Source organism: Hypanus sabinus, chromosome 31 (assembly GCF_030144855.1).
Source record: "Hypanus sabinus isolate sHypSab1 chromosome 31, sHypSab1.hap1, whole genome shotgun sequence".
NCBI lineage: Eukaryota > Metazoa > Chordata > Chondrichthyes > Myliobatiformes > Dasyatidae > Hypanus > Hypanus sabinus.
This window is the reverse complement of record NC_082736.1, coordinates 21,574,080-21,714,325: the sequence shown is the minus strand read 5'-3', so window position 1 is coordinate 21,714,325 and position 140,246 is coordinate 21,574,080. Positions and strand designations below refer to the sequence as shown.

General features: G+C 51.2%; 2 protein-coding genes and 1 long non-coding RNA gene across 12 annotated transcripts; 2 read left to right on the top strand and 1 right to left on the bottom strand.

Moving 5' to 3' along the window:
• Window positions 1-25,430: 25,430 nt before the first annotated feature.
• On the bottom strand, window positions 25,431-105,254 carry syvn1 (synovial apoptosis inhibitor 1, synoviolin). 5 transcript variants are annotated; one of them, XM_059955144.1, is made up of 16 exons: window positions 105,178-105,254; window positions 103,305-103,614; window positions 95,545-95,637; window positions 69,005-69,157; window positions 67,354-67,402; window positions 56,316-56,419; window positions 54,460-54,586; window positions 52,789-52,888; window positions 49,765-49,830; window positions 47,196-47,312; window positions 45,388-45,527; window positions 43,590-43,751; window positions 37,962-38,108; window positions 34,817-35,003; window positions 30,101-30,270; window positions 25,431-28,044 (listed from the first exon to the last, which is right to left on the bottom strand). In XM_059955144.1, exons 2-16 carry the CDS (start codon window positions 103,434-103,436, stop codon window positions 27,893-27,895), a joined length of 1,899 nt encoding a protein of 632 aa, XP_059811127.1. In that variant the 5' UTR covers window positions 103,437-103,614; window positions 105,178-105,254; the 3' UTR covers window positions 25,431-27,892. The 5 variants fall into 5 exon arrangements, with proteins under 5 accessions (XP_059811127.1, XP_059811125.1, XP_059811129.1 ...); XM_059955142.1 differs by lacking the exon at window positions 105,178-105,254 and adding an exon at window positions 104,942-105,171; XM_059955146.1 differs by lacking the exon at window positions 105,178-105,254 and adding an exon at window positions 104,981-105,171.
• Window positions 71,215-95,610, top strand: LOC132383952 (uncharacterized). Its single transcript, XR_009508808.1, has 4 exons — window positions 71,215-71,939; window positions 75,090-75,187; window positions 75,725-75,914; window positions 95,474-95,610. It is a non-coding gene; the product is annotated as an uncharacterized LOC132383952 (long non-coding RNA).
• Window positions 105,255-105,723: 469 nt separating the features above from the next.
• On the top strand, window positions 105,724-137,391 carry LOC132383949 (speedy protein 1-A-like). Of its 6 annotated transcripts, XM_059955151.1 has the most exons (7): window positions 105,724-105,737; window positions 108,589-108,636; window positions 111,867-112,107; window positions 113,967-114,025; window positions 117,964-118,049; window positions 132,691-132,862; window positions 136,354-137,391. In XM_059955151.1, the coding sequence occupies exons 2-7, from the start codon at window positions 108,589-108,591 to the stop codon at window positions 136,657-136,659; spliced, it is 912 nt and encodes a 303-aa protein (XP_059811134.1). In that variant the 5' UTR covers window positions 105,724-105,737; the 3' UTR covers window positions 136,660-137,391. The 6 variants fall into 6 exon arrangements, with proteins under 6 accessions (XP_059811134.1, XP_059811136.1, XP_059811132.1 ...); XM_059955153.1 differs by lacking the exon at window positions 108,589-108,636 and having other exon boundaries at window positions 105,725-105,737; XM_059955149.1 differs by lacking the exon at window positions 105,724-105,737 and having other exon boundaries at window positions 108,127-108,636.
• The last annotated feature ends 2,855 nt before the right edge of the window (window positions 137,392-140,246 follow it).

Below are 140,246 nucleotides of genomic sequence, written 5' to 3'. Positions count from 1 at the left end.
ATGTGGTATATTTAGATTTTCAAAAGGGTTTTGACAAGGTCCCAGACGGGAGATTAGTGTGCAAACTTAAAGAACACGGTATTGGGGGTATGGTATTGATGTGGATAGAGAATTGGTTGGCAAACAGGAAGCAAAGAGTGGGAGTAAACGGGACCTTTTCAGAATGGCAGGCGGTGACTAGTGGGGTACTGCAAGGCTCAGTGCTGGGACCCAAGTTGTTTACAATATATATTAATGATTTAGACGAGGGAATTAAATGCAGCATCTTCAAGTTTGCGGATGACACAAAGCTGGGTGGCAGTGTTAGCTGTGAGGAAGATGCTAAGAGGATGCAGGGTGATTGGATAGGTTAGGTGAGAGGGCAAATTCATGGCAGATACAATTTAATGTAGATAAATGTGAGGTTATCCACTTCAGTTGCAAGAACAGGAAAGCAAATTATTATCTGAATGGTGGCCGATTAGGAAAAGGGGAGGTGCAACAAGACCTGGGTGTCATTGTACACCAGTCATTGAAGGTGGGCATGCAGGTACAACAGGCAGTGAAAAAGGCGAATGGCATTCATAGCAAAAGGATTTGAGTACAGGAGCAGGGAGGCTCTACTGCAGTTGTACAAGGCCTTGGTGGGACTGCACCTAGAATATTGTGTGCAGTTTTGGTCCCCTAATCTGAGGAAAGACATTCTTGCCATAGAGGGAGTACAGAGAAGGTTCACCAGATTGATTCCTGGGATGGCAGGACTTTCATATGAAGAAAGACTGGATTGACTATGCTTATACTCACTGGAATTTAGAAGATTGAGGGGGGATCTTATTGAAACGTATAAAATTCTAAAGGGATTGGACAGGCTAGATGCAGGAAGATTGTTTCCGATGTTGGGGGAGTCCAGAATGAGGGGTCACAGTTTAAGGATAAAGGGGAAGCCTTTTAGGACCGAGATGAGGAGAAACTTCTTCACACAGAGAGTGGTGAATCTGTGGAATTCTCTGCCACAGGAAACAGTTGAGGCCGGTTCACTGGCTATATTTAAGAGGGAGTTAGATATAGCCCTTGTGGCTAAAGGGATCAGGGGGTATGGAGAGAAAGCAGGTACAGGGTTCTGAGTTGGATGATCAGCCATGATCATACTGAATGGCGGTGCAGGCTCGAAGGGCCGAATGGCCTACTCCTGCACCTATTTTCTATGTTTCTATGAAAGTCTCTCCTAATTAACTGTGTAAATCATTTGGACTTTTGCAGTTACCACTTTTAAGAACTGTGTTCACTTTTATCGGTTTAAGAACTGTTTGAGTTGCCGTATAGCAGTTAACTTCCGGTTAAGTTAGTCGTTTGTTTACTTTTCATTCGTTGTTGAGCTGAGTTTAAATAAATGTTTCTTTGTTTATAAAAACAAACCTGTCTCAATTCTATATTCATTCTTGCCGTATCATGACACTCCGCAGAGGAGAGGCTGCTCCCTGGATCACAGTTCATCACCAAAACCAGCTTCCGCTCCGTAGGCCTGACTGAGTTTCTCGTGGCCTTGGTAAAGCAGCCAGCATAGGGTGGCGGGCTGGAGATACGCCTCTACCAGGGGAGGTGTGAGGCGCTCCTTCCCTCCGCTGGCCTGCGGGTCACCCTTGGGCAAGGTGTAGCCCCTGCTTAGCCCTCCCCCCGCCCTGATCAGAGTCACGCGAAGCCGTGGGAACAGGTGGCGGACGGTCATACGAGCAGCCGGTGCCGATCACAAATCCTGGTGATGCGACCACTGACGCCAGGCAGACAATCTCTGAAGAGTATTGACGATGGCTGGGGTCACCCGTCTTGTGAAGACACGGCCCAGAAGTAAACAATGGCAAACTTCTCCTGCGGAAAAAAAATTGCCAAAAACAATCATGGTCGCGAGACCAGGATCACCCACGTCAGAGGACACAGTGCATAATGATGATGTCATGCGACTCGGCACATAATGATGATGAAGATCGAAGGCCTCACTTACCCCTGACATCCTCTCTTCTCCCCCCTTCCATCGGGCAGAAGATACCAAAGTCTGAAATCACCTCAAGGATATCATCTACCCCTCTGTTATAAGTCTGTCGAACAGCTCCTTAGTATGATAAGGTGGACCGTTCATCTCAGAATCTGCCTCTTGGCCCATCGAATCTGCTCCCATTTCATCATGGCTGGTCTAATTTCCCCTCTCAGCCCCAGTTGCCTTCCCCCCCACCCCCGTATCCCTCATGCTCTGATCAATCACAAATCTATCAACCTCTGCCTGAAAAATACAGAAAGATTTGGCCTCCTCAGCTGCCTAAACACTGGCTAAAGAAATTGTTCCTCATCTCCGTTCTGAGAGGACGCCCCTCTGTACCGAGGCTGTGTTCCTGGTCTCAGACTGTCCCGCCGTAGGAAGCATCCTCTCCACATCCGCTCTGTCAAGGCCTTTCACCATTCGATAGGTCACTCCTCATCCTTCTGAAATCTGGTGAGTGCAGGCCCAGAGGCCCTCAGACGCGTGACAAGCCGTTCAGTCCTGGAATCATTTTCGCGAGCCTCCTTTGAACCTTCTCCATCCTTTCTGAGATGAATTGCCCCAGAACTGCTCACAACGCCCCCAGTGAGGTCTCAAAGCTGTTTTATAAAGCCTCAACACCACATCCCTGCTTTTATGACCTTGGACCCCATGATCCAGCGATACGCACCTCCTCCGCGTCTGTAACGCTCTACTCTGTTATTGCTTTGCCGTGTTTAGCTTCAAAACACTTTTTCATTTAGGTCGGCAATCTACTTTGACAATAAATTTACTTAGAGTTTAGGTTAGGTAAAAACAATCTGAGAAAACACAACGTACAAGTAGCTGTTCTGTACATGGACTGACTTTATCTACGTCTGACTCTGGGTGACGTGTATGTAGAGGTTGTGGGGTGGGTGCGAGGGGTTGATTAGCCTGGCAACTCGGGGGGTGGGGTGGGAAGTAAATGGTTTTGAGTCTGGTGGTCCTGGCGTCCTCTCACACGGTCCTCTCCCCTGCTGGGAGAGGGTCAGACAGTCCCCAAGCAGGGTGAACAGGATCCTTTGTGATATTATAGAAAAAACATAGAAAACCTACAGCACAATACAGGCCCTTCGGCCCACAAAGCTGTGCCGAACATCTCCCTTCCTTAGAACAACCTAGGCTTTACCCATAGCCCTCTGTTTTTCTAAGCCCCATGTACCTGCCCAAAAGACCCTATCATATCTGCCTCCACCTCCGTCGCCGGCAGCCCATTCCACGCACTTACCACTCCCTGAGTAAAAAACTTATCCTCTGTACCTACTTCCCAGCACCTTAAACCTGTGTCCTCTTGTGGCAACCATTTCAGCCCCGGGAAAAAGCCTCTGACTATCCACACGATCAATGCCTCTCATCATCTTGTACACCTCTATCAGGTCACCTCACAAACTCCATCGCTCCAAGGGGAAAAGGCCGATTTCACTCAACCTATTCTCATAAGGCATGCTCCCCAATCCGGGCAACATCCTTGTAAATCTCCTCTGCACCCTTTCTATGGTTTCCACGTCCTTCCTGTAGTGAGGCGACCAGAACTGAACCATATCGATGAGCTCCTCCTCCCATAGAAACCGTACGCCCTTGACGGGAGGCGGTGCCAGTGATGCACCTCGTCTCCCGCCTGGGCAACTTGCTCCCGATGCCACTGAACAGTTTTGGGGTACTTGTTGGTACCAGAGCTGGCTCACCCTGTGGCGGGTCATGGTCTGTGACGCTCTCCATGGGTACGTTCCCTCGCTTGCATCCTGCTGCTCAAGTGTATCGCCATGGTAACCGCGGGCCTTCTCACAGCTTGGTGCTGCTCAAGAGCGCAGGAAAGGTGGTAGAGGCGGGTAAGATAGGGACATATTTAATGCCCGCTACGCCGCTGGCATTTCTATCAGCAACGAAGGTCCTCCGTCTCTGGAGTGTTCAGGGCTTCCTTCATCGTGTCAGTAGCTTCCCCTCGGTTTTCACTCCTGTCAGTCCCACAAGTCCCGAGTGGAGACTCAGGAATACCGTCACACTCAGATGTAGAAGGATTCTTCATCCGTGTTTCCGTAACGGTTTTGTTTGACCAGTCGGGGTTGTTGGCCCTGAACCTGGACCACTCTCAGTCTGACCTCTGCCCTTTGACCTGTTTGACATGGGTGACCTCATCAAGGGTCAACAGCACAAGGCCCCGACTCCAGCCAGCATGGAAGGGTCCTTGAATATGCTGGCTTGGACCAGATAGATTGGAAAAGCAAGCTGTCGGGACCGGAGGCAGAGGGTCGGGCCGGTTCTGCTTGCTTCCCCGCGACATTTTCTCCTCTCTCCACACCGGCGGGAGAGGACAGACCCACCCCCCCGACCCAACAGGGCACGGACGCCACGCTGCACCGCCTCCGGCATCTCCTCACCCGGACTGCAGCAGCAGGCAGACCCGCGGCTTGGGGCCGACTCCGCGCAGCTCCCGCGCTGCCTGTCTCCTCGTCAAACAAGCGAGCGGGCCTGCGGCATCATTGCCCAATGGGGTCCTGCGATGGCAGGGAGAACCATTCAGGACAATTCACTGGCTAACCCAAAGACATACCGGTCGGGAGGTTAACTGATTACTGTAAATCGTCCCGGATCACATTGGGGGATTGTTGGGTGGGGCAGCTCAAAGGGCCGCGAGCCTGCGCCGGCTGCTCCGGGCTTCGCGGTGATTTGCCCCGCTCTGTGATGAACCAAGGCTATGGGACTCCTACAGGCTTTGCGTCTACGGACTGGATTTTGTTCCGAATGCTTTTGCATGATTTTGCATGATTTGTGTTTTTCCTCTCTCTCTCTCTCTCTCTCTCTGTGAATTGGGGGGAAGGGCTGGTCTTTTTTTTTCAATATTGGGTTCTTTCGGGTTTCTTGCTCCCTGTAAGCAGACAGATTTCAGGGTGTATAATTTACGCTGAGACAGCGAGGAGTGTAGACTGGAGGGGAGCCTGTTTCATCGTGAACACGAGCGCAAGCTCTCTGCAGTTTCTTGTGGTCTCGGGCAGATCAGTTGCCACACTAAAGAAAAATACAGCCCGCAGATATAGTCCAAGACCCTGCGCGATGGTCCAGTCTCCCGGCAGCGTGCAGACGCTGTAATTCCACCGATCGAACACGGGAGGGCAGCACCGGCCAAGCACAGGTGCCACGCTGCACCGCCTCCGGCGTCTCCTCGCCTGGACCGCAGCTCGGGGCCGAGGGAAACAGGCCCGCGGCATCTTACCGCCAAAAACGTCCGACAGGGCCTTGCGATCGCAAGAGAAACGTCCAAGGCGATTAACCCACTAACTCAAAGATGTGCCGGTTGGGAGGTTTAAATGGTCGTTGTGGAGAACGAAATAACTGTTACCGCCGAGTGTTCCAGAAAGATTCAGCACGTTGGGCAGTACGTATGGAATGAGAGAGTTTACACACTGAACTCACTGATGAGGGAGAGGGAGGAGTGGAGAGTCCGTCATCGTGCCTGACGCCAGCCCCCTAGGCCTGAGTCGATGTAGTAATAGTTACATTTCACTCAGAACCCTTCAGCTGGAATCCCTCCGTCCCCACTCTTGCCTCTTCTCACCTGCCTATCACTTCCTCCTGTGACCCTTCCCCCTTCCCTTCCTCCTCTGGTCCACTCTCCTCCCCTATCACATTCCTCCGTCTTCCCCCTTTCCCACCCATCTGGCTTCACCCATCACCTTCCAGCTGGCCTACCCCCCCAGTCTTCCCCCTTCCCCCCTTCCCTCTCAGTCCTGAAGAAGGGGTCTCGGCCCGGAACGGTTTAGTCATACCTATAGACGCTGCCCGACCTGCTGAGTTCCTCCGCCATTTTATGTGTGTCGTGACGAGATCTGGATTATTCTAAAATGGACTGTTCCTTTAAATGAGAGAGAGAGAGAGAGAGAGAGAGAGAGAGAGCGAGAGAGAGAGAGAGCGAGAGAGAGAGAGAGAGAGAGAGAGCGAGAGAGAGAGAGAGAGAGAGAGAGCGAGAGAGAGAGAGAGAGAGAGAGAGCGAGAGAGAGAGAGAGAGAGAGAGAGAGCGAGAGAGAGAGAGAGCGAGAGAGAGAGAGAGAGAGAGCGAGAGAGAGAGAGAGAGAGAGAACTGCTTGTGTGCTAATTCAGCAGCAGGACGAGAGAGAAAGCCTGTGAGCCTGTGAGTTGGAAACTGAAAGGCCGAGCTATACCACGGTGTTCCGCACCCTGAGAGCCGAGGTCAGCCAACTTTTTAATCAGACACACATGATGCCAGAGGCAAGGAGTACACTGCTGAGCTTTCTGTGCCCACGACAAGGGTGGGCCTTTTGCTCACAGTGTGGACACAGGGGTGGAACGCTATATCGGTGTGTTCAACCCTGTCCCGGGGCTGATAACTCCAGCACAGAGGATGGCATCGCCTTTTCTGTGGTCACATGTTGGTGACTTTTAAATAAGTTTCGGGAACAGAAGGACGACGTGGAGGATCGGCATTGGAAGATAAACCAACACTCTCTCTCTCTCTCCAACTCTACTCAAACCAAATTCCAGAACTGAACTGATTACTTAACATACCACCGCAAGAATGTATCACCTGATCACCTGAGCTGGGGAAGCTTGGGAACCTTATTTAGGCACACACACATATACTCTGCTAACCTGTTTACTCTATCTTGTTTTGTATTACTTTATCAAGTAATAGAGTTTATAACGGAGACCCAGACTCCCGGTGTCTCCATTCCTGCTGGTTCTTTTTAACCGGTTACGGGGTACGTAACCACGTCCCTCTAGATTTCCTGCGCCTGCAGGACCTCTTGCGTTTATGATCGGCCGCAGCCTTCATCCGCTTTCCCCCAGCTCTGCCGCTGGGGTCTTGGCGGGATCACTCTTTGGGGCTTCCCCCGGGGCCTCACCGCTATGGGCGACCCCAGCAGGAGCTAAACTCCGGACGGCACCTCAACGACTCGCGAGCCTCCCCCACCACAGCCGGGTGTCGATCCTCAGCGAAGAGGGGTTGCAATCGACATCAAGCACCACCACCCCTGCTTGTAGATTAGATTAGATTCAACTTTATTGTCGTTGTGCCCAGTACGGATACAAAACCAATGAAATGCAGTTCGCATCTAACCAGAAATGCGAAGAATAGTGTTATTTACAAAATAACTGTGAATAAAAAGTAGGTGCTACAGCACACAAATATAAAAGTACTGAGACAGTACAGTATGGGTGCAATACTGCTTAGCCTGTGATGTGAGGTTCAGCAGAGTCACAGCCTCAGGGAAGAATCTCTTCCTGTGCCTGCTGGTGCGGGAGCGGAGGCTCCTGTAGCACCTACCGGATGGGAGGAGAGTGAAAAGTCCACGGTTAGGGTGAGATGCATCCTTCATAATGCTTCTCGCCCTGCCCAGGCAGTGGTTATTGTAGATGGTGGGCGATTGGGTGCCGATAATCCGCCGGGCAGTTTTCACCACCCGCTGGAGTGCTTTGCGGTTCGATACGGGACAATTGCCATCTCACGCTGAGATGCAGTTGGCGAGTCTGCTCTCAATGGTGCAGCGGTAAAACTCAGTCAACTTCCTGAGCTTTGGTCGAACAGAGCCACACCCAGTGCTGGAGGAACTCAGCAGGCCAGGAAGCATCTACTGAGGGAATAAACAGTCAGGCCTGGGGCCTTTCATCAGGACTGGGCAGACGGCCAAGTGAGGTCAAGGGGGAAGGGTCGCTTCCCCTCCGCAGGTGCTGGAGTCAGTCCGCCAGCACCCTGTGTGTGCTGCCCTGGATTCCCAACGCCTCACGGTTCGGTCGGACAAGGTCGCTTCCGAGGAGAGAGCAGAAAGCTCTCTCAGCCGGCCAGGCGGCATCTGCGGAAAGAGTTGATGTCTTGTTCTCCCAGTGCCGGAAAAGAGGAACGCAAGTGGGCGGTGGGTGGTGGGAAAGAGGTTTCTAAAGAAGTCTGTAAGACTGTGACGAGAGAAGCTGGGGCTCAGGGCTTTTGGCAGTTGAAGGTACGAAATGAAACTTTCCTGTCTCTATCTCTTCCGTGATTTTGTACATTTCTACCAGATATCCGACTGAGTTCCAGCTGTGAACATTGCTGCCCCTCCCGGAGGGTCAGAGGGCCTGACCTGGGGAGTACTTCCGTTCACTTCTCTTGGCGACGAGAGGGAGTGAGGCTGGAGGAATTCAGGGAATCGCGGAGGAAGGGCCGGGGGGGGGGGGCACCGTAGCAGAGTGCTGCAACCCCGGTTCGATTCTGCCACAGTAAGTAGTGAGTTCGTACAGTCTCCCCCCCCCCCCCCAGTGACGTGGGGCTCCTCTCACGTTCTGGTTTATTGGGGACGTGGGCGTAATTGGGCGGCGGCGCGCTCGTTGGCCCTGTCACCTATAAAATATAGAACGGAGACGGTAGGAGGACCGTTCCATTGGCACTAAAAATGGTCTGAAATTCAGCTCGGAAGAGTTCTGAGCCTGAGTGGGCATGGAGGCACGTGCTCCCTCGCCTTTAATAAATACTCTGGCAATAAGTAGCCCAGTCCTCCGATGCTGTGGCCTCTTTGCACTAAAACACACGTCGACCCTTATTTTTGCTGTCGGAACCTGCCCCCACACCTCTTACCCCCCCCACCGTCCAAACAGTCCTCCCAGGAGAGGCGACATGCCACCTGTCTCTCCGCTGGGGCCACGTACTGGCCTTCTGGATATCGGTGAGGCCCGGCATGGACCGGGAGACCGCTTCGCTGGAAAAGAAAAGAGTGGGGGGTCTCCCAGATGCCGCCCATTTTAATTCCACTTCCCATTCCGATGTGTCGGTCCACGGCCTCCTCTGCTACCGCAACGAGGCCAAACTCAGGTTGGAGGGCAACTATTCCACCCGGGTAGCCCCCAACCTGATGGCATAAACATCGATTTCCTGAACTTCCCCACCACCCCCTTCACCATTTCCTATTCCTCCTCTCCTTTTATCTCCTTCCCTTCCCATTGCCTCCCTCTCGTGCTTCCCCCCCCCCACTTTCCTTTCCTCCATGGTCTTCTGTCCTCTCCTACCAGACTCCCCTGTATCTCTTTCACTGATCAACTTCCCAGCCCTTTACTTCACCCCCTCCCAGTTCCACCTATCATCCACCACCTTGTACTTCCTCCCCCCTCCCACCTTCTTACTATGACTCCCCATCTTCCTTTTCCTCTCCGGTCCTGATGGAGGGTCTGAGATGCTGCCCGGCCTGCTGCGTTCCTCCAGCAGTTTGTGTGTGTTGCTTTGGTGAATAATGCTTGAACGATGCAATGCCGAACTTTCATTGCAAGCCGTGCTGACAATGACTTCGATTCCCGCCGCTGCCCGTGAGGGGTCTGCACGCTCACCCCGTGACCGCCTGGCTTTCCTCCCACCAGTCGGCAGGGGTAATTGGTTGGTGTAGAATTGCCCCGCGATTAGGCTGGTATTAAATCGGGGGATGGCTGGGCAGCGGGGCGCGAAGGGCCGATTCTGCACCGTGTCTCAGTAAAAGGTCGTTAAGAATCTACGGACTTAGCGCAAGTCGAAGAAACAGGAAACGGGTTATCCAGCCCACACCGCCGCTCAACAAGATCATGGCTAATCTGGCTGTGAACTCGACTCCACTCACCTGCCTTCAATTCAACCATCTACCCAACTGTGTCTTTACAAGCAGCCTCCACTGCTTCCCCGGGCGTAGGAAATCCCACGTGTTCCGTGGCAGTGCTGTTGCTTGCATTTTTGGCCAGTGGGGGGGGGGGGGGAGGGAGGGAGTGGAGCTGGGGGTTCTCACGTTTATCTGCCGTTCATTCTTTGGGGGCACTTCTGCTTCCGTGGAAGTTTGTGAAGAAAAGGCATTTCAGGACGTCTGTTTCTCGGACATTAACTTTGACCTTTGAACCTTTGGCATTCAGGACTGAGGGAGGAGCAGACTTTGGGCGAACTGCCGCTCCTGAGGAGTTACTGGGGTGAACGCCAGTTCTTGCTGTTCTGCAGACCGCGATCTTCATCGAGTGCCTTGCGATTGCACGTTTGGTGGGTGAAGATGACGCTTTTTGTTTACGGGAGGGGGAAAGGGGCATTTCTTTGCTGCTGCTTGTGCGTGGGAGGGGTAATTCAGGGTTCTAACATTTTTTTTTACTGTCACCCATTCTTTCCGACACTGCTTTGTTTTTGTGGATGTCTGCAAAGAACAGGATTTTCAGGCTGTGTATCGCGTACATTTCTCTGACACTAAAGGGAACTATTAAACTCCTGCTTGGAAATGAACCAAGTCCAGGTTGGCAGGCGAGTCGCCCAATGCCAGTACCATACCTGCCACCCTCAGGAGCAACATTACTCAGTGACCGTCAGTTACTCAGGGATGAGGGAAGATTTGAGAGACAATCAGCTTTCTCTGTCACACGTACTTCAAAGCCTGCAGTAAAAGGTGTGGCTTTGCATAAAGTTAAATCAGTGAGGAACGTGCTGGGCAACTCTTGAGTGCTGCCATGCTTTGGGAGCCGATGTAATCTTAACCGTACGACTTTGGAACATGAGAGGACCCAGTGGAAACCATGTGGAGGGTACACAGACTCCTTACAGAATGGAACCCTGATCTTACAGCCGGTGGGCGCTGGATAGCATTAGCGCCAACTGCTCTGTTATCGAGCCTCTCCACGATATTGAGGGGTGAAGGCAGGTTAAGGGCAGAGGCTCCCCCCACCCCACTATGATTGGGTGAGATTACAGCCAGATGTCACAGGTCAAGGGTGAAAGGGGGAAATTCTTCACTCAAACGGCGGTGAGTGATCACGTGATCAAATTCACCCTGCAATTTGAGAAGTGAAAGTCAGATGTGTCAGTACGACGGTGGAGTCAAGGGACTTACAGAGAATTGAGAGAGGAGTTGGCCAGAATTATTTGGAAAAGAACACTGGCATGGATGATGGCAAAGCAGCGATGGCTGGAATTTCTGGAAGCAATTCGGAAGGCAAAGGATATATACATTCCAAAGAGGAAAAGGTATTCTAAAGGTAAGATGACACAACCATGGCTAAAGGGGAAGCCAAAGCTAACATAAAAGCCAAAGAGAGGGCATAGAATAGAGCAAAGATTAGTGAGAAGCTTTTAAATGCCGACAGTAGGTAACTAAAGAGAGTCATTAAGGTAAGGATGGAATATGAAAGTCAGCTAGCCAATAATGCTAAAGAGGATATCAAAAGTTTCTTCAGATACATAAAGTGGAAAAGACAGGTGAGAGTGGATATCATAAAGCGATGGTGGAGAGGGAGTAATAGGGGACAAGGGAATGGTGGGTGAACTGAATAAGCATTTCACATTGTTACGTACCCCGTAACTGGGTTTACAGACCAGCAGACGTAGAAGAATCTATTGGAGTCTGGTGGTACCGAAAACTAAAGGTATTTATTAGTAAACTACACAATACAGTATCGAAAATGCAAATATACATATAAAACAGGTTAGCAGTAATAAACATAGAAGTGTAGGAATAATAATCAACAATAATAAACAAGCTCTATCGATGTCTAGGGGTAAATGAATTGTCATAAGAGAATATAGAGTTCAGTTCAGTTCATGTGAGCTGAGGTAGTTGCGGTTGTTGTATTGTAATCTGTTGGAGGGAGAGAACGAGCAAGAGATTGAGCAGCTGCAGCCAGCAAACCTTCTGTTGTATTCTGATTCTGTCGTACCATTGTGGTCATTCGGTTATGACCCCTCCGTTCTCGGCCAGACCGTTCTTCTGTGGCGGACACACACACAAGTCCCCACCGGCCCTGCGGTCACACTGTGACCGATCTCCTGATTCGGTCCTCGAAGCCCCCACCTTCCTGTGGGTGCATAACACTCGGTCAGTGTCCACTGGTGTGTCTGAGGGGTGTCTCCCCACACCTGTCTTTTATCCCCACTGACGGGTTATCAGCCATCCATCAACTCAAAATGACCATGTCCATCAAATCAGGCCACTCCTGCTGTCTCCTTAGGAATGTTAACGAGCAAAGTAACGTCCTTGCAGCGAAGGATTGTTTACCTTTCCATCAGTGAAGAAGCCATAACACATACATCAGTTGTCTGTCTCTCTCTTATCTGTAGCAGATGCCTTTGCCTGGGTTCTGCATCTCTTTCTCTCATTAGCAGCATAGCAATAACAATAGTTCATTGTTCTCAAAGGGGGGGGGGGGGAATGGTTAACTCTTTCACTCATTTCCATCAGGTCTGTCCAGCACTCATAACAACATCAGTCTTCGCTGTGGAAGGTGCTAGCAGAATAGTGCAAGTTCTAGCTGTCAGAGGTCGTGAAGTTACCATAACTAGAGAGGTGTTTTTCAGGAAGCTGAAGGGTCTGAAGGTAGATAAGTCACCTGGACCAGATGGTGTACCCCACAGGATTCGGAAAGAAGAGGCTGAAGAGATCGGGGAGGCGTTAGTAATGATTCTTCACGAATCACTAGATTCTGGATTCAAGATTGGAAAATTACACATGTCATGAGGGAGGGAGGCAGAAGAAAGGATACTCTAACCCCAGTGGTTGGGAAGATTATTAAGGTGAGATCTCAGGGTGTTTGGAGGCACATGATAAAATAGGCCTTGGGGAAAATCTGTTGATGTTGTGTCCTGGGATTTTCAGAAGGCCTTTGACAGGATGCTTAACAAGCTACGAGCCTGTGGTATTACAGGAAGGATTCTAGCATGGGTAGTGATTGATTGGTAGGAGTGGCTGATTGGTAGGAGGCAAAGAGTGAGAATGAAGGGGAGCCTTTTCTGGTTGGCTGCCGGTGACTAGTGGTGTTCCGCAGGGGTCTGTATTGGGACCGATTCTTTTTACATTATGTCAATGATTTGGAAGATGGAATAGATGACTTTGTTGCTAAGTTCACAGATGATATGAAGATAGGTGAAGGGGCAGGAAGTTTTGAGGAAGCAGAGAGGCTACAGAAGGACTTAGATTAGGAGAATGGGCAAAGAAGTGGCAGATGAAATACAGTTTTTTGGTAGAAGAAATGAAAGGGTTGACCATTTTTTAAAGAGGAGAGAAAATACAAAAAATTGAGGTGTAAAAGGACTTGGAAGTCCTTGTGCTGATTCTCTAAAGGTTAATTTGCAGGTTGAGTCTGTGGTGAGGAAGGCAAATACAATGTTAGCATTCATTTCAAGAGGACTAGAATATAAAAGCTGGATGTGACGTTGAGCCGTTATAAAGCCCTGGTGAGGCCTCACTTGTAGTATTGAGAGCAGTTTTGGGCCCCTTATCTTAAAGGATGTGCTGACACTGGAGACGGTTCAAAGGAGGTTCATGAAAATGATTCTGGGATTGAACAGCTTGTCATATGAAGAGCGTTTGCTGGCTCTGGGCCTGTATTCAAGTCGTCAAGTCAAGTCACCTTTTATTGTCATTTCGACCATAACTGCTGGTACAGTACATAGTAAAAACGAGACAACTTTTTTCAGGACTATGGTGTTACATGAAACAGTACAAAAACTAGACTGAACTATGTAAAAAAACAACACAAAGAAAAACTAGACTACAGACCTACCCAGGACTGCATAAAGTGCACAAAACAGTGCAGGCATTACAATAAATAATAAACAGGACAATAGGGCAGTAAGGTGTCAGTCCAGGCTCTGGGTATTGAGGAGTCTGATAGCTTGGGGGAAGAAACTGTTACGTAGTCTGGTCGTGAGAGCCCGAATGCACCGGTGCCATTTCCCAGACGGCAGGAGGGAGAAGAGTTTATATGAGGGGTGTGTGGGGTCCTTCATAATGCTGTTTGCTTTGCGGATGCAGCGTGTGGTGTAAACGTCTGTGATGGCGGGAAGAGAGACCCCGATGATCTTCTCAGCTGACCTCACTATCCGCTGCAGGGTCTTGCGATCCGAGATGGTGCGATTTCTGAACCAGGCAGTAATGCAGCTGCTCAGGATGCTCTCAATACAACCCCTGTAGAATGTGATGGGGATGGGGGGGGGGGGGAGATTCACTGCTCTCAATACAACCCCTGTAGAATGTGATGGGGATGGGGGGGGAGATTCACTGCTCTCAATACAACCCCTGTAGAATGTGATGGGGATGGGGGGGGGGGAGATTCACTGCTCTCGATACAACCCCTGTAGAATGTGATGAGGATGGGGGGGGGGAGATTCACTGCTCTCGATACAACCCCTGTAGAATGTGATGAGGATGGGGGGGGAGATTCACTGCTCTCGATACAACCCCTGTAGAATGTGATGAGGATGGTGGGGGGCGGGGAGATTCACTGCTCTCGATACAACCCCTGTAGAATGTGATGGGGATGGGGGGGGGGAGATTCACTGCTCTCGATACAACCCCTGTAGAATGTGATGGGGATGGGGGGGGAGATTCACTGCTCTCGATACAACCCCTGTAGAATGTGATGAGGATGGGGGGGGGGGAGATTCACTGCTCTCAATACAACCCCTGTAGAATGTGATGAGGATGGGGGGGGGGGGAGATTCACTGCTCTCGATACAACCCCTGTAGAATGTGATGAGGATGGGGGGGGGAGATTCACTGCTCTCAATACAACCCCTGTAGAATGTGATGAGGATGGGGGGGAGATTCACTGCTCTCGATACAACCCCTGTAGAATGTGATGGGGATGGGGGGGGGAGATTCACTGCTCTCGATACAACCCCTGTAGAATGTGATGGGGATGGGGGGGGAGATTCACTGCTCTCGATACAACCCCTGTAGAATGTGATGGGGATGGGGGGGGGGAGATTCACTGCTCTCAATACAACCCCTGTAGAATGTGATGGGGATGGGGGGGGGAGATTCACTGCTCTCGATACAACCCCTGTAGAATGTGATGGGGTGGGGGGGGGGAGATTCACTGCTCTCGATACAACCCCTGTAGAATGTGATGGGGATGGGGGGGGAGATTCACTGCTCTCGATACAACCTCTGTAGAATGTGATGGGGATGGGGGGGGGGTGATTCACTGCTCTCGATACAACCCCTGTAGAATGTGATGAGGATGTGGGGGGGGGGGGGAGATTCACTGCTCTCGATACAACCCCTGTAGAATGTGATGAGGATGGGGGGGGGGAGAGTCACTGCTCTCGATACAACCCCTGTAGAATGTGATGGGGATGGGGGGGGGAGATTCACTGCTCTCGATACAACCTCTGTAGAATGTGATGGGGATGGGGGGGGGGTGATTCACTGCTCTCGATACAACCCCTGTAGAATGTGATGAGGATGTGGGGGGGGGGGGAGATTCACTGCTCTCGATACAACCCCTGTAGAATGTGATGGGGATGGGGGGGGGAGATTCACTGCTCTCGATACAACCCCTGTAGAATGTGATGGGGATGGGTGGGGGGGAGATTCACTGCTCTCAATACAACCCCTGTAGAATGTGATGGGGATGGGGGGGGGGAAGATTCACTGCTCTCAATACAACCCCTGTAGAATGTGATGAGGATGGGGGGGGGAGATTCACTGCGCTCGATACAACCCCTGTAGAATGTGATGAGGATGGGGGGGGGGGGGGGAAGATTCACTGCTCTCGATACAACCCCTGTAGAATGTGATGGGGATGGGGGGGGAGATTCACTGCTCTCAATACAACCCCTGTAGAATGTGATGAGGATGGGGGGGGGAGATTCACTGCTCTCAATACAACCCCTGTAGAATGTGATGGGGATGGGGGGGGAGATTCACTGCTTTCAATACAACCTCTGTAGAATGTGATGAGGATGGTGGGGGGGGGGGGTGGAGATTCACTGCTCTCGATACAACCCCTGTAGAATGTGATGGGGATGGGGGGGGGGAGATTCACTGCTCTCAATACAACCCCTGTAGAATGTGATGGGGATGGGGGGGGAGATTCACTGCTCTCGATACAACCCCTGTAGAATGTGATGGGGATGGGGGGGGGGGGGGAGATTCACTGCTCTCGATACAACCCCTGTAGAATGTGATGAGGATGGGGGGGGGGGGGGGAGATTCACTGCTCTCGATACAACCCCTGAAGAATGTGATGAGGATGGGGGGGGGGGAGATTCACTGCTCTCGATACAACCCCTGCAGAATGTGATGAGGATGGGGGGGGGGAGATTCACTGCTCTCGATACAACCCCTGTAGAATGTGATGAGGATGGGGGGGGGGGAGATTCACTGCTCTCGATACAACCCCTGAAGAATGTGATGAGGATGGGGGGGGGGAGATTCACTGCTCTCGATACAACCCCTGTAGAATGTGATGAGGATGGGGGGGGGGGGGAGATTCACTGCTCTCGATACAACCCCTGAAGAATGTGATGAGGATGGGGGGGGGGAGATTCACTGCTCTCGATACAACCCCTGCAGAATGTGATGAGGATGGGGGGGGGGAGATTCACTGCTCTCGATACAACCCCTGTAGAATGTGATGAGGATGGGGGGGGGAGATTCACTGCTCTCGATACAACCCCTGTAGAATGTGATGGGGATGGGGGGGGGGGGAGAGATTCACTGCTCTCGATACAACCCCTGTAGAATGTGATGAGGATGGGGGGGGGGGAAGATTCACTGCTCTCGATACAACCCCTGTAGAATGTGATGAGGATGGGGGGAGGGAGATTCACTGCTCTCGATACAACCTCTGTAGAATGTGATGGGGATGGGGGGGGGGAGATTCACTGCTCTCGATACAACCCCTGTAGATTGTGATGGGGATGGGGGGGGGGAGATTCACTGCTCTCGATACAACCCCTGTAGAATGTGATGGGGATGGGGGGGGGAGATTCACTGCTCTCGATACAACCCCTGTAGAATGTGATGGGGATGGGGGGGGGGAGATTCACTGCTCTCGATACAACCCCTGTAGAATGTGATGGGGATGGGGGGGGGGGGGGAGATTCACTGCTCTCGATACAACCCCTGTAGAATGTGATGAGGATGGGGGGGGGAGATTCACTGCTCTCGATACAACCCCTGTAGAATGTGATGGGGATGGGGGGGGGAGATTCACTGCTCTCGATACAACCCCTGTAGAATGTGATGGGGATGGGGGGGGGGGAGATTCACTGCTCTCAATACAACCCCTGTAGAATGTGATGGGGATGGGGGGGGGGAGATTCACTGCTCTCAATACAACCCCTGTAGAATGTGATGGGGATGGGGGGGGGAGATTCACTGCTCTCGATACAACCCCTGTAGAATGTGATGGGGATGGGGGGGGAGATTCACTGCTCTCGATACAACCTCTGTAGAATGTGATGGGGTGGGGGGGGGGAGATTCACTGCTCTCGATACAACCCCTGTAGAATGTGATGGGGATGGGGGGGGAGATTCACTGCTCTCGATACAACCTCTGTAGAATGTGATGGGGATGGGGGGGGGGGTGATTCACTGCTCTCGATACAACCCCTGTAGAATGTGATGAGGATGTGGGGGGGGGGGGAGATTCACTGCTCTCGATACAACCCCTGTAGAATGTGATGGGGATGGGGGGGGAGATTCACTGCTCTCGATACAACCTCTGTAGAATGTGATGGGGATGGGGGGGGGGTGATTCACTGCTCTCGATACAACCCCTGTAGAATGTGATGAGGATGTGGGGGGGGGGGGAGATTCACTGCTCTCGATACAACCCCTGTAGAATGTGATGGGGATGGGGGGGGGAGATTCACTGCTCTCGATACAACCCCTGTAGAATGTGATGGGGATGGGTGGGGGGGAGATTCACTGCTCTCAATACAACCCCTGTAGAATGTGATGGGGATGGGGGGGGGGAAGATTCACTGCTCTCAATACAACCCCTGTAGAATGTGATGAGGATGGGGGGGGGAGATTCACTGCGCTCGATACAACCCCTGTAGAATGTGATGAGGATGGGGGGGGGGGGGGGGGAAGATTCACTGCTCTCGATACAACCCCTGTAGAATGTGATGGGGATGGGGGGGGAGATTCACTGCTCTCAATACAACCCCTGTAGAATGTGATGAGGATGGGGGGGGGAGATTCACTGCTCTCAATACAACCCCTGTAGAATGTGATGGGGATGGGGGGGGAGATTCACTGCTTTCAATACAACCTCTGTAGAATGTGATGAGGATGGTGGGGGGGGGGGGTGGAGATTCACTGCTCTCGATACAACCCCTGTAGAATGTGATGGGGATGGGGGGGGGGAGATTCACTGCTCTCAATACAACCCCTGTAGAATGTGATGGGGATGGGGGGGGAGATTCACTGCTCTCGATACAACCCCTGTAGAATGTGATGGGGATGGGGGGGGGGGGGGGAGATTCACTGCTCTCGATACAACCCCTGTAGAATGTGATGAGGATGGGGGGGGGGGAGATTCACTGCTCTCGATACAACCCCTGAAGAATGTGATGAGGATGGGGGGGGGGAGATTCACTGCTCTCGATACAACCCCTGTAGAATGTGATGAGGATGGGGGGGGGGGGGGAGATTCACTGCTCTCGATACAACCCCTGAAGAATGTGATGAGGATGGGGGGGGGGAGATTCACTGCTCTCGATACAACCCCTGCAGAATGTGATGAGGATGGGGGGGGGGAGATTCACTGCTCTCGATACAACCCCTGTAGAATGTGATGAGGATGGGGGGGGGAGATTCACTGCTCTCGATACAACCCCTGTAGAATGTGATGGGGATGGGGGGGGGGGGGAGAGATTCACTGCTCTCGATACAACCCCTGTAGAATGTGATGAGGATGGGGGGGGGGGAAGATTCACTGCTCTCGATACAACCCCTGTAGAATGTGATGGGGGGGGGGAGATTCACTGCTCTCGATACAACCTCTGTAGAATGTGATGGGGATGGGGGGGGGGAGATTCACTGCTCTCGATACAACCCCTGTAGATTGTGATGGGGATGGGGGGGGGGAGATTCACTGCTCTCGATACAACCCCTGTAGAATGTGATGGGGATGGGGGGGGGAGATTCACTGCTCTTGATACAACCCCTGTAGAATGTGATGAGGATGGGGGGGAGATTCACTGCTCTCGATACAACCCCTGTAGAATGTGATGGGGATGGGGGGGGAGATTCACTGCTCTCGATACAACCCCTGTAGAATGTGATGGGGGGGGGAGATTCACTGCTCTCGATACAACCCCTGTAGAATGTGATGGGGGGGGGAGATTCACTGCTCTCGATACAACCCCTGTAGAATGTGATGGGGGGGGGGGGGAGATTCACTGCTCTCGATACAACCCCTGTAGAATGTGATGGGGGGGGGGGGGGAGATTCACTGCTCTCAATACAACCCCTGTAGAATGTGATGAGGATGGGGGGGGGGAGATTCACTGCTCTCGATACAACCCCTGTAGAATGTGATGAGGATGGGGGGAGGGAGATTCACTGCTCTCGATACAACCCCTGTAGAATGTGATGAGGATGGGGGGAGGGAGATTCACTGCTCTCAATACAACCCCTGTAGAATGTGATGGGGGGGGGAGATTCACTGCTCTCGATACAACCCCTGTAGAATGTGATGGGGGGGGGGGGAGATTCACTGCTCTCGATACAACCCCTGTAGAATGTGATGAGGATGGGGGGAGGGAGATTCACTGCTCTCAATACAACCCCTGTAGAATGTGATGGGGATGGGGGGGGGGGATTCACTGCTCTCGATACAACCCCTGTAGAATGTGATGGGGATGGGGGGGGGGGGAGATTCACTGCTCTCGATACAACCCCTGTAGAATGTGATGTGGATGGGGGGTGAGATTCACTGCTCTCGATACAACCCCAGTAGAATGTGATGTGGATGGGGTGGGGGGGAGATTCACTGCTCTCGATACAACCCCTGTAGAATGTGATGAGGATTTGGGGGGGGGGGAGATTCACTGCTCTCGATACAACCCCTGTAGAATGTGATGGGGATGGGGGGGGAGATTCACTGCTCTCAATACAACCCCTGTAGAATGTGATGAGGATGGGGGGGGTGGGGAGATTCACTGCTCTCGATACAACCCCTGTAGAATGTGATGGGGATGGGGGGGGGGGGGAGATTCACTGCTCTCGATACAACCCCTGTAGAATGTGATGAGGATTTGGGGGGGGGGGAGATTCACTGCTCTCGATACAACCCCTGTAGAATGTGATGAGGATGGGGGGGGGGGAGATTCACTGCTCTCGATACAACCCCTGTAGAATGTGATGAGGATGTGGGGGGGGGGGAGATTCACTGCTCTCGATACAACCCCTGTAGAATGTGATGAGGATGGGGTGGGGGGGAGATTCACTGCTCTCGATACAACCCCTGTAGAATGTGATGGGGATGGGGGGGGGGGAGATTCACTGCTCTCGATACAACCCCTGTAGAATGTGATGAGGATGGGGGGGGGGGGGGAGATTCACTGCTCTCGATACAACCCCTGCAGAATGAGATGAGGATGCGGGGGGGGGGGAGATTCACTGCTCTCGATACAACCCCTGTAGAATGTGATGGGGATGGTGGGGGGGGGGGAGATTCACTGCTCTCGATACAACCCCTGTAGAATGTGATGGGGATGGGGGGGGCAAGATTCACTGCTCTTGATACAACCCCTGTAGAATGTGATGAGGATGGGGGGGAGATTCACTGCTCTCGATACAACCCCTGTAGAATGTGATGGGGATGGGGGGGGAGATTCACTGCTCTCGATACAACCCCTGTAGAATGTGATGAGGATGGGGGGGGGAGATTCACTGCTCTCGATACAACCCCTGTAGAATGTGATGAGGATGGGGGGGAGATTCACTGCTCTCAATACAACCCCTGTAGAATGTGATGAGGATGGGGGGGGAGATTCACTGCTCTCGATACAACCCCTGTAGAATGTGATGAGGATGGGGGGTGGGAGATTCACTGCTCTCGATACAACCCCTGTAGAATGTGATGGGGATGGGGGGGGGAGATTCACTGCTCTCAATACAACCCCTGTAGAATGTGATGAGGATGGGGGGGGTGGGGAGATTCACTGCTCTCGATACAACCCCTGTAGAATGTGATGAGGATGTGGGGGGGGGGGGAGATTCACTGCTCTCGATACAACCCCTGTAGAATGTGATGAGGATGGGGGGGGGGGGATTCACTGCTCTCGATACAACCCCTGTAGAATGTGATGGGGATGGGGGTGGGGGGAGATTCACTGCTCTCGATACAACCCCTGTAGAATGTGATGAGGATTTGGGGGGGGGGAGATTCACTGCTCTCGATACAACCCCTGTAGAATGTGATGAGGATGGGGGGGGGGGGGAGATTCACTGCTCTCGATACAACCCCTGTAGAATGTGATGGGGATGGGGGGGGGAGATTCACTGCTCTCGATACAACCCCTGTAGAATGTGATGAGGATGGGGGGGGGGGGGAGATTCACTGCTCTCGTTTCAACCCCTGTAGAATGTGATGAGGATGGGGGGGGGGAGATTCACTGCTCTCGATACAACCCCTGTAGAATGTGATGGGGATGGGGGGGAGATTCACTGCTCTCAAAACAACCCCTGTAGAATGTGATGAGGATGGGGGGGGGAGATTCACTGCTCTCGATACAACCCCTGTAGAATGTGATGAGGATGGGGGGGAGATTCACTGCTCTCGATACAACCCCTGTAGAATGTGATGGGGATGGGGGGGGGGGGGGAGATTCACTGCTCTCGATACAACCCCTGTAGAATGTGTTGGGGATGGGGGGGGGAGATTCACTGCTCTCGATACAACCCCTGTAGAATGTGATGAGGATGGGGGGGGGGGAGATTCACTGCTCTCGATACAACCCCTGTAGAATGTGATGGGGATGGGGGGGAGATTCACTGCTCTCAAAACAACCCCTGTAGAATGTGATGGGGGGGGGAGATTCACTGCTCTCGATACAACCCCTGTAGAATGTGATGAGGATGGGGGGGGAGATTCACTGCTCTCGATACAACCCCTGTAGAATGTGATGGGGATGGGGGGGGGGAGATTCACTGCTCTCGATACAACCCCTGTAGAATGTGATGGGGATGGGGGGGGGGAGATTCACTGCTCTCGATACAACCCCTGTAGAATGTGTTGGGGATGGGGGGAGGGAGATTCACTGCTCTCGATACAACCCCTGTAGAATGTGATGAGGATGTGTGGGGTGGGGGGAGATTCACTGCTCTCGATACAACCCCTGTAGAATGTGATGAGGATGGGGGGGGGCGAGATGGACTTTCCTCAGCCTTCGCAGAAAGTAGAGACGCTGCTGGGCTTTCTTTGCTATGGAGCTGGTGTTGAGGGACCAGGTGAGAACCAAGAAATTTGGTGCTCTTAAATATCTCTACCGAGGACTCGTCAGTGTTCAGCGGGGAGTGGTCACTCCATGTCCTCACTAGAATTCAGAAGATTGAGGGATGACCGCAGTGAATGTTGAAAGGCCCCAGTAGAATGGATGTGGAGAGGATGTTTCCTATGGTGGGTGGAGTCTAAGACCAGAGGACACAGCCTCAGAATAGAGGGACGTCCTTTTAGAATCGAGATGTGGATGAATTTTTTAAGCCAGAGAGAGGTGCCACAGCTGTGGAGGTCAAGTCAATGGGTATATTTCAGGCAGAGGTTGACAGATTCTTGATTGGTCAGGGCGTGATGGGATATGGGGAGAAGGCGGGAGATTGGGGGCTGAGAAGGAAAATGGATCAGCTATGATGAAATGGCGGAGCAGACTCGATGGGCCAAATTCCTGTGTCTTACATGGGTTTGATTGCAAAGTTTGAATAAGTACGTAGATGGAGTGGTTTGGTCGATGGGACTACTCAGGATAGTTTGGCACGGACTTTTTGTGCCAAAGGACTAGTTTCCGCACTACTAGTGTAATAGGGCTTTTCCTACAGTTCAATTTAATATCAGAGGACGTATACAGCCTGAAATTCTTACTCTTCGCAAACAGCCATGAAACAAGAAACCCCGTGACATCTGTGGTGCAACCAACAGCACAATCCATTTGCAGCACCACCAAATCTTTGGAAACAGTTCTGTTTCTATCTTTGGTATCTCTTTTCTCCCCCTTTTCAAGTTTCTTCTGAAGACCCCGACCTGGAGTTACACACTGGCTTAAGGAATGGGACCTGCTCTCGGGGCCTCGCCACCGGCCGCTTTCTGATACGCCAAGGGCGCGGTCTGGAAGACTAGCCTGCCTTCAGGGTGTCGGATTTTCGCGGCTCTGGAGGCTGGTGCCTCCAACTGAGGCTTCGCGGGAGAACACGGACCATCAGGTTAGCCGCCATGGGTCGCATGTCCAGAGACCTGAGCCTTTCTGGGCTCAGAAAAAACACCATAAATCAGTTGATGTCTCCCCTCTCACTGTGAAATGGGGACACCTCTTTCTCTCTTTCTTTCGGTATTAGGGAGAGTGTCTACAGTGTGTCAAATTACCGGGTAGTCTTTGGGGTACTGTGTCTTTATTGATGCTTGAGAGCTCGGTGGAGGGTGCTGATGCTTTTTTGCTTGGTGGTGGGGGGTCATTGCTTTGCTGCTGGTTTGTGTGGGGGGGTAGCTGGGGGGTCTTTACGGTTCTACCGTTTTTTTCCCCCTCGGCAATATTTCTATTGTTGTTTTAAATGAAGAAAGTATAGTACAAAGGAGGTTGGTGCAGTACATAACAAATGTGCAATTCACAGATACGAAAGAGATTCACCCATAGTACAATCATGCTTTGGTTGCCTCCCTGCCCCGACCTACCCCTCCCAAGTCCCATCTCCGAGCCATCATTGCTTTAGCAAAAAGGGTTAAACAGAATCGTTATCCCCACAGAGCTGCAGTGCTGTAGAGAAGATGTATTTTCCTAACACAGACTGTTGTATGTTCACATGTCTGAGTTCGTAGAGTTTTACCAGAGGATGCTGAAAGTCAGGGAGTTGTGTGCAGAGGAAAGGAAGGAGGGTTGAACCTTCAACATGGCTGGGAATTCTGAAAATAACCAGGAAAGGGTCCCCACACCTTTTGGAACTTTGTCTAAATTGAGAGGTGAATAATGGATCTTCTCAAGGTACAGACTGGACATGATCTCCCTTGGCCACTGAGAATGGGTGGGCGCGGCAGCATCCCTCCACCTGAGCCAGACTGCGTGCCTGGCCAAAACAGAGGCAAAAGACAGTATGCGACGTTTGGTCGGACATAGGTGCGTGTCCCCCTCTCCGGAGGTGAGGGACTGAGCAATCAAAGGGTTAGGTTCCAGATTGTAATTAAATATTAGGGATAGAATCTGGAAAATATCTTTCCAGTATTTTTCCAAGCTGGGGCATGTCCAGTACATGTAAATAAGGGAAGCCTCGCCCCTTTTGCGTTTGCCGCAGCAGAGATTAACACCTGGGTAAACGCGAGATAATTTAGTTTTAGACATATGGGCCCTGTGTACGACCTTGAACTGTAAATGGCAGTGGAGGGCACATAAAGAGGTTGGGTTAACCAACTTGAGAACTGAATCCCATACCTCATCTGACAGTGAGAAATTTAAATCTTGCACCCAGGAAGTTTTAATTTTGTCAAGGGGGGGGGGGGGGCTCGCCTCAGAACCGCTAGCTTGTCACAAATAGTAGATACTAGACCTTTGCTCAATGGATTCACGTAGAGAAACATAACGATGTTTGTGTCAGGTGCCTCAGGGAAGTTTGATAACAAAGGGCTGATAAAATGTCTAATTTGCAAATATCTGAATAAATGAGCGTTGGGTAAGTTAAACTTTGCAGACAATTGTTCAAATGATGCAAAGCAGTTGTCTATAAAAAGATCTTTAAAGCGCCTGATGCCCTTTCTATACCAGTCTTGAAAATGTTGCATCGTGCATAGAAGGCTGGAAGAGGTGATTATGTAGAATAGGACTTGAACGAGAGAAGCCATGGAGACCACTACACTTTCTGAACTGAGCCCACACTCTCAGGGTGTGCCTGATAACAGGATCAGCAATTGGTTTAGGCGTAAGAAAAGGGAGTGTGGAAATAGAGAAATTCTTAATAGAGTTCAGCTCCGTTGCCACCCATATTGGGCAGTCAGATTGGTTGTGGAAATGAGAACAAAAGATGAGACAGCATATGTTAGCTGCCCAGTAATAACAGTGGAAATTGGGCAGAGCCAAGCCCCCAACACTAGATTTTTGAAGATGGACTTTATTCGGTCCGGGACACTCGCCCTTCTATAAGTAGGGCGATATGACTGAGTCTAGACAGTCAAAAAAGACTTCAGGAATGAAAGTTGGTATGGATTGAAAAAGGTGAAAGAATTGAGGAAAGATGTTCATTTTGACAACATTAATTCGGCCCATCAGGGACATTTAACTGTCATTCATTCTTTGGGGCACTCCCCTGTTTTTGTGCAAAGAAAGCAGAATTTCAGGACGTATATTGTACACATTAGATGATTAAATGCACTTTTTGAATGAGATTATTCAACACATTGTGCCCATGCTGGCTGACAAAACAGCGAAGATTAATTCTGCTCAGAGAATCACACCCACTGCATTCTTGGGTAGAAACAACACAAGCAAGACAGAACCAGCGGATTTTTATTGTGCTCTATGTACAACTCCAGCTATTAAAAATTTATACAATATATACAAATTAAATAATCAAATCACAAAACCCTCACCCCTATAGAGCTCAGACTTAGATGCAAGGATTCTAAGGAGAGATCCCAGCTTCAGAAGTGGCAGAGGGGAGGATATTTCTGTGTCAGCCCAGGCCACTTCCCCCCCACCACCTGAAGTTCAATGGCATCCTGGCCCAGGTCAACTGAAAAGAGACTACGCTGGGACACAACCCCACTCTGCTCCTGAATATCAGCATGCAGGCTGAAAGGAGCGAGTGACCGGGTCGAAACCAACTGTGGATTTCCGTTCCAGGGCACAGTGATCCAAATGAGTTTGTCAACTTTTGGGAAATGGCTAACACTCACTAATCCTACCAATCTGTCCCCCCCACCCCACCTCTGGAATACCCCAGAGTGGAATGAACCACTGGCGGCACAGACATTCGCCGAATCAAAGCCCACACGCAGGGTAAAAATGTTTTGGCGGCCTGTGGGAATGGAACGGGAGCGCTTCCCGTCAGGCTGACTGCAGACAGCAGCAAGGTACGCAGCACGGGCCGAGCTTGATGCCGGGATTCTGAGACGCAGCACCAAGACTTGCTGCGATAGGTGGCAGATCTCGTGCACTACAGCAATTAATCTCACCCTATTTAATCTATCCCGCCCTTTGTTCCGCACCCTCACCCCCTCCCCCCAATAGTGGAAACGTTTAAAAACAAACAGAAAGGTGAACTGGTACAGGAAAGGGTCTTCGTGAACAGTACGCTGGGCCGACGATCACAGGGTGAAAGACTGGGAGGACCTGCTCAGAAACGAAACAATTTCTAACGAATCCCCAGACTCAAACACCTCCGAGACCCCCCGCGCCAGCCAAACTGGTGCAAGCTGGATGCCCCCGAGTCAATAGATCAAGCAATCCCAAAGGTGGTGGGGAGGGAATGAAGAGACGAACCTTAAACGTCCTGTCATGAAGTCACAGTCCACCGCAAGAGGGAACTCCAATTTCATAACACCCCGATTCAGATGGCACCCGTTGGGAGTGGCAGTGATAAAGGGCAAACTTTATTAAATCTATGCACTTAATGAGACAGCTCCAACAATTCCACCGTATTAAATTAACACTCGGAAAATTGAGCAGATAAAGAAGGGAAGAGAGAGGACTGAATACACACACACACAGTCCCCAACTCCTCACTAATTCTGACCTATAAAATATCTTGGAAAGAACAGAGCGAATGAGGAACAAAAAGTGCCAGTCCCCTCGACCCTTGGGTTTGCGTAAACAGCATCCACTCACCAATCAAATCCATCGAGGTCACTCTCGCGGACCCCGTCAGAGCTTCAGACACACACACAACAAACCCGGCATCTTGCTGAACTTGCCACATGATCCTCAGGAGAGGACTATGAACACTCTGCTGGCTCGTAATCTCCCTGCACTGAGAACCCAACTTGCACTCAAAGTCAAAATTCTCCTGTAGGATTTCAAACCAAAAATGAACTGCTTGAAGCAAAAAAAGAAAAAGGAAATAATTTAATCTGGGGATGATACAAGTCACAGCAAGCTTCAGTCCGAGATCATTTCCATTTCTGTACTTTGGGGCGCACAATACCAGTCAGGCCTGATCTCGTTTCGCAAAACCCTCGTCTCAGATTCTTTCCCTGCCCACGAACTCCCTACTTGACGGCAGAAGGACATTGTCCCTCATCTCCCATTTTTTGCCCTCTGAAGTAAAAAAAAAGTCATCCGCACATTAGCGACAGGTTCATATTCAGACCAGGTAACGATTCGGAAATTATTTCAGGGCCGCCCTGCTCCGAGGTTTCAACCGAGGGTGCTGAGTTTGTCGAGTTAATGAGCGATAGACAGAGGAGCGGTCTGGTCATCGATATTTATCACAGTTCTGTCTCACAAGTGGTTCCGACCCCTGCAATAAGCGGCGCTACCAGCCTAAGCTGGGTGACCAGGAGGAGAGCGGTGTTTGTGCTGGGGAGGGGAGGAGGGACAGGACATCACCAGCAGGTACTTCAGATCCGGGTCTTCATGCGGAGACTGTCAGTGGGTGTTCTCACAAGGCTTGTGTGGTGGTGGGGGGGGGGGAGAGGGAGCTGCTGGTGGTGAACGGGAGACGGGCGACGGCAGCCCTGAGGACAAAGCGAGGCCGCTCCATGTTGCTTCGATAGTTCAAGGCCACCCGAGTGAAGGGGACCGGACGAAAGGTGGCAGCTGGTGTATGCTTTCATTCAGTGGAGACCTCTGGTGCGGCGGGTGGCCGGCCAGCCGGGTCTCATTAATCGGATAATCAGTGTCACTTGATGCGAATGTCGAGGGGGGGGGGGGGGGGAAGGAAACCAGAGAAATCCCCCTCCATCCCTGCCCCCGGGGGCATCTTCACGCCCTCCCGTCCACCCTACTCTCAGTCACTGCTGGGCGTTGGGCTGCTCGAGCTTCCGGAGTCTCCGCCTGCGCAGTTCGGCAGTGTCTGGCTCTCCAACAGACTCTTCCCCATCTTCCGGGAGGTTGTCCGAGGGCAGCGGGGTGTAGCCCACAGCGCCTTCCAGGTCATTCTGCCCTGTGAGAAGTGAACGCGGGTCACATTAGCGCAGGGGGATGGGTGGAGGATCCCTACACCCCTCCCAGAAATGCAACCACCTCCCAAGCAAATGCCGAGGAACTTCCCTCCCCGCGGGGCGACTCTGCGGACTTGGAACAGTTTCAGGATCTTTGTGGCCACAGGGAATGGATGGGCAATGCTTTGGGTCAAAACCCTTCACCGGGACACAGAGACTAGGGGAGGAGGGCCAGTACAGAGGGTGGAAGGAGGGGCTGGGAGGCGATGGGTGGGTCCTGGTGAGGAGGGATGATGGGCAGATGAAGGAGGGAAGAGTGGGAGTAGTGAGAGAGACTGAGGTGTTGGGTGGATCCAGCTGAGGAGGGATGAGAGGAAGATGGGGAGAATGGTTATAGTGATCGAGGCTGGGAGGTGATGGGTGGATGAAGGTGAGGAGGGATGATGGGCAGATGGAGAGGGGAGAGTGGGGATAGTGGCAGAGGGTGGGAGGTGATGGGTGGATCTGGGTGAGCAGGGATGATGGGCAGATGGAGGAGTGGGGATAGTGACAGGCAGGAGGTGATAGGTGGATCCTAGTCAGGGGGGATGAGAGGCAGATGGAAGAGGGGAGAGTGGGGTTAGTGACCGAGGCTGGGAGGTGAGCAGGGATAATGGGCAGATGGAGGAGTGGGGATAGTGACAGGCAGGAGGTGATGGGTGGATCCCAGTCAGCAGGGATGATGGGCAGATGGAGAGAGGAGAGTGGGGATAGTGACAGACAGGAGGTGATAGGTGGAAGTGACAAAGGGCTGAAGATATTGAAATCTAACAGGATGCTGGAACATGGTATAAAGGGAGGGTGGTATTGGTTTATTATTGTCAGATGTAGTAAAAAGCTAGTCAAATGGATCAAATCATTACACCATGCATTGAGGTAGAACGAGGTGAAACAATCACAGTTGTGAATGAAGTGTAACAGCCTCGGAGTGCAGTGCAGGTGCGGAATAACGTGACGATTGTGACGAGATGGATTGGGGTCAAGAGCAATGTCCCCCCCAAGGTGTGCGCATGCACCTCTTTTGCATTGTGTGAAAGGAATTGCATTGTGACGGACCTTGGGGAGCCAGAGAGCTCAGGAACCACTGCCCACAGCAGCTGCTGAGTCAGGAGCAAGTCCATGTAAAGATAAATGTGCGGAGAGTGAAATAAACACCATTTGAGAATTTTAATGCGCTAACGGCATCCATCAACGGAACAGAAACACTGTGGATCCAGCAGCAGCTGCGGGCGGCGGGTCCTGAGCTCCCCTGGGTCCTAAAGACCATCCTCACGGCACAAGTCCTTTGTGCGCGGTGAACACCTTAGAGGGAACATCGGTCCAACTCGTTGTACGAGAGGTCCCTTCAAGAGTTTAGTAGCAGTTGGAGGGAAGCTGTCCTTGGGCCTAATGATGTGTGCTTACAGGCTTTGGTACCTCCTGCCCAATGGGAGAGGGGAGAAGAGGGAGCACAGTTACCAGAAGCTGGAGAATACTCTGTCGTTGCTGCCCGGGTGAGGTATGGCTCCTGGTTCCATGTTCCACCTCCCTCTCCCGGTTGATGCCGCCGCCTGCGGCCCTCGGTCACCTCCCAGCCTCCGTCACTATTCCCACTCTCTCCTCCCACATCTGCCCGTCACTCCTCCTCCACAAGTCGGGGTGGAGCGAGAAGCTGCTAGTGGCAGAGCACAGGTGCTAGCACGGAGCAGACAGGCTGAATGGCCCATTTGCACGACCAAAGTTCCACCTGGCACCTTGGGATTAACAGAGGACGGGAGTGGAATTCCCATCAGCAAGCTGTTTGGTCAGGGGAACGGCTTGCTCACAGTAATTGTGCTGTGGAAACCCAGGGCATCTGTTTCAAAGACATGAGATTTGAAAGTCACCAAACTGCGGACAAGCCTGCCGGTCGCACAGACCGCCCACCCCGAATTCCTCCTCACTTGACTCCACTCTCCTGGGTACATGGATTTCGGGAAGGGGCACACGCGCGCGGTGTGACGCCTACCATTCCAATCCCGCCTCCTTGCGGAAACCTACCTATTTCTTCAGGCGTTGGAGCGCGTTGTGCCGAGCTGTTGTCAGCCACCGGGGCTGGAGAGGGGCCAGGCTCTTCTGGTGAACTCGTCTGTGATCCAGTCGCCAGCTCCGCTGTCTCTGTGCTTGGTACCGTGCTCTCGGCCGTTGCTGCTGCTGGCGGCCTTGGGGGGCTAGGAAAAGGCAGGTGGATCAGCCTCATGTAAAATTCGCTCCCCCCCCCACTCTGAAATCATCTTCAAATGCCTCATAAAAAAGGTGGCAGCCATCACCAAGGACCCCCATCACCCAGGACATGCCCTCTTCTCATTGCTACCATCAGGGAGGTGGTACAGGAGCCTGAAGGCACACACTCAACGATTCAGGAACAGCTTCTTCCCCTCTGCCATCAGGGAGGAGGTACAGGAGCCTGAAGACACACACTCAACGATTCAGGAACAGCTTCTTCCCCTCTGCCATCAGGGAGGAGGTACAGGAGCCTGAAGACACACACTCAACGATTCAGGAACAGCTTCTTCCCCTCTGCCATCAGGGAGGAGGTACAGGAGCCTGAAGACACACACTCAACGATTCAGGAACAGCTCTTTCCCCTTCACCAGATTTCCAAATAGACAATGAACCCATGAACACCATCTCATTAATTTTATCCTGGTTTCTGCACTTTTTTTTGTGTATTTTTAAAAATATAAATATTTACAGAGATTTGTAAATTCAGCCAACTCCATCATGGTCATCAGCTCCCTCGCCACAGACATCTTTAAAAGGCAACGCCTCCATCTTTAAGGACCCCCAGCATCCGGGACATGCCCTCTTCTCATTAAACCCAGAGAGAACGTACGGGACCCCTTCTTGCTGTTTCAAGAACAGCTCCTTTCCTACACTGCCAGATATCTGAACTGTCCACCGCACTATATCGTGGAGTTAGGGGCTACGGGGAGCTGAAGAACTCGAGAAGGAGCAAGACTGGGCCTCCTCCGAGGGGAATGATGTGGGCCAAGTGGCTAAAATACACTTTGGCTGCAGGGATAATTCTGTACGTTTTAAAATAGTTATGGAAAAAGACAGAACAAATCCTGAACCGGAGCAGGACCGAGCAGAGGATCGACTGAAAAGCCTCGTGCCTGAAATGACTGTTCCTTTACCATAGGGTCACATCAAAAATGCTCTTGTAAAGTTGATGGAGAGATGTGCAGAATTCAGTAATTGCAATGTTAATGTGGTGAGTCTCTGTTGGGAAGAAATTCCTCAGAAAGAAGTGAAGAGGACTGGAAGATGTAGTCTCCTTGTGGGTAGAGTTCAGAAACCGCAGAGGGTAAAAAGACTCGGATGGGAGCTATATGCAGGATGAGTAGCTAGGGTGTGGGAATCAGATTACAACAAGCATTTTTATAAAAGGGCAATGTTACCGTAGTCACAGGGGATTTCAATAAGCAGGTAGATTGGGAAAAAAAACACAAGACTAGTAATGGATCCCAAGAAAAGGAATTCGTAGAATTCCTAAGAGATGGCTTTTTTAGAGCAGCTTGTGGTCAAGCTCATGATGCAAAAATCAATTCTGGATTGGGTACTGTGTAATGAGACAGATTTGATTTCAGCTTAAGGGAAAGGAACCCTTAGGAGACAGCAATTCACCCTGCAGTTTGAGAGAGAAAAGCTAAAGACAGATGAATCAGCATTACAGTGAAAGTAAAGGGAACTGCAGAGGCATGGGAGAAGCGCCGGCCAAAGTTGATTGTAAGGGAACACCAGCAGGGATGATGGCAGAGCAGCAACGGCTGGAGTTTCTGGAAGCAATTCGGAAGGCACAGAATAGATGTATCCCAAAGTATTCTAAAGGGGGACGATGTAGCTGTGGCTGTTAAGTGGAAGTATAAAATCAAGAGTGCAGATAATAAAGCAAAAATTATCGGGAAGATAAGAGGTTTGGAAAGCTTCTAACATCCAACAGAAAGCAACTAAAGATGCAATAAGCTATGAAGGCAAGAGAGTAAAAATACACAAGACTTCACCAAAAGTGTTTTTCAGATATTGAGGAAGGAAATTAAGAAAAGTAAATTTTGAATTAAATTTTGTTGTCGAGCCTGACTAGTTAAGCATTGATCAAGATTTGGGTCATGGGAGTGACAGGATAAGAGACAGACGCCTCTTCAGCTAGCTAACAATCGTCCATGCCACCAATGAGGAACCGCTACCCTTTGTCCGAGACTGTCTGGATAATAGAGGAAATGACTGTAGACATGCAGTTCTGGGACATTTGTCTACTGGCTGACACCTAACAAGTGCTTCTTCAAATCCCTAAGTATGTTTGGCTGTTGCCCACTGCCCAAAGTTTACTGTATAAATTCAAGACACCAATGACACTGGCAGAGTCGTAAGGGAACGACTCCTCGTGATCAAGTATTAAAGGGTTAACTGTATACCGAGGTCTATTTCTGCTTGGTAACGGGGTAAGTTATCTTACAGGGTAAACGTTTTCGACAGAGGCAACAGAGGCGAGAGGGGATATCAGACCTTTGGAAAATAATGCTGGAGAGGTTGTAACGGGGTCAAAGAAATGACAGACTGATTTTGCATCAGTCTTTACTGTGCAGAAGTGAGCGCAGTTGTCACCACAAGGGAAAATGAAAGGTCTAAAGGTAGGCCTGGACTAGATGGACTACACTCCAGGGAAAGAGATTATGGAAGCATTAGTAATGGTCCTTCAGGAATCACTAGATTCTGGAATGGTTCTGAAATGTCGCTCTGGGCATGGCAGGGTGAGGACAAGTCTCTACCAAAAGTGGAACAGGGTGCGTTTTCCCTTTGCTAGCCTGCAGGTCACCCTTGGGCAAGCCGTAGCACCTACTTAGCCTCCCTGATCAGGGTCACGTGAAGCCAGTGGTGGAGGGTTGTACGAGCAGCTGGTCGCAGTTATGCGACCACTGGCGCCAGGGAGACAATCCCTGAACAGTATTGATAACTGCTGGGGTCCTCGTCTTGTAAAGACTCTGCCCAGAAGGCGGCAATGGCAAACCACTTTTGAAGAAAAATTTGCCAGGAACAATCGCGGTCATGGAACGACCACGATCGCCCACATCACATGACATGGCACATAACAAGGATGGGTTTGCTCTTTAAGGGAGGGAGGCAAAAGGCAGGAAATTATAGGCCTGTTCGCCTGACTTCAGTGGCTGGGAAGATGTCGGGAGTCCATTATTAAGCACGAGGTTTCAGAATACTTGGGAGGTGCTTGATAAAAATAGGCCAAAATCAGCACGGTTTCTTTATATGGGGGAAATCTTGCTTAGCAAATCAGTTGGAATTCTTTGAGGAAACAACAAAGGAAAGTGAGTTGATGCAATTTACTTGGATTTTCAGGCCTTTGACAAGGTGCTGCTCAGAGGATGCTTAACAAGACAAGCCCAGAGTCTTACAGGACAGGTACTAGCAGGGTCAGATTAGCCAGCTGGCAGGAGGCAGAGTGGGAATAAAGGGGGCCTTTTCTAGCAGGCTGCCAGTGACGAGTGATGCTCTGTAGGAATCAGGGCTGGGACTGCTTCTTTTCACATTATATGTCGATGGTTTCGATTCGACGATGGAATTGACGGCTCTGTCGTTAAGATTGCAGACGAATCAAAGACAGGTTTGGAAGGTGGTGCTGAGGAAACAGGGAGTCTGCCCGTTCTCCTAGTCGAAGTCCCAAAAGAAGTGGCAGATGGAATAAAGGATTAGGCTGTGGAGCAAATTCAGAAATCAGAGTCTTCATGCAGGGCTCACAAAGGTCAGCTTGCAGGTTGAGTCAGTGATGAGGAAGACAAATGCAAAGTTAAGCATTCACTTTGAGAGGACCAGAGTGTAAATGCAAGGATGTAATTTTGAGGCTTTATAAGGCATTGGTCAGACTGCACGCAAGTGTCGAGAGCAGTTTTGAGCCCCTTATCTGAGAAAGTATGTCCCAGCATTGAGGAGGGTCGAGAGGCGGCTCAGAGGGAATGAAAGGGTTAACACACGAGAAGCACTTGACGGCTTTGGGCCCGTCTCCGCTGGATTTAGAAGAATGAAGGCGGTGGGGGAGAATCTTACTGAAATTCATCGAATATTGAAAAGCCTAGATAAAGTGGAATCTAGGACCAGAGGGCCCAGCATCAGAATAGGACGTCCCTTCAAAGCAGATGGGGAAGGACCTCATTGCCACAGGTGCACGTGGGGGGCAAAGTCATTGGGTACATGTACAGTGGAGGCTGTGAGACTCCTGAGCAGGCAGGGCATCAAAGGGAAAGGGGAGAGGGATGACAAATCAGCCATGATGGATTGGCGGAGCAGATGAGGGGCCCAGCTCTGATCCTACGTCTCATTTAAGTGACATTTGGATTTGTACATTGGAGGGTTTGGGGCCAACACGGGCATGTTGGACAAGTATGGAAGATGCTGAGGGGCCTTTTTCCGAGCTGCGTTACTTTGGCTCTCCATTACTCCCAGGTCAAGCACACTCACATTGAATGGCGGGGCAGGCTTGGCACCGCAAGCCATTTGAGCACAGTCAGGCCATCCAGCCCTGTCCCGTTTGCTCTGCCATTCCATTGTGACCCCCCCCCCCCAACCCCAGGAGGGCAAGTGGCCCACTCCTGCTCCTATTTTTAGTGCGCAAAGGGCAGCAAGGAGTACAAGCTGAGGGTGTGGTTGACCACTTTTCTGCTTGCTATATCAGCCTTGAGACAGAAGGCCTGGACCTCAACCTACCTGAGGGTAGCGACGACTGAGAGGTACTGGTGGATCTGGACCATGGCTGCGTCCAGCAGTGTGTGAATGTTCTGGAGGCACTGGAGCCGGGCTTCCAGGTTCTGCCGCTCCTGCCCTTCCATCGCCCGCAGCTCCTCTTCCGTCAGCCCGGCAAAACCGGACGGGGGCATCGGCATCGGAGGCATTGCTAGAGAAGGCAGACAGAGAGAGAGAGAGATCCAACCAGGCTTTTCATTACAAACTGAATGCCATCTATAAATTTGCTGACGATTGTTGGCAGAATCTCAGAGGCGATGACGAGAGGGCGTACAGGAGCAGGATATACCAGCTGGTGGAGTGGTGTCGCAGCAACAACCTTGTACTCAATGTCAGTCAGATCAAAGAGCTGATTGTGGACTTCAGGAAAGGTCAGATGCGGGAACACACACTAGTTCTCAGAGGGATAAGAAGTGAGGGACAGAGCAATTGCAAATTCCAGGACGTTGATATCTCTGAGGACCTAACCTGGACCCAACATATCGATACAACTACAAAAGCAGCTAGACAGCAGCTATATTTCATTAGGAGTTTGAGATTTGGTTTGTCACCTAAACCACTTGCAAATTTCTGCAGATGTACCGTGGAGAGCATGCTAACTGGCTGCATCACCGTCTGGTATGGGGTGGGGTGGGGGGTTGGCTACTGCACAGGATCGAAATAAACTGCAGAAAGTTGTAAACTCAGTCAGCTCCCTCATGGGCACCAGCCTCTGTAGTATCCAGCACATCTTTAAGGAGCAGTCCCTCAAATAATTGGCGTCCCACCACTCAGGACATGCTCTCTTCTCATTGCTACCATCAGGGAGTTGGTACAGGAGCCTGAAGGCACACACTCAACGATTCAGGAACAGCTTCTTCCCCTCTGCCGTCCGATTTCTGAACGGACACTGAACCCATGTACACTGCCTCACTTTGCACCACAACCAACTTCCTTTTAATAGAATTCTGTATAAAATCTGTACATAATTTATACATTGTTCTTTAACAGGATAATTAGTGTGGCTTAGCAAGGGGCAGGTCATGCCTCACAAGCTTGGTTGAGTTCTTTGAGGATGTGACACAGCATGTGGATGAATGCAGAGCAATGGATCTGGTGTACATGGATTTTAGTACGACGTTTGATAGAAGGCTCATTCAGAAACGCGGGTGACAAGGGTTCCGGGGAAGTGTGGTCGTTGTGTGGATTCAGAGCTGGCAGAGGGTGGCTGCAGATGGAATGTATTCTTCCTGCAGTTTACTGACCAGTGATGTTCTGCAGCCTTTTGTGCTGGGACCTCTGCTCTTTCTGATTTTAAATAAATTACTTGGATGAGGAAGTTGAGTGGGATGGTACCTCTGGACAACAAAGATTTTGCTTCCCGAATACTTTTGTAAAATCAACAACAGAACGTTTTTAGCTGAGTTGAATTACTGCAAAACGTCAACACCGTTAAGCATTAGATTCAATTCAAGGTGATTTCTCGTTCCTCCAAATTCCTACGTGATACAAGTAGTCTGATATTATATTTGAGTTCAGCTTCAAGCAGTCTATCGGAAACAATAAAAATCTGAGGAAGCAACACTTTGGAGAAAATTTATTGTCCAGAGTAATACACAAAGGATACAAAAGTCGGTGGTGCTGTGGACAGTGAAGGTTGTCATAGGTTACAATGGGATATTAATCGGGTGGACAGCTGGGCTAAGAAGAGGCAAATGCAGTTCAACACTGGAAAGTGTGAGACGATTCACGTTGCAAGGTCAAATTTGAAGGCAGCTTACGGGGTTAACAACAGAATTCTTAGTGGAATGGAAGAACAGAGGGAGCTTGCGGTTCACATCCGTAGACCCCTCAAAGTTGCCACGTAGGGTTGTTAAGAAGGCATCCTTCATTAGTGGGGGGGGGGGGGCGGGTCTGTATTCAAGAACTGCAAGGCGACACTGCAGATCTACAAAATGCTGGTCAGACCACACTGGGAATATTGTGTTCGGTTCTGGCCCGCCTCATTAGGGGAAGGACGTGGAAGATTTAGAGAGGGTGCAGAGGAGCTTTTGCAAGATGCTGCCTGGATTAGACAGCACGTCACATGAGGAAAGGTCGAGTGAATTCTTTGGAGAGAGGGAGGGCGAAGTGACTTGATAGAGGCGTATAAGATAAGAGACCTTCCCACCCCAAGGGGGAAAATGGCTAATACAAGGGGCATAACTTCAAACTGAAAAATGGGGGGGGGGGGGGGGAGGGGGGGGTGAGTCAAAGATAAACCTTTAGAAAGAGTCTGGTAGATACACTGAACAAGCTGCCCAGAGTCAGTGGTAGAGGCAAGTACATTAAGGGAATTTAGAAAACTCTTTGACAAATAGAAGATACAAAAATAGAGGTAGACTGATCTTAGTGTGGGCTAAAAGGTCAGCACAATATTGTGGGCCGAAGGGCCTGTACTGTTCTCTGAGCTTGTGAATGATGCTGCAGGTTTTCATTGCACCCTTAATAGTGACGATAAACTTGACTGATCTATCTGACTCCACAACAGGTCACCAGCCACCTCAGACCCCACAGACGTAGAGTGAAAGCAATTTATCCTCGTCCCCAGTGGTCCACGCAAAAAAGAACATGGGGGAGGGGGAGGGACACACACACAGAAAATACTGGAGGAACTCAGCAGGTCAGGCAGCATCTATGGAGAGGAATAAAAAGTTGACATTTCGGGCTGAGACACTTCTGCAAGGCTCAGTTTCAGTCTTGACCTGCTGAGTTCTGTCCTTTAGATAACGACCCTTTTGATGGGCCGAATGGCCTAATTCCACTCCTGCGTCTTTAGAGAATATGCAAAGATGAGGAAATTTGCAGATGCTGGAAATTCAAGCAACACGCACAAAATGCTGTTGGAACGCAGCATCTATAGGAAGACGTTTCGGATCAAGACCCTTTGTCACTCCTGACGAAGGGTCTCGGCCCAAAACGTCGACTGTACTTCTTCCTATAGAGGCTGCCTGCCCTGCTGCGTTCCACCAGCATTTGTCTTTGGAGAAAAGTTTGGATCTGAAGGCAACACACTGAACTTCACCCGATGCCAACTGCGGGGGCAGAGGACCACCCGCTGCCATTAATATACCCAGCACTCAACTCTTACCAAAGGGTGGCGGTGGCATTCCCATCCAGGGGGCTGATGGGAAGGGAGGGAGGGAGAAGGGGAATCCCGGGATCGCTCCCAGAGGCGGTGGCTCCAGACCGGTCCTTGCCGCTGGTTCGCTGGCCCGCGACGTGTCGCCGTTAGCAGCTGGAATACAAAAACCGCAGCGGTTGGTGGGCAGACGACAGTGACCGAGCAAAGAGAAGTAGAAAGGACGGGCTCGCCAGGGCCAGCTCTGCTTCCATTTCCCCTCTCACACCTCAGAAGCGACAAACCAACATCCTGGCCTCATCTGTCCCAGTTCAAAGTGTATACAGTGCTGTTCAGAAGTCTTAAACACAATAGCTAGGGTGCCTGAGACTTTTGCAGAGTAATGTAGTAATTTAATGCATTGCACTCTACTATGGCGCAAAAGAAAAATTTTGGCATGTGAATGATAAACCCGAGTCTGATATCGGTCTCTATTGTGGACTGGGAGTGGGAAGGGGGCAGGAAACCCTGATTTTATCTTGTTTTGGCCCTTACACTGACCACCAGCACTGCATTTCCCTGTAACGTCCACTTTATGAGGTAACACCCGCTCGTTAATGCAAATATCAAACCAGCCAATCATGTGGCAGCATCTCGATGTATTGAGAACACGCCGACGTGGCCAAGAGGCTCAGACCAGACGTCAGAATGGGGGGAGGAATGTGATGTCAGTGGCTCTGACCGTGGAATGATTCTGTGCCAGACGGGGTGGTTTGAGTATCTCAGAAACTGCTGATCTCCTGGGATTTTCACCCACAGCAGTCTCGAGAGTTTACGGAGAATGGCGAGAGAAACAAAAAGAAACGTTCAGCGTGAGCGGCAGTCCTGTGGGCGAAAACTACTTGTCAGTGAGGAGAACGGCCAGACCATTCAGGCTGACAGGAAGGCGACGGTAACTCAAATCACCACGCGTTGCAACGTAGAAACAGAAAATAGGTGCAGGAGTAGGCCATTCGGTCCTTCGAGCCCGCATCACCATTCAGTATAATCATGGCTGATCATCCAACTCAGAGCCCTGTACCTGCTTTCTCTCCATACCCCCGATCCCTTTAGCCACAAGGGCCATATCTAACTCCCTCTTAAATATAGCCAATGAACCGGCCTCAACTGTTTCCTGTGGCAGAGAATTCCACAGATTCACCACTCTCTGTGTGAAGAAGTTTTTCCTCATCTCGGTCCTAAAAGGCTTCCTCTTTATCCTTAACTGTGACCCCTCGTTCTGGACTCCCCCAACATCGGAAACAATCTTCCTGTCCAATCCCTTTAGAATTTTATACGTTTCAATAAGATCCCCCCTCAATCTTCTAAATTCAACAGTGGCGAATGCACAACACGTCGACCCTTGAAGTGTCTGGTCGACAGCAACAACTCCCGTTCCTAGTGAAGTGTCTGGTCGACAGCAACAACTCCCGTTCCTAGTGAAGTGGCTGGTCGACAGCAACAACTCCCGTTCCTAGTGAAGTGGCTGGTCGACAGCAACAACTCCCGTTCCTAGTGAAGTGGCTGGTCGACAGCAACAACTCCCGTTCCTAGTGAAGTGGCTGGTCGACAGCAGCAACTCCCGTTCCTAGTGAAGTGTCTGGTCGACAGCAACAACTCCCGTTCCTAGTGAAGTGGCTGGTCGACAGCAGCAACTCCCGTTCCTAGTGAAGTGTCTGGTCGACAGCAACAACTCCCGTTCCTAGTGAAGTGGCTGGTCGACAGCAACAACTCCCGTTCCTAGTGAAGTGTCTGGTCGACAGCAACAACTCCCATTCCTAGTGAAGTGGCTGGTCGACAGCAACAACTCCCGTTCCTAGTGAAGTGGCTGGTCGACAGCAACAACTCCCGTTCCTAGTGAAGTGGCTGGTCGACAGCAACAACTCCCGTTCCTAGTGAAGTGGCTGGTCGACAGCAACAACTCCCGTTCCTAGTGAAGTGGCTGGTCGACAGCAACAACTCCCGTTCCTAGTGAAGTGGCTGGTCGACAGCAACAACTCCCGTTCCTAGTGAAGTGGCTGGTCGACAGCAACAACTCCCGTTCCTAGTGAAGTGTCTGGTCGACAGCAACAACTCCCGTTCCTAGTGAAGTGGCTGGTCGACAGCAACAACTCCCGTTCCTAGTGAAGTGGCTGGTCGACAGCAACAACTCCCGTTCCTAGTGAAGTGGCTGGTCGACAGCAACAACTCCCGTTCCTAGTGAAGTGTCTGGTCGACAGCAACAACTCCCGTTCCTAGTGAAGTGGCTGGTCGACAGCAACAACTCCCGTTCCTAGTGAAGTGGCTGGTCGACAGCAACAACTCCCGTTCCTAGTGAAGTGGCTGGTCGACAGCAACAACTCCCGTTCCTAGTGAAGTGGCTGGTCGACAGCAACAACTCCCGTTCCTAGTGAAGTGGCTGGTCGACAGCAACAACTCCCGTTCCTAGTGAAGTGGCTGGTCGACAGCAACAACTCCCGTTCCTAGTGAAGTGGCTGGTCGACAGCAACAACTCCCGTTCCTAGTGAAGTGGCTGGTCGACAGCAACAACTCCCGTTCCTAGTGAAACGGCCACAGTGAACATTCTGCAATCTGTTATCGTTTTCCTTGTAACTCCCTTGTATTTTTGGAACGATCTGTCTGGATGGCATGTAAAATAAATCTTTTCACTGCATCCCCCATACACATGACAATTATAAAGCAATTACTAAGATGACAGAAGCTATTTTCTTAATGTAGCAGGCAAGATGGGGGGGGGGGGGGGGGGAGTTGGCCGATTCGAGTCGGGAGGGAACTCGAAGTAAACAACGTGGCACACTGTGACATTGAAACAGCAAGCTGTTTGTCTTCCCTCTCTCTCACTAGCAGGGAGGGGGAAGAGAGAGGCATTGGGATAGACCGTAGTCTTTGATGGAGGGGGGAGCAAACTGCTATTGTCTACTTGGTGGGTGCTGATGCTTTGCTGGAACAAGTGACGGGGGATGGTTGATTAGCTACTGCATAGAGGCAGGGTTTTGGATTCTCACACTTTTCTGTCATTCATTCTTTGGGTTCCCCCCCCCCCGTTTCGCGGCTTCCTGTGAAGAGTAAGAATTTCAAGTCGTATGCCGTACATGTACTCATATTAAATTGAACCACTGGACTGTTCAACGTTTGGGACAAAGTCTATGGCAGCTTCCCCTCACTGAAACTATGCCGATGCCCTCAAGATGGCTTCGGAATCCTTCCCTTAGTTCCCGAGCAATTCTCCCCAGTCTCACTTCCAAACAAACAGAAGAACAGCAGACAAAATTAGGCGGCATGGTGGCATAACACTACTAGAGTGCCAGCGAGCCGGGTTCAATTCCTGTCACGGGATGAAAGGAGTTTGTTTGTTCTCCCCGTGACTGAGCGGGCTCCCTCCCGTTTCTTCCCGCATTCCAAAGGTGTCCGGGTTAATTGGTCACCTCGATGTAATTGGCCAGCACGGGCCAGATCGCTGAAAGCAAAAATGCTGGAACAGCACAGCGTGTCGGGCAGCATCTGTGGTGGGAAACGGGCAGTCGAGGTTTCAGGCAGAGTTCCTTCACATGGACCACAAAGAACGTGCTGGGCTGTGGGACAAAGGGCAAGAACAGGGATCTCTGATTGGGAGGAGATGGGGAAGATCCAGGAAATACAGGAGATGTGGGTGGAAGTTCTGTCAAAAACAGCGAGGGGGAAAAGCCCCAGTTTCTGAAAGAGAACCTCTTAGATGTCCTGGAGTGGATGGCTTTATTGGGAGGAGGCAAAACTGTAAGGAATGGTGTCTTTACAAGGGCCAGATATCTAGACGACAGTGAGATCCAGATGCAAGACCTTAATCCAAACATCGACTGCCCATTTCCCTCTGCAGATGCTGCCCGAGCTGGTGTTTAGCTTGTTGCTCCAGATTCCAGCGCCTGCAGTTTTCTGGGTTTCCATTTTAAATAAAAGGCGTTTGCTTTGCCTCACCACTGACACCTGTTTTTGAGTAACTCCTTGACCTGGCCACGGTCTTTTCCCACTTAACGCAATGCCTGACACTTTTCAATTCCATGTCGGGAGCCTGGGAGCCGAGGTAGGAAGCCAGGGGACCCCTGTGCCTGGTCTGATACCCAGTTGGTCAGTGATGGTGTTACCCCTCTGTGGGGTGACAGGGCTACTGGGACCCTGGCTGCCACAGCAGAGGGAAATGACCTTTCTGCCTGCTACTGGAGTGTGCCTTCCTAAGACTGCAAGACATGGGACTTGAAATAGGCCATTCGGCCCATCGGATCTCCTCTGCCACTCCATCATGGCCGATTTATTCTCTCTCAACCGCATCCTCCCCGCAACCTTAATAATCAAGAACCTATCAACCCCTGCCTTAAATATACCCAATGACTTGGCCTCCATGGCAGTTTGTGCCAAAAAATTCCAGATTCGCCACCCCCAGCTAAAGAAATTCTTCCTCAACTTTTCTATAGGGACGTCCTTCTATTGTGAGGCAGCCTCCTCTGGACTGAGACTCCCCTCCCCCCCCCCCCCCCCCCCCCCCCATAAGACACATCCTCTCCACGTCCACTCTATCTGGGTCTTCCCATATGTGACAGGCTTCTACGAGATCCCTGCTCCTCATTCTTCTGGTCCAGCAATGTCAGTAATCCCATTTACAATTAGACAACGCCTACAGTAAACAACCTGAAATTCTTGCTCTTCGCAGACAGCCATGAAATGGGGGGGTGGGGGGCGGGAATCCCAAAGAACGAATCCCAACAGTTCCACACCTCCCAGGCTCACTGTCTCATGAGAGGGGGAGAGGCATCTGTCTCCCCCCAAATGAGAGGGGAGGGTAACAGCTCACCGTTTCGACATTACAATTCGTCGCCTTTATTTTGAGTCCCCCTCGACTCGAGAATCGGCGACAAACTCGGCAATTTACGCTGAATTTGGGACACGTTTACAACTAGTTTCAGGTCAGTGAGCCAGGAAACCCACGCCTCCTCCGGCTCCAATGTAGGACGAGCCTCTCCTTTTGCTCACCCAGTAAATCTGCTTAGAACATACAGTTTAAACCATTGAAGCTCACTTCCCAAAATTTCCTGCTCTCCCTTAAAGGAGCTTGCTGAAAAACTCATTACTTCAGAGATGCAGCACAGTAACAGGGCCACTGCTCAATTCCACCCACGTGACCTACTAACCCGAGCAGGAGAAATTCTGCAGGTGCTGGAAATCCAAGCAACACACACACACACACAAAATGCTGGAGAAACTCAGCAGGCCAGGCAGCATCTACGGGAAGGAGCACTTTCAACGTTTCGGGCCGAGACCCTTCGTCAGGACCGGGGAGAAAAAAAAAGACTCCTCACCATTTTTTCAGCCCTGCCGAAGGGTCTTGGCCCGAAACGTCGACTGTTTACTAGTATTCATAGAAGCTGCCTGGCCTACCGAGTTCCTCCAGCATTGTGTGTGTGTGAGACCTACTAACCCCATGGGTGTTTGGGACATGGGAGGAAAATGATACGAATAAAATAGCTGGGAAAATCTGACAGTCTGGCAGCAAGCTGCAGAGGGCGCAGGATTAACTTTAATTTATTAGCCCAGCACTTCAGCTATTTAAAAGACGTTTTCCTTCGCCTTCACATGCAGTCGAACACTTACCGTTAGACTGAGTGTCCGAGCCGGAGGGAGCCGAAGGGCCGGGCTGTGGCGTGTTGGGGGCCGCACCTGGAGCCTGGGGGAAGAAGTTCTGGCCGAGGTTTGCCACGGGCGGCCAGAAGGGGAAGAGCCCCGGTGGGAAGGGTGGCATCATCCCCGGAGGCACTGGAAGCAGAAAGGGAGGGCAGGGTGAGCACTCGACCGACCCCCTCACAGAAACCCACCTCTGGCTGTGCCCACTGTTTCGACAGGAGATGACGGTGAGCACAAACCACTGCAGGAGACAGCCCAGCGCCCTGACCATCTGTTCCACAAAGAGGGCAAGGAAGTCTTTCCCTGGTGATTATCCCCCTGTACCTCACTTGTTGGATTTAAATTCCTCGAAGATATCAATAAGATTGAAAGAATACAGAAAATTTATAAGATTGTTGCTGGAGATTGAGTACCTGATTTGTAAGGAAATATTTTATAGGTTCGGGCTTTACTCTCAAAAGCGTTGGAAAGTGAGGGGAGATTTGATTGAATATACAAACTTCGAGGGCGTTTGGCCGGTGGTGTAGTGGTATTCCGCACCGGACTTCCAAGGTTCAAATCCGACCGGCTCTTTGCACGCTTCCCATCAGTGCTGGGTTGAGCGCCGAGCTAGCAACTTGGCGGTAAAAAAGAAAGACAAAATGCGTGAAACAGAAGGGTCACTGCCCGATGCACCACAGGGCACGGAGAGGATCAACAAAAAGATAAAATAAATTAAAGCAGTCTTTTTCTTATGAGGTTGGGCAAGACTAGAAGTCAAGGTCATAGGTTAAGGGTGAAAGGTGAAATCGTTAAGGGGAACTTCACTCAAGAGGGTTGTGAGAGTGGGGAATGAGCTGCCAGTGGATGAGGTTCCACTTCGATGTTTGGGTGAGCACTTCTGAGGGAAGAAGTTCTGGCCCAGGTTGACCATGGCGGACTACGGAGCAGGTGCAGGTCGGTGGGACCAGGCTGAATTATGGTCTGAAGAGAAGTGAGGCAGAACTTGACCTCATCTTCAGAAATGAAACTGCGTAGGTGGGTTAAGCGTTACTTGGGGAGCGAAAACCATTTTGGGAACAGTTCTGTGGTTAGAGACAGGGAGGAGGTTGCCATTCGAGTCCGGGTGAGTGGGAGGAGAGGGTGTAGATTTCATTAACACAAGAGGGGGTCTGGAAGACAAAAAACAGACTGAGAGGCAACTAGGATGATTGACGTTGGCTGGGCAGTAGGCATAGTCTAATGCTTCACGGAAGACCATGAAGGACCAAGTCCCTGGTGCAGAACGGCGAGTTGCTGAACTGGATCCTGAATTACTCTGGAGGTGGGCGGCGATGGAAGGTCGAAGGTTACAGCAGGATATCGATCAGACGCCAAGCTGGGGGGTGAGATGGCAGATGAAACTTAATCCTAACGAGTGCAGGACGATGCACTGACAGAAGTCAGACATTTATCATAAAAGGTGGGGCACAAAAGAATAGCAACCTTGGGCTTTTAAAAACAAAAAATGCAGAAACCCGACAGCCCCGATTTATCCCTAAATCAATCATGGGATAATTTACCATGGCCAATTAACTTTTTGGACTGTGGGAGGACTGGGAGAAAGCCGACAGATTCCACGGGGACGTGCCTCTGAAGCGGATTCAAACCGCATTCCCTTGAAAGCGGCCACATGCCGGGGCCTATCCCTTCACCCAACTTCACAAGCCCGTTCCGCACCACAATCCCCACCCCCCCCACCCCGCGGGAGCTCAGCCTGCAAGCGGCCTGGGCTCAGAAAGGCACTCACGGTTTGGCTGCTGGGGCACGATGGGCGCCTGCGGCTGGGCCGGCGGTGGCGCGGGCGTCTGGGCGGGCAGCGTGGTCCGCAGCACGTCCATGCGGCAGGTGGGGCAGGTCTGCTGCCGCTGGAACCAGGAGCGGAGGCAGCTGTGTGCGAGGAACGGAGAGAGTGACTGAGAAAGGGGTTACGACCACCTGCCCAAGCAGAAGCCTCGGGGTGGAGAAGACGGGCCGATTGTTTTCTGGCGGACGCTTTGCAAGGGGAGGAGGGGTGCCGTGAACAGGAGGGCTTGAGGGAACTAAAGGGTCATCCAAATACCCCAGGAGGAGGCAACACCAGCAGCTTCTGGATATCCAGGGCAACATGTAGAAAATGAAGGAACTTAGCAGGTTATCAACAGGCTGAAGTCCCTACAAGGCCACAACACTGCAAGAAATAGAGCAGACAAGGCCATTCAGCCCAACAAGTCTGCTCCTCCATTTCATCAAGGTCGATCCATCAGACCCAATCTTCTGCTTTCCCCTCACCTTCGTGCCCTGACTAATCAAGAATCTACTGCCTCAGGTATACACCAAAACCGGCTCTGGTCCAGACATCTTGGCGCGAAATGCCGACTGTTTACTCTTTTCTACAGATGCTGCCCGGCCAGCTGAGCTCCTCCGACATTTTGTGTCGCTGAGATTCCAGCCTCTGCAGTTTTGCGCCCGTTTAGAAGACGCAGGTTAGGCCCGCGTGCCTCAAGAATGCAAGCTGAGCCCACTGCTCTACTCTCTCTACGCCCATGGCTGCAAGGCTAGGCGCAGCTCAAAAGCCATCGATAAACTTGCCGGCAATGAGAGGGGCTGTGAGCAGGATTTCAGACGGCGATGAGGCAGTATACAGCAGTGAGACAGATCAGCTGGACGAATGGTGTCACAATAACCTCGCACTCAGCGTCAGTAAGACCAAGCAACTGACCCCTCCTCAAGGAAAGGGTGAGCAGTTTCAAGTTCCTGGGTGTCAACATCTCCCGAGGATCTATCCTGGGCCCGACGTACCGATGTGATTACAAAGGCGGCCAGCGACTGTATCTAATCAGGAGTTCGAGGGCGCGGCAAATTTCTAAAGGCCTACTGTGGAGTTGCATCACCGTCTGGCACGGAGGGGCCACTGCGCAGGGTCGGAAAAAGCTGCTCTAGCGTTGTAGACTCGGCCGGCTCCATCGCGTCCCTAACACCGGGGACATTTCCAAAAGGCGATGCCTCAAAAAGAACCGCTGTCACCCAGGACACACCCTCTTCTCAGTGCTACCATCAGGGAGGAGGGCACAAGAGCCTGAGGCCACAGACAACGACCTAACCAACGGCTTCTTCCCCTCACCATCAGGTTTCCGAGCGGACAGTGAAAGAACCCCTGAAGACACCTCACAAAAGATATTCAAAAACTTCCTGTACTACTCACTTGAAACGTATTACACTGTACTGCTGCCGCAAAACGACAGATTTCATGACAATGCCAGTGGTGCTCTGATCATAGCTGGAGAACTTTCTGTCCCAATCACGACAACCTCCGATCTTTACGCGTAGGAGAATTAGGCCAGTCGGCCCATCCAGTTACTGTCATCCAATGACTTTCCCCTCTCAACCCCATTCTCCTGCCGTCTCTCTATAACCTTTGATGCCCTGATGGATCAAGAATTCAGCAAGGGCCAGCTCTTTATTTAAAGATAGGACCTGAAGCCAGGAGGAGGATGTCGGCGTTGGGAGGATCACGTTGGCCCAGTGCGAACGCTAACCTGAGGCGGCTCATGGCCAGGTACGGTCGGCTGCACTCACCTGGTGTGGAAGATGTGGTTACAGGGTAGTCGCTTGGCCCCGGTCACCATCTCCTCCCGGCAGATGATGCAGACGTTGTCTGTCAGCTGCAGCTCCTCTGGGCTGGCGTCAGGATACCTGAAGGACAGGACAGGTAAGTTCCCCGGGAGTTTTAAAAAAAGAGGCAAATCTACAGTCGCTGGAAGTCTGGAATAAAAACAGAAAGTTGCTGGGAATACTCAAAAGGCTGGGCAGCATCTGTGGAGAGAGAAACTTGATGTTTCATGTCAGGCAGCATTTAGTCATGTTCCCTTGGTTCAGGCAGCACTTATAGAAAGAGAAACATTTTGAATTAAGTGGAAATATCAGTAAGGTCAGGCACCAGCCGCCACTTCTCTCTTTCCTGGTTCAGGCAAAGGATTCAGCCCCAAAAAGCTAACTCAGTTCCGGTCGGCTCATTACAGGAACCGTGTGGAAGATTTCAAGAGGGTGCCGAGGAGATTTGCCAGGGTGCTGCCTCATGAGGATAGGCTGAGTGAGCTACAGATCTTTCTCTTTGGAGTGTAGAAGGGTGAGAGGCGACTTGATTGTGCTATACCAGATGACAGCCAGAGACTTTTCCCAGGACTGAAATGGCTAATACAAAGCATGATTTTAAAGTGATTGGAAGTAGTGGGGTGAGGGGATGTCAGAGGCAAGTACTTTACAGAGTGGGGGGGGGTGTGTGTGTGGGATGTGAAGCGTGCTGCCAAAGGAGGTGGCAGAGGCAGATACATTTTAGGGACATTTAAGAGACTCTTGGAGAGGAGACAATGCTTAGGAGGAGACAACGATGCCTCATGCGACTCCTTTACCTGCATCTTCGGAAGCAGCTCTATTTCCATCTTCAATATCTCTATTTTTCCCCTTTTCTGGGTTCTTCTGAAGACCCTGACCTGGAGTTACACGCTGACTACGGCACTTTGCGGGAATGGGACCCGCTCTTGGGCTTTCTCGACTGGCCGTTACTTGGCACAGCCCAAGAGCTTCGCTTGCCTTTGGAGGGCCGAAATTTCGTGGCCCTCTAGACAGGGGGTGGGAGAGAAAAATCGGAGGTCGGTGTGTTGTGGGGGGATGGAAGATCTGAGGCTGTTTGCCCAGAGACCCGAGATCTTTGGGCACAGAGCTCGGAAAAAGCGACGCAATGGACTTTTAACATCATAAACCAGCGAGTTGTTTGTTATGTCTCCCCTCTCGCTGTGAAACGGAGACACCTTTGTCCCTTATTAGGGAGAGAGAGCTAGTCTGTGGTACGGTGAAGGAGCAGTGTTTGGCGTACTGCAAGTCTGTGTCTTTACCGTTGCTTTGCTCGGGTCTGACGGCTCGGTGGCGGGTGCCGAGGCTGGTGGGGGGGGAGGGGGAGGGGGAGGGGGAGGGGGGAAATTGCTGCTTGCTGCCGCTTACTCGCGGGAGGGCAGGGAGCTGGGGGGCTTTGGGGTTCAAACATCTAACTGTCATTCATTCTTTGGGGGTGAAGAGAAAGCATTTCAGCATCTATATTGTATACATTTCTCTGACATTAAATGTACCTTTAAGGCGCAATGGATGACAGAAAAGTGGAGGGCTAGATTAATCTTAGAGAAGGTTAACTACCTGATGGGAAACCGGTTTCACAGAATCAGCTACTCTATAATATGTAGGACCAGAATCAGGATGTATGGCCCAACGAGTCTTCAATCACAGCTGATTTATTTTCCCCCTCTACCCTGCTGTCCTGCCTTCTCCCCTTAATCTTTAACCCATTACTGATCAAGAACCTACAACTTACAGGTGGAATCTGTGGTAAAGGTGGCAAATGGAACGTTGGCATTTATTTCAAGGGGAATAGAATGTCAAAGCAAGGAGAGGATGCTGAGCCTTTATGGGAGATAATACAGAGGCTTTGTAAGACACGAGTCCAGCTGCACTTTTTGTCAACAGCTTTGAGCCCCACATCTCAGAAAGGATGCGTTAGATCATGAGGAAGATCCCGGGAATGAAGGGGTTAACATACAAGGAGCATTTGGCAGCTTTGGGCCTGCACTCACCAGAATTTAGAGGAATGGCGAGGGAGAAGAGAGATCTCAGTGAAACCTACCAAGTGGTGAAAGGACTAGATAGGGTGGACGTGGAGGACGTTTCCTACAGTAGGGGGTATCCAGAACTAGAGGGCACAGCCTCAAATTTGAGGACTCACCCTTTAGAACCGAGATAAGGAGGAATTCTTTTTTTAAGCCAGAGAGTAGTGAATCTGTGGAATGCTCTGCCACAGACCGCGGTGGAGGGCAAGTCCGTGGGTATATTTAAGTTGGAAGTTGATCATTTCCTGAACGGTCGGGGCAGCAAAGGTTACGGCGAGAAGGGAGGCGTTTGGGGTTGAGTGGGATCCGGGATCAGCCACGATGCAACAGCGGAGCAGGCTCGATGGTACAATTCTGATCCTATGTCTCGTAGTCTTGCGGTCTAACTTAGCAACGTCCACTTTAAATACCCAACCACTTGCCCTCCACAGCTGAGCCAGATGGCCCAGACGAGCCAGGGCGAGGGGAGGAGCCAGAAAACCAATACTCACAGCGTGTTCATGTTGCGAATGGCTCGTCTTGACATGATGGCATCTGTCACCGCCTTCTTGAACTGCCTGCAAGGGAGACAACGAGAGAGCGTCAAGTCTGACCAATGAGCCTGACTGCAAAGGCTCACCGATAGGTAGCAGGAGACGGAGCGATGAGGGATCTTCATGGAAAAGGACACTCCGATGACGCTTTAAATGCCCTTAAGGCAAGCTTCAGGGAGAGACCCGGTTCTCGCTGCAGGAGGCCAACGGCAGCATTTCATTTTCCATATTTAGCTGGGAGCTTCTAGCACATTCTTGGCTCAGATACCAGGGAAAACGGCACCTGTTTAAGCAACCTTTTGCTGCGGTCACACTCCGAGAACTGTTTTATTAGCTCTTCTGAGCTTGCTTGTCATTCAATAACCCGCGCATTTTCCAAAGCAGCGGGCGGAGAAAAACCACGAGCCTCTGAACCAGAGCATGAGCTAGAACCCAGCCACCTCGGCTGGGGCTTCAGATAGAAATAATTATTCGAACTTGCAACTAAAGTTAGTCTTTGAAGTCCCCCCCCCCCCCCCCCCCCTTACAGGAGCACAATTAGACCATTCAGCCCATTTCATCATGGCTGGTCCGTTTCCCACTCAACCCCATTGCTCTCCACAGCCTTTCACACCCTGATTTCTCAACCTCCAATCTAAATACACCCCAGGATCTGGCCTCCACAGCCATCTGTGGCAATGATTCACCACCCTCTGGCTGAAGAGATCCTTCATCTCCGTTCTAAATGGACGCCCCTCCAATCTGAGGCTGTGCCCTCTGGTCCTAGATTCCTCTCCACATCCCCTCAATACTTGATCTGTTTCCATGAGATATGAAGATCTTCTGAGTGCAGGCCCAGAGCCAAATGCTCCCCACGTGATAACCCTTTCACTGCTGTAATCATTCTCGGGACCTTCCTCTGAACCCTTGTCAGCTCGTCCTTTCTACGATAAGGAGCCCCAAACCGCTGACAATACTCCATGTGAGGTCTGACCAATGCCTCATAAAGCCTCAGCATTACATCCTCACTTTCATCCTCTAGTCCTCTCCAAACGAATGCTAACGTAGCATTTGCCTTCCTCAACCTCACAGACTCAACTAGAGGTTAAACTCCAGGGAATACTGCTCGTGGACACCCAAGTCCCTTTGCATGCCAGATTTCTGAATTTCACACCTGTTTAGAAAACAGTCAACGTTCTTGTTCCTTCCACAAGGAACGTTTTTGTTCCGTGGCCATACACTTCTTGACTTCGTATTCCACCTGCCAATTCCTTGCTCATTCTCTTAATCTGTCTGAGACTCCCTGCTCCCTCAACCGGCCCCTCAACTCATCTTTGTATCGCCCACAAACCGGGCCACAAAGCCATCAATTCCGTCAGGCCCAGAGGCATCAAATGCACCGCACACATTAACCCTTTCACTCTCGTGAAGATTAGAGGTCTTTCGTAAAAACTCATCTGATTTATTGTAACAGGCAAGTGAAGCTGGGGGAGCTCAGCATGGAGGGGATCAAACAGATGTCATTCTGGGCGGACACCCTTCATCGGGACGGGAAAGGAAACCAGGATAAGGCGGGAGTGGGGGTGGAGGACAAGCTGGCAAGTGAAGGCGAGACCATGTGGGAGGGAGGAGGGTTGAAGTGAGAAGCTGAGGGGCGATAGGTGGAAAAGGTAAAGTCTGATAGGAGAGGAGAGTGGGCCATGGAAGAAAGGAGACGACCAAAATGGAGAAGGTAGGCAGGTGAAGACGGGTAAAAGGGCAGCCCTGAAGGGTAATGTTCATACTATCAGGTTGGAGGCTACCCAGATGGTACGAGGCATCACTCCTCCATCCATGAGGGTGACCTCACCTTGGCCCGAGAGGACGTGGAATGGGAATGGGAATGTCGGAATGGGAAGCTCTGTTTGCGGTGGATGGGGCGGAGGTGCTTGACAAAGCGGGTGCCCCAGTCGGGAGTGCCAGACACGACAATCAACCCCGACAGAGTCACAGGCGAAGTGTCGCCTCACCAGGAAGGACTGCCCGGAGGTGGGGGGGAAAATGGGAATGTCGGAATGGGAAGCTCTGCTTGCGGTGGATGGGGCGGAGGTGCTTGACAAAGCGGGTGCCCCAGTCGGGAGCGCCAGACACGACAATCAACCCCGACAGAGTCACAGGCGAAGTGTCGCCTCACCAGGAAGGACTGCCCGGAGGTGGGGGGGGAAATGGGAATGTCGGAATGGGAAGCTCTGCTTGCGGTGGATGGGGCGGAGGTGCTTGACGAAGCGGGTGCCCCAGTCACGACAAACAACCCCGACAGAGTCACAGGCGAAGTGTCGCCTCACCAGGAAGGACTGCCCGGAGGTGGGGGGGGAAATGGGAATGTCGGAATGGGAAGCTCTGCTTGCGGTGGATGGGGCGGAGGTGCTTGACGAAGCGGGTGCCCCGGTCACGACAAACAACCCCGACAGAGTCACAGGCGAAGTGTCGCCTCACCAGGAAGGACTGCCCGGAGGTGGGGGGGGAAATGGGAATGTCGGAATGGGAAGCTCTGCTTGCGGTGGATGGGGTGGAGGTGCTTGACGAAGCGGGTGCCCCAGTCACGACAAACAACCCCGACAGAGTCACAGGCGAAGTGTTGCCTCACCAGGAAGGACTGCCTGGAGGTGGTGTGGGGGGGAAATGGGCAGGTGTAGAGCTTGCCAGATTAGTGGGGAGGGGTGAACAGACACCGGAATCACGGGGAGAGCAACGCTTGTGGAAAGCGGAGGTGGTGGGGAAGGTGAAGATACGTTTAGTGGTGAGACGGCAGAAGCTGCGGGGGAGGGAAGAGAGGGCTCATGGAATGGTAAGGTCAAGTTCTTGTTTCAAGGTTAACTTTGAACACGAATAATATTCCAATTCTGAAAAAACTCCAACTATTCAGCCATACAAGAAATTAACATTTGGCACTTTACGGCCAACACTTCCCTCGGGCCTCTCCCCCCTGCCCGAGGAAGGCAGCAGTTAGCTCTGGGCACTTACCTCATGGTCAGGTACATGGGGCGAATGGCGAACAGGGGGAACGTGTGCACCTTGATCATGATGGTCATGAAGGCCATGTAGAGCAGGACTTTAATGAACCCTGAAGGGAGAGATCAGAGTCAGTGGCAAAACTCGTTGACAGACTAAACCGCAGATTATAGGACAGCCCTGTATTTGAATAGTCAAAGGGGTTCTGCAGGCCGGAACGCATAAATACGAAATTTTGCGATTTACCTGACTACACGCAAAAGGTTAAAGCTAAGTTGGTGATTACGATGACCGAAACTAGTTCAGCATTTATCGTAAACATGTGAACATCTGCAGCTCGTGGAAGTCCAAAGCATAAAATGCTGGAGGAACTCAGCAGGTCAGGCAGCACCAATGGAAATGGGGAAACGGCCGACATTTCGGGCCGAGACACTTCTTCAGGACTGAAAAGGAAGGGGGAGACCACAAGAATAAAAGGGCAGAGGGAGGGGAAGGAAGATAGCTGGAAGGTGATGGGTGAAGCTGGGGGGGGGGGGGGGGTGGTGGGGAGGTCCAGGGCTGGAGAGGAAGGAAACTAATAGGAGAGAAGAGTAGAGCAGAGGAGAAAGGAGGAGGGGAGAAAGGGAAGGAGTAATAGGCAGGTGAGGAGGTAAAGGTTGGAGTGGGGAATAGAAGGGGCGCGTTGGAGAGGAATTTGTTCACCGGAGGGAGAAATTGAAACCGACTCTATGACAGTGTGGCACCCCCTCGGTACCGCCCCTCCTACTCCATCAGTACTGTCTCTCCGACAACGCGATGCTGACCCTATTTGCCAGTGTTTCACCCACATCCCTCAGAATTCTGGGTTCCCAACTGAGGGGTCTGTTGTCGCCAGCTTGGGAACGCCCTGCTCTAAACCCTTCCTGTTTATTGAGACACAGCATAGAGCCCGGCCGTCCAGCAATTCCCCCAAGTCTAATCACGGGACAATTTACAATGACCGATTAACCTACCAACTGGTACGTCTCCGACTGTGGGAGGAAAACCGTAAGACACAGGAGCAGAATTAAGCCATTCAGTCCCTCGAATCTGGTTTGACATCTCACGTCTGATTTATTGTCCCTCTCAACCCCACTCTCCCACCTTCTCCCCATAACCTCCGACTCCCTCTGGTCTCGGACTCCCCCACCACCCTCTCCACATCCGCTCTATCAAGGCCTTTCAACATTTGATATTTAACTATAATTGCACCCACCTCTCTACCACTGTCACTGGCAGCTGATTCCATTAATACACCAACCTCTATTTGGCAAAGTTGTCCCAAGATCTCCTTTAAGTCTTTCCCTCTCACCTTACTAGCTTTGGCCTCCACTAACTTGGGAAAAAGAATTTGGCTTTTCCCTTGGCAACTCACACAAAAAGCTGGAGGAACAGTTGACGTTTCAAGGAGGACCCATCTTTTCCACAGAGACTGCCTGACCTGCTGAGTTCCTCCAGCATTTTGTGCGCGCGTTGCTCTGGATTTCTCGTGCTTATGATTTCCCCCTTACCCGTGGGTCCTCACGCTTTCGTAAACTCTTGTTCTCATTCGCCCGGAAGTGTTGAGCGAGCGCGGGGAGTCGAGCACACCGCATAGGGGTGCAATGCGGCTGCAAACCCGTGGGTGGTCTAAGAGGCCCTCGTCGACCGGCAAACCCTACATACCAGTCAGGAGTTCTGTGTAGAGCATGTAAACAGCCTTGTTGTCCCAGGGGTTCTCGCTCTGAAGGTCAATGCTGTGCAGGACGTATTTGATGAAAATGGTGAGGACCATGGTGAGCAGGATGGCGTACTGCAAGGAAACAGCACCGCGGTTAGCGAATGCACCCTGACTCTCAGGGATAAATCACATTAAGGTTAATAAATTCTTACTTCTTCACTTCAGGAACAAACCCAAACCTTCCCCGCACTACCAACATAAGCTTAAAGTACTAGATCAAAATTGGACAAGACTTCAGCTACAGTCTTAACAGCAATCTGTGAAGTTACATTAAAACTACCGGCTCTTATACATTTTATTTACTTAGAAATACAGCGGGGTGACAGGTGCTGCCGGCGCATGAGCCTGCACTGCCCAATTACACCGTGTGACCAATTAATCTACTAACTCACCCCACCATCTTAACTGAATTTTACAGGAGCACCACTGAGAGTGTCTTGACGAGCTGCGTCTCCATCTGGTCTGGGAGCAGCCGAGCATCAGGCCGGAAGTCCCTACAAAGGACTGTGAGAATGGCCGAGAGGATCGTAGGGGTCTCCCTACCGTCCATCAGGGATGTTTATCAGTAGCTGCACACACAGGGCCCCTAGCATTATTAAGGATCCCACCCACTCATCCAGCATCCTCTGACTTTCTACCATCAGGCAGGAGACTCCGATGTATAAAGACAAGAACGGTCAGGGTGAGAAACAGTTTCTTCTCTCTGAACCCTGGGGCGGAGAAACGTCGTCTCCTTCGACTGGATACACATATACAGTTAAATGACAATAAACTTGACTTGACTAACTGGTACGTCTTTGGAAGGTGGGAGGAACCTTGGGCACCCGAAGGAAACTCACGCGGCCATGAGGGGAAACGTACAAACTCCTTTACAGGCAGTGGCGGGGTTTGAACTCAGCGGCGCTGTTACAGCGTTACCAGCCGCTACGTTACCGCACCAACCGCTCTGCGATGATTCTGGAACCTCAGCTCAACACTTCCCTCAACTTGCGTAGTAACTCGACGTTCCACTCTCCTCGCCAAAAAGGCAGCCAACTTACGCGGCTTTGATTTCAACGTTTGGAGAAGTCTGGTGGGAGGATATGGGAGGTCCAGGTGCAGGTTGATGGGACAGGGCAGACTAGATGGGCCAAAGGGTCTGCTTCTGCCCTGTGGTTCTCCATGACCCTAAATCACTTTAATAGGAAAGAAGCCAAGTTGACAAACTCCCACTGACTACTAAACGCTCCCAGTGGCATGTGCCTCAAACAGCCAAGCCCAGCTCCCGGCCACTAAAAAGCTTGGGAGAACCGTTTCTACAGGCAGGTAAATGGGCGAAGGAGGGTTTACTGGTACTTCGGGCAGATGGGACTCATCAGCCCGTGGTTGGCAGCCCGCCTGGGGGAAGGAAACCTCTGATCTCAAACCTCCGCTGCCTTGCGGCTATACCTACACAAGGGGAAGGCTTTGGGAGTGAACCCCGAGGTAAAAATCCGGAGCTGGAGTCTCCAAGGCAGCCCTACGTTCAGTTCAACGCTGACTGGCAGCTCCTGTGACGCTGCTGGTGGCCAAACTATCGGTCTCTGCCGTTCCTTTGGGCTCACCAGATACGTAGAGAGGGGGAGCTTGCTACGCGGGCAACAGCTTGCTCTCTCTATCGTAGCGCCCGGGCTTGCGTATCCACAGTCGGCTGTGACCGATGGAGGCCCCAGACGGGTTACGCTCACACAACTCCTTTGAAGCCAGTTCCACAGGAGGTACCAGTTCCAACTCACACTTTGACAGTCATGGCAGTTTTTAAAAAAGCAGGACCCAGTCTCACCTCGAAGCCGAACACCAGCTGGACAGAGGCTCCTCGAGTGATGATGCTGTGACAGGCGTGGTTCACAAAGAGCAGGTCCAGCACGGTCAGCAAGCCCATGAGCGCTGCAGGAGACAGAAAGAGCACAGGTTTGAGTTATTGAAGGCCAACATGTGAACACGTTCCTGCCGGTGACTAGTGGTGTACCACAGAGGCTGGTTTCCTTCTACTTACTTACAGATGGAACAGTCCAGCAACTCTCCTATTTAACACTAGCCTTGTCACAGGACAACTTACAATGGCCAATTAACCATAAAGTCTTTGGTCTGTGGGGGGGGGGGGGGGGGGAAGATCCACAGTCACTGGAACGACGCAAAAACTCCTCAGAGGACAACGGAATTGAATTCTGAACTCCGATACCCCAAGCTGTAATGGCGTCACACTAACCGAGATGTTTGGGAACGCTTCTTCACGCGACAATTCAGCATTCAACACCACAGTTCCATCCGGGCTCGGCAAGAAGCTCAGAGACCTCGGCCTTGTGCAGCTGGATCCTGGATTTCCTGTCAGATTGTAAGAGTGGACTCCCTCACCTCCAACCCTCTGTCTCTCAATACAGGAGTCCCCTCCTTTACTCTCTGTATCGCCACCCACAGCTCCAGTGTGCTAATTGAATTTGTCAACAACACTACTGTGATTGGCCTTATCTCAAACAATAATGAGGGGACCTACAGGGAAGAAGTCATCTCTCTCCCACAGTGGATTCAAGAAAACCTCTCCCTCAATGTTGCAAAAACAAAGGAGCTGGTTGTGGATTACAGGAGGAATGGAGATGGGCTAACCCCTATTGACATCAATGGATCTGGGGTTGAGAGGATGAACAGCTTCAAGTTCCTCGGCATCCACATCACCGAGGATCTCACGAGGTCTGTACACACCGGCTGTGCGGTGAAAAAGGCACAACAGCGTCTCTTTCACCTCAGATGGTTGAGGAAGTTTGGTGTGGGGGCCCCCAAATCCTAAGAACTTTCTACAGGGTCACGATTGAGAGCATCCTGACTGGCTGCATCACTGCCCGGTACGGGAACTGTACCTCCCTCAATCGCAGGGGCATGATTGAGGGCATCCCAACGGGCTGCATCACTGCCCGGTACGGGAACTGTACCTCCCTCAATCGCAGGGGCATGATTGAGGGCATCCTGACTGACTGCATCACTGCCCGGTACGGGAACTGTACCTCCCTCAATCGCAGGGGCATGATTGAGGGCATCCCAACGGGCTGCATCACTGCCCGGTACGGGAACTGTACCTCCCTCAATCGCAGGACTCTGCAGAGTGGTGCGGACAGCCCAGCGCATCTGTAGATGTGAACTTCCCACTATTCAGGACACTTACAGAGACAGGTGTGTAATAAGGGCCCGAATGATCACTGGGGACCTGAGTCACCCCAATCTCAAACTGTTCCAGCTGCTCCCATCCGGGAAACGGTACCGCAGGATAAAAGCCAGGACCAACAGGCTCCGGGACAGCTTCCTCTACCAGGCCATCGGACTGATGAACTCACACTGATTTGAATATACTCTATATTACATCCACTGTTCTATTTATTATAAATGACTATGATTGCACATTTAGATGGAGGCATAAAATTTTTTACTCATGTACGTGAAGGATGTAAGAAATAAAAGTCAATTCAAATTCAGTGACTGAGATGACAAAGTTAACAGCTTTGTGGGCAAATTTGCTGACGAAAGGTGGAGGGGCAAGTTGCGTTACAGAAGTGGGGAGTCTGCAAAAGGACTTCAACTGATTGGGAGAACAGGCAAAGTTGTTGCAGAAGGAATATAGTGCAGGAAGTGTACAGTCATGCACTAAAGGCAGAGACTATTTTCTAAACGAGGAGGTAATTCAAAAATCCAAGTGACTTGTCAGATCTTGTCCTAAAGGTTAACCAGTGGTAAGGAAGGCAAACACAATGTTAGCATTTGTTTCGAGAGGATGAGAAGATAAAAGAATGTCATGCTGAGGCTTTATAAGGCATTGGTCAGACCACAGTGGGAGTATTGAGAGCAGCTTTGGGCCCCTTGTCTAAGAAGGGATGTGCTGGCATTGTAGAGGTTCATGAGAATAATCCCAAGGAAGGAAAGGAGGAGCGTTGGACGTTTCTGGGCCTGTACTCAATGAGTCTAGGAGGAGGGGGTTGGGGAGAGATCGTTCTTTCTTTTTCAATCTTTTTATTATCATTAATAATATGAACAAAATACAATTGATATATTAATAAAGGGATTACAAACACACAAATTCCCATTGCACATGAAAGAATACATAATGATTACAATATAAATGAGTTTTCCCAAAACATGAACCATACAGTATATGTATGAACAAGGTAAATCTAGGTATTTCATAATATATGATATAAAAAAAACATAGAAAAAAGAAAAAAAATTATGCAAAAATAAGTAAACTACTAATCTAATAGCTAATAAAGAATAAGCAAAAAAAGAAAAGAAAGTAAAACTAGAAAAGGAAAAAAAAGGGGCTGTCTATAATATCTCACAAGAATACATAATCATCAGTGTCATCAGCTCCGATCCTCTCAACATAAATAAGATTAAAGCTGGAAAATCAAATAAGCCTGGAACATGGTCATATTACATCATATGAAAATATTGAATAAATGGTCTCCATATCTTTTCAAATTTAATAGAAGTATCAAATACACCACTTCTAATTTTTTCTAAATTTAAACACAATAGTTTGAGAAAACCAATGAAATACAGTGGGAGGATTAATTTCCTTCCAATTCAGCAAAATAGAGCTTCTAGCCATCAGAGTTAGAAATGCAATCATTCGACAGGCGGAAGAAGATAAATGCAGTAAGTCCATCATTGGTAAACCAAAAATTGCGTTAATAGGATGGGGTTGTAAATCGATGTTCAATACCGCAGAGATAAGATCAAAAATATCTTTCCAATATTTTTTCAAAAACGGACATGACCAAAACATGAGTTAAAGACGCAGTTTCAAATTGACATCTATCACAAATCGGATTTATGTAAGAATAAAAATGAGCTAATTTATCCTTGGACGTATGGGCCCTATGTATGACCTTAAATTGTATTAAGGTATGTTTGGCACATATAGAAGATGTATTAACTAATTGAAGAATTCTATCCCAATTCTCAATAGGAATAATAAGATTAAGCTCTCTTTCCAAATCATTTTTTGTCTTATAAAGAGGCTCTGAACGCATCTTCATAATTATATTATAAAGTTTTGATATAAGCCCTTTTTGAAAAGGGTTTAATTCAAACAAACTCTCCAAAATATCTGAAGACACAAAATTTGGAAACGTAGGAAGTACAGTATTTAAAAAAATGCCTAATCTGTAAATATCTAAAAAAATGAAATCTAGGCAAATTATATTTATTAGATAATTGCTCAAAAGACATAAAACAATTGTCCAAAAATAAATCAGAAAATCTTAGTAATTCCTTAGTTTTCCAAGCCAAATAAGCTTGATCTATAATTGAAGGGTGGAAAAAGCAATTAGATACAATAGGAATATTTAAAACGAATTGAGTCAACCCGAAAAATTTCCAAAATTGAAACCATATACGCAAAGTATGTTTAACTATCGGGTTGTCAATTCGTTTCGGCAATTTAGAAAGAGCAAAAGGGAGAGATTACCCTAAAATAGAACCCAGAGCATAACCTGGTACCGATTTAATTTCCAAACTCACCCAATGAGGGCCAGAAGATCCATCCCAGTCTTTCAACCAACATATCAAATATCTAATATTAACTGCCCAATAATAAAATCTGAAATTAGGTAATGCTAACCCACCTTCCTTCTTTGTCTTCTGTAAATATATTTTACCTAACCTGGGATTTTTATTCTGCAATATATATGAGGAAATTTTTGAATCAACATTAGTAAAAAAAAAGATTTCGGAATAAAAGTTGGAAAATATATAAAAACTTAGGTAAAATAACCATCTTAATAGCATTAATCCTACCTATCAGAGATAAAGATAATGGTGACCACGTAGTAAACAAACCTTTAATCTGATCAATTAAGGGTAAAAAATTAAACCTAATTCTTTGATTTTTTGTGATTTTAATCCCTAAGTAAATAAAAGAGTCATTAACTAATTCAAAAGGTAAATTTCAATAAATTGGGACCTGTCTATTCAAAGGAAACAATTCACTCTTATTAAGATTTAACTTATACCCAGAAAACTCACTAAATTGAGCCAACAATGATAGAACTGCTGGAATAGATTTCTCAGGGTTAGAAATGAATAATAATAAATCATCTGCATACAAAGATAACTTATGAATATCTGTTCCACGATTAATACCCAAAATATCTTGTGATTCTCTGATGGCAATTGCCAAGGGTTCTAAAGCAATATTAAATAGTAATGGGCTAAGAGGACAGCCTTGTCTAGTGCCCCGAAATAAACGAAAAAAGGGAGATCTTTGATTATTCGTAAACACTGAGGCTGTGTGATAAATCAGTTTAATCCAGGAAATGAATGTCGGACTAAAATTAAACTTCCCCAACACATTAAATAAGTAAGGCCATTCAACTCTATCAAATGCTTTCTCCGCATCTAATGAAATAACACATTCTGAAGAGCTATGTGAAGGAGTGTAAACAATATTCAGTAATCTCCTAACATTGAAAAAAGAATAGCGATTTTTAATAAAACCGGTTTGATCTTCCGAAATAATTTGGGGTAATACCTTCTCCAACCTGGATGCCAGTAACTTGGAAAAGATCTTGGAATCTATATTCAATAAAGATATTGGTCTATAGGATGCACAGTCAGTAGGGTCTTTATCTTTCTTCAGTATTAAAGAAATAGAAGCTCTATAAAAAGATTGTGGCAAATTCCCCAATCTAATCGCTTCTTCAAAAACCCTGCATAACCAAGGAGAAAGAGTAGCGGAAAAACATTTAAAAAATTCTACTGTATACCCATCTGAACCTGGTGCTTTCCCGAATTCATTGAGGAAATAACCTCTTTGATTTCTGCGTCCGTAATAGGAGTATCTAATATTGAAAGATCATCGGATGATAATTTTGGAAAATTCAATTTCCCAAAAAAATCACACATGGCATTATGATCCTGAGGGAATTCAGATTGATACAGGGAGGTATAAAAGTCTTGAAATGACTTATTTATCTCATCATGGTTAACTGTCAAATCCCCATTCTGCTGACGAATCTTAGTGATTTGACGTTTAACCAAAGCACTCTTCAACTGACTAGCTAACAGTTTACCTGATTTATCACTATGTATATAAAAATCAGATCTGGTTTTCATTAATTGATTTTCAATCGGAGATGTAAGTAATAAACTATGTTCCGTTTGAAGTTCAACCCTTTGTTTGTAAAGCTCCTTACTAGGAGTGATCGAATATTTCTTGTCAATCTCTTTAATTTTATCAACCAATAAAAGTTTCCTTCTTAATGCGTTTTCTCAAACCAATGGAGTAAGAGATAATCTGTCCACGTATATACGCTTTAAAAGTGTCCCAAAGTGTTCCGCAAGAAATATCATCCGTGGAATTAGCTGAAAAGAAGAAATCGATCTGTCCCTTCATACGTTTAATAAAGTCTGGATCTTGCAGTAAGGTAGAGTCAAATCACCATTGTCTAACATTAGAAGCTGTATCTGTAAACTTAATAGAAAGTTTTAATGGAGAGATCTTATTGAACCCTATTGAATATTGAAAGGCCTGGTCAGCATACACGGAGAAGATGTTTTCTATAGTGGGGGAGTCTGGAGAAGGGGACACAAGACATCTATTTAGAACAAAAATGGAACAGACTTTCTTTAGCCAGAGGGTGGTGAATCCGTGGAAAACATTACAGACTGCTGTGGAGGCCAAGTCATTGGGGATACTTTAAGAAGTCAATAGGTTCTTGATTGGTCAGGGTGTCGATGGTTAGAGAAGTCAGGAGGATAGGATTGAGAGGGAGAGTGATGGAATGGTGTAGCAGACCCGATGGGCCAACTAATCAAATTCTGCTCCTGTGTCTTATGACAAATAAATTGCCCTCAACACCATCCCATTCGACAGATTCCCAAGGCAAGGACGGCACTGGGTTGTGATGTCTGTCAGCCCATAAGAGCATTAGGTAGTGGAGTAGTCAGAGCATAAACCCCAGCACTGACAAAGACACCTCTTCCCCCAGTCGCATTGGCCTGCTCAAGTCAGAATTAACAACAATTATCTCAGCCATTTCTTGACGATACCGTCAGACTTCCTGAAGCGAAGGTTCATAGCACAGTCAAGTGAAACACACAAAATGCTGGATGAACTCAGCAACTCAGGTAGCATCTACGCAGTGTAACCAAGTCCTGATGAAAAATCTCAGCCCAAAATGCCAGCTGGTCATTCCCTTGCATAGACGCTGCCTCATTTGCTGAGCTCCTACAACATTGTGTGTACACGTCTCAGTCTCTGTGTGTCTGTCTCTCTTGTTCTGGATTTCCAGCACCTGCAGAATCTTGTGATTAGACCACAAGACATTGGAGCAGAATTAGTCCATTTGGCCCATCGAGTCTCCTCCGCCATTCAATCATGGCTGATCCTTTTCTCCCCCTCCTCAGCCCCACTCCCTGGCCTTCTCCCTGTAACCTTTGATGCTGTGGCCAATAAAGAACCAATCAAGCTCTGCCCCCGTGTCCACAGCTGCCAGTGGTAACAAATCCCACAAATTCACCACCCTCTGGCGAAAGAAATTTCTCCACATCTGTTTTGAATGGGCGCCCCTCTATCCTGAGGCTGTGCCCTCTTGTCCTAGACCCCAACCATGGGAAACGTCCTTCCCACATCTACTCTGTCTAGGCCTTTCAGCATTCAAAATGTTTCAATGAGATCCCTCCTCATCCTTCTAAATTCCAGCAAGAACAGACCCAGGACTATCAAACGTTCCTCGTTTGATAACCCTTTTATTCCTGGAATCGTCCTTGTGAACGGCCTCTGGACCCTCTCCAATGCCGGTGCATCGTTTCTTAGATGAGGATCCCAAAGCTGTTCACAATCCTCAAGGTACAGCCTCACCAATGCCTCAAAGCCTCAGTCCCTGCCCTTGTACTCCAGACCTCTTGAAACGAATGCTAACATTGCATTTGCCTTCCTCACCACCAACTCAACCTACAAGTATAGTCAAAGATGCCTGGTTGGCCACTTGCACCCCCCCCCCCCTCCACCTCAAACCTTTTTTACCTTCTGGCAGAAGATGTAGGACCTTGAAAGCCCAGATGACAAGAACTCAAGGACAGCTTCTTCCCCACTGCTGTCAGGCTCCTGAACTGCCTCCCTTACATCTTTTTCCCCCAGTAGTCATGTCACATTCTCTGACCCTTCACTCTGTTATTGTTACTTCAGCATTCCTTTGCAATCTTTACACCATTTTACTTTGGCTTGTTATATTTATTACCATGAATATTCTCTCATGTACTTAATGAGCTTCATGCCAGCAAGGAACTCCATTGCATCCTGATATATATGACAATATAACCAATGTTTTTCCCCCAATTGAGATAGAGTGTGGAGTGTGGCCCTTCCAGCCACGCCACAAAGCAATTCAACACTAGCCTAATCACAGGACAATTTACGAAGACCAATTACCTACAGTCTTTGGGCTGTGGGAGGAAATTGGAGCACTCGGAGGAAACCTACACGGTCACAGGGCAGAACGTACAAACTCCTTACGGGTAGCGGCGGGAATTGAACCCGGGTCGCCTGTACTGTGAAGCGTCGTGCTAATCACTACGCTACCCAATCTAAACAACTGCACTATGCGTCAAATGTTACCTTGGAGCAGTACAGGCTACCTGATGAAATATATTTCAGTCAACAGTTAGATTTTTGTACAGCAGGGGGATTATGGGGGTGGGGGAGGGAAGAAGGCAGTTCAGTGGAGATGTGTCCACACACAGCCAGATTAACCGTGATCTTGCTGAATGGTGGTGAAGTAAGAAGATAAAGGTTCTACTTGTCACAAGCATATCAAAACAGTGAAAAATATTTCTGTCTACGACCAGCAGATATGCTGGGGGGGCAGCCCACAAGAGTCGCCACACTTCTGCCAATAGCATGCCCACAGCTCACTAACCCTAACCCGTACGTCTTTAGACTGTGGGAAGAAACACACCCGGAGACGGGGATAACGTAGAAACTCCTTAAAAAAAAACTACATCAGGAACTGAACCTCACTCTTTCAACTGGTGCTGTAAGACATTACACAAATCGCCACACTACCATGCTGACCCGCTGATGGTTTGATGGGCCAAATGGCCTACTCCAGCTCCAAATTCTGATGTTACGCTCCATAATAGTGTCTAAATGTCACACTTATACAGTTCTAGGGCTTTTAAATATTCCTCTTGCTGGTGTTCAAAAAAAGTAGAACGGCACAGTAGCGTAGTGGTCAGCACCACTGCTGTACAGTACAGATGACCCCGGTTCAATTCCCACCACTGCCTGTAAGGAGTTTGCACATTCTCCCCCCATGACTGAGTGGGTTTCCTCCGGGTGCTCCCACAGTCCAAAATCCCATTGTAAATTGTTCCATGATTAGGCTAGATCCCAGATTTAATCCTCAAAGGGAAAGGCCGATTCTGTGCTATATCTCTATAATAAACAAGGTGCTGAATCTCATCTTCCTGGCCTTTTAAATTTAAAAAAAATTATATTTGGGTAGAGTTCTCCTTTTTAATTAAGCATTATTGAACTGGAAGGGGCCCAGGTGAGGGAGAATGTGCTGAGTGGGAGTGGGTGACGCTGTCTGGGGCTTCACCGTTAAAATGCAGCCCCACCCCCACAGTGCCAGGTGTTTCCTGTTGAAGGGCCTTGGCCCGAAACTTCGACTCTTTATTCCTCTCCACGGAGGCCGCCTGGCCCACGGAGTTCCTCCGGCATTTAGTGTTACCGACCCTGGTGCAGCCACGTCACCGAAGCCAAGGCTGCAGGCGCCACGGCAGCGCGGCGCCCCGAAGTGCTCGGCCAGCGGCGACAGCTCTTTAGAGAGGACACGTCAGCTTGAAGAGGCACCATCCTGGGGATGGGGCTGCCCCCGCCGGAAAATTTTAGAATCACCCATGCAAACTTCAAACCACAATTGCTTAGGGCTGGGGGGGGGGGGGGGGGTGGTTTATAACCAAATTCTGCTCGGTGCCACAATTCAGTGCAAATTTTTCATCGAAGCACAGATAAGTGAAATGCTACCTTAAGATTCGTTTCCTTGTATACATTTAAAAGAAAAAAAACACTATAGAATTTAGGACTACACATAACCAAAGACTGGCAATCAACCAAAGACAAACTGTGCCCATGAAAATACAGAGAACGAGCTTTAAAGTAATTGGAGGAGAGTCTGTAAGCTGTTTAAGTAGCTCTTTGCTGAGGTGAGCGAGATTATCCATGCTGTCTCAGGAGCCTGATGGTCAAAGGGTGGTAACCACCCATCATTTGCCAGTCTCTCCCCTCACTCAGCTGGATCCACCAGTCGTTCGGCAGATTTCGTTCCAGCCCAGAGGAAGGATTTTGACCCAAAACGCCAATTGTCTATTTCCCTCCACGGATGCTGCCTGACCCAACATCCTGCTTATTGTCACCTTCTGAATGAGGAAAATATCCTGGAAAAGTTTCTGTCAGGTCTTCTCCCGCCTGTCTTTAAATTTAAACAATTTCCCTCAAAAGACAATTGCTCATATTTAAACTATCTCCCTCAAAAGGTAATTGGCAGGTCAGCCTTTTTTGAACTACTCTTGCCAAATTTATCATCTAAAACCATAAGCTGACACTTACAACTCAGTTGACATTTTTAAACACCAGCTCAAAACCGATTTATTTATTCTTGCTTTTAACTAACGTCATTTTGTCTTTTATTTTCACTTTTTTTAAAACTGCACTTCCATGTTTGTAATTTTACCCCATTGCAAAGCTCTTTGAACTACATTGTTAGTATAAAAAGTGATCTACAACCACAATTATTATTATTATTATTGGGAGCAGCATGGTAGCGTAGTGGTTAGCAAGACACTTTGGAGCACAGGTGACCTGGGTTCAATTCCCGCTGCTGCCTGGAAGGAGTTTGTACGTTCTCCCCGTGACCACGTGGGCTTCCTCCGGGTGACCGTAAGATATAGGAGCAGAATTAGGCCTTTTGGTGGTCCGGTCTCCTCCGTAGTCCAAAGATGTACTGGTTGGTAGGTTAAATGGTTATTGTAAATTGTTCTATGATTAGGCTAGGGTTAAGTCTGGGGAGACTGCTGGGCAGTGAGGCTTGATGGGCACCTCAATAAACAGATAATATTACTACCTATTACTATTAGTGTTAGGAGCTAACTGTTAGAAATGAATAAAGTCAAAAGGATTCCCAAAATGCCTTTCGAGGGTTCAAAATTCATTCAGAATTTCATTCAGAATCTGAATACATTCAGAAATTCTATCTGATCCCCAAACAAGGACAATGCAACAATCGATAGTCATCATTATGCGCCATGATGTATGATGTGGGTGATCATGGTCTTTCTGTGACCAATCGTTCTTGGCAAATTTTTCTACATAAGTGGTTTGCCATTGTGTCCTTCTAGGCAGTGTAAGACACCCCCGCCCCCCCCTAATTATCGGTACTCCGCAGAGATTGTCTGCCTGGCGTCAGTGGTCGCATAACCAGGACTTGTGATCTGCACCGGCTGCTCGTACGACTGTCCACCACCTGTTCCCAGGGCTTCGCGTGACCCTGATCAGAGGGGCCTACAGCTTGCCGAAGGGTGACCTGCAGGCTAGCAGAGGGAAGGAGTGCCTTATACCACCTTCAGTCGAGGCCAATCTGCACCGAACCACACATAAATGATATTATTCCAAGTGGCTCAGATGTGAAGAGTGGGGGAGAAGGGCTTTGGGGGAAGTGATTTAACTCTGAATGGATTAGACTGGCGTGGTCTGCACTCCCACCTGGCTCCTGAGTTAGCCCACTAACCACCTCCCCCCCCCCCCCCCCCCCCCCCCAGCACTCGGTACTCACAAGTGACCCGGAAGTGGAACAGCACCGAGATGTTCGGACTCCGCTCCATCTGTGCAGAAAGATAAACAAGCGGGTGAGGACAGTGGAACCCGTGGGTTAGAAACTGCACGGTTGCTACTGACAATACCAGCCCCGTAAAAGAATCCACAATGTCTTGGCTGGAACACTAATATTACCCCCAAAATACTCTGCAAGAGGCAAGGTTTTCAAACACATTAAAAACGCTAGGGCGGAGTTTGTCTCCCTACCAGTCTGCAGGTGACAATACAGACTCTGTTGTGTATTGCTCCTATATTGGCCAAAGGAATCCCCAGATACCAACTTCAGGGAGCATCCTGGTCATCTTCAATGAACGATGCCTTCAAAAAAGTGGCGTCCATTGTCAAGGACCCCCACCACCCAAGACATGCCCTCTTCTCATTGTTACCATCAGGGAGGAGGTACAGGAGCCTGAAGGCACACACTCAGTGATTCAGGAACAGCTTCTTCCCCTCCGCCATCTGATTTCCGAATGGACGATGAAACCAAGGACACTACCTCAATTTAGAAAGTGTATTATTTCTGTTCCGCACTATTCTAAATCTAATTTAATACACATATACTTAATGTAATTTACCTATTACTTACTTTTTCTTTCTATATTGTTTATGGCATTGAACTGCTGATGTTGAGTTAACAAAAGATAAAGGCTTAGACTGCTCTGAAGTGAGTATTTTAGATCATAGGGAGCCGACCGAGACCATTCGGTCCATTGAGCCTGCTCTGCCATTCCATTATGACCAACGTACTATCCCTCTCAATCTCCTTATTTCATCAATTTTAACTGGTGATCCCTCCTGAAGCAACGCCAACCCGAGAGCCCGTAATTTACCCACTTGGAAGCCATCACATCAGTGAAGCAGAGGGAAGGCGGACCCCGGGTGGACAGGACTTGGTGGTACTTTTGGATGGGCAAACTAGTCCACCTCTAGTCTCAGTCACCTTTAGCTTCTGCTAACTTACCGAGCTCTCAGTTGCCTGGACGTAGGCGAGAGAGAGCAGGATCAGCGTTGGAAAAGGAGATACTGGCACTATGATTAGTTCGGGTTACAACTGAAACTAGCCCTTCTTCTCAACAAGTCCACACCAGCAACAGCGTGCCCATTTAAGTGAAACGCCTTTTCTTCTTCCCGCTTTCCCCCCTGGAAATCTGCGTCAGGGAGCGGGAGGGATGCCTAAAGATTTTTGATTTTGATTTTTGGGAATGCCTTCTCCAGAAACACTTAAAGGGTTTCGGAGCGATACAGTCGGTACTTAATGCAGAGCCCAAAGTGAGCCTCACTGTATTGGGGTGGCACGGCAGTTAGCAAAACGCTTTGGACCGGGGTTCAATTCCCGCCACTGCCTGTAAGGAGTTTGTATGTTCTCTCCATGGCCGCGTGGAGTTCTTGTGGGTGTTCCGGTTTCCTCCCACAGTCCAAAGACCTACCAATTAGTAGGCTGATTGGTCATTGTAAATCATCCCACGATTAGGCGCCAGTTAAAAATCGGGGGATCGTCAAGGAAGTGCAGCTTGAAGGGCCTATTTCATGCCGTTTGTTTCTCAATCAGCGGAGAATCGGACACGGTAGGGACCCCCTCCTCCCCCAGCCCCCGCGGTAGAGACACTTACGAAGTCTACACGGTCCTCAGCCAGCCAATGGAAGCACTTGAGGAAGAGCAGCAGGGTGAAGATGGCCACAAAGCGCGGGCTGAAGTCGTCCCTGAAGACGGTGAAGGCCAGGCACGTCTCGGTCACCGCGTACCAGGAGCGCTCGATCAAATGCTGGAAACAGAGGGGGGAAGAAAAGAGCCCAGTTTTAAATTAATCACGCACTACGGTTCTGATGAAGCAAATCTAGCTGGCTGGAACTCGCTCCCTCACCTAAAAGCATCAGAAGAACAAATTCAGCTTTGGGGAGGGAAGGGCAACAAAACAAGTGATCCTGGAATCTGGTCAGTGTACGGGTGTTGAAGTTCGCAAAATGCTGGAGGAACTCAGCAGGCCTGCCAGCAGGAATGGACAGGAATAAACAGAAACAAGAGAAAATCTGCAGATGCTGGAAATCCAAACAATACACAAAACACTGGAGGAACTCAGCCGGCCTGCCAGCATCTGTGGAAAAGAGTACAGTCGACGTTTCCGGCTGAGACCCTTGGGCAGGACTGGACAGAAAAAAAAAGATGGGGAGTAGATTTAAAAGATGGAAGGGGGAGGGGAGAGGGAAACACAAGCTGATAAGAGAAACTGGGAGGGAGAGGATGTAAAGATCTGGGAAGCTGATTGGTGAAAGAGATACAGGGTTGGAGAAGGCTATGGAAGAAAGGAAAAGGGAGAGGGGGCACCAGAGCGAGGTGATGGGCAGGCAAGGAGATAGGTGAGAGAGAAAAGAGGATGGGTAATAGCGAAGGAGGGGAGGGGGGACATTACCGGAAGTTCAAGAAATTGATGTTCATGCCATCAGGTTGGAAGCTACCCAGATGGAATACAAGGTGTTGCTCCTCCAGTTGCCCCAGTGTCGCCTCATCACGCCAGTAGGGGGAATGGACTGACATATCGGAATGGGAAGTGGAATTAAAACAGGCGGCTACTGGGACAACCCGCGTTTTCTGGCGGACTGAATGCAGTTGCTCTACAAAACGGTCTCACCGATGTGCAGGAGGCCACACCGGGTGCACCGGACACAGTACACGACCCCAACAGACTCACAGGTGAAGTGTCGCCTCTCCTGGAAGGACTGTTTGGGGCCCTGAGTGGTGAGGGAGGAGGGGGAGTGGGAGGTGTGGCACTTGTTCCATTTCCAAGGATAAGTGCCAGGAGGGGTATCTGTGTGGAGGGACGAATTGACAAGGGAATCACGTAAGGAGCAATCCCTGAGATAAGCAGCAGGGAGGGAGGGAGGGAAAGACATGCTTGGTGGTGGGATCCCGTTGGAGGTGGCGGAAGTTCGGGAATAAACAGACGATGTTTCCGCCTGAGACTTTTTTTCTGTCAGGACTGAAAAAGGGATACAGCTTTACTTGTCCTAACGAAGGACTTTTTAAGGCCAAGATTAACTGTTTATTTCCCTCCATCGAGGCTGCCTGACTTGCTGAGTTTTAATTTAGAGGTACGGCGTGGTAAAAGGTCCAAACAGCCCAACAAGACTGTGCTGTCCAATTACACCCACGTGACCAGTTAACCTACTGACCTGTATGTCTTTGGAATGTGGGAAGAAAGCTGGAGAACACAGGAAATCCACGCAGTCATGGGGGGGCGTAAAACTTACAAACTCCTTATACACGGCCCTGGAATTGAACCCGGGCCGCTGGTGCCGGAATAGCCTTTTGACAAACGCTACGCGACTGAGCCATCGCGAGTTCTGCCAGGGTTTTGTGTGCGTTGCTCTAGATTTACAGAATTTAACATCTGCCGGACGATGCTGAGGATGTTCTACAAGGGTGTGGTGGCCAGTGCTATCATGTTTGCTGTTGTGTGCTGGGGCAGCAGGTTGAGGGTAGCAGACACCAACAGGATCAACAAACTCATTCGTAAGGCCAGTGATGTTGTGGGGGTGGAACTGGACTCTCTGACGGTGGTGTCTGAAAAGAAGATGCTGTCCAAGTTGCATGCCATCTTGGACAATGACCCCCATCCACTCCATAATGTACTGGTTAGGCACAGGAGTACATTCAGCCAGAGACTCATTCCACCGAGATGCAACACTGAGCGTCATAGGAAGTCATTTCTGCCTGTGGCCATCAAACTTCACAACTCCTCCCTCGGAGTGTCAGACACCTTGAGCCAATAGGCTGGTCCTGGACTTATTTCCACTTGGCATGATCAACTTATTATGGTTTTATATTGCTATATTTCTGCACTATTCTTGGTTGGTGCGACTGTAAGGAAACCCGATTTCCCTCGGGATCAATAAAGTACGCCTGTCTGTCTGTCACTTGCGTTTAGAAACAAGGCCTGGACCTGGTATTGGAGGAACTCTGGAGCGTTTGTGGATGTGGCTCGAGCGTCAAGACCCTGGACGTAGGGCTGTTGCCCTGAAAGGATGACCATCTCTTTGCCTGCACAGTCAGAGCCTGACCCACTGAGCTGGAATCCAGATTCCAGCGTCTCTGCAGCTGGGATCGTGCTGTTCTCTTTGCCGGTGTGAGTAGCCTTTGAATGCCACAGGAGAGATTATGCTCAATAACCCTCCTTGTACTTTCTATCACTCTCTCCCTCGTGCTCAGCCAGCTTCCCAGTGAGATTATCTTTTGCGGCTCGACCGCTCTCTGTTAAAGTGTGTTGCACATTTCATCGCTCCCTGGTCTGGAGCTTTCAAAGCTTTAAGATTGGACTTATCAGCCACCAACAGCAGCGCAGGAGTCCCTCTAACTCACGTCTGCGGTTGCACACCCTTAACTCACTAACCATCTGCAAGAGGGAGGAACTGTTTTAAAACAAAAACAGTAAACAAGCAGCCAGCAACAGGAAGCTTCCTCCGCTGATGATCCCCAGTAACAGCTCAACGTGCCAGAGATCACATTCAATTCAAGGACGACATGCGTTAAAAGTATGCTCTGGAGTCAAGGTACAGCGCAAGTATTAATTTCACCAGCAACCAATCTTCGGACCTGAACGTGGATTGTAGATTGAATTTACAATGTAGCTCTGAACCAATATTTTTCCCCAGAGCTGACTGCAAGCCAGACAATGCTGATCAATATTCAGTTAGGGTGTCCAGAGTACGAGTGCGAAGGAGGTGGTGTGGGAAATCTGTAATTCAAAGGAAGCATTGCAGCTATGGAATTGTCCTGCTGTTAACTTTGATCCTTAATGTATAAAAGTGTCGTGTACCGGGTCAGGGAGGCCTCTTCCTCCGATACGACGCCTGCTGCTCGTTTTTGTTGAGCAAACATTTCTACATTCATGATAGTGTGTCTCTGGTGACTGTTTACGTTATAACACGTACATTGAAGGAGACAGCAAAGTGGCCGTTTACGTTAATGACCTCCGAGGATGTGCTGGGTGAGGGGTCAGCCCGCAAGTGTGGCCACACTTCCCTTATTAACCTGCACATCTTTGGAACGTGGGAGGAAACGCGTGCGTTCACAGGTGGAGCGTACAAACTCCTTGCAGACTGCGGCAGCGTTACTCTTATGCCGCGACATCCCGTTGCGATCACTTCACACCTATCTAGATGGAATGGACTTTGAACATTTTAGCTCCTGAGGCTTGAGGCAATAATATTCCTCTACGTCCCTCCGAGGTATAGGGTTGAGACCTGGACTCCCCTTTAGAGAAGTTCTGCAGACAAACAGGCCCTTCAGCCCATCTAATCCATCCCAAAACAGCCTATCCCCACTGGGGCCACAGCCCTCCATACCCCTACCATCCACGTACCTATCCAAACTTCTGTTAAACATTGAAATGGAGCTCATGCGCACCACTTCTGCTGGCAGCTCAAACACATGAAGTTTCCTTTTAACTTTTCACCTTTCACCCTTAACCCATTACCTCTTGCTATAGTCCCACCCAACCTCAGTGGAAAAAGCCAGCTTGCATTTACCCTATCTAGACCACTCCATTTTGTAACACTTCTATCAAACTTCCTCCAACTCTCCGAGGAACAAAGTCCTAACCTATTCGATCTTTCCTTTTCACTCAGGTCTTCCAGACCCAGCAACATCCTACTAAATTTTCTCTGTACTCTGTCAATCTTATTGACATCTTTCGTTTGTACCACCTTTTGAGCGCGGAAGTTCAGTCAGGCAAGCATTAAGATAACAAGCCGACAGTGTTCAGACACTGTGCCGTCTCCCAGGCTGAACACAGCCCTTGAAAGCCTAACTCTCCTTTGTACAGTTTCTCTGTTCCAGCCTGGAAACATCTAACATTCCAAGACAAGACGCAGGCTACAAATCAACTCCTTCAACAGGACCACAAACTTGTTGTTGGGTTGGGGGCCTGCATGCCTTAGTTAACCAGAGAGCTCTGCGGGCTGGGGTCCGGGCTTTGTGTTTTGGCTCTTGGTAGGGTCACCCAGGACGAAGGGGAGAGGTCAGACTAAGAGCGGCCCACCAGTCCTCTGAGTTTGGGGCTCACAACCCTGACTGGCAAAACAAAACTGTCACTGAAATAGCAATGAAGGTTCCTTCTGTATCTGAGTGCTCCCGAATCTTGCGTAGTAGTGAAAATCGAGAGGAAGTTCTGAACATTCTGCCAGAGATATAAACACCAGCGGCATAACAGGCAAGCATAGAAACTCTGAGGCATTGTTGGCCACTGTCGTTTCTATTGGCTTTTAACACTGTATTATTATACTGTGATGGTTATGCAAATAATGAATTCACGCAAGGAAGCACAAGATCTCCATTAGTCAGTACCTACGTCCGACTAGGCAACTTCAGAATCGAAATGTCCTCTGCATGCTGACTGATCTTTCACTGACCCTGTTTACAGTTACTTTTCTATAGCTTTGCTGAGTATGCCTGCAAGAAAATTAATCTCAGGGTTGTATGTGGTAACATACATGTCCCCTGATAATAAGATTTACTTTGAACTATACAGACCTCGGCCTTGTGCAGCTGGATCCTGGACTTCCTATCTAATTGCCAGCAGATTGTAAGAGTGGGCTCCCTCACCTCCAACCTTCTGACTCTCAATACAGGAGCCCCTCAGGGCTGTGTACTGAGTCCCTTCCTTAACCCCCTTATACCCATGACTGTATCGCTACTCACAGCTCCAATCTGCTAATTAAATTTGCAGACAACACTACTCTGATTGGCCTCATCTCAAACAATAACAAAGGGACCTACAGGGAAGAAGTCATCACCCTGACACAGTGGTGTCAAGAAAGCAACCTCTCCCTCAATGTTGCAAAAACAAAGGAGCTGGTTATGGATTACAGGAGGAATGGAGATGGCTAACCCCTATTGACATCAATGGATCTGGGGTCGAGAGGGTGAACAGCTTCAAGTTCCTCAGCATCCACATCACCGAGGATCTCACGTGGTCTGTACACACAGCGCCTCTTTCACCTCAGATGGTTGAGGAAGTTTGGTGTGGGCCCCCAAATCCTAAGAACTTTCTACAGGGTCACGATTGAGGGCATCCTGACTGGCTGCATCACTGCCCGGTACGGGAACTGTACCTCCCTCAATCGCAGGGGTATGATTGAGAGCATCCCGACTGGCTGCATCACTGCCCGGTACGGGAACTGTACCTCCCTCAATCGCAGGGGTATGTTTGAGAGCATCCCGACTGGCTGCATCACTGTCCGGTACGGGAACTGTACCTCCCTCAATCGCAGGGGTATGATTGAGGGCATCCCGACTGGCTGCATCACTGCCCGGTACGGGAACTGTACCTCCCTCAATCGCAGGACTCTGCAGAGAGTGGTGCGGACAGCCCAGCGCATCTGTAGATGTGAACTTCCCACTATTCAGGACATTGACAGAGACAGGTGTGTAAAAAGGGCCTGAAGGATCACTGGGGACCTGAGTCACCCCAATCTCAAACTGTTCCAGCTGCTACCATCCGGGAAACGGTACCGCAGCATAAAAGCCAGAACCAACAGGCTCCGGGACAGCTTCTTCCACCAGGCCATCAGACTGATGAACTCAAGCTGATTTGAGAGTACTCTCTATTACATTGACCGTTCTATTTGTTATAAATTACTGTGATTGCACATTTAGATGGAGACGTAACACAAATATTTTTACTTCTCTCATATGTGGAGGATTGAAGAAATAAAGTCAATTCAATTCAGACGCAGGAGCAGGGCCAACTTGCATCCACCGTTCCCCATCTGGCTCCCCTTAAAGATGGGTTTCAAAGGTACATTCAATGTCAGAGGAATGTATACAATATACATCCTGAAATTCTTTTCCTTCGTAACCGTCCACAAAAACAGAGGAGTGCCCCAAAGAATGAACGACAGTTAAATTTCAAACCCCAAACCCCATCTGCCCTCCCTCCCGCACGTAAGCAGCAGCAAGCAACATCTCACCCTTCACCCATGTCCTTGAGTTGTGTCATCCCACCCAACCTCAGTGGAACAAGCCAGCTTGCATTTACCCCGTTCTACCCCGCTCAAATCTCCCCCCAGTCTTCTATGTTCCCAGGGAATAAAGCCCCAACCTAGTCAACCTTTCCTCATAGTTCAGGCCCTCGAGTCCAAGCGACATAGGACAGTCCAACACAGGCCCTTCGGCCCACAACACTGTGCCAAGCTCAATCTACTCCCAATATCTTTCTGATCTCCTGCACGGCCCTTCCGTTTTCCATCACCCATGTGCTGATCTACGTGCCCCGAATGCATCTGGAACTTGCCTCCAACACCACCCCACCCTTACAATTGCCTTCTCCTGACAGGGGTTTGCAGAACTACAGCCGGAGCAGCTGTTTGAACTCTGCCATGGAGGGCGGCTGCACATGGAGCGAGTGACCCCGCCCTGTAAAAACCCAGAACGACAGAAAAGCCGACAGAAGCTGCAGAGACCTGGTCCCTGGGAGAGGAAAGATCGGCCCGGGACAGGGGACTCTGGCAACTGCCCCAGCTGGGGTAAGGAATTGTTCTAATTTTATAAACCACTAAAAATGATCAGACTGGGCCATCTGATAAACATTTAAACAGGGACACAAAGAAGCTGGGAATGATAAGGAAGTTGATGGGGGGGGTGGGGGCAGTGGCTAGCACAATTCTCCCTGTCCCGGTGTGTATCTGTGATACTCTTTACAGTCCCCGCGCTAAAATGCTGGACTGACACAGCAGTAGGATGTATATGGTATCACTGTGGACCGAGATGAGGAGAAACTTCCTTCACACAGAGAGTGGTGAATCTGTGGAGTTCTCTGCCACAGGAAACAGTTGAGGCCGGTTCATTGGCTACATTTAAGAGGGAGTTAGATATGGCCCTTGTAGCTAAAGGGATCAGGGGGTATGGAGAGAAAGCAGGTACAGGGTTCTGAGTTGGATGATCAGCCATGATCATACTGAATGGCGGTGCAGGCTCGAAGGGCAGAATGGCCTACTCCTGCACCTATTTTCTGTGTTTCTATGTTAGGAACCATCTGGGGAATGAACGGTCCATGCCAGAAGGGGGCAGACTGTACCAGTGACCCGGGTTCATCTCCCACCGCAGCCTGCGAGGAGTTTGTACGTTCTCTCCCCCCACCCCCCGTGACTGCGTGAGTTTCCTCCCACAGCCCACCCACAACTGGCAGGTTAATTGGACATTGTAAACTGCCCTGTGATTGGTCTCGGATTAAATTGGGCGGCTGCTGGCCAAAGCAGTTCATTCCACGCGTAAAAAAATAAAACGATGTCGTTACGAGGGGAGCACTGCCCATTATGGAAGGCTCACTCGTCTCTTCATTTTGACCACTGCTACCCAAATGGGGGGGGGGGGGGTGACAGAAGAGAAGGGAGTGGAGACTCTAGGAGCAATGTCGGCAGTGTGGGGCAGGGGTGGGAGGAAGTAGCCGATGCAGATTCCGTTCAGCACCAGAACCCGGCTCCACAGGATGCAAGATGCTCTCTCCTTCCCTCGGTGAAACAAGAATCAGTACTATACACACAAAATGCTGGAGGAGCTCAGCAGGCCAGGCAGCATCGCGGGTGGGTAACAGTCGATGTTTCACGCCAAGATCCTACATCAGGACTGGCAAAAAACAGATGGACAGAAGGTAGGGGCAGGATGGAATACAGGGTAACAGGTGATAGGTGAAACTAGGAGGAGGTAAAATAAAGAACTGGGAAATTGATTAGTAAAAGAGATAGAGCTGGCGAAGGGGGAGTCTGACAGGAGACCAGGGAAGAAAGGGAAGGGGGAGGAACACTTGAGGGAGGTGATGGGCAGGTGAGGAGATGAGGTGAGAGGGAGAAATGGGAATGGTGAAGGAGAGCAGGGCAGTTACTAGAAGTTCAAGAAATTGATGCTCATGCCATCAGGTTGGGGGCTATCCAGATGGAACAGAAGGTGTTGCTCTTCCAACCTGACTGTGGCCTCATTGCGACAGAGGAGGAGACCGTGGACTGAAACGCCGGAACGGGAGCGGGAGGTGGAATTAAAATGGGGGGCCAGTGGGAGATGCCACTTCTTCTGGCAGATGGAGCATAGGTGCTCGGCGAAGCGGTCTCCCAAACTGCGTCGATATACGGGAGGCCACTCTGGGAGAAACAGATACCCCAACGGACTCACCGATCAAGTGTCACCTCACCTGGAAGGACTGTTTGGGGCCCTGAATGGTAGTGAGGGAGGAGGGGTGGCCCTGTTCTGCTTGCAAGCAGGGAGATCAGTGGGGAGGGAGGACTGGACAAGGGAGTCACATAGGGAGTACGGTAATCCCTGTGGAAAGCTGAAGGTTGGGGGGGCTGATAGGAGAGGGAAAGACTTGCTTGACAGTGGGATCCCGTTGCAGATGGCAGATGTTATGAAAAATTATGCGCTGGACGCAGAGGCTGCTGGGGTGGTAGGTGAGGTCAGAGAAACCCTATCCCTGGAGGTGTGGATGGGTGAGGTCAGAGAAACCCTATCCCTGGAGGGGTAGATGGGTGAGGTCAGAGAAACCCTTCCCCTGGAGGGGTGGTAGGTGAGGTCAGCGAAACCCTACCCCTGGAGAGGGGGTAGCTGAGGTCAGAGAAACCCTACCCCTGGAGGGGTGGATGAGTGCGGTCAGAGAAACCCTACCCCTGGAGGGGGGATGGGTGAGGTCAGAGAAACCCTTCCCCTGGAGGGGTGGTAGGTGAGGTCAGAGAAACCCTACCCCTGGAGGGGTGGTAGGTGAGGTCAGAGAAACCCTACCCCTGGATGGGTGGATGGGTGAGGTCAGAGAAACCCCACCCCTGGAGGGGTGGATGGGTGAGGTCAGAGGAACCCCACCCCTGGAGGGGTGGTAGGTGAGGTCAGAGAAGCCCTACCCCTGGAGGGGTTGTAGGTGAGGTCAGAGAAACCCTATCCCTGGAGGGGTGGATGGGTGAGGTCAGAGAAACCCCACCCCTGGAGGGGTTGTAGGTGAGGTCAGAGAAACCCTATCCCTGGAGGGGTGGATGGGTGAGGTCAGACAAACCCCACCCCTGGAGGGGTGGTAGGTGAGGTCAGAGAAACCCGACCGCTGGAGGGGTGGTAGGTGAGGTCAGAGAAACCCTACCCCTGGAGGGTTGGTAGGTGAGGTCAGAGAAACCCTACCCCTGGAGGGGTGGTAGGTGAGGTCAGAGAAACCCTGCCCCTGGAGGGGTGGTAGGTGAGGTCAGAGAAACCCTAACCCTGGAGGTGTGGACGGGTGAGGTCAGAGAAATCCTACCCCTAGAGGGGTGGTAGGTGAGGTCAGAGAAACCCTACCCCCGGAGGGGTGGATGGGTGAGGTCAGAGAAACCCTACCCCTGGAGGGGTGGGTGGGCGAGGTCAGAGAAACCCTATCCCTGGAGGGGTGGATGGGCGAGGTCAGAGAAACCCTACCCCCGGAGGGGTGGATGGGCGAGGTCAGAGAAACCCTATCCCTGGAGGGGTGGATGGGTGAGGTCAGAGAAACCCTATCTCTGGAGGGGTGGATGGGTGAGGTCAGAGAAACCCTACCCCTGGAGGGGTGGTAGGTGAGGTCAGAGAAGCCCTATCCCTGGAGGGGTGGATGGGCGGTCAGAGAAACCCTATCCCTGGAGGGGTGGATGGGCGAGGTCAGAGAAACCCTATCCCTGGAGGGGTGGATGGGTGAGGTCAGAGAAACCCTACCCCTGGAGGGGTGGTAGGTGAGGTCAGAGAAGCCCTATCCCTGGAGGGGTGGATGGGCGGTCAGAGAAACCCTATCCCTGGAGGGGTGGATGGGTGAGGTCAGAGAAACCCCACCCCTGGAGGGGTGGTAGGTGAGGTCAGAGAAACCCGACCCCTGGAGGGGTGGTAGGTGAGGTCAGAGAAACCCTACCCCTGGAGGGGTGGTAGGTGAGGTCAGAGAAACCCTACCCCTGGATGGGTGGATGGGTGAGGTCAGAGAAACCCCACCCCTGGAGGGGTGGATGGGTGAGGTCAGAGAAACCCCACCCCTGGAGGGGTGGTAGGTGAGGTCAGAGAAGCCCTACCCCTGGAGGGGTTGTAGGTGAGGTCAGAGAAACCCTATCCCTGGAGGGGTGGATGGGTGAGGTCAGAGAAACCCCACCCCTGGAGGGGTGGTAGGTGAGGTCAGAGAAACCCGACCGCTGGAGGGGTGGTAGGTGAGGTCAGAGAAACCCTACCCCCGGAGGGGTGGATGGGTGAGGTCAGAGAAACCCTACCCCTGGAGGGGTGGGTGGGCGAGGTCAGAGAAACCCTATCCCTGGAGGGGTGGATGGGCGAGGTCAGAGAAACCCTACCCCCGGAGGGGTGGATGGGCGAGGTCAGAGAAACCCTATCCCTGGAGGGGTGGATGGGTGAGGTCAGAGAAACCCTATCTCTGGAGGGGTGGATGGGTGAGGTCAGAGAAACCCTACCCCTGGAGGGGTGGTAGGTGAGGTCAGAGAAGCCCTATCCCTGGAGGGGTGGATGGGCGGACAGAGAAACCCTATCCCTGGAGGGGTGGATGGGCGAGGTCAGAGAAACCCTATCCCTGGAGGTGTTGGATGGGTGAGGTCAGAGAAACCCTACCCCTGGAGGGGTGGTAGGTGAGGTCAGAGAAGCCCTATCCCTGGAGGGGTGGATGGGCGGTCAGAGAAACCCTATCCCTGGAGGGGTGGATGGGTGAGGTCAGAGAAACCCTACCCCTGGAGGGGTGGATGGGTGAGGTCAGAGAAACCCTATCTGTGGAGGAGTGGATGGGTGAGGTCAGAGAAACCCTATCCCTGGAGGGGTGGATGGGTGAGGTCAGAGAAACCCTATCCCTGGAGGGGTGGATGGGTGAGGTCAGAGAAACCCTATCCCTGGAGGGGTGGATGGGTGAGGTCAGAGAAACCCTATCCCTGGAGGGGTGGATGGGTGAGGTCAGAGAAACCCTATCTCTGGAGGGGTGGATGGGTGAGGTCAGCGAAACCCTATCCCTGGAGGGGTGGATGGGTGAGGTCAGAGAAACCCTACCCCTGGAGGGGTGGATGGGTGAGGTCAGAGAAACCCTATCTCTGGAGGGGTGGATGGGTGAGGTCAGAGAAACCCTATCCCTGGAGGGGTGGATGGGTGAGGTCAGAGAAACCCTATCCCTGGAGGGGTGGATGGGTGAGGTCAGAGAAACCCTACCCCTGGAGTGGTGGATGGGTGAGGTCAGAGAAACCCTACCCCTGGAGGGGTGGACGGGGGAGGTCAGAGAAACCCTATCCCTGGAGGGGTGGATGGGTGAGGTCAGAGAAACCCTATCTCTGGAGGGGTGGATGGGTGAGGTCAGAGAATCCCTATCCCTGGAGGGGTGGATGGGTGAGGTCAGAGAAACCCTACCCCTGGAGGGGTGGATGGGTGAGGTCAGAGAAACCCTGCCCCTGGAGGGGTGACGGGTGAGGTCAGAGAAACCCTATCCCTGGAGGGGTGGATGGGTGAGGTCAGAGAAACCCTACCCCTGGAGGGGTGGATGGGTGAGGTCAGAGAAACCCTATCTCTGGAGGGGTGGATGGGTGAGGTCAGAGAAACCCTATCTCTGGAGGGGTGGATGGGGGAGGTCAGAGAAACCCTATCTCTGGAGGGGTGGATGGGTGAGGTCAGCGAAGCCCTATCCCTGGAGGGGTGGATGGGCGAGGTCAGAGAAACCCTATCTCTGGAGGGGTGGATGGGTGAGGTCAGAGAAGCCCTATCCCTGGAGGGGTGGATGGGTGAGGTCAGAGAAACCCTATCTCTGGAGGGGTGGATGGGTGAGGTCAGAGAAGCCCTATCCCTGGAGGGGTGGATGGGCGAGGTCAGAGAAACCCTATCTCTGGAGGGGTGGATGGGTGAGGTCAGAGAAGCCCTATCCCTGGAGGGGTGGATGGGCGAGGTCAGAGAAACCCTATCTCTGGAGGGGTGGATGGGTGAGGTCAGAGAAGCCCTATCCCTGGAGGGGTGGATGGGTGAGGTCAGAGAAACCCTATCCCTGGAGGGGTGGATGGGTGAGGTCAGAGAAACCCCATCCCTGGAGGGGTGGCGGGTGAGGTCAGAGAAACCCCACCCCTGGAGGGGTGGTAAGTGAGGTCAGAGAAACCCTACCCCTGGAGGGGTGGTAGGTGAGGTCAGAGAAACCCTTCCCCTGGAGGGGTGGATGGGTGAGGTCAGAGAAACCCTATCCCTGGAGGGGTGGATGGGCGAAGTCAGAGAAACCCTATCTCTGGAGGGGTGGATGGGTGAGGTCAGAGAAACCCTGCCCCTGGAGGGGTGGATGGGTGAGGTCAGAGAAACCCTACCCCTGGAGGGGTGGTAGGTGAGGTCAGAGAAACCCTATCCCTGGAGGGGTGGATGGGTGAGGTCAGAGAATCCCTATCCCTGGAGGGGTGGATGGGTGAGGTCAGAGAAACCCTACCCCTGGAGGGGTGGACGGGGGAGGTCAGAGAAACCCTATCCCTGGAGTGGTGGATGGGTGAGGTCAGAGAAACCCTACCTCTGGAGGTGTGGATGGGTGAGGACAGAGAAACCCTATCCCTGGAGGGGTGGATGGGCGAAGTCAGAGAAACCCTATCCCTGGAGGGGTGGATGGGCGGACAGAGAAACCCTATCCCTGGAGGGGTGGATGGGCGAGGTCAGAGAAACCCTATCCCTGGAGGTGTTGGATGGGTGAGGTCAGAGAAACCCTACCCCTGGAGGGGTGGTAGGTGAGGTCAGAGAAGCCCTATCCCTGGAGGGGTGGATGGGCGGTCAGAGAAACCCTATCCCTGGAGGGGTGGATGGGTGAGGTCAGAGAAACCCTACCCCTGGAGGGGTGGATGGGTGAGGTCAGAGAAACCCTATCTGTGGAGGAGTGGATGGGTGAGGTCAGAGAAACCCTATCCCTGGAGGGGTGGATGGGTGAGGTCAGAGAAACCCTATCCCTGGAGGGGTGGATGGGTGAGGTCAGAGAAACCCTATCCCTGGAGGGGTGGATGGGTGAGGTCAGAGAAACCCTATCCCTGGAGGGGTGGATGGGTGAGGTCAGAGAAACCCTATCTCTGGAGGGGTGGATGGGTGAGGTCAGCGAAACCCTATCCCTGGAGGGGTGGATGGGTGAGGTCAGAGAAACCCTACCCCTGGAGGGGTGGATGGGTGAGGTCAGAGAAACCCTATCTCTGGAGGGGTGGATGGGTGAGGTCAGAGAAACCCTATCCCTGGAGGGGTGGATGGGTGAGGTCAGAGAAACCCTATCCCTGGAGGGGTGGATGGGTGAGGTCAGAGAAACCCTACCCCTGGAGTGGTGGATGGGTGAGGTCAGAGAAACCCTACCCCTGGAGGGGTGGACGGGGGAGGTCAGAGAAACCCTATCCCTGGAGGGGTGGATGGGTGAGGTCAGAGAAACCCTATCTCTGGAGGGGTGGATGGGTGAGGTCAGAGAATCCCTATCCCTGGAGGGGTGGATGGGTGAGGTCAGAGAAACCCTACCCCTGGAGGGGTGGATGGGTGAGGTCAGAGAAACCCTGCCCCTGGAGGGGTGACGGGTGAGGTCAGAGAAACCCTATCCCTGGAGGGGTGGATGGGTGAGGTCAGAGAAACCCTACCCCTGGAGGGGTGGATGGGTGAGGTCAGAGAAACCCTATCTCTGGAGGGGTGGATGGGTGAGGTCAGAGAAACCCTATCTCTGGAGGGGTGGATGGGGGAGGTCAGAGAAACCCTATCTCTGGAGGGGTGGATGGGTGAGGTCAGCGAAGCCCTATCCCTGGAGGGGTGGATGGGCGAGGTCAGAGAAACCCTATCTCTGGAGGGGTGGATGGGTGAGGTCAGAGAAGCCCTATCCCTGGAGGGGTGGATGGGTGAGGTCAGAGAAACCCTATCTCTGGAGGGGTGGATGGGTGAGGTCAGAGAAGCCCTATCCCTGGAGGGGTGGATGGGCGAGGTCAGAGAAACCCTATCTCTGGAGGGGTGGATGGGTGAGGTCAGAGAAGCCCTATCCCTGGAGGGGTGGATGGGCGAGGTCAGAGAAACCCTATCTCTGGAGGGGTGGATGGGTGAGGTCAGAGAAGCCCTATCCCTGGAGGGGTGGATGGGTGAGGTCAGAGAAACCCTATCCCTGGAGGGGTGGATGGGTGAGGTCAGAGAAACCCCATCCCTGGAGGGGTGGCGGGTGAGGTCAGAGAAACCCCACCCCTGGAGGGGTGGTAAGTGAGGTCAGAGAAACCCTACCCCTGGAGGGGTGGTAGGTGAGGTCAGAGAAACCCTTCCCCTGGAGGGGTGGATGGGTGAGGTCAGAGAAACCCTATCCCTGGAGGGGTGGATGGGCGAAGTCAGAGAAACCCTATCTCTGGAGGGGTGGATGGGTGAGGTCAGAGAAACCCTGCCCCTGGAGGGGTGGATGGGTGAGGTCAGAGAAACCCTACCCCTGGAGGGGTGGTAGGTGAGGTCAGAGAAACCCTATCCCTGGAGGGGTGGATGGGTGAGGTCAGAGAATCCCTATCCCTGGAGGGGTGGATGGGTGAGGTCAGAGAAACCCTACCCCTGGAGGGGTGGACGGGGGAGGTCAGAGAAACCCTATCCCTGGAGTGGTGGATGGGTGAGGTCAGAGAAACCCTACCTCTGGAGGTGTGGATGGGTGAGGACAGAGAAACCCTATCCCTGGAGGGGTGGATGGGCGAAGTCAGAGAAACCCTATCCCTGGAGGGGTGGATGGGTGAGGTCAGAGAAACCCTTCCCCTGGAGGTGTGGATAGGGGAGGTCAGAGAAACCCTGCCCCTGGAGGGGTGGTAAGTGAGGTCAGAGAAACCCTACCCCTGGAGGAGTGGATGGGTGAGGTCAGAGAAACCCTATCCCTGGAGGGGTGGATGGGGGAGGTCAGAGAAACCCTATCTCTGGAGGGGTGGATGGGTGAGGTCAGAGAAACCCTATCCCTGGAGGGGTGGATGGGTGAGGTCAGAGAAACCCTATCTCTGGAGGTGTGGATGGGTGAGGTCAGAGAAACCCTACCCCTGGAGGGGTGGATGGGTGAGGTCAGAGAAACCCTATCTCTGGAGGGGTGGATGGGTGAGGTCAGAGAAACCCTATCTCTGGAGGTGTGGATGGGTGAGGTCAGAGAAACCCTACCCCTGGAGGGGTGACGGGTGAGGTCAGAGAAACCCTACCCCTGGAGGGGTGGATGGGTGAGGTCAGAGAAACCCTATCTCTGGAGGGGTGGATGGGTGAGGTCAGAGAAGCCCTATCCCTGGAGGGGTGGATGGGTGAGGTCAGAGAAACCCTACCCCTGGAGGGGTGGATGGGTGAGGTCAGAGAAACCCTACCCCTGGAGGGGTGGATGGGTGAGGTCAGAGAAACCCTACCCCTGGAGGGGTGGATGGGTGAGGTCAGAGAAACCCTGCCCCTGGAGGGGTGGATGGGTGAGGTCAGAGAAACCCTATCCCTGGAGGGGTGGATGGGTGAGGTCAGAGAAACCCCACCCCTGGAGGGGTGGTAGGTGAGGTCCGATGAAACCCTATCCCTGGAGGGGTGGTAGGTGAGGTCACAGAAACCCCACCCCTAGAGGTGTGGATGGGTGAGGTCAGAGAAACCCTATCCCTGGAGGGGTGGATGGGTGAGGTCAGAGAAACCCCACCCCTGGAGGGGTGGTAGGAGAGGTCAGAGAAACCCTATCCCTGGAGGGGTGGTAGGTGAGGTCACAGAAACCCCACCCCTAGAGGTGTGGATGGGTGAGGTCAGAGAAACCCTATCCCTGGAGGGGTGGATGGGTGAGGTCAGAGAAACCCTATCCCTGGAGGGGTGGATGGGTGAGGTCAGAGAAACCCCACCCCTGGAGGGGTGGTAAGTGAGGTCAGAGAAACCCTATCCCTGGAGGGGTGGATGGGTGAGGTCAGAGAAACCCTGCCCCTGGAGGGGTGGATGGGTGAGGTCAGAGAAACCCTATCCCTGGAGGGGTGGATGGTTGAGGTCAGAGATACCTGATCCCTGGAGGGGTGGATGGGTGAGGTCAGAGAAACCCTACCCCTGGAGGGGTGGATGGGTGAGGTCAGAGAAACCCTATCTCTGGAGGGGTGGATGGGTGAGGTCAGAGAAACCCCATCTCTGGAGGGGTGGATGGGTGAGGTCAGAGAAACCCTACCCCTGGAGGTGTGGATGGGTGAGGTCAGAGAAACCCCACCCCTGGAGGGGTGGATGGGTGAGGTCAGAGAAACCCCACCCCTGGAGGGGTGGATGGGTGAGGTCAGAGAAACCCCACCCCTGGAGGGGTGGTAGGTGAGGTCAGAGAAGCCCTACCCCTGGAGGGGTGGTAGGTGAGGTCAGAGAAACCCTATCCCTGGAGGGGTGGATGGGTGAGGTGAGAGAAACCCCACCCCTGGAGGGGTGGTAGGTGAGGTCAGAGAAACCCGACCCCTGGAGGGGTGGTAGGTGAGGTCAGAGAAACCCTACCCCTGGAGGGTTGGTAGGTGAGGTCAGAGAAACCCTACCCCTGGAGGGGTGGTAGGTGAGGTCAGAGAAACCCTGCCCCTGGACGGGTGGTAGGTGAGCTCAGAGAAACCCTACCCCTGGAGGTGTGGACGGGTGAGGTCAGAGAAATCCTACCCCTAGAGGGGTGGGAGGTGAGGTCAGAGAAACCCTACCCCCGGAGGGGTGGATGGGTGAGGTCAGAGAAACCCTACCCCTGGAGGGGTGGTAGGTGAGGTCAGAGAAACCCTACCCCCGGAGGGGTGGATGGGTGAGGTCAGAGAAACCCTACCCCTGGAGGGGTGGGTGGGTGAGGTCAGAGAAACCCTACCCCTGGAGGGGTGGATGGGCGAGGTCAGAGAAACCCTACCCCCGGAAGGGTGGATGGGCGAGGTCAGAGAAACCCTACACCCGGAAGGGTGGATGGGCGAGGTCAGAGAAACCCTACCCCCGGAGGGGTGGATGGGCGAGGTCAGAGAAACCCTATCCCTGGAGGGGTGAATGGGCGGTCAGAGAAACCCTATCCCTGGAGGGGTGGATGGGTGAGGTCAGAGAAACCCTACCCCTGGAGGGGTGGAGGGTGAGGTCAGAGAAACCCTATCCCTGGAGGGGTGGATGGGTGAGGTCAGAGAAACCCTATCTCTGGAGGGGTGGATGGGTGAGGTCAGAGAAACCCTATCTCTGGAGGGGTGGATGGGTGAGGTCAGAGAAACCCTATCCCTGGAGGGGTGGATGGGTGAGGTCAGAGAAACCCTACCCCTGGAGTGGTGGATGGGTGAGGTCAGAGAAACCCTACCCCTGGAGGGGTGGATGGGTGAGGTCAGAGAAACCCTATCTCTGGAGGGGTGGATGGGTGAGGTCAGAGAAACCCTATCTCTGGAGGTGTGGATGGGTGAGGTCAGAGAAACCCTACCCCTGGAGGGGTGACGGGTGAGGTCAGAGAAACCCTACCCCTGGAGGGGTGGATGGGTGAGGTCAGAGAAACCCTATCTCTGGAGGGGTGGATGGGTGAGGTCAGAGAAGCCCTATCCCTGGAGGGGTGGATGGGTGAGGTCAGAGAAACCCTACCCCTGGAGGGGTGGATGGGTGAGGTCAGAGAAACCCTACCCCTGGAGGGGTGGATGGGTGAGGTCAGAGAAACCCTACCCCTGGAGGGGTGGATGGGTGAGGTCAGAGAAACCCTATCCCTGGAGGGGTGGATGGGTGAGGTCAGAGAAACCCTGCCCCTGGAGGGGTGGATGGGTGAGGTCAGAGAAACCCTATCCCTGGAGGGGTGGATGGGTGAGGTCAGAGAAACCCCACCCCTGGAGGGGTGGTAGGTGAGGTCAGAGAAACCCTATCCCTGGAGGGGTGGTAGGTGAGGTCACAGAAACCCCACCCCTAGAGGTGTGGATGGGTGAGGTCAGAGAAACCCTATCCCTGGAGGGGTGGATGGGTGAGGTCAGAGAAACCCCACCCCTGGAGGGGTGGTAGGTGAGGTCAGAGAAACCCTATCCCTGGAGGGGTGGTAGGTGAGGTCACAGAAACCCCACCCCTAGAGGTGTGGATGGGTGAGGTCAGAGAAACCCTATCCCTGGAGGGGTGGATGGGTGAGGTCAGAGAAACCCTATCCCTGGAGGGGTGGATGGGTGAGGTCAGAGAAACCCCACCCCTGGAGGGGTGGTAAGTGAGGTCAGAGAAACCCTATCCCTGGAGGGGTGGATGGGTGAGGTCAGAGAAACCCTGCCCCTGGAGGGGTGGATGGGTGAGGTCAGAGAAACCCTATCCCTGGAGGGGTGGATGGTTGAGGTCAGAGATACCTGATCCCTGGAGGGGTGGATGGGTGAGGTCAGAGAAACCCTACCCCTGGAGGGGTGGATGGGTGAGGTCAGAGAAACCCTATCTCTGGAGGGGTGGATGGGTGAGGTCAGAGAAACCCCATCTCTGGAGGGGTGGATGGGTGAGGTCAGAGAAACCCTACCCCTGGAGGTGTGGATGGGTGAGGTCAGAGAAACCCCACCCCTGGAGGGGTGGATGGGTGAGGTCAGAGAAACCCCACCACTGGAGGGGTGGTAGGTGAGGTCAGAGAAGCCCTACCCCTGGAGGGGTGGTAGGTGAGGTCAGAGAAACCCTATCCCTGGAGGGGTGGTAGGTGAGGTCACAGAAACCCCACCCCTAGAGGTGTGGATGGGTGAGGTCAGAGAAGCCCTATCCCTGGAGGGGTGGATGGGCGAGGTCAGAGAAACCCTATCTCTGGAGGGGTGGATGGGTGAGGTCAGAGAAGCCCTATCCCTGGAGGGGTGGATGGGTGAGGTCAGAGAAACCCTATCCCTGGAGGGGTGGATGGGTGAGGTCAGAGAAACCCCATCCCTGGAGGGGTGGCGGGTGAGGTCAGAGAAACCCCACCCCTGGAGGGGTGGTAAGTGAGGTCAGAGAAACCCTACCCCTGGAGGGGTGGTAGGTGAGGTCAGAGAAACCCTTCCCCTGGAGGGGTGGATGGGTGAGGTCAGAGAAACCCTATCCCTGGAGGGGTGGATGGGCGAAGTCAGAGAAACCCTATCTCTGGAGGGGTGGATGGGTGAGGTCAGAGAAACCCTGCCCCTGGAGGGGTGGATGGGTGAGGTCAGAGAAACCCTACCCCTGGAGGGGTGGTAGGTGAGGTCAGAGAAACCCTATCCCTGGAGGGGTGGATGGGTGAGGTCAGAGAATCCCTATCCCTGGAGGGGTGGATGGGTGAGGTCAGAGAAACCCTACCCCTGGAGGGGTGGATGGGTGAGGTCAGAGAAACCCTACCCCTGGAGGGGTGGATGGGTGAGGTCAGAGAAACCCTACCCCTGGAGGGGTGGATGGGTGAGGTCAGAGAAACCCTATCCCTGGAGGGGTGGATGGGTGAGGTCAGAGAAACCCTGCCCCTGGAGGGGTGGATGGGTGAGGTCAGAGAAACCCTATCCCTGGAGGTGTGGATGGGTGAGGTCAGAGAAACCCTATCCCTGGAGGGGTGGATGGGTGAGGTCAGAGAAACCCCACCCCTGGAGGGGTGGTAGGTGAGGTCAGAGAAACCCTATCCCTGGAGGGGTGGTAGGTGAGGTCACAGAAACCCCACCCCTAGAGGTGTGGATGGGTGAGGTCAGAGAAACCCTATCCCTGGAGGGGTGGATGGGTGAGGTCAGAGAAACCCTATCTCTGGAGGTGTGGATGGGTGAGGTCAGAGAAACCCTACCCCTGGAGGGGTGGATGGGTGAGGTCAGAGAAACCCTATCTCTGGAGGGGTGGATGGGTGAAGTCAGAGAAACCCTATCTCTGGAGGTGTGGATGGGTGAGGTCAGAGAAACCCTACCCCTGGAGGGGTGACGGGTGAGGTCAGAGAAACCCTACCCCTGGAGGGGTGGATGGGTGAGGTCAGAGAAACCCTATCTCTGGAGGGGTGGATGGGTGAGGTCAGAGAAGCCCTATCCCTGGAGGGGTGGATGGGTGAGGTCAGAGAAACCCTACCCCTGGAGGGGTGGATGGGTGAGGTCAGAGAAACCCTACCCCTGGAGGGGTGGATGGGTGAGGTCAGAGAAACCCTACCCCTGGAGGGGTGGATGGGTGAGGTCAGAGAAACCCTGCCCCTGGAGGGGTGGATGGGTGAGGTCAGAGAAACCCTATCCCTGGAGGGGTGGATGGGTGAGGTCAGAGAAACCCCACCCCTGGAGGGGTGGTAGGTGAGGTCAGAGAAACCCTATCCCTGGAGGGGTGGTAGGTGAGGTCACAGAAACCCCACCCCTAGAGGTGTGGATGGGTGAGGTCAGAGAAACCCTATCCCTGGAGGGGTGGATGGGTGAGGTCAGAGAAACCCCACCCCTGGAGGGGTGGTAGGTGAGGTCAGAGAAACCCTATCCCTGGAGGGGTGGTAGGTGAGGTCACAGAAACCCCACCCCTAGAGGTGTGGATGGGTGAGGTCAGAGAAACCCTATCCCTGGAGGGGTGGATGGGTGAGGTCAGAGAAACCCTATCCCTGGAGGGGTGGATGGGTGAGGTCAGAGAAACCCCACCCCTGGAGGGGTGGTAAGTGAGGTCAGAGAAACCCTATCCCTGGAGGGGTGGATGGGTGAGGTCAGAGAAACCCTGCCCCTGGAGGGGTGGATGGGTGAGGTCAGAGAAACCCTATCCCTGGAGGGGTGGATGGTTGAGGTCAGAGATACCTGATCCCTGGAGGGGTGGATGGGTGAGGTCAGAGAAACCCTACCCCTGGAGGGGTGGATGGGTGAGGTCAGAGAAACCCTATCTCTGGAGGGGTGGATGGGTGAGGTCAGAGAAACCCCATCTCTGGAGGGGTGGATGGGTGAGGTCAGAGAAACCCTACCCCTGGAGGTGTGGATGGGTGAGGTCAGAGAAACCCCACCCCTGGAGGGGTGGATGGGTGAGGTCAGAGAAACCCCACCCCTGGAGGGGTGGATGGGTGAGGTCAGAGAAACCCCACCCCTGGAGGGGTGGTAGGTGAGGTCAGAGAAGCCCTACCCCTGGAGGGGTGGTAGGTGAGGTCAGAGAAACCCTATCCCTGGAGGGGTGGATGGGTGAGGTGAGAGAAACCCCACCCCTGGAGGGGTGGTAGGTGAGGTCGGAGAAACCCGACCCCTGGAGGGGTGGTAGGTGAGGTCAGAGAAACCCTACCCCTGGAGGGTTGGTAGGTGAGGTCAGAGAAACCCTACCCCTGGAGGGGTGGTAGGTGAGGTCAGAGAAACCCTGCCCCTGGACGGGTGGTAGGTGAGCTCAGAGAAACCCTACCCCTGGAGGTGTGGACGGGTGAGGTCAGAGAAATCCTACCCCTAGAGGGGTGGGAGGTGAGGTCAGAGAAACCCTACCCCCGGAGGGGTGGATGGGTGAGGTCAGAGAAACCCTACCCCTGGAGGGGTGGTAGGTGAGGTCAGAGAAACCCTACCCCCGGAGGGGTGGATGGGTGAGGTCAGAGAAACCCTACCCCTGGAGGGGTGGGTGGGTGAGGTCAGAGAAACCCTACCCCTGGAGGGGTGGATGGGCGAGGTCAGAGAAACCCTACCCCCGGAAGGGTGGATGGGCGAGGTCAGAGAAACCCTACCCCCGGAAGGGTGGATGGGCGAGGTCAGAGAAACCCTACCCCCGGAGGGGTGGATGGGCGAGGTCAGAGAAACCCTATCCCTGGAGGGGTGAATGGGCGGTCAGAGAAACCCTATCCCTGGAGGGGTGGATGGGTGAGGTCAGAGAAACCCTACCCCTGGAGGGGTGGAGGGTGAGGTCAGAGAAACCCTATCCCTGGAGGGGTGGATGGGTGAGGTCAGAGAAACCCTATCTCTGGAGGGGTGGATGGGTGAGGTCAGAGAAGCCCTATCCCTGGAGGGGTGGATGGGTGAGGTCAGAGAAACCCTACCCCTGGAGGGGTGGATGGGTGAGGTCAGAGAAACCCTACCCCTGGAGGGGTGGATGGGTGAGGTCAGAGAAACCCTACCCCTGGAGGGGTGGATGGGTGAGGTCAGAGAAACCCTACCCCTGGAGGGGTGGATGGGTGAGGTCAGAGAAACCCTATCCCTGGAGGGGTGGATGGGTGAGGTCAGAGAAACCCTGCCCCTGGAGGGGTGGATGGGTGAGGTCAGAGAAACCCTATCCCTGGAGGTGTGGATGGGTGAGGTCAGAGAAACCCTATCCCTGGAGGGGTGGATGGGTGAGGTCAGAGAAACCCCACCCCTGGAGGGGTGGTAGGTGAGGTCAGAGAAACCCTATCCCTGGAGGGGTGGTAGGTGAGGTCACAGAAACCCCACCCCTAGAGGTGTGGATGGGTGAGGTCAGAGAAACCCTATCCCTGGAGGGGTGGATGGGTGAGGTCAGAGAAACCCTATCCCTGGAGGGGTGGATGGGTGAGGTCAGAGAAACCCCACCCCTGGAGGGGTGGTAGGTGAGGTCAGAGAAACCCTATCCCTGGAGGGGTGGTAGGTGAGGTCACAGAAACCCCACCCCTAGAGGTGTGGATGGGTGAGGTCAGAGAAACCCTATCCCTGGAGGGGTGGATGGGTGAGGTCAGAGAAACCCCACCCCTGGAGGGGTGGTAGGTGAGGTCAGAGAAACCCTATCCCTGGAGGGGTGGTAGGTGAGGTCACAGAAACCCCACCCCTAGAGGTGTGGATGGGTGAGGTCAGAGAAACCCTATCCCTGGAGGGGTGGATGGGTGAGGTCAGAGAAACCCTATCCCTGGAGGGGTGGATGGGTGAGGTCAGAGAAACCCCACCCCTGGAGGGGTGGTAAGTGAGGTCAGAGAAACCCTATCCCTGGAGGGGTGGATGGGTGAGGTCAGAGAAACCCTGCCCCTGGAGGGGTGGATGGGTGAGGTCAGAGAAACCCTATCCCTGGAGGGGTGGATGGTTGAGGTCAGAGATACCTGATCCCTGGAGGGGTGGATGGGTGAGGTCAGAGAAACCCTACCCCTGGAGGGGTGGATGGGTGAGGTCAGAGAAACCCTATCTCTGGAGGGGTGGATGGGTGAGGTGAGAGAAACCCCATCTCTGGAGGGGTGGATGGGTGAGGTCAGAGAAACCCTACCCCTGGAGGTGTGGATGGGTGAGGTCAGAGAAACCCCACCCCTGGAGGGGTGGATGGGTGAGGTCAGAGAAACCCCACCCCTGGAGGGGTGGTAGGTGAGGTCAGAGAAGCCCTACCCCTGGAGGGGTGGTAGGTGAGGTCAGAGAAACCCTATCCCTGGAGGGGTGGATGGGTGAGGTGAGAGAAACCCCACCCCTGGAGGGGTGGTAGGTGAGGTCAGAGAAACCCGACCCCTGGAGGGGTGGTAGGTGAGGTCAGAGAAACCCTACCCCTGGAGGGTTGGTAGGTGAGGTCAGAGAAACCCTACCCCTGGAGGGGTGGTAGGTGAGGTCAGAGAAACCCTGCCCCTGGAGGGGTGGTAGGTGAGCTCAGAGAAACCCTACCCCTGGAGGTGTGGACGGGTGAGGTCAGAGAAATCCTACCCCTAGAGGGGTGGGAGGTGAGGTCAGAGAAACCCTACCCCCGGAGGGGTGGATGGGTGAGGTCAGAGATACCTGATCCCTGGAGGGGTGGATGGGTGAGGTCAGAGAAACCCTACCCCTGGAGGGGTGGATGGGTGAGGTCAGAGAAACCCTATCTCTGGAGGGGTGGATGGGTGAGGTGAGAGAAACCCCATCTCTGGAGGGGTGGATGGGTGAGGTCAGAGAAACCCTACCCCTGGAGGTGTGGATGGGTGAGGTCAGAGAAACCCCACCCCTGGAGGGGTGGATGGGTGAGGTCAGAGAAACCCCACCCCTGGAGGGGTGGTAGGTGAGGTCAGAGAAGCCCTACCCCTGGAGGGGTGGTAGGTGAGGTCAGAGAAACCCTATCCCTGGAGGGGTGGATGGGTGAGGTGAGAGAAACCCCACCCCTGGAGGGGTGGTAGGTGAGGTCAGAGAAACCCGACCCCTGGAGGGGTGGTAGGTGAGGTCAGAGAAACCCTACCCCTGGAGGGTTGGTAGGTGAGGTCAGAGAAACCCTACCCCTGGAGGGGTGGTAGGTGAGGTCAGAGAAACCCTGCCCCTGGAGGGGTGGTAGGTGAGCTCAGAGAAACCCTACCCCTGGAGGTGTGGACGGGTGAGGTCAGAGAAATCCTACCCCTAGAGGGGTGGGAGGTGAGGTCAGAGAAACCCTACCCCCGGAGGGGTGGATGGGTGAGGTCAGAGAAACCCTACCCCTGGAGGGGTGGTAGGTGAGGTCAGAGAAACCCTACCCCCGGAGGGGTGGATGGGTGAGGTCAGAGAAACCCTACCCCTGGAGGGGTGGGTGGGTGAGGTCAGAGAAACCCTACCCCTGGAGGGGTGGATGGGCGAGGTCAGAGAAACCCTACCCCCGGAAGGGTGGATGGGCGAGGTCAGAGAAACCCTACCCCCGGAAGGGTGGATGGGCGAGGTCAGAGAAACCCTACCCCCGGAGGGGTGGATGGGCGAGGTCAGAGAAACCCTATCCCTGGAGGGGTGGATGGGGGAGGTCAGAGAAACCCTATCTCTGGAGGGGTGGATGGGTGAGGTCAGAGAAGCCCTATCCCTGGAGGGGTGGATGGGCGAGGTCAGAGAAACCCCACCCCTGGAGGGGTGGATGGGTGAGGTCAGAGAAGCCCTACCCCTGGATGGGTGGATGGGTGAGGTCAGAGAAACCCTATCTCTGGAGGGGTGGATGGGTGAGGTCAGAGAAGCCCTATCCCTGGAGGGGTGGATGGGTGAGGTCAGAGAAACCCTATCTCTGGAGGGGTGGATGGGTGAGGTCAGAGAAACCCTACCCCTGGAGTGGTGGATGGGTGAGGTCAGAGAAACCCTATCCCTGGAGGGGTGGATGGGTGAGGTCAGAGAAACCCTGCCCCTGGAGGGGTGGATGGGTGAGGTCAGAGAAACCCTGCCCTGGAGGGGTGGATGGGTGAGGTCAGAGAAACCCTGCCCCTGGAGGGGTGGTATGTGAGGTCAGATGTGCGTGCGAGGGCGGCGTTGATGACGGAGGAAGGGATGCTCCTTTTTCTGGAGAAGGACGACATTTCATCAGTTCTGGACTGAAAAGCCTCAAAGTGACAGCAAATGTGGCGGAGACGGAGGAATTAAGAGAAGGGGATGGCATTTTCGCAAGTGATTCTGGGATGAGGTGTGGCCCAGGTGTTGTGAGAATCAGTGGCATCGTAAAAGACAGCAGTAGATAGAGCGCCTCTGGAGATAGAGACAGATCTCCAGCGGTCCGGGAAGCATCCGTGGTGGGGAATGAACAGTTGACGTTACGGGCCGAGTCTCTCAGGAGAGGGATTGGGAGGGGATGTGGGAAGTGTGAAAGGCAGGCTGTATTCCGCCCCCCCCACAACACCCCTGACTTGCCAATATCCTGTAGCATTTTGTGGGTGCAGTTCAGAGTTCTCCTTAGGCAGTCTCTGTGTTGGGGACGTGAGGTTGCACTTCCACAGATTCTAAGGCAGTTGATGGGGGCTGTGGACGAGATTGGCAGCTGGAAATGACGTTATTATGAGGAAAGCTCCACCAAAAAGGTCATTTCTCCATGAGGACGTTGGGTTGTGCTTCAGAACTGACGTCATCCTTGCGGTTTCACTCTATGCTCGTTCATATTTTGTATAATCACCAAACCATATGGAGTTTTTAAAGTGCTTTTTCCAATACTTTTCAGGAAACTTCTTGGGTTTTTGGGTAGGGTTGAAGGTTATCCATAATCATCTGAGGTGCAAGAGGTACTGATGGGTTTTGTGAGCTATCGCATTTATGCGCAAACGAGATTCTGCTGGGAGTGGGAGGGGGATTCTGCAGATGCTGTAAGAGGGAGGGGGTGGAACACACACACACATTACTGGAGGAACAGCAGGCCAGGCAGCATCAATGGATTGGGGGGGGGGGGGGTGGATGGAAATGAACAGTTGACGGTTCAGGATGAAATCCTTCATCGGGACTGAAGAGAAAGGGAAAAGGAGCCAGAAAGGAGGGGAAGGGGTATAAGCTGGCAGGTGAGGGGTGGGGGGGGGGGGAGGAAGGCAAGTGGGTGGGAGAGGAGCGGTTGAAGTGAGAAGCTGGGAGGTGACAAGTGGAAGAGGTAAAGGGCAGAAGAATCGGATAGGAGAGGAGACCGCGGGACCAATCATTCAAGCCCACGACACTGAGCCAATCCTGAGCTAAATTACTAATGTTTTTCCTCTCAGAAGGACCTCAGATCCAGTCCAGAGCTCCAGGATACCCCCAACACACACACCAGGACACTGAGCAGCCTCACCTCCATCTCTGCAGCACGCAGCTGCCCAAAGAACACCTTTCGCATGAACTTGCCGACCAGGAAGACCAAGACGAACGCCTGGATGTACAGCACCTGTCCGAGGAAGGAGAACAAGATCCGTCAGCTCATCGGGGAGGGAAGGTCACTTGTTACTCTATCACCATCCCTCACCCTCCTAAAATAAGCCCAGACAGCTGGTCACTCTTGCCCAGTTCAAATCACTCTCGTCTGTAGGCTACAGGTTCAAGCTCTGTGGATGACAAATCTCTAACCCATGCTTCCAAAGCAGAGACAATAATCAGAATCAGGTTCACTATCACCGACTTTTTTTTTGTGCACCACACTCTGCCAGAGCCTCAGCGACCACTGAGTTTTTCAAGCAGCTGCCTTGAGGAAAGATTCTGTGAGTGGTCCCCCACGTCCTTCTCACAGCGCAGATTTCTTATTCTTTACAAGGATGAGTTGTGAGTGTGACACTCAACCCGGTATGGAGTGTCCGGGAGCGGCCTGGCTGGATTCAAACTCGGGAACCTTTGCCCTGGAGTCCGGCGCTGATGTCACTGCGCCACCAGCCAGCCTATACCCACATATGTTGTGAAATTTGTTGTTTTGCAGCAACATATGAAATATACTATAAATTAAAATTTAAACATACCATGGATTCTGGTTATCAGTCCACTGATAATCTGGGAAGCCACTTACCTCAAAGAACAAAAACTAATCAAAAAAATAGCCGGATTTCATCAGGGACATTCAGGAGACACTTAAGATAGGTACATGGATGGTAGAGAAAAAAAAATGGAGGGCCATACAAGAGGGTAGGATTGGATGGATCTTGTAGATTAAAAGGTTGGTACAACATCATGGACTGAAGGATCTGCACTGCTCCATGTTCTGTGCAAGATACACGAGGCTGCAGATGTTGAAATCGGGAGCAGATTCCAAACTGAAGGGAATCCTTTACCTACGGAGATACAGGGCGGACTAAGCCGCCCAGCCATCCCGATTTACTCCTGACCTAATCACGGTAGTGCTTAAAATGACCCATTAATCTACCGACCGGTGTGTCGTTGGACTGTGGGAGTAAACAGGACCGCCCAGAAGAAACCCTCGCGGTCACAGGGAGAACGTGCGAACTCCACACAGGCAGCGACAGGAATTTAAGCCTGTACTGTGAACCGTTGAGTTAATCACCACATGTCAGACAGCATCCAGAGGGAAATGGGCAGTCCATGTGTTGGGTCAAGACCTCCATCTAGACTGTCCCAGTCCGGCTGAAGGATCTGTATTAGTCTAGCACGACATTGTGAGGCCCAACAACCTGTCCTTGCATGCATGGTATATCCCAATCTAAAACTTTGACAGTCTACTCCCCACTGAGATGGTGCCTGAACCTGGTTATGCTGAGCTGAGGGATCTATCGAACACTGAAAGGCCGGGATAGAGTGGATGTGGCGAGTCCAGGACGAGAGGGCCCAGCCTCAGAACGGAGGTAGAAATATAGAAATTTACAGCACACTACAGGCCATTCAGCCCACAATGTTGTGCCGACCATGTAACCTACTCTAGAAACTGCCTAGAATTTCCCTCGCGCAGAGCCCTCTGTTTTTCTAAGTAAAATGAAGAGGGAATTCTTTAGCCAGAGGGTGGTGAATCTGTGGGAGTACAGACCGGATGTGGAGGGCAAGTCACTGGGTATATTTAAAGTAAAGGTTGAGAGGCTCTTGATTAGTGAGGGCTTCAAATGTTATGGGGTAAAAAGTATGAGAATGGGGTTGAGAGGGATAGGAAATAGAATAGTGTAGTGGTTAGCACAACACTTTACAGGGTTCAATTCCCACTTCTGTCTGTAACAAGTTTGCATGTTCTCCCAGTAGGTTTCCTCCCGGTGTTCCAGTTTTCCTCCCACAGTCCAAAGACGCACCGGTTGATTGATCCTGATTAGGCAAGGGTTAAAATCAGGGCATTGCTGGACAGCATGGCTCAAAGGGACGGGAAGGTGTGTTCGGCTCTGTTTTTCAATAAATAAATCAGACATGATGGAATGGCAGGGTAGACTCGATGGGCCGAAAGGCCTAATTCTTATCCTATGTCTCAGTCTCGAACTACTAATTTTACTCCTGGGGTTAAAGAAAAACGATAGCCTATTTAGTGAAGGTGCAGGTTAGTCTGTAAACATTCGGCCCGCAGTCTCTGGAACGAATGCTCACAGTTGCAACACGTCAGCTTGCACCCTTTGTTGACAAGTTCCCTGCCTTCCTGCTATTGTTGCACCGACGGAGACCAGAGACACTGGCTCAGCGCCAGGATCCGCAAAGACAGCACAAAATTCTGATCGCCTTTGCAGGGTTTCTCTCCGCTCCGGCTCAACTCCTGGTGCCACTGCCCAGGAGAGGGAGAGGGGAGAGCAGAAATGATAGGAGAAGACAGGAGTACACCTACTTTACTATAAACCATGGGGTTCATTTTCAGGTATGTCCGAGAAAATAAAACACAACGGAATCACGAACTGCATTGAAAATCTGAAAAAATGTGCAAAAGACAACTTGGGAAAATATTTAAAAAATGAATAAATACTGAGAATACGAGTCGCAGAGCTCTTGAAAGTGAATCTGCGGGTTTTGAAATTACGAACACGAGAAAATCTGCAGGAATCCAGAGCAACACCAACAAAATGCTGGATGAACTCGGCGGATTGGGCAGCATCTGTGGGAAGGAATAAACAGTCGATGCTCCGAGCCGGCGCTCTTTTTCAGGTTCCTGATGGAGAGTCTCAGCCTGAAACGTCAACCCTTTTCAATCGGTGCTGCCCGGGCTGCCAAGTTCCTGCCAGCATTTTGGGTGTGTCGTTGGTTCTGGAGTCAGTTCAGTGTTGAGTTGAGTGAGTTTATCCGTGTTGGCCCAGGAGCCAGATGGTCGAAGGGTAATTACCGTTCCTGAGGCTGGTGGTGTGGGCCCCAAGGCTCCGGTACCTCCTGCGTGACAGCAGCAGTGAGAAGTGAGCATGGCCTGAATTGTGGGGTCCTCGATCGCTGCTTTCTTGTGGCAGTGTTCCTTGTAGACGTGCTCAGCGGCAGAGAGGGCTTTGCCTGTAATGGACTGGGCTGTGTTGAAAGGCCTCGATAGAGTGGATATGGAGAGGCTGTTTCCTATGGTGAGGGAGTCCAAGACCAGAGGGGACAGCCTCAGATTAGAGGGACATCCATTTAGAAAGATGAGAAGGAATTTCTTCAGCATGAATCTGTAGAATTTATGATGGAAGCTTCATCATTGAGTATACTTGTGGCAGAGAAGGATAGATTCTCGATTAGCCAGGGCATGAAGGGTTATGGGATGGAAGCAAATGATCAGCCATGATAAAATGGTGGTGTTGACACGATGGGCCGATTCTGCTCCTGCATCTTACAGACGTTTTTGTTCCTGCACTGGTGTCCCTGTACCAGGCCGTGACGCCACCAGTCAGATACTCTCCACTATGCATTGCTAAAAGCCTGCCGAAGTTTTTGGTGGCGTGATGAATCTTTGCAAAGTGAAAAAAGGAGAGGGACAGGAGTCCGAAGATCCACAGTCAACAGCACGGGAACAGCCTTTTTCCCCTTGGCCCAATTCCTGAACGGTCGATCAGCACCATCTTGTTTTGCTTGGACTATGTGTTTGTAATTAGTGGTTTTCTGTCTTTCCACCATTCTCCCTCCACAAAGCCAATCTGATTCTGAGCTCCAATTTGCCCGTCTTTAAAGGAGGTCGCTGGGTTCCCGAGTCACCCATCTCCAGTCTCTCTCCATTGAGATTACTGTCCATGTTTCCGTTTCTCTTGCAGAAGTGTACAACGTCACACTTGTTCACACCCGCCTGCTTTTCAGCTGGTTGAGTGGTGGTGCAACAGCAGGACCAAGGAATTGGCTCTGGACCTCCGGAAGGGGAAGGAGAGACTCGATGGGACAAATGGCCTAATTCTGCTCCTATATCTCATGGTTTGCATGCCCTCAAGAAGTCTATTTCATCAAGGCCACAGGTGAACTGTGATGAAGAAACCCTTGATAAATCAGTTGATAGGCTGCATCATTAAAACTGACCACATCGCGTGGTCATATAACCATGTGGTTATACTTAGCCAATGAAAACAGAGAAAGGTGATAAACCGTTAGTTTAGCTGCTGTACTGTTTTCTGCCAGTGAGTGTGAAAAATACACAAATTTGTTAAGAGTATAAATCTTATAGAAAGTATTATTTAAAATAAACTTATTTCCAACACCCAAGGTGCCTGACATTTCTCCAGCTTTGCAGTTCCAATTACCCCAACTCCAGGATCTGCACACACCAATGTGGTTCAGCCGGTTATTGTATTCCCTGCTCGCAATCTGCACATTGCGGATCCACCAATTGCATTTCAGCTTGATACTCTGCCCAGTATCAGGGATTCCCTAATAGGAGAGCGGGTGTGGGTGGGGAGGTTCGAGCAGGAGCTCCAGGTGCAACAGTACAGGCCCTTCAGTCCACGACATGGTACCGACCTACTCTCAGATCAATCTAATTCTTCCTTCTGACGTTGCTCTCTGTTTTTCTACCATCCACGTGCCTATCTAACAGTCTTTTAAATGTTCCTACTGTGTATCCCTCTACCACCACCCCAATCAGGTGGACCAGGCACCTAATGCTGTAATTAAAAAAAAGTACACTTGGCTCTGGCATCACCCTATACTTTCAACCAATCACCTGAAAACTGTGCCCTCTGGAATTAACTATGCTCCCTCGCCCGGGAGGGAAATGTGAACTGTTCATTCTCATCACCTAGCAGGCCACCTCTCAGCCTCCTTCACTCCAAAGAGAAAAGCACGAGCTCAGAAAGCATGCTCGCTAATCCAAGCGAATCGCCTCTGTGCCCCCTCTAAAGCTTCCACATCCCTCCTAATGAGGCAAACAGAACTGAACACAATATTCTAAGTGTGTTCTAGCCAGGGTTTTACAGAGCTGCGACATTACCTCTCGGCTCTGGAACGTTGAAGGCCAACACACCATAAACCGTCTTAACCACACATCCAATTGTGCGGCAACTTTGAGGGATCGTTCGATGTGAACCCCAATATCCTTGTTCCTCCACAGTGCTCCAGATCCTGCCACTGACCCTCTACTTTGCCTAGACACACGTATATAAAAAGGAAAATAGAATCTCATGTTGTAGTTGCCGATGAAGTACAGGGCAAGCAGACAAATGAAGTGTACGATCCATGGGGTAGATAAGGAGATCAAGAGTTCGTCTTTCGATGTGTTAGAGGTCTGTAGGAGACCATCGAGTCAGAAGGTACTCCATGGTATCCAGGACATCTTCAAGGAGCGATGCCCTGGGAAGGCAGAGCCCATCATCAAGGAGCCCCACCACCCAGGTCGTGCCTTGCCCTCACTGCTACCGTCAGGAAGGAGGTACAGGAGCTTGCGCTCTCTCTCTCTCCCTCCCCAGGAACAGCTTCTTCCCCTCTGCCATCCCATTTCTGAATGGACATTGAACTAACAAACACTACCTCACTACTACAACGGGGATGGTGCCGGAGGATTGGCGTGTTGCTCACGTGGTTCCATTGTTTAAAAAGTGTTCTAAGAGTAAACCTAGCAATTATAGGCCTGTCAGTTTGACGTCAGTGATGGGTAAATTAATGGAAAGTATTCTTAGAGATGGAATATATAATTATCTGGAGAGACAGGGTCTGATTAGGAATAGTCAACATGGATTTGTGTGTGGAAGGTCAGGTTTGACAAATCTTATTGAATTTTTTGAAGAGGTTACGAGGAAAGTTGACGAGGGTAAAGCAGTGGATGTTGTCTATATGGACTTCAGTAAGGCCTCGACAAGGTTCCGCGCGGAAGGTTCAATCGTTAGGTACTAATATGAAGTAGTAAAATGGATTCAACAGTGGCTGGATGGGAGATGTCAGAGAGTAGAGGTGGATAACTGTCTGTCAGGTTGAAGGCCGGTGACTAGTGGTATGCCTCAGGGATCTGTACTGGGTCCAATGTTGTTTGTCATATACATTATTGATCTGGATGATGGGGTGGTAAATTGAATTAGTAATTATGCAGATGATACTAAGGTAGGTGGCGTTGTGGATAATGAAGTAGGTTTTCAAAGTTTGCAGAGAGATTTAGGCCAGTTTGAAGAGTGGGCTGAAAGATGGCAGATGGAGTTTAATGCTGATAAGTGTGAGGTGCTACATTTTGGTAGGAATAATCCAAATAGGACATACATGGTAAATGGTAGGGCATTGAAGAATGCAGTAGAACAGAGAGATCTAGGAATAATGGTGCATAGTTCCATGAAGGTGGAATCTCATGTGGATAGGGTGATGAAGAAAGCTTTTGGTATGTTGGCCTTTATAAATCAGAGCATTGAGTTGGGACTTAATGTTAAAATTGTACAAGGCATTGGTAAGATCAAATTTGGAGTGTTATGTACAGTTCTGGTCACCAAATTACAGGAAAGATGTCAACAAAATAGAGAGAGTACAGAGAAGATTTACTAGAATGTTACCTGGGTTTCAGCACCTGTTGCAGAGAAAGGTTGAACAAATTAGGTCTTTATTCTTTGGAGCGTAGAAGGTTGCGGGGGGACTTGATAGCTGTATTTAAAATTATGAGGGGGATAGATAGAGTTGATGTGGATAGGCTTTTTCCATTGAGTAGGGGAGATTCAAACAAGAGGACATGAGTTGAGACTTATGGGGCAAAGTTTAAGGGTAACATTAGGGGGAATTTCTTTACTCAGAGAGTGGTAGCTGTGTGGAATGAGCTTCCAGTAGAAGTGGTAGAGGCAGGTTCTGCGTTGTCATTTTAAAGCAAAATTGGATAGGTATAATGGACAGGAAAGGAATGGAGGGTTATGTGCTGAGAACGGGTCAGTGGGATTAGGTGAGAGTAAGCGTTCGGCACAGACTGGAAGGGCCGAGATGGCCTGTTTCCATGCTGTAATTGTTGTATGGTTATACTTCATTTCTGTTTTTGTATGACTTATTAAATAAAATTCAACTACTATATATACACAGATTATATACACACACACACTTGCTGTTACTGTTCAGCATCTGTGGAAAAGAGAAAACAGTCAACAGACCCTTCGGCATGATCTCGGCCTGAAGCGTCGACTGTACTCTTTTCCATAGACGCTGCCTGGCCTGCTGAGTTCCTCCAGCATTTTGTGCTGTTGCTCAGAATTCCAGCATCCCAGATTTCCCTGTACCCGACACTTTGATTTACGAAGGTTAACGCTCCAAAAGCTTTCTTTACAATTCTACCTAGCTTTGGTGATGCCAGTTTCAAGAATTACAGATTGGCATTTCCCTCAATCCACAGTGCCCCACCATTCGCTGACACTGGCCCGCATTAAGTTCCATCTTTCCAGCTGGTCCAGATCCCAGTGCGCTCTTTGTCCATTGTACCCCTAACCTCGCACGTCATTCGAGAGCAGGGAAAGTTGTGCAATGTTTACTCCTCACCAAAGTGATAACAGCTGGCCAGCGTCACAAGATTTTGAAAGCAAACTGTTTGCCAGGTATTTACATTACCACAGTACAAAGCTTTGCTCAAACAAGTGTCGGCCGTCAAGTCTGTGAAAGGCTAGCTTTTTCGTTATTCGGCTACAACACTGCATCTTTTATGCCGTGCATTTCGCACAGGAGCGTCTTGATCAAGAGCTCCAGAGTTAGATGATAACAACTCCAGCAAACCCCCCCCACCCCCCAACCACCTTGCCCACATCCTCCAGTACTCACCGCCATACTGGGGCTAGATTTGGTGAGGTACACCACTGTGGGGTAGAACTGACGCTTCAGGTAGTAGGCATGGGTGATCACCGTGGTGGTGAGCACCAGGCTGGTGGCCGTGGCCAACATCGATCGGACCATCTCGTTCCTTGCCGCAGGAAACAGCTTGCTGGGAGATCGCCGGGGACTCCAGTCCCCGGAACCAGACAGCAGCAGAAATTAAACCAGCTCTTTCACAGCTGTCCACCGCAGGTTCCTTGGCAAGTCCCACCACAGGTGAGTCCTGTCTTGCTGAGCCTCCTCAGCTGGGGTAACAGAACTACAAAAGAAAGATAGAGAGATTATGCACACCAGAAAGATGAAAATTTCTGCAGATGTAATGTGAAGAGCATTCTGGCTGGCTGTACCACGGTCTGCTATGGGGGGGGGGGGGTCTACTGTTCAGGATCGAAGCTGCAGAGATTTATAAAATTAGCCAGCTCCCCCATGGGTATTAGCCTCCAGGACACCCATCACCCAGGACATGCCCTCTTCTCATTATTACTGCCAGGTAGGAAGTACAGAAGCCTGAAGGCACACACTCAACAATTCAAGAACAACTCCTTTCCCCTCTGCCATCCGATTTCTGAATTGACATTGCACCCATGAACACTACCTCAATACTAGTTTTGAGTTAAAAAAAGTTTAGGACTTCTTAATTTTTTTTGCACTACTTATTTAAGACTTAAATATATATATGTATATATATATATATATCCACTGTAATTCAGTTTTTAATCTACACTCATCAGGTATTGCGTTGTACTGCTGCTGCAAAGTTAACAAATTTCACGCCGTACGTTCGGTGATATTAAACCCGATTCTGAAAATACACACTAAGCAAAGTCTAGGTGTGGTATGCCAAGAGCTGTCCTCGGGAGATGGGAATGGGGACAGAACCAGTAACGATACTTAACTGGGTAAAGCAGGTGGAAATCATATTCAATGGAGATTGCATTGTGTGAAATCACATTCAACACTTTTGGAACAGCTTGCTCCCCTCTGCCATCAGATTTCAGAACCCAACGAACCACCACCTCACTATTTTTGAGATCCTTTCGCACTACATACGTAATTTCACTGTGTCTTGTAACTTCCAGCATATTTAATGCATTTGTACACATGCAATGCTACCGTGACACTGTAACTTCGGGATCAATAACGTTATCTATTTACCACTACCACAACACAAAATATTTCATGACGTACAATAATGTCGGTATTTATACGTCTAACTCTGCTTTGGAACAGCGCACGAAACTGGAGCAATTCACTGGGGCGGGCGGATTTATGGTCATTATTACATCAGCTGAAGGGTAAAGGAGGGGTCTGAAGTACCAAGTTAACATTTATAGTCGCAGCCACGTATCTGTCAGGTGTAAGTGCCAGGAATATTAAAAATGGACAGTGCATTTACAAGCATCAATTAACATAACTTAACACACAGCGAAGAAATGTTGTTAAGGGAACTAGGAGATGGGATTGCTATTCGAAGGGACCCCACCCCCTCCCCAATTCCCACTCTCTGCACATCTCTAATCCCACTCGGGCATAGAACCCTCTCCGTCCCCCTCCCCCACCCCTACCCCTTCACGCCCCGACCTCACCTGACCGACTCCCCCAACCTCAGAAGAGGTAAGAAATACCCTTAGACACCTCACTTCCGGCCCAGCGTTGTCCGTCGCTTTTCTGCTTCCCCCCTTCTCCTTCGACGTCAGGGGGATTTTCTCCCCGTTTTCTTCCTTCAGAATCCGCCCTCTTCGGCTCCCCAACCCCCGGACAAACGGTCCCACCCGCTCGGAACGGGGTGCCTCGGACCACCCCTGGAGGCAGATGCTTTTACCTGCGGACACCCCCCTGCCCCCGGTTCCTCGGCCACTCGGTCCCACTTCCTTCTAACTTTGCTCCCCTCCCCCTCCGGGCACCGAGTCCGTGGCCTCTTCCCATTGGCCGCGCCGCCATTATCGCCGGACATCTCCACCCAATCAAAAGGCAGCGCTCCCGGCGTCCGACCTCGGCCCGCGGCCAATCAAGGCGCAGGACCTGCCGCAGCCCCACGTGGGTCATACCCAATCGGAAACCGGCGTGTGGTAATAAACGCGTCTCGACGATTAAAATAAGATATTTTCGGTAGCCTGGTTAAGGCATCACACACGCTCATATATTTTTAAAAAATCACTGATATTACTGTGAAAGCCTCATTTCCACAGAGCAACTATTGACAGCCGGGGAAGGGTCTTCCCTTGGAAACGACGCCGGCGCGCGTGGCTTGGGCGGGGCGGGGAGGGGGTGGCGCACGGCGATTGGGCGCGGCGCCGCTGACGTGGGCGGGACGTCCAGCCATTAATAAAACGGGGCGGGCTGCGCATGCGCCGCCAGGTGTGGCTATTTGCCTCCCCTCAGGTGAGCGGACGGCCAGGTGATGGCGGCGGCAGTAGTAGCATTGGCCTGTTGGGGACGGTGGGCAGTCCTCAGGGCAAAGGAGGGCTCAGTTTGTCAGGTAGAGGGGTAGAAAGGGGCTGGACCCCCCTTGAGGAGGGGTTGACAGGTAGAGTTACCTGGCAAGTCTGTCCCATTTCCGGGGGGGGGGGGGGATAGAAACTCCTCATTAGTTTTTCCTCTATGGACATGCCTGATCTAAGTATGCAATTAACATTGCCTAACAACACACACAAAATGCTGGTGGAACACAGCAGGCCAGGCAGCATCTATAGGAGAAGCACTGTCGACGTTTCGGGCCGAGACCCTTCGTCAGGACTAACTGAAAGGAAAGATAGTAAGGGATTTGAAAGTACTGGGGGGAGGGGGAAATGATAGGAGAAGACCAGAGGGGGTGAAGCTGAGAGCCGGGAAGGTGATTGGTGAAAGTGATACAGAGCTGGAGAAGGGAAAGGATCCTGGGACGGGAGGTCCAGGGAGAAAGAAAGGGGGAGGGGAGCACCAGAGGGAGATGAAGAACAGGCAGAGAGAGAAAAAAAACAAACTACTAAGTATGTCAGGGATGGGGTAAGAAGGGGAGGAGGGGCATTAATGGAAGTTAGAGAAGTCAATGTTCATGCCATCAGGTTAGAGGCTACCCAGCCGGCATATAAGGTGTTGTTCCTCCAACCTGAATGTCGCTTCATCTTGACAGTAGAGGAGGCCATGGATAGACATATCAGAATGGGAATGGGACGTGGAATTAAAATGTGTGGTCACTGGGAGATCTCATCCATTGCTACACCCTTGGCTTGGAGGAAGTGGGAGGAGCCAAAGGAGAAATGATTGAGAGTAAGAACTAATTCCGCTAAACAGAGCAGAGTTGTGGTAGAGGGGAATTGGTTGGGTCTGGAGTCCAAAAAGAAGTGAAGAGCTTTGAGACCGTCCTGGAGGGGGATGGAGGTATATAGGGACAGGATGTCCATGGTGAAAATAAGGTGGCGGGGGCCAGGGAACTTAAAACCATTGAAAAAATTAAAAGCGTGAGGTGTCATGAACATAGGTGGGAAGAGACTGAATGGGGGGGGGATAAAACAGTGTCAAGGTATGCAGAAATGAGTTCGTTGGGGCAGGAGCAAGGGGTAAATAAGAGAGTTGTCGCTGTGCCTCGGCCAGGTAGAGGTCAGTACACCAGACAACAACAGCTCCCCCCTTATCAGCGGGTTTTATAGTGAGGTGAGAAGTGTCACGAACATGGGTGGGAAGAGATTGATCTTTTTGTTCTCAGGATGAGGCTTTTCATTCCATGACGAAGGAGATTTCTTCCTTTCTTAGACAAAGGGGCTTCCCTTCTTCCACCATCAACTCTGCTTTCAAATGCATCTCTCCCATTTCCCGCACATCTGCCCTCACCCCATCCGCCTGCCACCCCACTTGGGATAGGGTTCTCCTTGTCCTCACTTACCACCCCACCAGCCTCCAGGTCCAATGTATAATTCTCTGTAACTTCTGCCACCTCCAAGGGGATCCCACTACCAAGCACATCTTTCCCTCCCCCCCCCCCCACCTTTCTGCTTTCTGCAGGGATCACTCCCTACGCGACTTCCTTGTCCACTTGTACCCCCCGTCCCTTCCCACCGATCCCCCTCCTGGCACTTATCCTTGTAAACGGATCAAGTGCTACACCTGCCCTTACACTTCCTCCCTCACCACCATTCAGGGCCCCAGACAGTCCTTCCAGGTGAGGCGACACTTCACCCGTGAGTCGGCTGGTGTGGTATACTGCGTCCGGTGCACCCGGTGTGGCCTTTTATATATCGGTGAGACCCGACGCAGACTGGGAGACCGTTGCGCTGAACAGCTATGCTCGATCTGCCAGAAAAAGCAGGATCTCCCAGTGGCCACACATTCCCATTCTGATATGTCTATCCATGGCTTCCTATACTGTCAAGATGAATCCAAACTCGGGTTGGAGGAACAACACCTTATATGCCAGCTGGGTAGCCTCTAACCTGATGGCATGACCATTGACTTCTCTAACTTCCGTTAATGCCTCTCCTCCCCTTCTTTCCCCATCCCTGACATACTTAATTGTTTGTTTTTTTCTCTCTCTCTCTGCCCATTACTCTGCCTGTTCTCCATCTCCCTCTGGTGCTTCCCCCCCCCTTTCTTTCTCCCTAGGCCTCCCCTCCCATGTTCCTTTCCCTTCTCCAGCTCTGTATCCCTTTTGCCAATCACCTTTACAGCTCTTAGCTTCATCCCACCCTCTCCGGTCTTCTCCTATCATTTCACTTTTTCCCTTTGCCCACTACTTTCAAATCTCTTGGTATCTTTCCTTTCAGTTAGTCCTGATGAAGGGTCTTGGCCCGAAACGTCAACAGTGCTTCTTATAGATGCTGCTTGGCCTGTTGTGCTACACCAGCATTTTGTGCGTGTTGTTTGAATTTCCAGCATCTGCCGATTTCCTCGTGTTAACATTGCCTAATTCTAGTTTGGGGTGCCTGGCTGAATTTTGTTTTCCTTTTAATTCTATTATTTGAATTTCAGAATGTATATTATATATATATATTCACATTAACTGTACCTATTGATGTTGGCAGTACCAATGTCTATAACCCGTCTTTAACTGCCCCTCTGGTGGTCTGTGTGTCGCCTCTGTGAGCCGGTGAGGGTTGGAAGGATGTTGGGTACATTCAGGGAACCCCAATTCCAGTACTGACTGGGCAGTGAATCAACTGCTTTCGCTTGGGCTGGGGTTGGGTGACCAAAGTTGATTTACACAATATTTATTTATACTATCAAAAAAAAATTGTCAATGATTCTTTCTCCCTCACAGATGCGACCTAACCTGCTGAGGTGCCCCAGGTTAAATCATTCTAAGCAAGTAAGAGACACGGGAGCAGAATTAGGCCATTTGGCCCATCAAGTCTGCTCTGCCATCATGGCTGATTCGTTATCTGTATCAACCCCATTCTCTTGCCTTATCCATATTTCTCAAGAAAGAGTTCATACTGGCTGTCAAGAATAACAGCATCACTGGGTGTAGATTTAAACCCAATTATACGAAATAATTTTTTGAGATTCTTTGTGCTGAGGTTCCTGCCTTCCTTCGCAATATGACAATCACCTTATTTGGATGAAACAATGAATCTTTTGAAATAATAGAAAATATTCATCTTTATGCTCTTCAATTAATACTCTTTCATTAGCCAGAACACTTTATTTCACTCGTATTCTCACATACAAGTTAGTTTAGTTAAGGCTGCCACCCTACAGGAACATAGGTTGCTGATGACAACTTGCCTGTGTCCTCTCTCCTGGGCCAGTCTAGTGGTGGTCCTGGATGACGGAAGGTTGATTGGGCCTGTGGCTTCCGAACAACTATGGCGAAAGTACTTTTCTGTCCCAGGAGTGAGGTCCTTTGAGCTTCTGCTGCCGTTTCCATAGCTCTTGGTTTTTACGGGATGGACGTCTCTGCCCCTCCCTGGTTTGGGAGTTATCCTAGTTTACGAAGCATTTCAAAATGGACAAAACTCTTTTTGCAACCATCTTCCAAAATTTCAATACTTCTGTAAGTTCATTTTTCTGTTTCTTTGGCTGTCTATGTAGCAAATCCTTCCTTCATTTGATTAAGTTCCTGGACTTTCGGTTGCAGCGAATCAAATCAGCTGGAATTTCCAAGCGAAACAGGACGACATTTGGGGCAGCCTGCAAGAGTCTCTGTGCTTCTGCCGGCATACCTGAGCCGGTAGACTGTAGCCATGATGGCCTGCTCTCTGAGGAGCGTTAAGTCTCCTGCACCTCTTCCTTCCCCTAGTTGTGTTCCAACACCCCCTTCCACCCAAACAAAAACACCAGGAATATTGTGTTTGTACCAGCTGCCAGCTGGTTGACAACTGAGTACCAATCATGCGACTTGCCATGTAGATCTCCAATAATCTCGTACTGCAATCTTGCTGCATTGACACATTTGTGCATTAATATCTGCTCGTTAATACACCAACACACTTTCCATTTATTTATGTATCCATTTAGCACAGTAACAGGCCCCTCTGGCCCAACGAGCCCACGCCCATGTGACCAATTGACTAACTAACCCACCTGTACGTCTCTGGAGCGAGGGAGGAAAGTGAAGAGCATGCAGACTTCTTACAGACCGTGGTGGGAATTGAACCTGGGTCACTGGCACTGGTTTTGCTAACCGCTACTCTGATTCACTCTTTTTGTTACAGTTTCCGCACCTTGATAGAACAAGCTCTCCAGTGAGGCAGACAGGGTTTAACGTGGGTGGAGAACTAGCGTCCGAGAGAGCTTCATAAGGAATTTCAAGCTGTTGAGGTTAAACTAAGTGCCAAAAGAAGAAAACTGCTGGTAGAACACTGTGGGTTTAGAAACAGCTGCGGGGAGAAGGAATGGTCGAGAGATGAGGAGAAATTCCTTTGACCAGAGGCTGGTGAACCTGTGGAATTCATTGCCGCAGACGGCTGCGGAAGTCAAGTCGTTGGGTATATTTGAAACGGAGGTTGATAGGTTCTTGATTAGTAATGGTGTCAAAGGTTATAGGGCAAGGCAGGAAAATGGAGTTCAGTTACGAGTGAATGGTGCAACAGACTCGATGGGTTTAAGTGGCCCCATTCTGCTCCTGTTGGTTACGGTCTTGTGTTTCGGTCAAAATCAGTCCCAATGCAGGGTCCTGGACCTGAAACTGTTAACGATTCCTTTCCCTCCTCTCCCCCAATGGATGCTGCTTGACCCACCAAGTTACTCCAGTAGATTACACGATTATCCAGATTCCAGCACCTGCAGGCTCTCGTGTCCCAAGATTAAAGTGTGTACTGGACTCGGGGTCCTGGTGAGACAGCTGACCCATCACCCTCGAGTTCCAGGGACACATCATTGACCCCAACCTTAAGAGGAGGTCTGTGTGGAGTTCACATATTCTCCTCACGAACGTGTGGGCTCACTCCAGGAGATGGAGTCTCCTCCGGGACGCCAGAAATTTGCTGGTGGTTTAATTGATGGCTGTGAATTACCCGTTTCAGCAGCTGAATGGCAGAAAAAAAAAATTCCAGACTTGCAGAAGAGCAAATAAAGAGAGGGTAAATGTTTCTGAGGAGGGTGCTCTGGGAGCCAGCGGCTAAGCGTGGAGACACGGGCGATGACGGGTGTTGTGATCTGGAGCTAAGATAAACTGCGAGGGGATCTCGGCGGGTCCAGCGGCATCTGTGGAGGTAAAGGGGTGATTGCCGAGATCTTCCATTGGGACTGAGAGATTTGCAGTGCAACGAGGTCGAGGGATAAGAACATAGGAAACAGGAGCAGGAGTCGGCCATCCGGCCTGTCGAGCCTGCCCCGCCGTTCAATAAGATCGTGGCTGATCTGTCCGTAAACTCAGCTACATCGACCTGCCTTTTCCCCCAGAACCCTTAATTCCACTACTATATAAAAACTTATCTAACTGTATTTTAAATAGTGAGGAAGCCCCAACTCCTTCCCTGGGCAGAGAATTCCACAGATTCACCACTCTCTGGGAGAAACAGTTCTCCTCATCTCCGTCCTCAATCTTCTCCCGTGGAGGTGGAAGGTAGAAGTGAGAACCAGGCAAGTTGTGGGGATGTGGGAAGATGGGCGGGTGTAATGTCGCCTGATTGTGTGGGGGAGCTAGGAAAGGTGAGCAAAGGAAGAGAGACTGGTAGCGGTGTGGAAGGAGCACAGGGTGTGCTCGGCTGGGAGGCAAATTTCATGTCCATGCATTCATTGTTAAACATTTATTGGGGTCGCAGTGAGCCAAACACTAATATGGTGTCAGTGACCGGGCTGCAAGGAGTTTATAACCATCTCTGCTGGGCGCTCCCGATTTCCTCCTGCGTCCCACAGACACTCGGGTTAGTAGCTTACTCGGGCATACGGGTGCAATCAGACTGTAGGCCGCGCAGGTGGAAGGTGAAATGCTGCTCTTCTAGTTTGCGCTTTGCCTCGCCGTGGCAGTGGAGGAGGCTGCACGCGGTCGGGTTGGCGCGGGAACGGGCAGGAGGATCTCGAGGCGACTGCCGCGGGCTGGGCAAAGCACTGCGCGAGTCTCGCTGGGGCTTGATTTTCCTGTTTTTGTCGCAGACCTCCCCGGACTGCCTCCCCTTTGCCACCATGAGGCACCAGCAGACCCGCCCCGAGAGCCACTCTTCGGTCACTGTTCTGGTGAAGCCAGGTGTCTCCAAGCTGTCACGTCACGGCCGGGATCTGGTGCCTCGGAGGCCCAGGCTGCAGGAGAGGGACGAAGGGGAAGTAAGCAAGATGTCAGAAGAGCCTCCATTTGTAATAAAAGACCAAGAGCTTGATGCCTTTCTTAAGCTGCTCGGTATGTTGGGCAAATTCCTCATCCTACTGAATTACTTTTGCTGGTCCTGGGTTCATTTTTTTTTAAAAGGTTTCCTTTTCTGTCATGAAAGATAACTTTAAATTTAGAGGATGTTGACATTTTGTAAAGTTAGTGTTGGAAATGCAGTTAACTGGGTGGGGGGGGGGGAATAAGAAAACTTCCTCTATTCCCTGCTCTGATCTCTTAGCCTATCATTCCCTCCTCCTTCACTCTCCTCTCCTAACAGATTCCATCCTCTCCAGCCCTTGACCTTTTCCACCCACCTGGCTTCCCCATCACCTTCCAGCTAGTCTCCTTCCCTTTTCCCCTACCCCACCACCTTTTTATTCTGACACCTTCCCCCTTCCTCCCCAGTCCTCAAGGAAAGCTCTCGGCCTGAAATGTTGACTGTTTATTCATTTCCACAGACGCTGGCTGGCCTGCTGAGTTCCTCCAGCGTTTGGTGGGTGCAGCTTTAGTAACTAAAGTGTTCGCTTAGCATTTTAACAAGGCAGAGTCTTATTTTCATTTGCCCTTCAGTAAGCAAGGCTGTTCAGCCCATCAAGTCTGGGCTTTCTCAAGGATCAATCTGATTTCTCCTGTAATCTCTGCTCCCCACAATCCCGTATACTCTCCCCCAATTCTGCCTTTCACCTGCGCACCAACCAACGTGCCAGCCTGAGAGTTTTGTTTTTTGGGACGCGGGGGGTATGCAATGTCCACACGCAACACAGAATCTCTGGATGAGAGCTTCAGGGCTAAGAAAGGGTGTGCTGGCATTGGAGAGGATCCGGAGGAGGGGTTTACCAGCCTTTTTAATGCCTTCGACGCCTACCTTTAACCGAGGGGTCCGTGGGTGTCAGGTTGGGAACCCCTGATTTAGAGAAGGGTTGCGAGGATGATCCCAGGAATGAAAGGGTTAATATTTGAGGAGCGTCTGGTGGCTCTGGACCTGGACAGTAGAATTTGGGGCTGGGGGGGGGCAAATCTCATTGAAACCTATAGAAAGTTGAAAGGTCTGGATAGAGTGGACATGGAGAAGATTTGTCCTATTATGGAGGAGTCTAGGATGTCACTTTCGAAAGGGGATGATGATTCTGTGGAATTCATCGCCACAGGTGGCTGTGGAGGCCAAGTCCTTGGGTATAATTAAAGCAGAAGTTCTTGATTAGTAAGGGTGTCAAAGGTCATGGGGAGAAGATGGAGTTGAGAGGGGAGCCATGATGAATGGTAGAGCGGCCTCAATAATTCTGCTCCTATGCCTTATGGTTCAGGCTGCCGAGTAGTGTGTACGAAATGGGAGGTGATCACGCAGCCCGTGGCAGAAACTCGGTCATTGCTGCAGGGCTGGGATTTTAGTCAGGATTGCCTCCCCCGCCAGTGTTTGCTCTGACACTTCTCTCTCCGGGAGTTAGTTAATCTGTCTGTGAGTCATCCGCTGGGTTTAATGATCCACACCAAATCTGTACTGAGGGGGATTCTCGGGGTGGAGGAGCAACACCTCACATTCCGTCTGGGTAGCCTCCAACCTGATGGCACGAATGCCGATTTCTCTGCATTTCTGGTAATTTCTCCCCCTTCCATTCCCCTCGGCCGATGTCACCTATTACCTGCCAGCTTGTAACCCTTCCCCTCTTCCCCCCCCCCCCCCACCACCTTGTCCTGGCCGTTTCGCCCTCCCTTTCCAGTCCGGATGAAGAAAGAGTCTCTGCCTGAAATGTTGACTGTTTGTTCCTTTCCGTAGATGCCGCCTGACTTGCTGAGCTCCTCAAGATTACCAGCACCTGCAGAGTCTCTTGTGTTTATAAATTAGTCGGTGATAACGGCGCGTGTTTTAACCAAACTGCTGTTGCTTACAGATGATGAGGTGATTCAGGACTTCCTGTGGATGGACAGTTGCTGCAGGATTGCAGACAAGGTACTCGGAGAAGGTCGTTAATAAAGCTCTGTTGGGTCCCGATACTCTTGCGATCCAAGCGTTCTTCGGGAGCTAACAATGGGGCCTGAAGCAAGAGCAGAGAAGGAAGAGAAGCGTAGAGAGAAATAAAAGTCTAAAATGAATGTAGTCGTGACCCTCTCGTACCGGATGCCACAAATTCCATTGATAACAGATACACAAACAAAAAATAGCCTGATTCAAGCCATGGGACACCCACCATCGAAACCAAGAAACGTCCAGAGAAAAGATAGAGGCAACTGCACTGTAATTTTGTTTTGCTTTCTGGAGGTACAAGGTAGAATAGGCCTGTCTGGCCCTTTGAGCTGCAGCACCCAGAAACCCCTGATTTAATCCTGGCTTAATCAGGGGATAATTTACAATGACCAATTAACTTACCAACCGGTACGTCTTTTGACTGGGGGGGTGGGGGGGAATCAGAGCACCAGGAGGAAACCTGCACAGTCACGGGGGTGGGGAGAACGCACAAACTCCTGACGGGCAGCGACAGGAATTGAACGCCTGCACTGTGAAGCGTCATGCTGACCATCACGCTATTATGCCACCCCAAAATCTCTGGAAAATTCACTGAACAATTATGCGTAATTGTACAAAAATACAGGCAGGTTTAAGAAAGTCAACTTTGAAGAAAAATAACGCATCGACAGTCCAATGCAGCAGCCTGTGGAACATTAATGGTTCAGAGATGAGGTCCTTTCCGGCCCGTGGGAAGCTTAGAGACGATTGCCAATCTGTAACACAATCATCAATGTGGTGGAGTTTCCCTCAGCACCTCCCCTTGGCCAAAGAAATCAGTGCTCCGTGACGCAGGGAGTGTTTTGTTATAATGCCATACCTGATGATCTTTGGATTGTGTTCTCCCTGCGTCTGAGGCCACCGGCTTCGCAGCCACGAGGCTGTCCCCTGCAATGGCGTGCCAAACGTGCATGAGCGCTTCGAGGGAGTGGTTGCGACCAGGCCGCGGACAGCATTTAGGAAGTGTGGTTGTGAGCACTTGAATCACCCGGATCGAGTACTGGGAGACAGGATTGTCAATGGCAGTGTTCCCACCGGCTGGCGCGGACAAGTGCCCTGTTTCCATGTTGTATTACTCTGGCCTATGCTCTGCGTAAGAGTTGAAATTCAGGACCCACTGCCATAGATAAAGATATTAGCACAAGAGGATGCACCAGTGACCTGCAGTACGCTCGCCGTCACACCCAGTCCTGAGGAGGAGTGGTGACTGGTTCTTCGGGTGAATCTACAGTATCTCATCGCTACTCGGTGCAAAAGCTGACACTGAGTTTCAGCAGGCTTCCTGTGGCTAAATGACAGCCAGACCAGATCGCGATCAGTAGCGGCCACTGAATGCGAGAGAGGAGCGGCTCGCGGGCCATCGATGTCATTAGGATTCCGATTAACTTATTTATCACCCACGCGTGTCGTTTGCCTTAACAGCCAACACAACCGTAAGCGCGTGCTGGGGGCGGCCTGCAAAGAGCGGCCACACGTTCTGAAACCAGTGTAGCGTGCCCACCATATACGCAAGACACACGAGCAAAAAGAGAAGAGCGAGCCCCTTACCTCCCTCTGTCCGCTACAGGCAGAGACACACCTCCAAACCCAGCACAGAGCTCAGACCTTTCCTCCCCAAGTCAGTCATCTTTGGCCCCAGTTCTGAAATTACTGAATGCTCCTCAGTGGGGTAAGAACATAAATAGTAGGGGGAGTCGGCCATCCGGCCCATCAAACCTGCCCCGCCGTTCAATAAGAACATGACTGATCTGTCTGTAAACTCAGCTCCCATCTTCCCATAAATAGGAAGGAGCTGTCTTTTTCCATTTCAGCTGGAGTTCGGGGCAGAGAATGCATTTAATTACCGTCTAACTTGTCTGACTGGCTCGAGTCCGGTTCCAAAGTGGGAGTGGAGGATCCGTCAGGTGATGAGAACCTAATATAAATTAAAATTGGGGCATTGGGAGATGGGACTTCAGTTCCAACGCCGTCTGTAAGGAGTCTATACGTTCGCCCCATGGCCGCGTGGTTTCCCCCGGGTGTTCCATAGATGCGCTGGTTAGTAGGTTAAATGGTCATTGTAAATTGTCCTCTGACGGAGCTCCATTGGGTGAGGTCGACCGTGGATGTTGCGTCCCAGCAGTCGACGTGACATTCAAGCCAGGTCAGTATGATATGGAGAGCAAGCTTTTGCCCATGCAGGAGGCTTCCCCCTTCATGCAGCTGACGAATCCAAAGGAACGGCAGAGACCGATTATTGATTGGTACCAGCGGCGTCGCAGGAATTGCCAGTCTGCGTTGAACTCAACGTAGGTCTGCCTTAGAGGCTCCAGCTCCAGATTTTTCCTTCGGGGCTTACTCCCAAAGCCTTCCCTGTGAGTGGGTATAGCTACAAGGCAGCAGTGATTTGAGACAAATTTTCTGCTTCTTATTGCCTACCTTGGGTTAATGAGCCTTATCTCCCCAAAGCGGCTGGTTCTAAGGCACCAATAACCTGCCTTTGCCCCTTCTCCTGTCAGTAGAAACGGTTCCGCCGGGCTTGGTAGCTAAGCCACGGGTGAAGGCCGGGAGCTGAACTGGGTTGTCAGAGGCTGTTTGAGGCGCCCGCCATTGGGAGCGTTTAATAGGTCGCGGGAGGTCATCAACATTACCTTCCTCTGGCAATGACAACTTTAAGACACCGAAAACACCACCCTGCTCTGTGGAGCTATGGTGCCTCAGAATCTACAGGATGCGGTTAGAAAAGGACCTCAGTCTATTTGGTCCAAAGAAGAGGTGGATCTGTAGTTAGGCTGGTGTTAAACAGGTGGGTTGCTGGGTGGGCCAGCCTGCTGGACCAGACAGCCCTGTTGTGCACTGTAACTGTATAGAAAAATAAATTAAAAGCCAAGTGCTGGAAATACTCAGTAGGTCAGGGGGCACTTTCCCATAGACGCCAACCTGCCTGAATTAATACCAGCATTTCTGATTTTTCCTCAGGACTGAAGTTTAGTGACATGGGTGAATTTTTTTTCTCTCTCTCCACACCAGACTAAACCCAAGTGGTTTACCAGTTGTATTTTGGTAGTTCACATTTTGGTGCTGAACTCTGTCCTGACATTAGGCAACCCTCTCTCTCACTGTTCAAACCTTTAAGGGAGTGGATAGGAAGTTAACTGCAGCAGGTATTGGAACCAAGTCCAGATAATGTTGAAGTTGTACAAAATGTTGGTGAGGCCTAATTTGGAGTATTGTGTGCAGTTTTGGTCACCCACCCACAGGAAAGATGTAAATAAGGTTGAAGAAGTACAGGGAAAATTTACAAGAATGTTACCGGGTCTGGAGGACCGGAGTTATAGGGAAAGATTGAACAGGTTAGGACTTCATTCCTTGGAATGTAGAAGACTGAGGGGAGATTTGACAGAGGTATACAAAGTTATGAGGGGTATAGATAGGGTAAATGCAAGCAGGCTTTTCCACTGAGGTTGGGTGGGACTACAACCAGAAGTCATGGGTTAAAAGTGAAATGTTTAAGGGGAATTTGAGGGGAATCTTCACTCACTGTGTGGAATGAGCTGCCTGTGTGAATGGTGCCTGCAAGCTCGATTTCAACATTTCAGAAAGTTTGGGTAGTAAGGGTTATACAGGGCTACGGTCCCAGTGAAAGTCAATGGGAATAAGCAGTTTAAATGGCTTCACACGGACTAGATGGGCTGAAGAGCCTGTTTCTGTGCTGTATTATTTTATAACTCTATAATCCTGGGCAGTCCAGCAAATCCAGGGACAGAAATGACTCCAAGTTGCCATAGAACCCAACTGTTGGTACACATGAGCGGTTCTCTGTACAGTAAACTGTCGGAGTGGGTGGTGGGTGGAGCAGGGGGGCTTCATCCAACCATTTGCCTGACAGATTCATTCTCTTTCAGTACTTGCTGGCCATGGTCCTCAGCTATTTCAAACGAGCATTTCTTCATACAAGTGAATACTCAAGGATGAACTTCTTCTTGGCTTTGTAAGTACATGTGTATAAACCGTGGCAGGTAGTATTCAGCCTCATATGCACTACAGATTGTAAGATTGGGGCACTTAGGATTTTCTCCTGTCAGGTTGTCTCTAGACACTGTGTCACAACCGCATACCGAGCCTGCTATTGTAGTGACCACTGTCACAATCTGGACACTGGGCCTCCTGTTGGAGTGACCACTGTTTCAAACCAGACACCGAGCCTCCTGTTGTAGTGACCACTGTCACAAACCGGACACCGGGCCTCCTGTTGTAGTAACCACTGTCACAAACCGGACACTGAGCCTTCTGTTGTAGTGACCACTGTCACAAACCGGACACCGAGCCTCCTGTTGTAGTGACCACTGTCACAAACCGGACACCGAGCCTCCTGTTGTAGTGACCACTGTCACAAACCGGACACCGGGCCTCCTGTTGTAGTGACCACTGTCACAAACCGGACACCGAGCCTCCTGTTGTAGTGACCACTGTCACAAACCGGACACCGACCCTCCTGTTGTAGTGACCACTGTCACAAACCGGACACCGACCCTCCTGTTGTAGTGACCACTGTCACAAACCGGACACCGAGCCTCCTGTTGTAGTGACCACTGTCACAAACCGGACACCGAGCCTCCTGTTGTAGTGACCACTGTCACAAACCGGACACCGACCCTCCTGTTGTAGTGACCACTGTCACAAACCGGACACCGACCCTCCTGTTGTCGTGACCACTGTCACAAACCGGACACCGAGCCTCCTGTTGTAGTGACCACTGTCACAAACCGGACACCGAGCCTCCTGTTGTAGTGACCACTGTCACAAACCGGACACCGAGCCTCCTGTTGTAGTGACCACTGTCACAAACCGGACACTGAGCCTCCTGTTGTAGTGACCACTGTCACAAACCGGACACTGAGCCTCCTGTTGTAGTGACCACTGTCTCAAACCGGACACTGAGCCTCCTGTTGTAGTGACCACTGTCACAAACCGGACACCGACCCTCCTGTTGTAGTGACCACTGTCACAAACCGGACACCGAACCTCCTGTTGTAGTGACCACTGTCACAAATCGGACACCGACCCTCCTGTTGTAGTGACCACTGTCACAAACCGGACACCGACCCTCCTGTTGTAGTGACCACTGTCACAAACCGGACACCGAGCCTCCTGTTGTAGTGACCACTGTCACAAACCGGACACCGAGCCTCCTGTTGTAGTGACCACTGTCACAAACCAGACACCGACCCTCCAGTTGTAGTGACCACTGTCACAAACCGGACACCGAGCCTCCTGTTGTAGTGACCACTGTCACAAACCGGACACCGAGCCTCCTGTTGTAGTGACCACTGTCACAAACCGGACACCGGGCCTCCTGTTGTAGTGACCACTGTCACAAACCGGACACCGGGCCTCCTGTTGTAGTGACCACTGTCACAAACCGTTCACCGGGCCTCCTGTTGTAGTGACCACTGTCACAAACCGGACACCGAGCCTCCTGTTGTAGTGACCACTGTCACAAACCGGACACCGAGCCTCCTGTTGTAGTGACCACTGTCACAAACCGGACACCGAGCCTCCTGTTGTAGTGACCACTGTCACAAACCGGACACCGAGCCTCCTGTTGCAGTGACCACTGTCACAAACCGGACACCGAGCCTCCTGTTGTAGTGACCACTGTCACAAACCGGACACCGACCCTCCTGTTGTAGTGACCACTGTCACAAACCGGACACCGGGCCTCCTGTTGTAGTGACCACTGTCACAAACCGGACACCGAGCCACCTGTTGTAGTGACCACTGTCACAAACCGGACACCGGGCCTCCTGTTGTAGTGACCACTGTCACAAACCGGACACCGAGCCACCTGTTGTAGTGACCACTGTCACAAACCGGACACCGAGCCTCCTGTTGTAGTGACCACTGTCACAAACCGGACACCGAGCCTCCTGTTGGAGTGACCACTGTCACAAACCGGACACCGAGCCTCCTGTTGTAGTGACCACTGTCACAAACCGGACACCGAGCCACCTGTTGTAGTGACCACTGTCACAAACCGGACACCGAGCCTCCTGTTGTAGTGACCACTGTCACAAACCGGACACCGACCCTCCTGTTGTAGTGACCACTGTCACATACCGGACACTGTTGTGACCACTGTCACAAACCAGACACCGAGCCTCCTGTTGTAGTGACCACTGTCACAAACCAGACACCGACCCTCCAGTTGTAGTGACCACTGTCACAAACCGGACACCGAGCCTCCTGTTGTAGTGACCACTGTCACAAACCGGACACCGAGCCTCCTGTTGTAGTGACCACTGTCACAAACCGGACACCGACCCTCCTGTTGTAGTGACCACTGTCACAAACCGGACACCGAGCCTCCTGTTGTAGTGACCACTGTCACAAACCGGACACCGAGCCTCCTGTTGTAGTGACCACTGTCACAAACCGGACACCGAGCCTCCAGTTGTAGTGACCACTGTCACAAACCGGACACCGAGCCTCCTGTTGTAGTGACCACTGTCACAAACCGGACACCGAGCCTCCTGTTGTAGTGACCACTGTCACAAACCGGACACCGAGCCTCCTGTTGTAGTGACCACTGTCACAAACCGGACACCGAGCCTCCTGTTGTAGTGACCACTGTCACAAACCGGACACCGGGCCTCCTGTTGTAGTGACCTCTGTCACAAACCGGACACCGAACCTCCTGTTGTAGTGACCTCTGTCACAAACCGGACACCGACCCTCCTGTTGTAGTGACCACTGTCACAAACCGGACACCGACCCTCCTGTTGTAGTGACCACTGTCACAAACCGGACACCGACCCTCCTGTTGTAGTGACCACTGTCACAAACCGGACACCGAGCCTCCTGTTGTAGTGACCACTGTCACAAACCGAACACCGAGCCTCCTGTTGTAGTGACCACTGTCACAAACCGGACACCGAGCCTCCTGTTGTAGTGACCACTGTCACAAACCGGACACCGAGCCTTCTGTGCCTCCTGTTGTAGTGACCACTGTCACAAACCGGACACCGAGCCTCCTGTTGTAGTGACCACTGTCACAAACCGGACACCGAGCCTCCTGTTGTAGTGACCACTGTCACAAACCGGACACCGAGCCTCCTGTTGTAGTGACCACTGTCACAAACCGGACACCGAGCCTCCTGTTGTAGTGACCACTGTCACAAACCGGACACCGACCCTCCTGTTGTAGTGACCACTGTCACAAACCGGACACCGACCCTCCTGTTGTAGTGACCACTGTCACAAACCGGACACCGACCCTCCTGTTGTAGTGACCACTGTCACAAACCGGACACCGAGCCTCCTGTTGTAGTGACCACTGTCACAAACCGGACACCGACCCTCCTGTTGTAGTGACCACTGTCTCAAACCGGACACCGACCCTCCTGTTGTAGTGACCACTGTCACAAACCGGACACCGAGCCTCCTGTTGTAGTGACCACTGTCACAAACCGGACACCGAGCCTCCTGTTGTAGTGACCACTGTCACAAACCGGACACCGAGCCTCCTGTTGTAGTGACCACTGTCACAAACCGGACACCGACCCTCCTGTTGTAGTGACCACTGTCACAAACCGGAGACTGAGCCTCCTGTTGTGACCACTGTCACAAACCGGACACCGACCCTCCTGTTGTAGTGACCACTGTCACAAACCGGACACCGACCCTCCTGTTGTAGTGACCACTGTCACAAACCGGACACCGGACACCGAGCCTCCTGTTGTAGTGACCACTGTCACAAACCGGACACTGAGCCTCCTGTTGTAGTGACCACTGTCACAAACCGGACACTGAGCCTCCTGTTGTAGTGACCACTGTCACAAACCGGACACTGAGCCTCCTGTTGTAGTGACCACTGTCACAAACCGGACACCGAGCCTCCTGTTGTAGTGACCACTGTCACAAACTGGACACCGACCCTCCTGTTGCAGTGACCACTGTCACAAACCGGACACCGACCCTCCTGTTGTAGTGACCACTGTCACAAACCGGACACCGACCCTCCTGTTGTAGTGATCACTGTCACAAACCGGACACCGACCCTCCTGTTGTAGTGACCACTGTCACAAACCGGACACCGAGCCTCCTGTTGTAGTGACCACTGTCACAAACCGGACACCGAGCCTCCTGTTGTAGTGACCACTGTCACAAACCGGACACCGAGCCTCCTGTTGTAGTGACCACTGTCACAAACCGGACACCGGGCCTCCTGTTGTAGTGACCACTGTCACAAACCGGACACCGACCCTCCTGTTGTAGTGACCACTGTCACAAACCGGACACCGACCCTCCTGTTGTAGTGACCACTGTCACAAACCGGACACCGACCCTCCTGTAGTGACCACTGTCACAAACCGGACACCGAGCCTCCTGTTGTAGTGACCACTGTCACAAACCGGACACTGAGCCTCCTTTTGTAGTGACCACTGTCACAAACCGGACACCGAGCCTCCTGTTGTAGTGACCACTGTCACAAACCGGACACCGAGCCTCCTGTTGTAGTGACCACTGTCACAAACCGGACACCGGGCCTCCTGTTGTAGTGACCACTGTCACAAACCGGACACCGAGCCTCCTGTTGTAGTGACCACTGTCACAAACCGGACACCGAGCCTCCTGTTGTAGTGACCACTGTCACAAACCGGACACCGAGCCTCCTGTTGTAGTGACCACTGTCACAAACCGGACACCGAGCCTCCTGTTGTAGTGACCACTGTCACAAACCGGACACCGAGCCTCCTGTTGTAGTGACCACTGTCACAAACCGGACACCGGGCCTCCTGTTGTAGTGACCACTGTCACAAACCGGACACCGGGCCTCCTGTTGTAGTGACCACTGTCACAAACCGGACACCGAGCCTCCTGTTGTAGTGACCACTGTCACAAACCGGACACCGAGCCTTCTGTGCCTCCTGTTGTAGTGACCACTGTCACAAACCGGACACCGAGCCTCCTGTTGTAGTGACCACTGTCACAAACCGGACACCGAGCCTCCTGTTGTAGTGACCACTGTCACAAACCGGACACTGAGCCTCCTGTTGTAGTGACCACTGTCACAAACCGGACACCGAGCCTCCTGTTGTAGTGACCACTGTCACAAACCGGACACCGACCCTCCTGTTGTAGTGACCACTGTCACAAACCGGACACCGAACCTCCTGTTGTAGTGACCACTGTCACAAATCGGACACCGACCCTCCTGTTGTAGTGACCACTGTCACAAACCGGACACCGAGCCTCCTGTTGTAGTGACCACTGTCACAAACCGGACACCGACCCTCCAGTTGTAGTGACCACTGTCACAAACCGGACACCGAGCCTCCTGTTGTAGTGACCACTGTCACAAACCGGACACCGAGCCTCCTGTTGTAGTGACCACTGTCACAAACCGGACACCGGGCCTCCTGTTGTAGTGACCACTGTCACAAACCGGACACCGGGCCTCCTGTTGTAGTGACCACTGTCACAAACCGGACACCGGGCCTCCTGTTGTAGTGACCACTGTCACAAACCGGACACCGGGCCTCCTGTTGTAGTGACCACTGTCACAAACCGGACACCGAGCCTCCTGTTGTAGTGACCACTGTCACAAACCGGACACCGAGCCTCCTGTTGTAGTGACCACTGTCACAAACCGGACACCGAGCCTCCTGTTGTAGTGACCACTGTCACAAACCGGACACCGAGCCTCCTGTTGTAGTGACCACTGTCACAAACCGGACACCGAGCCCCCTGTTGTAGTGACCACTGTCACAAACCGGACACCGAGCCTCCTGTTGTAGTGACCACTGTCACAAACCGGACACCGAGCCTCCTGTTGTAGTGACCACTGTCACAAACCGGACACCGAGCCTCCTGTTGTAGTGACCACTGTCTCAAACCGGACACCGACCCTCCTGTTGTAGTGACCACTGTCACAAACCGGACACCGAGCCACCTGTTGTAGTGACCACTGTCACAAACCGGACACCGAGCCTCCTGTTGTAGTGACCACTGTCACAAACCGGACACCGACCCTCCTGTTGTAGTGACCACTGTCACAAACCGGACACTGTTGTGACCACTGTCACAAACCAGACACCGAGCCTCCAGTTGTAGTGACCACTGTCACAAACCAGACACCGACCCTCCAGTTGTAGTGACCACTGTCACAAACCGGACACCGAGCCTCCTGTTGTAGTGACCACTGTCACAAACCGGACACCGAGCCTCCTGTTGTAGTGACCACTGTCACAAACCGGACACCGAGCCTCCTGTTGTAGTGACCACTGTCACAAACCGGACACCGAGCCTCCTGTTGTAGTGACCACTGTCACAAACCGGACACCGAGCCCCCTGTTGTAGTGACCACTGTCACAAACCGGACACCGAGCCTCCTGTTGTAGTGACCACTGTCACAAACCGGACACCGAGCCTCCTGTTGTAGTGACCACTGTCACAAACCGGACACCGAGCCTCCTGTTGTAGTGACCACTGTCACAAACCGGACACCGAGCCTCCTGTTGTAGTGACCACTGTCACAAACCGGACACCGAGCCTCCTGTTGTAGTGACCACTGTCTCAAACCGGACACCGACCCTCCTGTTGTAGTGACCATTGTCACAAACCGGACACCGAGCCACCTGTTGTAGTGACCACTGTCACAAACCGGACACCGAGCCTCCTGTTGTAGTGACCACTGTCACAAACCGGACACCGACCCTCCTGTTGTAGTGACCACTGTCACAAACCGGACACTGTTGTGACCACTGTCACAAACCAGACACCGAGCCTCCTGTTGTAGTGACCACTGTCACAAACCAGACACCGACCCTCCAGTTGTAGTGACCACTGTCACAAACCGGACACCGAGCCTCCTGTTGTAGTGACCACTGTCACAAACCGGACACCGGGCCTCCAGTTGTAGTGACCACTGTCACAAACCGGACACCGAGCCTCCTGTTGTAGTGACCACTGTCACAAACCGGACACCGAGCCTCCTGTTGTAGTGACCACTGTCACAAACCGGACACCGAGCCTCCTGTTGTAGTGACCACTGTCACAAACCGGACACCGAGCCTCCTGTTGTAGTGACCACTGTCACAAACCGGACACCGAGCCTCCAGTTGTAGTGACCACTGTCACAAACCGGACACCGAGCCTCCTGTTGTAGTGACCACTGTCACAAACCGGACACCGAGCCTCCTGTTGTAGTGACCACTGTCACAAACCGGACACCGAGCCTCCTGTTGTCATGACCACTGTCACAAACCGGACACCGAGCCTCCTGTTGTAGTGACCACTGTCACAAACCGGACACCGAGCCTCCTGTTGTAGTGACCACTGTCACAAACCGGACACCGAGCCTCCTGTTGTAGTGACCACTGTCACAAACCGGACACCGAGCCTCCTGTTGTAGTGACCACTGTCACAAACCGGACACCGAGCCTCCTGTTGTAGTGACCACTGTCACAAACCGGACACCGAGCCTCCTGTTGTAGTGACCACTGTCACAAACCGGACACCGGGCCTCCTGTTGTAGTGACCACTGTCACAAACCGGACACCGAGCCTCCTGTTGTAGTGACCACTGTCACAAACCGGACACCGAGCCTCCTGTTGTAGTGACCACTGTCACAAACCGGACACCGAGCCTCCTGTTGTAGTGACCACTGTCACAAACCGGACACCGACCCTCCTGTTGTAGTGACCACTGTCACAAACCAGACACCGACCCTCCAGTTGTAGTGACCACTGTCACAAACCGGACACCGAGCCTCCTGTTGTAGTGACCACTGTCACAAACCGGACACCGAGCCTCCTGTTGTAGTGACCACTGTCACAAACCGGACACCGAGCCTCCTGTTGTAGTGACCACTGTCACAAACCGGACACCGAGCCTCCTGTTGTCGTGACCACTGTCACAAACCGGACACCGAGCCTCCTGTTGTAGTGACCACTGTCACAAACCGGACACCGAGCCTCCTGTTGTAGTGACCACTGTCACAAACCGGACACCGAGCCTCCTGTTGTAGTGACCACTGTCACAAACCGGACACCGAACCTCCTGTTGTAGTGACCACTGTCACAAACCGGACACCGACCCTCCAGTTGTAGTGACCACTGTCACAAACCGGACACCGAGCCTCCTGTTGTAGTGACCACTGTCACAAACCGGACACCGAGCCTCCTGTTGTAGTGACCACTGTCACAAACCGGACACCGAGCCTCCTGTTGTAGTGACCACTGTCACAAACCAGACACCGAGCCTCCTGTTGTAGTGACCACTGTCACAAACCGGAAACCAACCCTCCTGTTGTAGTGGACCATTAGGCTCTTGAAAGCATAGGGGCTTTCAACTTCTTCACCACCCCCTCCCCAACACGTATTGTGGCTAGATTCCAATATTCCAATCTCCAACTGGTGTCAGATTTTGCTGAAAGCTTTTCATCAAGAGATAAGCATGCTACTGGCTGTTTCGTCCATTTCTAACTGACCGTTGAATTGGTCCCTTGCTGGACAGTTGAAATTAAACCTCGTTGCAGTGCATCTACAGCCAGGTTTTTTTCTGAAGGGCATTCACTTGGGATTCTGTGATGGCTGATATTTTCAGTTATTGTCACTGAATGTAGCTTCCTGTTCCAAAATTGTTAATTCATATTTCCCGACTGCCATCTGCAGTTAGAACTTGTCCCCAGATGAGTGATTTTGGCCTCTTTGAACCACTGGTAATTCAAACTGCAAATCCTACGAGGTATAGGATAGTTCAATCTTTCCTCTTCCCAGTTGTCTGAAATGAGTGTCTGTGCTGGTTTGCAGAATAGACTACAGCTCAGAAGCAGGCCCTTCGGCCCATTTAGTCTCTTCTGAACCATTTAAACAGCCTTGTTCCACCGACCTACACCAGGATCACAGCCCTCCACACCCTCCCATCCGCGTACCCATTCAAACTTCTCTTAAACATTGAAGTCGAGCTCACATGCACCACTTGCGCTGGCAGCTCGTTCTGCACTCTCACCCCCCTCATGTTTTCCTTAAACATTTCCCCCTTCATCCTTAACCCATGACCTGCCTGCACTTAACCTATCTATACCCCTCATAATTTTGTATACCTCTATCAAATCTCCCCTAAGTCTTCTACGTTCTAAAGAATGAAGACCTAACCTGTTCAATCTTTCCTTGTAACTCAGGTCCTCCAGACCCGGCGACATCCTTGTAAATTGTCTCTGTACTCTTTCGACCTTATTGACACCTCTCCTGTAGGTCAGTGACCAAAACTGCACTCAATACTCCAAATTAGGCCTCACCAATGTCCTGTACAACTTCAACATAGCATCCCATGCCTGCACTCAATACTCCAAATTAGGCCTCACCAATGTCCTGTACAACTTCAACAGAGCATCCCATGCCTGCACTCAATACTCCAAATTAGGCCTCACCAATGTCCTGTACAACTTCAACAGAGCATCCCATGCCTGCACTCAATACTCCAAATTAGGCCTCACCAATGTCCTGTACAACTTCAACAGAGCATCCCATGCCTGCACTCAATACTCCAAATTAGGCCTCACCAATGTCCTGTACAACTTCAACAGAGCATCCCATGCCTGCACTCAATACTCTGATTTATGAAGGCCAATGTGCCAAAAGCTCTCTTTATGACCCTATTTGCCTGTTATAACACTTTAAAGAAATTCCGATATTCCCAGATCCCTCTGTTTCATGCAGTCCTCAGTGTCCGACCATTCCTAACAAAGTTCAACACCCCACACTCGTCTGCAATAAATTCCATCTGCCATTTTTCCAGCTGGTCCAGATCCCTCTGCAAGCCAGGATAGTCTTCCTCGCTGTCCACAACACCCCCAATCTTGGTGTCATCTGCAAATTTGCAGATCCCACAATGTTCTGCTGGTGTCAGTTTATATTGAATGTTCTCTATTAAGCTATTTGCCCCATCGAGCCTGCTCTGCCATTTCATCACGGCTGATCAACTCAAGTCTCCTGCCTTCTCCCTGTATCCCTTCGTGCCCTGAATAAATAAGAATTTATCAAACTATGCCTTAAATATACCTAGCTGTATTTGACTTCCACTACTGCCTATGGCAGTGAATTCCACAGATTCACCACTCTCTAGCTAAAGAAATCACTTCTCATTTCTGTTGTAAATGGATGGCCCTCTCTTCTGAGGCTGTGTCCCCTTACCTTGGACTCTCCCACTGTAGAAAATGTCCTCTCCATGTCCACTCTATCAAGGCCTTTCACCATTTGACAGGTTTTGATGTCACTGTCATTCTACTGAATTCTAGTGAAATTCCAGAGCCATTAAAAACTGTTCAATCCTGGAATCCTTTCTGTGAGCCTCCTCTGAACCCTCTCCAGTGTCAGCACACCCTTTCTAAGATAAGGTGCCCAAAACTGCTTGCAGTACACCACATGAGGCTTTATAAAGTCTCAACATCCCTGCTTCTATATTCTAATCCTCTTGAAATTAATGCTAACATTGTATTTGCCTTCCTCACCACAGACTCAACCTGCGAATTACATCTTTCGGGAATCCTGCACGAGGACTCCCAAGTCCCTTTGCAGCTCAGTTCAATACAAATTTATTATCAAAGTGCGTTTATGTCCCCACATTACTATACTGAGATTCATTTTCTTGTAGGCATTCACAGTAGAACAAAGTAGTAGAATGGAAACAAAGAGAAACTGCGTGCAAGGACTGACAAATTGTTTAAATACAAAAGGAAACAAGTCATAACAGATGAAAGAAACTGAGAATATGAGTTGTCGAGTCCTTGAAAATGAGTCCAAATATAGTTGCCTGGTTCAGACAACAGGCTGGGGAAACTTGGGTCGTTTGCTCTGGAGTGTTGGAGGCTGAGGGGAGATCTGATAATTTTGTAAGATTATGAGAAGCATAGGCAGAGTGGACAGAGAGTATCTGTTTCCCAGGGTTGAAATGTCTAATACCAAAGGGCATCTAGTGAAGGTGGGGGGGGGGGGGGGGAATGTGAGGGGTAAGTTTTTGTTTTACTCAGTGTTGGATGCCTGGTATGGTGGTAGAGGCAAAAACATTAGAGGCTTTTAAGAGATCGGGCCGAAAGGCCTGTTCCTGAGATGTAGTCTTGTACATTTCTATTGTGTTCAGTGAGCGGTGTTGAAGTGAGTGAAGCCCAATTCAGATTCAGGTTCAGGAGCCCGATGGCTGAGGGGTATTAACTGTCCCTGAACCCGGTGGTGTGGGACGTGATGGTCGAGGGGTGATAACTGTCCCTGAACCTGGTGGTGTGGGACCTGATGGTCGAGGGGTGATAACTGTCCCTGAACCTGGTGGTGTGGGACCTGATGGTCGAGGGGTGATAACTGTCCCTGAACCTGGTGGTGTGGGACCTGATGGTTGAGGGGTGATAACTGTCCCTGAACCTGGTGGTGTGGGACCTGATGGTCGAGGGGTGATAACTGTCCCTGAACCTGGTGGTGTGGGACCTGATGGTTGAGGGGTGATAACTGTCCCTGAACCTGGTGGTGTGGGACCTGATGGTCGAGGGGTGATAACTGTCCCTGAACCTGGTGGTGTGGGACCTGATGGTTGAGGGATGATAACTGTCCCTGAACCTGGTGGTGTGGGACCTGATGGTTGAGGGGTGATAACTGTCCCTGAACCTGGTGGTGTGGGACCTGATGGTCGAGGGGTGATAACTGTCCCTGAACCTGGTGGTGTGGGACCTGATGGTCGAGGGGTGATAACTGTCCCTGAACCTGGTGGTGTGGGACCTGATGGTCGAGGGGTGATAACTGTCCCTGAAACTGGTGGTGTGGGACCTGATGGTTGAGGGGTGATAACTGTCCCTGAACCTGGTGGTGTGGGACCTGATGGTTGAGGGGTGATAACTGTCCCTGAACCTGGTGGTGTGGGACCTGATGGTCGAGGGGTGATAACTGTCCCTGAACCTGGTGGTGTGGGACCTGATGGTCGAGGGGTGATAACTGTCCCTGAACCTGGTGGTGTGGGACCTGACGGTTGAGGGGTGATCACTGTCCCTGAAACTGGTGGTGTGGGACCTGATGGTCAAGGGGTGATAACTGTCCCTGAACCTGGTGGTGTGGGACCTGATGGTTGAGGGGTGATAACTGTCACTGAACCTGGTGGTGTGGGACCTGACGGTCGAGGGGTGATAACTGTCCCTGAACTTGGCAGTGTGGGACCCGATGGTTGAAGGGTGATAACTGTCTCTGAACCTGGTGGTGTGGGACCTGATGAACGAGGGGTGATAACTGTCTGTGAACCTGGCGGTGTGGGACCTGACGGTCGAGGGGTGATAACTGTCCCTGAACTTGGCAGTGTGGGACCCGATGGTTGAGAGGTGATAACTGTCTCTGAACCTGGTGGTGTGGGACCTGATGGCTGAGGGGTGATAACTGTCCCTGAACCTGGTGGTGTGGGACCTGATGAATGAGGGGTGATAACTGTTCCTGAACCTGGTGGTGTGGGACCTGATGTTTGAGGGGTGATAACTGTCCCTGAACCTGGTGGTGTGGGACCTGATGCTCCTGTACCTCCTTCCTGATGGTAGCAGTGAGAAGGAGCATGTCCTGGATGGTGGGGTCCCTGAAGATGGACGGTGCTTTCGAGTCATACAGCACAGAAACAGGCCCTTCAGCCCTTCTGGTCCATGCCAAACCATTTAAACTGCCTACTCCCATCAACCTGTACCGGGACAACAGCCCTCCGTACCCCTACCATCCATGGACCTGTCCAAACTTCTCTTAAATGTTGAAATTGAGCTCGTGTGCACCACTTGTGCTGCCACCCTCTCACCACCCTCCGAGTGAAGAAGTTTCCCCCTCGCTTTCCCCTTAGACTTTTCACCTTTCACCCTTAACGCATAACCTCTGGTTGTAGTCTTACCCAAACTCAGCAGAAAAAGCCTGCTTGCATTTACCCTATCTATACCCCTCATAATTTTGTATACCTCTGTCAAATCTCCTCTCAACCTGGTACCTATTCAATCTTTCCTTCTAACTCAGATTCTGCGTTGCGGGCAACATTCTTGTAAATTTTCTTTGTACTCTTTCAACCTTGTTTACATCTTTCCTGTAGGTAGGTGACCAAAACTGCACTCAATGCTCCAAATCAGGCCTCACCAGTGTCTTGTAAAACTTCAACATAACATTCCATCTCCAGAGTTGAATAATTTTTGAAGGCCGATATGACAAAATCTTTCCTTACGACCCCAAAAACCACATTTCTAAGAACTGTTGACCAGTATTCCCAGATCTCTTTGTTCTATAGCACTGCCCAATGCCCTGCCTCAGTTCTTTCTCGTGGCTGTGTTCTTTATCGATGTGCTTAATGATGGGAGAGCTTTTCCTGTGATGCACAGGGGCTTTCTGAAGCCTTTTCCGCTCTTGGGTTTCCATGCCAGACCACAAGGCAACCAGTCAGGATACTCACAACTGTGCATCTGTAGAAGTTTGTCATGGTCCATGGCAGGTGGAGTTCAACCCAGATAAGTGTGATGTGGTTCACACTTACGGCATTAATGGTAAGACTCTTGGCAGTGTGGAGGATCAGAGGGATCTTGGGTTCCGAGTCCATAGGACAATCAAAGTTGCTGTGCATGTTGACTCTGTGGTTAAGAAGGCGTATGGTGTATTGGCCTTCATCAATCATGGAATTGAATTTAGGAGCTGAGAGGTAATGTTGCAGCTATACAGGACCCTGGTCAGACCCCACTTGGAGTACTGTGCTCAGTTCTGGTCACCTCACTACAGGAAGGATGTGGAAACCATAGAAAGGGTGCAGAGGAGACTTGCCTAGATTGGGGAGCATGCCTTATGAGAATAGGTTGAGTGAACTCGGCCTTTTCTCCTTGGAGCGACGGAGGATGAGAGGTGACCTGATAGAGGTGAACAAGATGATGAGAGGCATTGATGGTGTGGATAGTCAGAGGCTTTTTCCCAGGGCTGAAATGGTTGCCACAAGAGGGCACAGGTTTAAGGTGCTGGGGAGTAGGTACAGAGGAGATGTCTGGGGTAAGTTTTTTACTCAGAGAGTGGTGAGTGCGTGGAATGGGCTGCCGGCAATGGCGGATACGATAGGGTCTTTTAAGAGACTCCTGGATGTCTACATGGAGTTTCGAAAAACAGAGGGCTATGGGTGTAAAGCCTAGGTTGTTCTAAGGTAGGGAGATGTTGGGCACAGCTTTGTGGGCTGAAGGGCCTGTATTGTGCTCTATGTTTCCGTGTTTAAATGGCATGCCAAATCTGTGCAAACTTCTGAGAAAGCAGAGGCACGACCATGCTTCTTTGAAATGGCATTTACGAGCTGGTCCCAGGGTGGATTCTGTGATATGATGTCTGGCCTCATATTCATGTGTATATCTAAAAGCCTCTAAAACTGCGTCAAACCGGTTCCACTACCCCCCCCCCCCCCCCCGTAATGTTCTCCAGACTCCTACCTCTCTGCTTTTCTAAACAGAAAACTTGCCCTCTCAAATGCAGGTAATTGGGATTAGTAATAGTGGGTGTGACAGTCAGCACAGATGTGGTGGGCTGAATGGCCTTTTTTGGCCCTCTACGACTTCCTGCCCTTTTGGGATAGCATCAGATCGCTGCCATCTGATTCTCCTGCAGGTACCTGGCGAATGACATGGAAGAGGACGAAGAGCAGTACAAGTACGAGATATTCCCGTGGGCGCTGGGCGAGAATTGGAGGAAGCTCGTTCCGAATTTCCTGAAGCTCCGGCTGCACCTCTGGGCGCAGATGAATTACCGGGCGGCCGTGAGCCGGCACTGCTGTGAGCAGGTGAGATGTCGGTGCCGCGGCTACAGCATCTGTTTGTCGTGTTTGCAGCGCCTTACGCCAATCGATGAACTGTCACTTGTGCAAGGTGGGTGCTGCTCATTACCTGTTGGCTCTTTCCGTGCCTCATGGTCTTAAGATGAGCTGCAAGACACAGGAGCAGAATTGATCCATCGAGTCTGCTCTGCCATTCCATCACGTCCCTCTCAATCCCGTTCTCCTGCCTTCTCCCCGTACCCTTCGATGTCCTTTCTAATCGAGAGCCTATCAAACTCCGCTTTAACTATACCCAGCAACTTGGCCTCCACAGCCTTCAAAGGCAATGAATTCCACAGATCCACCATCGTCTGGTTAAAGAAGTGCCCCCTCATCTCTGCCCAAAAGGGATGACCTTCTGTTCTGAGACTGTGTGCCCCTCTGCTCCTAGATTCTTCCACTCACGGAAACATCCTCTCTGTCTCGGCCTTTCAATATTTGAGAGATTTCAATGAGATCTTCCCTCATCGTTCTCAACTCCAGCGAGTATGGGCACAGAGTCATCAATCCTTAACCCTTTCTCTCCCGGGATACTTCTCGCCTTTCTGATGCCAGTGTCACTGATAATAAAATAAATAAGGTAAAGAAATAACTGGGCCCAGGACACACGCACTCTCACCGACCCAGCTTTCTTTTTATTTCACTTGTACACATGGAGAGTCGCAGAGGCCCCAGTCACCCACACTGCACTGAAATCTGAACAGAAAGCTGCTGTTTTATAGAGGACTGCCTTATCAGTCATGGATATTGATCATTGTAAATTGCGACTTCCTTATTTGCATGCACCATGTTAAAGTCGATTGAAGCTCCTTGCAGACAGCCGTTGATATTTTGAAGTGGGTACAGACAATAGCAGAGCCTTAGTTGTCGGGTGGGTTTCCATCTGTCTCAAGCATCCTCGATTGTGTGTTTTAGGATGATCTTCCTGGCAAAGTCTCTCTACAGAGGCCTCAGTTGTTTGGCTTGAGTGCACACTGACGCAGTCAGCCGTCTGTAGTAAGCAGACGTGTCTCCGGCAGTCTCACTTGGCTACAAGTGGCTCAGGCTATCATTGTTTTATGCCCTTGCCTTTCCGCAACTTCTGCACCTGCACGTCATTTCTTAGAAACTGCTCACGGTTCTCCAAGTGTGGTCTGACCACTGCCATAGAAAGCCTCAGCGTTATGTCCTTGTTCTTTATTTCTATTCATCTCGAAATGAGTGCTAACGCTGAACTTGCCTTCCTCACCACCGGCTCAACCTGCAGGTTAACCTTCAGGGAATCCCAAGTCCCTCTGCACCTCTGATTTCTGGATTCCCTCCCCTTTAAAAAATAGACTATACCTTTATTTCTTCTATCAAAGGTGTGTGACCATACACCTCCCAACACGGTACAGTCGGCCCTCCTTATCTGCCGATTCCACATGCGCGGATTCAACCAACCGCGGATCGGGAAAACCTGGAAGTTCTCTCTCCAGCCCTCTTTGCTTGAGCATGTACAAACTATTTTTTCTTGTCATTATTCCCTAAACAATACAGTATAACAACCATTTACATAGTATTTATATTGTGTTAGTTATTATAAGTAATCTAGAGATGACTTGAAAGTACAGGGAGTCCCCGGGTTATGAATGAGTTCCGTTCCTGAGTCCGTCTTTAAGTCGGATTTGAAGTCGGAACAGGTACATCCGGTATTATTTAGCGTCAGATAGTCAAACTTTTTTCTTAGTATTTAGTACATATTTTATCCTTCTATGCATATAAAGCACTTAAGAAACCTACGTATTTCAATAATTAAACCACCACATTGCTTAGTAATAATTGTAGCTTTCATCGGGGCAGGGCCTTTCACATGCTCCATTAAAATTGTTCCGATCGCTGACCGGCTGTAGCCTAACGCTTTTCCAATGACTGGTGGCGTTTCACCTCTTTCCAATCGCGTTATTACTTCCACCTTATTTTCAATCGTGATTGTGATCATTTTTGTGAACAGAAATACTGCGGATTCAGAGCTGCACCGCCGGGTCCTAATGTCCACCGCACAGAGCCATGTTAAATAAAGTCGGGGGTTCCACTGGGTCCTAATGTCCACTGCACTGAGACAGGTTAAATAAAGTCGGGGGTTCCACTGGGTCCGAAAGACCACCGCACTGAGACAGGTTAAATAAAGTCCAGGGTTCCGCTGGGTCCGAAAGACCACCGCACCGAGACAGGTTAAATAAAGTCGGGGGTTCCACTGGGTCCGAAAGACCACCGCACCGAGACAGGTTAAATAAAGTCGGGGGTTCCACTGGGTCCGAAAGACCACCGCACTGAGACAGGTTAAATAAAGTCCAGGGTTCCGCTGGGTCCTAAAGACCACCGCACCGAGACAGGTTAAATAAAGTCGGGGGGTTCCACTGGGTCCGAAAGACCACCGCACCGAGACAGGTTAAATAAAGTCGGGGGTTCCGCTGGGTCCGAAAGACCACCGCACTGAGACAGGTTAAATAAAGTCGGGGGTTCCACTGGGTCCGAAAGACCACTGCACTGAGACAGGTTAAATAAAGTCCAGGGTTCCGCTGGGTCCGAAAGACCACTGCACTGAGACAGGTTAAATAAAGTCGGGGGTTCCACTGGGTCCGAAAGACCACTGCACTGAGACAGGTTAAATAAAGTCCAGGGTTCCGCTGGGTCCGAAAGACCACTGCACTGAGACAGGTTAAATAAAGTCGGGGGTTCCACTGGGTCCGAAAGACCACTGCACTGAGACAGGTTAAATAAAGTCCAGGGTTCCGCTGGGTCCTAAAGACCACTGCACCGAGACAGGTTAAATAAAGTCCAGGGTTCCGCTGGGTCCGAAAGACCACCGTACCGTTAAATAAGGGACTTGAGCATCTGTGTTTTTTGGTATCCTTGGGGGGTGGGTCTTAGAACCAATCCTTCGCAGATAAGGAGGGCCGACTGCATTTCATCGGCCACTTCTTTGCCTATTCTCTTAATTTTTCCAAGTTTTCTTGCCTACTCCCTGCTTCCTCAACGATACCATTCACAAACCTGGCCACAAAGCCATCAATTCCATCATCAGAGTCAGTGACATATAATGTTGAAATAAATGGTTCCAACACAACCCGTCACTGACAGCCAACCAGAAAAGGCTCCCTTTATTCTTTCCTTCAGCTTCCCGCCAGTCGATCAATCTTCTATTCATGTTAGTGTCCTTCCTTGTTACACAACTGGCTCTTGTTTTATCAGCCTCGTGCAGCACCTTCTGAAAATCCAAGTAAACGACACCCACTGACTCCTTTCGCCCTGTATGGTTAAGGTCCTTTAGGGAATCCTGCATTAAGACTCCCCAGTCCTTTTACACTTATGATTTTTGAATTCGCGCGCAACTTAGAAAATAGCCCGAGCCTTTATTTGTTCCACCAGACTGCATGACCGTGCACTGTATTTTGGCTGACCTTCGACTCTTCTGATCTGAGCTCTCTCTGTTCCAGGTGATTGCCGCCATTCCGTCTCACTACATCTGGCACAGAGAGCGTCCAGCTCACCACAGTGGTGCGACCCGGAGCTACTTGCAGAAAGAGATCGTCCCCTCCCTGCCGGGACCCAACGGAAGCCCCCCATTGTGCACCCTCTGTACCCACTCCAGGTGCTACTTCGGCCTCGACTTGGACTCCTCACCCTCGCCAGAAAATGCCTCCCTGTTTGATAGCGATTGGCCCCACGATTTCCTGATACTTTCCCCAGCTGCACTGATAGACCACGCGGTAGAAGGTACGGTCTCACTGGACTCTGTCTAACACCCTCGGGGTTCGAATGTGGGAGGAGTCTCTCTCCAGGTTTTTGACAGGGAGCAGATTAAATGCCCGGTTGGCAGTTTTGTAGTTCAGGCCGCAAACAGCGCACCAGTTGTAATCTTTTTCCTGACTAACACAAGATCCCAGACCTGGCAGTCACAGGACCGTGTTCCGCGGTGAAGTTTTTGCTGGAATCCAAAGCCCGATTCTCGAAGCGAAGTTTTGCAGGTTTGGATTAATGGGCTGCGTCTGCTGCCTTGTTCCGTATTAGGATGCACCACCCTGCCTAAATCCCCCTGGGCTGGGCTGAGCACTCACGGGCACCTCACCTAGAATGACCGGAGCAGCCTTTAACACCGCCGCGCGGTGCGGTCTGCGTTTGAGCACAGCTGGGTTTGCCTGCTCACTTCCAGGGGATTCTGTTGCTGTCCTGTATTGCAGTGTGGGGAACTCCTGACCTGCTGGGATGATGGCAGCTCTGTGCATTGCTCCTGCCGGAAGTGTTAGTCAAGGGCACCTTGACGTCCTTTTACCACTGGTGCAGGTGCTGGCGTTTCTCCTCCAGCCTGTTCAGCATTTTACGGCCCAGCGCACTTTATTTGTTCTCCTACTTTCTCGTTTACCCCTGCGGAACTGACGGGCAGGGAGTTGTTGCCATTGTCTGTTTGCACTCGAATGTTACGAGCATCCGTTTGTGATTGTGCGTGTATTTATTGCTGTGGAATAAATTTTGGAACACAAGTGTGTGGCTGTGATGTGAGCAGCGAACCGACCCCCCCCTCGGTGAATCAATGGTCTGGGCGGGACCATTACGTGCAGTGAGCTGGTGGTCTTGGTGTGGGCAGCTCTGACATGAGGACTGGTCCAGCCAGAGTCATACACCACAGCCCTTCGTCCCATCTAGTCCACGGCCAGCTGTTCCCATCCATCCTGCCCAGTCCCATCGACCTGCACCTGGACCTTGGGTCTTCATACCCCCTTCCCAAATTACCTGTTCGGATGCACCTCCTCCCCAAATTCCGCTGGCTGCTCGTTCCACACTTTTGAGTTCATGTTCCCCTTAAACATTTCACCCTTAACCCATGGCCCCTGGTTCTAATCTGTTCCAACCTCAGCGTTACAGGCTGGCCTTGCGTTCCCCTCAAACATTTTGCCCTTCACCCTTAACCCATGACCTCTAGTTCCAGTCTCGTCCAACCTGTGGTACGAAACCTTCGTCTGATGGAGTCAAAGGACAGTACAGCAACAAGCCCCCTGTCTGCGCCAAGCACAACGCTGGCTCTACAGGGTCTGACCTGTATAGCTGCACCCCCTGTGTTTTCATGGCTTGATCTAACACCACAGTCATATCTGCTCTACAGGGTCTGACCTGTATAGCTGCATCCCCTGTGTTTTCATGGCTTGATCTAACACCACAGACATATCTGCTTCCACCACCGTTCCAGACACCCACCACTTTATTTAAATCCCCCACCCCCCACCTCTGCCTTAAATGGTGACGGGAGGCCGTACAGGAGCAAGATGCATCAGCTGGTTGAGTGGTGTCAACAGCAAAAGCCTTGCCTCGACATCAGTAAGACCGGAGAACTGATTGTAGACGTCACAAAGAGCAAGAGAGGGAACACACAGCAGTCCTCATGGAGGGATCAGTGAGCAATTTCAAGTTCCTGGGTGTAAATATCTGTGAGGATCTGTCCTGGACCCAATGTGTTGATGCAGCTATAAAGAAGGCAAGGCAGTGGCTATGTTTCATTAGGAGTTTGAGGGTATTTGGTTTGTCCTCCCCCTTCAAAGAAAGGGGCTTCCCTTCTTCCACCATCAACGCTGCCCTCTAACGCATCTCTTCCAATTCACGCACGACTGCTCTTGCCCCATCCTCCCACCACCCTACAAGAGATAGTGTTCCTCTTGTCCCCACCTACCATCTCACCAGCCTCCACATCCAGAACTTCCATCATCCTGGGATCCTACCACCAAGCACATCTTTTCCCTGCCTCCACTTCCTGCTTTCTGCAGGGATCGCTCCCTACGCGACTCCCTCATCCATTCATTCCTCCCCACTGATCTCCCTTCTGGCACTCATCCTTGCAACCGGAGCAAGTGCCACACCTGCCCCTAAACCTCATCCCTCACCACTATTCAGGGCCCGAAACAGTGCTTCCAGGCGAGGCGACACTTTACCCGTGAGTCTGTTGGGGTCAGTTACTGTATCCAGTGCTCCCAGTGCAGACTATCGGAGACCCGATGTAGATCGGGAGACCATTTCGCTGAGCACCTATGCTCTGTCCTCCAGATCTCCCAGTGGCCACCCATTTTAATTCCCATTCCAGCATGTCAATCCATGGCCTCCTCTACTGATGCAATGAGGCCACACTCAGGGTATATTCCGTGTGTGTAGCCTCCAATGTGTAATGAAGACCTCCTCACCTTTCCCCCGGCACTTCGCCGTTCCCTGTCCCCTTTTACCTCTCTCACCTCATCTCCTTGCCTGCCAATTGCCTCCCTCTGGTGCTCCTCCCTCTTTTCTTTCTTCCATGGTCTCTGTCCTCTCCTATTAGATTCTCTCTTCTCCAATCCTGTATCACTTTCATTAATCAACCTCCCAGCTCTTTACTTCAGCACCACCCCCTCCTTCCCGGTTTCACTTTGTGCTTCTCCCTCCCCCACCTTTAAAATCTACTCCTTGTCTTTTTCTCTCCAGTTCTGCCGAAGGGTCTCGGCCCAAAACGTCGACTGTACTCTTGCTACCTGCCCTGCTAATCTCCTTCGGCCTTTTTTGTGTGAACGCATCCGCACACACGCACACACACACACGGAGTAATCACATTCTTTTTCTACAATTATGTAATGCATTGTACTGCAGCTGCAGAGACAACAAATTTCAGGATATATGCCGGTGATATTGAACATGATTCTGACTCGCCATTAAGATATTGAAAAACGCAGCGCAGGAACAGGCCCGTTGGTCCTCGGTGTCGTGCTGAGCTAATTAAACTGGTAATTAAATGCTGAACTAACTTGATCTCTTCTGTCTACACTGTGTCCGTGCCCGTCCACTCCCCGCACAATTCATGAGCCTCAGATGCCTCTGTCCTCTATCATCCCTGGCAGTGCATTCCAGGCACCTGACACTTTCATTTTGAAAACAAACTTGCCCTTCACTTATCCCCTCTCTCGTCAATTGCACGTCCTCAAGTATTAGACATTTCGACCCTCGGAGAAAGAAGCTGGTCATCTACTCCATCTGTTCCTCAGATTTTTTAAGAGGTGTCCTCGGAACCTCCAGACCGGAGGTTGTGCTGACCTTTGTAACCTGCCCTGAAGGAATATAACCTTCCCCTCACACATGGCACTCCAGCTTTCTGTCATCCACACGCCTATCTAAGGAGCTTCTTAAATACCGCTAATATCTCTTCCTTCACCGCCACCCCTGACAGGGCCATCCACGAACCCACCACCCTGATTTACATATAGTTCCCTCCCATACATTCTCCAGTCCCTCATGCCCCTCATATTAGCCACTTCCACCCTGGGAAACACCCAGTTTGTCCAGCCTCCCTGGTAACTGATAACCCTCGAATCCAGACGGC

Coding starts and splice junctions, on each gene's coding strand:
- LOC132383949 (XM_059955148.1), top strand. CDS start 111,390: ATGTCGCCTGATTGTGTGGGGGAGCTAGGAAAGGTGAGCAAAGGAAGA. Junction 112,108..113,966: donor TGCCTTTCTTAAGCTGCTCG/GTATGTTGGGCA, acceptor TGTTGCTTACAG/ATGATGAGGTGATTCAGGAC. Junction 114,026..117,963: donor GCTGCAGGATTGCAGACAAG/GTACTCGGAGAA, acceptor ATTCTCTTTCAG/TACTTGCTGGCCATGGTCCT.
- syvn1 (XM_059955144.1), bottom strand. CDS start 103,436: ATGGTCCGATCGATGTTGGCCACGGCCACCAGCCTGGTGCTCACCACC. Junction 54,587..56,315: donor AGCTGGTGTTCGGCTTCGAG/GTGAGACTGGGT, acceptor GTTTCCTTGCAG/TACGCCATCCTGCTCACCAT. Junction 38,109..43,589: donor CTCGGACACTCAGTCTAACG/GTAAGTGTTCGA, acceptor TTTGTATTCCAG/CTGCTAACGGCGACACGTCG.